This window comes from Dipteris shenzhenensis, chromosome 31 (assembly GCF_047967505.1).
Source record: "Dipteris shenzhenensis isolate YYH24624 ecotype China chromosome 31, Dip_SZ_1.0, whole genome shotgun sequence".
Taxonomy (NCBI): Eukaryota; Viridiplantae; Streptophyta; class Polypodiopsida; order Gleicheniales; family Dipteridaceae; genus Dipteris; species Dipteris shenzhenensis.
In genome coordinates this window covers 1,092,516-1,221,092 of record NC_141626.1, presented here as the reverse complement: position 1 = coordinate 1,221,092, position 128,577 = coordinate 1,092,516, and the positions used below count along the sequence as shown (strand labels likewise).

At 41.6% G+C, this 128,577-nt stretch overlaps 3 protein-coding genes across 7 annotated transcripts; all 3 read right to left on the bottom strand.

The window, feature by feature from the left end:
- Positions 1-17,396: 17,396 nt before the first annotated feature.
- LOC147880884 (cationic amino acid transporter 4, vacuolar-like) lies at positions 17,397-40,208 on the bottom strand. The gene is made up of 14 exons (XM_087369829.1): positions 40,005-40,208; positions 39,631-39,832; positions 39,449-39,533; positions 34,665-34,805; positions 34,345-34,463; positions 30,807-30,903; positions 30,490-30,662; positions 30,195-30,261; positions 29,924-30,082; positions 29,441-29,822; positions 29,246-29,351; positions 18,127-18,239; positions 17,964-18,039; positions 17,397-17,713 (listed from the first exon to the last, which is right to left on the bottom strand). Exons 1-14 carry the CDS (start codon positions 40,153-40,155, stop codon positions 17,560-17,562), a joined length of 2,025 nt encoding a protein of 674 aa, XP_087225955.1. The 5' UTR covers positions 40,156-40,208; the 3' UTR covers positions 17,397-17,559.
- A 22,658-nt stretch (positions 40,209-62,866) lies between these two features.
- On the bottom strand, positions 62,867-77,098 carry LOC147880883 (uncharacterized). 5 transcript variants are annotated; one of them, XM_087402423.1, is made up of 10 exons: positions 76,626-76,753; positions 76,059-76,158; positions 75,105-75,345; positions 74,933-75,010; positions 65,599-65,739; positions 65,440-65,508; positions 65,160-65,320; positions 63,812-64,489; positions 63,487-63,712; positions 62,867-63,404 (listed from the first exon to the last, which is right to left on the bottom strand). In XM_087402423.1, exons 2-8 carry the CDS (start codon positions 76,107-76,109, stop codon positions 64,469-64,471), a joined length of 762 nt encoding a protein of 253 aa, XP_087258549.1. In that variant the 5' UTR covers positions 76,110-76,158; positions 76,626-76,753; the 3' UTR covers positions 62,867-63,404; positions 63,487-63,712; positions 63,812-64,468. The 5 variants fall into 5 exon arrangements, with proteins under 5 accessions (XP_087258549.1, XP_087258547.1, XP_087258550.1 ...); XM_087402421.1 differs by lacking the exon at positions 76,059-76,158 and having other exon boundaries at positions 76,626-76,824; XM_087402422.1 differs by lacking the exon at positions 76,059-76,158 and having other exon boundaries at positions 62,868-63,404; positions 65,160-65,317; positions 76,626-76,824.
- A 22,478-nt stretch (positions 77,099-99,576) lies between these two features.
- Positions 99,577-100,503, bottom strand: LOC147880882 (thioredoxin H-type-like). Its single transcript, XM_087370266.1, has 3 exons — positions 100,337-100,503; positions 100,022-100,144; positions 99,577-99,902 (listed from the first exon to the last, which is right to left on the bottom strand). The coding sequence occupies exons 1-3, from the start codon at positions 100,421-100,423 to the stop codon at positions 99,765-99,767; spliced, it is 348 nt and encodes a 115-aa protein (XP_087226392.1). The 5' UTR covers positions 100,424-100,503; the 3' UTR covers positions 99,577-99,764.
- Between the last annotated feature and the right edge of the window lie 28,074 nt (positions 100,504-128,577).

Here is a 128,577-nt window from a genome sequence, read left to right as displayed (position 1 = left end):
GCAAAATGCTCCTTTGACTCGATCTCTCGGGACTCACACAAAGTGCAAACGCAGCCCTCTCTGGGTATGCCCTCTGCCAACCAATCTCAATACGGAGACGGTGGGACAAGACCAGGAACTGCCCTATTGATATCCTTAGGGAGTGGAGGAGGTGGATCTGTGTTACCCTGGTGGGTCAATGAAGCCCTCCACTCAAATCTGTAGGCAGTGGTCTCTGTAAAGCTGAGCTTCCAAGAAGCTCACGAGGTGCCAACCAAGTCTTGAATGCGTGTAACTATAGGAGATCCTCCGACATGACCTAGTTCACCTCGTGATTTGTGAGCGGGATAGAGGGGTCCTCAACAGTGTATTCGAAGGGAGGTAGCCTATCTACGTGGAGCCCCAGCTCTCAAACCATCTGCATGTATGTGCATACCAGCGCCTCTGGTCACCCTCTGCTATCAGTGCCATGGAGGAGGATAAGGCCAACCAAGGAAGCCTACATCGCCCTGTGATGCGTGTGAAGAACCAATCTTCTCGAGAATGTGTTGTTGAAGGCTCCCACTGTGTGAAGTGTCGAGCCTGTGTCCTTGCGTAAATATAAGTTCCTTCAAAGATCTCAAAACCTCTTGTAATCTTGGATATATATTACCTGGGACTTTTTTAAGGGCTGACCACCCCTCTAATATAGTCGGCTTTTCAATAGGACTTAAGTAGTAAATTGTCTTACCACTCCTTGGATTCGTTCCAGCCATTCTGGTCCCAGTGGAAAGAACTGTGTAACCTGCATCGCATGTTTGGAGTAGTTTTGAACATCCTCCGTATCAGTAATTCTCCTCTTCCTTAGTGTCTGGGTGGTGGGATGTTGGACAGACGGCTCAAGCTCATTAGTAGCCTACTGTGCTGAGGGATCTGGTTCCATTTGAGAGGGGAGAGGGATAGAGAGAGTTTGGGAAGATGAGGGAGTAGTAGAAGGCGAGAAGGCTGAAGAAGCTTTGTTGCTTGGATTGAGTTTGTCGGTGAAAAATAGATCGAGCACTAAGGGAACATGAAGAAGAAGTTAACATGTAGCAAGTATGGAAGCTAGTGTGATTTTGGGGCCGTTCAAATTCTTTGCAATTTTAGAGAAAATTTCGACAGAGTTTTAGTACACTACCAAGTGAGAAGGTATAGAATGAGGCTGCCTGCTTATATAGTGGACCTAGTAATGCAACGGGTCAGAATTAGTATTAACACAACAACAACAGGTCTTCTTAGCATATTGAATGGTGTTATCATGGTATTAATGCCACTACTCATCATTATTATAGCAACGACTCAGCACTAGCCTAAAAGTGTGTCGCCTCATTACACAATCATCACACACATTAGCACTAAAATAGCGACTGGTGATATATGGCAACGGTTCAGCATTAATAGCACACTGGGTTGAGAGTCATCGCATTAGGCCTATAGTAGCGATTGAGTCAATTACTATTGTGTTAGTAGTCGATCACTGCGTTAGCCTTAAAGCAATGACTTAACTTTGTTGGACCTGTTTTGAGATTTGACTGATTGGCTGACCTTCCTAGACTTGACCTATGTGAGTGTGAGTGCATGTGGGGTTTTGTGGATGTTGTGACTCGTTGCGCTGACTCAGACTATGTGCTTTTGAGTTAGGGACTCTATGAATGGAGTGCGTGCTAACTCATGCATGCTAATCACCTATTTGGACTGATGCTAAAAGGATATTCAGAGGAGAACCATAATTTAACAAAAGGGGTTGCTATTTTCACCTAAGGATGGATTGGACTTGATTGCTTCCTATTTTCACGTACAATGTTGACTGCCTATTGTCACCTAGATTCAATGCATACACATGAAATTCAAGAGTGCTATGATTTGGAGTACCTAGCTTCTTTCCAAGCTGTGTACTTGTTGAGAGTGCCTGTGAAGAGTGTGGAGAGCTACGCCTTCAGCTCATTAGTGTAGGTCAGCACCATCATCGATCAGTAGTAATACATCTTGAAGTTCTACATAGACTTGAGGAACTACTCGACTTTTTGTGGTACTTGTGAGAGGATTGTGCCCAAAAGTATTGCCTCTGGCATTGAAGTGATGGTAGGTTCTTGTGGGTCTACTCCACTTATAGGAGCAGGTTCATGTGTGACTACTGTGTTCATTGCTAATGTTTGAGATGGAGGCGGAGGGTATCTTTAGTGGGTGACACTTGGGAATCCATTGAGCCTCACATTTTCCTTTTATTACAGCAAGTTCTTGTGTTATTACCCCATTTTTAAGGGTAGGTTCTTGTGTCACTGCTGTGGCCACTTGTGAAGGTGTTCCTTGTAACATAATCACTAGGGGAGAGAAAGGAGTTCCCTGTGGTTTCATCTTAGCCATATTTTACCTTGAGGTCCGAATAGTAGGTTCTTGTGTGGTACCTCCTTTTTAGAGGCAGGTTCTTGTGGCACTACTACTATCATAGTTGTGAAGGATGTCGAAGGCTGCTTGGCCTCAGTATGAGGCTTACAAGGGAATAGGATTGTTGTAGATATTATTGCAGGCACCCATATGTAGTCGTTGCCATCGTAGAAGCCTTGAACCTATAGTAACCACTTAGATATTCACCTAGAATGGTACTCCCATTTTCCCTTTGTTGTCTTATATTTTCTTGATCAAGATTTCTTTGGTTGAGCAACTTGTACTCCCATTGATGTAGGAGGTGAGTGGGGAAGCGAAGCTGCGTGATGACTCTGACCTTCCATAGACTAAAAGGTTGATGTTGGAGGTGTATCTTTTGGAAGCCAGTGGGGCCCCTTCCCTTTTGGTGTAAGATCCATAGGAGGGGTCAGCAAAGCTATTGTCGATCCGTTGTTCTTTCCTTTACGAGGCTACAAGGGAATCATCCTACTATGAGGATATTGCTACCATTGGGATGTTTGCAGAGGTGGTGGGATGAGGAAGCTTCCACTGTGTATAAGGTACTCATGGCCATCTTGTTGGTCTTATGGATCACAAGAATCATTGGGCATGAGGTTCTAGTATCGATTGAAATGATTGAGGTGTGGCCATCATTTGTTAATGTCATCGTGCATTTCTGCTAATCGATTTGGTAGTTAATTGCCTAACACCAAGTTCTCTTGAGAATTACCTGCTCATCCATAGCACTTGTAGGCATAATGTAACATCTATTAGCCACACTATGGTTATTAACTAATATGGGCAATTCCACACAATCTATTGCGGGCAAGATTTTTTTGTTCACTACACATACCATGACAGGTGTAGGTTCCAGGGTTACCTTAAATGTCAGGAGCCAGGTGCACATCCCATATGATATGAGGTTATAGCTTGCACTAGGGTTGACAAAGGCTTCTACATAGAAAATAGTTTCCCTGCACCATTGGAAGTCTACTTGTACCCTATAGTGAGGTCATACATGGGGTTTAGCCCTTCCACAAATGCCTTGCAAATTGTTATTTAGCTTCCTCTATCGCTTTTCATCTCATACGAGCAACTTCCTTCTTAAGATCTTTTTCTCAATGGATGGCCTGGAATGTTTGGAGCGTTAAGGGGCCATAGTAGCATTTGATCTTGCTGTTGTTGATGTAACTATCGGCTCAGCAAATCGTTGGCTACATCCTCTATGTTTGTGCTCTTAGCCAGCGGATTGCCTCCTTGGCCTTACCTGTGGTAATTGTCTTGCTTGTATGAGACACCTTGGATGGAGCTATAGGCAACTTTCCCGATTGTGTTTCATCCCTCATATTATCATCCCAAGAATACAATCATCTTGCTGCACAACTCAAACAATGTGGGGTTCAGGTTGAGCAAATGATCATGCAACTTTGCATCCCTTAACCCAATGAGAAAGCAAGGCAATAGCCGCTCGTTGCTCATCCTCTCGTGAGGCTCATAGCAAAAATTCAAGTGTGTAATGTTTCATGTCCCTTCTGCTTGACCTCATATAATTGGTTAATTGGGCTCCATATGGGAGCAATGGGAGTGAACCCCACTATAATGGCTTTCCTTAGTGTCTTCTAGTTGATTTTCCCTTCCACTCCTAGGGCCCTCCACCATTGGCATGCCTTACCATCTGGGCTTAGCCCAAATGTGTTCACTTTGTTTAAGTCACCAATGTCCCCAAAGGTCTCACAAATCTGCTCAAACCTTTCAACATGGGATACTGGATCTCCATCTCCCTCCTAAGAACTTAGTTATTGTTGGAGTAGCATGGAGACCAGATGGAGAGAGCAAGATGATATTCATGAGAGGTATGCCCAATATATAGGCACAAGTAGGTTCCAGCAATGACATCATATGTGAGCTCAGTAGAGCATCTAGATCCACAAATCTCTCAATCAATTCCATGATTCTCTCAATCACACACCACACACCTAGATTCACTCAATCACACCTACTGACACCTAACTAGGCACACCATGTGTTCACACACTCACAACCATAGACCTTAGGTATGATCCCATTACATCAATTTGTCCTTCATTCCCCCCCACAAATTGATGACCTCATCCCTCAACAGTAGTACATGGGATGCTCCATGGCTTGCCCACCATCACGTGGCAACACACATGGCCCCAACCTGTGACTCACTCCTAGGATTCTTGGTTTACAACTAGGAGATAGACAATGACTATGTATGGAAATCCCCATGGGTCCTACAAGGTAAAACTCAAACAAATGACTAACAATCATTGAAGGGGGACATCCCACGGCAGAGAAGCCTTTTTTTTTTTTTTTGGTGCAAAAAAGAGACTTCTATTAAGTAAGAAAGAAACTCTCTAGAGCAAGCTCTGAGCGGAAATACAACATCATGAAATCATCAGGATAAATAAAACCCCTCAAAGTGAGGTGGAAAACAACCAAGGCTGAGGCTGAAAGTGCCACCTCAACCCTATAGGAGTCTCAGAGAAGAAAGGAGAATCCTTCCATTCCCTGAAGAAAGAAGCCCTCCTAGCTGAGGCTGCATGGCAATCTCCCTGTATACTCATCCATATGGCCATCAAAGTATGTACGGTGTCTGTCCAGATACTAGCCAAAGTGTGCGAGGGATGAACCTGAGTACCCTCCATAGCCTTTGAACATCTGGCTCTCCAAATATGCCAGGATGCTATGCTCGCTAAAATCTCCCAAGAAGTATCCACCGAGGCATGTACATCTGTAAAAGGAAGGTGTGGTACCACATCCAATGAACAAGACTCAATCTGATGACGTCGAACCAAAATGGACCGAGAGGAGTCAAGTCTCTCATAGAATACCTGAGGCCCTGTGAGAGAAAGCCAAGCCAATGAGCCCCATGTCATAAAGAATGGGGAGTGGGCAAAGTGACTGAAAATCCTAGCTATCCCCATCCAAATCATCCTCGCCTATCTGCAATCCCATAACAATGCTGAATAGTCTCCGAAGCAAAGAGGCAATGAGGGCAAGTAGGGTCAGCAGCTCCGAACCTGGATCTCCAAAGGTTCACTGCAATCCCACCATAGATAGAAAGCCAAAAGAAGAGAGTGATCTTTCTATTCCTGTGGGATTTCCAGAGTCTCCTCTAGAAGCACCTCTACAGATCTGTAGTGATATCAAATATCTCCCAATGAGGAACTTTGGAAGGTCTCCAACCTCTACTACTGAGCTAAAATCTCCTGGCATTACTGGCCATGTAACGAAAGAAGGGGATGCTCTTCTCTCGATGCCCTGCGTCAATCCACTCCCACTCTCCAGGGTCCCACTGCAAATACCTAATGGGAACTCCCCCATAGAGCCAAAGCCTCCAAGACCCGGTGGAGAGTAGCCGGGGTTCTGGGTCGAGGAACCACATTGAATCTGATCCCTGCACCAAAAGACCTACAACCCTGATAGGCTGAAAAGCAGACTCAAGCAAGATGTCCCAAGAGGATCTTAGCAATCTGCCACCATCCTGAACAGTAAAAACTAAAGCATCCTCTTGTGCATCTCGAAAGGCCAAAACCTGAAGCGGAACACTGCCTCTCGTAAAAGTACCTGCCCAAGTGGAGCAAGTGAGTGGCATATCATCTATGTCTACCCACTCCTCTAGAAGGGCTACCTCAATCTGCAAGATCCTCCCTATACTCCCTCTGAGATGTCCTATCAACTGAGACTTGGTCTCCTCTGGAGGCCTACGGAAAGCTTTCCAAGACCTCAAAGATGATGCAGGTCCCCTCTCCCACCTGGACCACTACATGTAGAGTGAGGCACCAAGTGGTCTGCCATGATCATCTAAAATACTATCATTCCACATGATGGGTTGCCTATCAATCTCTTCATGAGAGGAAGGAGGAATCCTCCGAAGAGTGCTCCTGAAACTGGCCCATGCTTTTGGAATGGCAACCATGAGAGGGGACGAAGGTGATCTGAGGTGTGTTGTGGTGAAGATCCACCTAATACTACTCATCCAGTCTCCTCCTAAAGAAGGTGTGCACCTCTGTATGTTGCTAATAAGAAAGGCCTTCCACGGCTCCTGCCCTGGCATAAGTCCCCACACCACCATCTTGCATAGTAAAGCTCTGCACTATAAATCTGGATCAATAATATTGAGACCCCCTTCCTGTGTAGGGAGGATGAGGGTCTCCCAAGCCACCTTGGCTAAGGTATCTGTTGTGCCATCAAGCCCACTCCAAAGAAAATGTTTGATCGGTCTCCTGAGCTGAGTGATGCAGTCCCTAAAATAGCACCAGCAAGAACAAACAAACCAGGCCGTGGCCAAGAGGACTTGGTTGACCACCACAACTCTAGAGGCAAGATCCAGCTTGGCTGAGCTCCAAAAAAGGAGCTTCCTCCTGATGCTCTCCAACACGGAAGCAAATTGCTACGTGGAAGAAATATCCAAGCTGACTTGGCAGCCCAAATACCTGATGGGCACACCTCTCTGAACCCAAGTAAATCCTATGTCAAGCCCCCAAACTAGAGTGTCCTCATCACTGATCCAAAAGCCATTGGATTTATGCCAATTTATCTCTGCCCCCACTGCCAAGCAAAATAAATCCAATGTTGTCTTGATATTAGTGAGCGTCTATGGAGTGGCATCCAGGTAAACTGTTGTGTCATCTGCCAACTCATTGTCAAGTAACTCCTCTTCCCTTCTAATGGGAAGTCTCAGCCCAAAGATGTTAGCTTGAGATCTAACATAGATACTCATAGCTTCGGCCATGAACAAAAAAAGGAAAGGAGCAAGGGGGCATCCCTGATGAACTGATCTAGAAATAAAAAATCTCTCACCTCTTACCCCACCAATAAGTACCTGGCTGTGGGTTGATCTGTACAAAGAGGAAACACCTCTGATCCAAGCATTAGTAAAGCCAAAACGTAGAAGGGTGCCCTCCAAAAAACCCCAATCTACTCTGTCATAAGCTTTCTCAAAGTCCAAAAGTAAAATGGCTAGATTTTGGCCGCGGCCCACTTTGACGCCTTCCAAAAAGAGAAAATGTTATCAAAAATGCTTTTGCCATGCACAAATCCCATCTGAGTGTCATGAATAAGATCTGGGAGAAGGGGCTGCAATCGGAGGCTAATTGCCTTGGCTAGAATCTTGTAACAAGTCCCCAAAAGTGTGATAGGCCTCCACTAGGACACTAGATTTTTGCAACCTCCTTTCGGGATAAGGTGGATGAGACCTTAGAGAAGCCTTATTGACCACACACACAAACAAAATCTACTTTGAAGATGTGGGGAAGTATCCCCCTTTGATGGCATATCTTGTCCTTTTCCTCCTCTTCCAAGCTACCATAGTGTGAGGTACATTGTCATTGGAGAGGTTCTTGGTGTAGCCCTTCTTGTAACTCCTTTGCCCTTTCATCTTTCTTGCATCCTTCTTCTTCATACTTTCTCTCTTAATGAGGTATGCTACCAAATGAGTAGCTTCAAGCAAGTTGACTTTTGAGTACATGCATCCCGTATAGATCAAATATGAAGAGGGTCTTACCACTTGTTAGTAAAACAAGGACAGTGTCTACTCTTGTACATAGAAGCTCATGAATGTATGGGAAAATATAGTCAACCAAATGCAAGTACATTTCATACATCATAAAAGATACTGAAACCATAACTAAGGCATCTTCAAAATAAGAATCATAATGGTTGTAGTTGAAACCTTTGTTCAAATCATATCCATTGGAAACCATCATGCAAGTCATGATATATTCTTCCCTCATGTAAGCTCTTGTCATAGTCAAACCACATTAGTCAACTAGTCAACAAGATAGTATGACTTGAAAACCACTTCAAAGTATAATAACTTCAATCCTCGATATAAAGGATGAAAAATGCATTCAACCTTCCAATGCTGACAGTCAAAGATCAATTTGACTGAGATTCAATCAACACATATAGTCAAACTTTGACTATCCCTTCCAAATGCAACCAAAACCAAAGAAGAGAGTATTTGGACTGGTTTTTCAATCATTACAGCTCAGGGTTAAGACCAATGCTCACCAAAATTTGTAGGGAGATTAGCAATAGGGTTGCCCAGCTCCTTGTGAAAGCATTTTGCAAATAGTTGAGGCAGAGAGTAGAACAGGTGCGAGTTCTCCTTCAGCTTGCAGGAGCAGCCATGGCGAAATGGTGGCCTCTCCTCTTGATCCCACTGGTCAGAGGAATTGCCCTAGACTAAAGATCATGGGGCTAAAGAGGCTTGTCAAAACATTGAGTGGATTGGGAGATCAAGCACTTGCAAAAATTTACTGAAGATGGAAGATGGTGACTTTTGCAAAGACATTGTTGGGCTGTAGAGCAGCGTGTTTTACAAATCCACCATTGAGAAGCAATGCCCTGGAGTAAGGAAGCTCTAGCTAAGAGGATAGCAGCAATGGTGAAGCAGATCTCATGGATGAAGCCCTCCAAGGTCAGCCAAGAAGAGGAGAAGAAGATGAAGGAGAAGATGAAGGAGGTGATGACACATGGCACACATGGGTAGAAGCTCAAGGAGGATCATACAAGCTCTAATACCACATGTTGGAGTAGCATGGAGACCAAATGGAGAGAGCAAGATGATGAAAAAGGGGAATTAATTCATGGGAGGTATGCCCAATATATAGGCACGAGTAGATTCTAGTAGTGACATCATATGTGAGCTCAACAAAGCATCTAGATCCACAAATCTCTCAATCAGTTCCATGATTCTCTCAATCACACACCACACACCTAGATTCACTCAATCACACCTACTAACACCTAACCAGGCAGACCATGTGTTCACACACTCACAACCATAGACCCTTGGGACCCTAGGTATGATTCCATTACATCAATTTGTCCTTCAGTTATGAGCTTAGATATGGTGAATGGACGGCTTCTTGAAGCATTAGTATCTCTCCCCATAACAACTTGTGGTGTGGCCTCGCTTCCTAGTTCTTGCACTAGGATCCTCATCGCCTTATCTGTCACTATTGTATGTGGTGTAGGTGGAGGTGCTCTAGGGGCTGGCACAATATCGTAATTCGGTGGCCCTTGGGGTGGATTATAGAAGGTTGAAGGTCGTGTAGGTATTGTGTTAGCCAATCCCGACCTAATAGGACTTGGAGTCGGCACATGTGATAGGCTTGGGTGAACTGGCCTCACTGGTATGGGCCTTGGCATGGGTATGCTCACAGTAGGCACCATCCTATAGGGTGCAACCATAGGGAAAGGAATGCCTTCTGGGGCTCCTACCCAAGTTGGGTACACATTGGGATGAGGGGCCATTGGGTGAGGAAGAGTATTTTCCCCAAAGTCTCTCTGATCATTTCCTTGCCCTTTAGGACTTGATGGTGGCCAAAGCTTGGGTACCCTGCTTCTAATAAAGGATGGTTCACCCTTATAGAATTGAACATGAGGCCTTGTATGTAGGTTCCACAGTTGACGCGGGCATGGGGTTACTATGAGCATTTTACGATACAGAAGTTGGTGGAGGATCTTGCTACTCTTTAGATACTCTGGTTTGTGTGGCAAAGGGGTTGCCTAAGTTAGGGTCAGACAAGCCGAGGCATCCCATAAAATAAAAAAATAACTCCTTTAGTCACAAGGTTACTGTTGAAGCTGTGGGGGATTGGGGCCTAATAGAGTTTGAATTAAGAGCCATGGTAGCCCCATGATTTGTGTTTTCCCCCATTTCGACATCAAAGTTCATTGCATCCTTCAAACTCTAGGACTTCGTGTGTGCGAGACCGTGTATTGAATAAGAACTTAGGGTCGAGATCTTGGATGAAACTGATAGTGTGGCATTTGATGGACTGGTAGGATGTTATTTGAAGCACTATCTTCCGGGACTAGGTCAATTATTATCACCCTACTAGACCTCAAATGCACATGTTGCTCACTCAGCATGAATGCCCCAGTCAGAGTCAGTCAATGTGTCTTTGTGGCCTTAAAGCAACAATTGCTATGTTGGCCAAGAAGCAGTGAATTCATGTGTTGCTATGTTGTTACATAGTTAGGTCGTTGGGTTAGCATTATAGCAACAACTTCTTAATGTGACCGGTCCTTAACGCAATGACTCTTAACGCAATGGGTGAGTTAAAGCGATGATTGGTAAAGCGTGAGACTGGTAACGCATCGGATGAAATATAGTAGTGACTCCTTAACGCAACAACCTCAGAGTTAGAGTCGCTATGTTAACCTTAAAGTAATAGGTTGACTTTTGATGTGATAGTTGTGAGTTCATTTCATATGACATGTAGTTAGATGAGGTGGGTGGGGGTGGTTGGCTAACTCATAGCCTATGTGCCAATCATTACGTCATCATGCCGTGACTTAGTTAGCGCTGCATTAACCATAAAGCAATGACTCACAGTCTAGCTATGTCACCGATTGGTTTTTGTCTTGTGAATTTCTAAGTTTTTATGTAGGGTTTGTGAGCATTAGGGGGTCCTATCAAATAAAAAAATCACAAAAAACAACTTCTTGAAAGTGATAAATGGGAGATTTTTGAAGGGGGTGGTTGGAAACTCACTCACACCTCAACCAAATCTGATTCAACTTCATTTTTTAATGTTTTCAGTGAGTTTTACACCACGTGCACCTTAGGAATCACCCAAGCTAGATATTCCTATGATTTGACAATAAAAAACACTTCAAAACAAGCTTAAATGCATCAAAATCACCATAGGGACAAAAATGATAGTTTTCACTTTTTTCATATCAGTCGCGCTACGTTAACCTTAAAGCAACGACTCACAATCTAGCTATCTCGCCAACTAGTTTTTGGTATTTAAGGTTTTTAGTGAGATTTGACACCAGTCAAAAATTAGCAATCACCCATTCTAGCTATTCCTATGATTTGACAACAAAAACAACTTCAAAACAAGCTCAAATGCATCAAAATCACCATAGGGACAGAAATGACAGTCTTCATTTTTTCCACTTCCAACACACTCTTTTTTTCTTTGTCCAATCCTATACTCCACTAACAACACTCCTAGTTACGCTAGAAAGCATTGGTGTGATGGGTGGTTAATGGTATAAAGCTTATGAATAACAAAAGCATACCTTGAACTTCTTGACAACGGCCCCAAAATGTGTAGTTCGATAGTGACTCACGCATCATGGGGATCTTGGAAGAATGCCCTTGGAGTCTCCACTCTTGAGCACTCCTTGTGGGAGCTTTGTATGCATGCATCTAGCACTTTTGTCACCCAAGTGTCTATCGGTTTGTGTTAGTGTGATTCCACAAGAGTGAAGGAAGAAGGGAAGGGGAAAGAGAGAAGGGAGTGAAGATGTGAAGGGGAAGTGTGAAGGGAGGGGACTGGCAATCAAAAGGGAAAACACAGTGGAAGCAAGAAGTCTCAATCACAAGAGAATGAAGAGAATGAGAGAGTTTGTATTTCAAAAGTTTCATGTACACAATGAAGACCAATCCACCTTTTGAAGGGAGGGTTAGCCCTTGTACTCTCTTTCACCTCTCTCACTCTCTTGTTACAAGCACTTGGTCCCATACGGCTCTAAGGCAGATAGCATATCACCTTCCTCACACTCTCCCCTACTTCTCCGCTTGTCATTAGAATCATATGGCACATACATGAACTATTAACCGTTGCAGTTAACAGATGGGAGGTAGGGCCCTAGATGCCTCAAAGTTCCACACTAGTAGGGTAGTTCACCAACACAAGAATTCCTCTCTAAGTCTTCTACCTACTGTAATAGCACCGTTACAAGACTTGCCCTATCTTCTTTAGCACCTACTTGAATTGGTCAATCCAGATGGAGTCAAAGAAAGGGGACAAAGACTCATGGACAATGGGGTCTTAGACGTGGATGTTGAACCCTAAAGCTAATGAATTAAGGGTTTGACAACAGATGAGGAAGAGATCACCAATTAGAGGACAAATGATGAAATCAAAACCTCCAATGGAAGGGTGAGTGGATCTCCTCAACCAAGAACACAAGGACCTCCTCAACAGTAAGGCAAAGAGAGAATGTGGCTATTTGTGACAATTCTATCCTTGGCTAATAGGAGGCATATTTGCCAAGCTAGAGGGCCCACCAAGAATGCTAGGTAGCAAAGGAGGCAGCAAGAGATAACTCTGACGAGTAGAGGCAACCATCTGGTGCTACCACCACAAGGCAAGTGCCATAATGTCGGCGGGCCAAACAACAATCACCAAAGCAAGTTTCATAACACCAATTGATCACTACCTCAGCAAATCAAATAAAATATAACCATCATAATAGATCTGTCCTAGCAAACTTTGTAATAAGTACTAGATCAATATAGACTTAACGTGACCTTACAAGAACGGACAAGTCTTATAACTATAATGGGTAGTACCCCCTGAGAAAGTGTGGTAGATAGCTTAGTATAAAAGGACACAGAGACAAAGGTGCTCTCCATAATGGGAGGAAACAATTGAGCAAGCATATCTCTCTCTCTCTCTCTCTCTCACTCATACTGTATCTCTTTCGCTCCTATATAAGTTCAAATTTCAACTCTTGAATCACACTTGAGATTACTAATGGATTTGCATTCGTTCACCCTCTCTGCTAGAAAAGGCAAGTGCCCCATCACCTAGACAAATGAATGGCTCATGGACAACTAGCTGAATAAAAAGTAAGTTGTCAATGTTAGGAGTTTGAGTTCGTGTTTCCACATTAACATTTGGCGACTATCCTAGGGAGTATAAGTACATTTGGCAACTATCCTAGCGAGTATAAGTACATGCGGTGGATAAGCCACTGGAGAGCAAACAGAGTGACTATAGAGCCCCTGAATGAAAGATTAAGAAGACAAGGGGGGCACATGTAACAGTGAGAGTGACCGTTCAAAGAGATTGACTCCCAACAAGAAGAAGACTGACAATAGTCCTAACATAGCAAAGTCCCAAAATAGATTTGCATAATTATATCAAAGAAGAGGCACCAAGGGCCGCATGAAGTGTGGGGACATCTAACAGACCTCAAGGGGAGCTCAGTCCATAGATAATCACCCCTTGGGGAAGCTCCCCCCTCCTCTCTTCCTCCATCACACATTCCTCAAAAGAGTCCTAGCCATGAGCCCTTTGATAATGCCCACCCCAAGGATCTATGGTAAACATCAAAATGCCAGGGAGGAAAATCAAGAAGACTAAGCTCTAGGGGCGGAGCGGACATGATGGCAAACCAAGAGATAGGATGCACGATTGCCTCAGGTGCACCATCCTGCAAAACTCAATTGGCCACCACAACTAATAGAGTGCAGGATGGGGTGCCGAGGTAAACAGGCAATCCCCTACAATGAACAATCCTGATAGAAGAAAGCCATGAGAATGCAGCTCAAAACAATAGTGGGGCGAATGTTGAACCTCAAAACAAATGAATCGAAGGTTCAATGAAGGACAAGGTCTTAAGAGATCACCGATCAAAGGACGAATGGTAAGATCAAAGCCTTGCACAAAAGGGAAAGCGAAGATGCGATGTACTTAAGATGACTTTATGGGATCTGGCACGTTGGTTGACAAAGGGGACGGCGTGATTCCCCAATTAAGAATCAAGACGGTCTCTTGAGCCTAAAAGATAGAAGGACTAAGTGTCACTTGCTTGGACAATTAGGACCTCTCGCGAAAGACCCGAGTACTCTCTAGAGGGTTCTCTCCAAAGTATAATATTTGCCGACATCACATCCTAAAATATCTAAAAGCATGTTGTAGGTAGTGATGGGAGGGAAGTATCAAACTTGGCTTGCAGCCACCCTCATCTACACCCTGCAAGCCATGTGGGAGGGCCTCAAAAGACCGCCAAAAGGCAAGAGCATTTGCGCAAGGCATGGCCTATACGCATCTTTTAAAACTCTCGTGGATCGAGCAATCCCCTAGTTGTATAGCCCTCCACCTTAATTTTTGGCACCTATTTTTGGGATACTCTAGGCAATGAGTTGGATTCTAAGGAGCATGCTGCATAGTAGCCAGTTGTCCATGAGCATCCCATGAACTGCTAATATGTATAAATTTCTCAAGTTTTTATCTTTTCTGTGGAGGGGAAAAACTCTAAAATATGCCATAATCAATGACCAATCAAATTAATCCAAAAGAAAAAAAAAGCTCCAAGTCAACTCTAATGCCTAAAATCCTAAACAACTCCTATGAAGAATCAACTACAAACTAGGTTTCAAGTTACCTATTCCAACAAGATGAATGCTCATAAAGCATTCAAAAGGCTTGCCTCAAATGCGTAGCTTGGAAAAGAGAGAGAGAGAGAGAGAGAGAGAGAGAAAGAGAGAGAGACGACTTCAATGTGCATGAAGGAGAACAGGGGGAGAGAGAGGGGAGGGGGGGGGGGAGGGGGGGGGCTTGCCTTGAAATAGAAAGAGAGAGAAAGAGGGAGGAATAAGTGGAGATAATCAATCATAAAAAACAAAAAACAGACAAGTGGACCAATCGACAATTCATACAAACTTTAAAAAATTAGGAATTTTGCCCATCTCCAAAGCTAAAGCCTTTACTAAGGCCTACCCACAACAGGGCAGGCCAAAAATAAATCCCCTTACTAGTCTAGTAGTTTCATACATTATTTATGAGTTGTGCAAGTGTCAAAATGTTGGTTTTATATCTTTTACATTTACTCCAAGTTTGAGTACATATATAATGCAATGAAGGAGCTTACGGGGGAAATCTTTTGGCGAGCTTTTTAATGTGAGTTTTTTTACCATTTCCTTTGTTTTTGCGAGCTTTTTTTAGAAATCCATACATGTTTTTGTTATAAGAAAGATGGGGAGGTTAGAAAGAGGGGGAGAGAATATAGGATATGTTCATTTTCAATTATGGAAGATATGTCCATATTCAAAGTAGAAGGGAGGAACTATGGGAGATATGTACGTTTTAAAAGTGTATAATTTGAAACTTTTGACCTCATATTTGGATTCCTCGTCGAATTCCGGTCATTTTGAGTACCAACATGACCATATTCTGATAAAAATTGGAAGAAATTGTGTTTTTGTCATTTTGGCCTGTTTGGGGCCTGTTTTGAGTCTGCTTCATTTTGGCCTGTTTGGGGCTATTTTGAGTTTGCGCTAGCGCAGACTCAAAACAGGCCCCAAACAGGCCAAAATGACAAAAACACAATTCTAGCGCAGACTCAAAACAGGCCCCAAATAGGCCAAAATGACAAAAACACAATTTTTCCAATTTTTATCAGAATATGGTCATGTTGATACTCAAAATGACCGGAATTCGATGAGGAATCCAAATATGAGGTCAAATCTGTCAAATTATACACTTTGAAAATAAACAAATTTCCCACATGCTCTCCCTTCCCCTTTACATTTAGTAGATGAACATAACTTTCACATTCCTCATCCTCTCTCTCCTCCTTGCACTCCTCTTTGCATACCTTATAAGTTCCCCCTCTACGTTCTCCACTATGATAATGAATATATGTTCCAACTCCCCTCCCCTCCCTTCTCCATGCCACCTTACCCATGCGCCCGTCCCTCCCCCTTTCCTTTATCTCCCCTCCCCCCCCTCTCTCCTCTTAACTGCAACCACAACCCAAACTTTCAACCCACCCCACTCCATGACCCCCCCCCCTCTCTCTCTCTCAAGTGAATGAAAAGCTCGCAATATTTATGAAAATTGAAAAAAAGCTCATGACAAAAAGCTCACCAAAAAATCACACCCGGAGCTTACCAAGTCACCAATTTCATGTTTTCAAGTTTGATCCTATGAAGTTGGTGTATTAATGATACTGTTGCGCGCAAGGGGATTCTCTAGGATTCTAGCATGCAAGATGATTGTGGAAGATTTCTTCAATCAAGTTGATTCCTCATGATGCCTTCAATCTTCTTCTTGTTTCTCAAAATGTAGTGGAATCTAGTAAGGGTAAATATCATGGTATCCAATCCAAAAGAAAAACGTCCTAAAATAGCCTCTATATATAGGAATCCTTCATTGTACTCCTTGCGTTTTGCTTGAGAGAGGTCTTGAATGGCTATCAAAGGGTAAAGAATGAAGATATAAACAACACATACTAGAAGAAACAAATAAGTGGACGTGTTGGATCTTCTTATTCAATGCCCAAAACCTTTGCTCATTCTATCTTTAACGATTTATTCTTCTATCTCTTTGCTCATTCTATCTTTAACCATTTATTCTTTTTTGTTGTAGCTTTTCAAATGTCTTCTCCTCTCAAATTACAATACTTCACTAAATTATGAGCACATATCAATCAATCTACCTTTACGTGTCCATGGACGTATTTGATTTACAATGATCATGTTCTTTAGTTGGTACTCAAATCTCAAATGTTGCTTTCTTAGGCTTGGTTGCTCCACCCACTAAGCATGAGACTTCTTGTTCTCAAAGGGATCTTAAATGCATGTGGATGGCAAACAAAAGGTGGTTGAACAAACAATCACCTCTACACACAATTTTCCTATCTAGTCTCAGAAAAAATGTTCAAGCAAAACATCAAACCCCATGTTGCCAATGCAATGGTAGAGCTAATTAAGTTTAAATGTGGCTTTAATGATATATCTTCTTCTAATACTTTAAATGTCTTCATGTAGTTGAGATAATAACACTAGGTTCATTTTGACCTCCACTTCGCTTTGCTTCTGAAAATTTATCCAACCTTGAAAAGATCAACGTCTAGAACAGGAAGCCTCTTCAAAAACTACTTGGGTGAATTACTTGGGTGAATCCTCTTCCTCATCTTCTTGTATACCACTCGTGAATCATTGGACAATGAGCGACAGAAACTATGGAAAATTGCTACGTCTCTTTTCAAATTTCTTTTCTTTTCCCTCCTAGCTTTCCTTTTATAGGTGCTTCACACAATCAGCAAGTGCCAAATATGAATTGTATATTGATAGTTAAGTGAGAATTTACTCAAGCCTATTACAAAACTCAACAAAATGCTTTGCATATGGACTCCACACTTGGCAGAACCATCTCTTTCATTATCTGTAACTGTTCATATGGAGTACATGAAAGAGAGCATAACTTTAATTGTATGCAACTGTAGACTTCATGACATGATGTTTCAAAATTATACATAATACAATTTGAAGTTGCCTAATTAGCAACTTTCTCCATAAATGATTTGCTGTGCATAGAGAATGGCAAGCAATAATCTGAAAACTAAGGAATAAACGCTCCTCTGTAAGACTTTATATGTGCTCTCATGTCAACCCACAGAGATGGAGGTTACAGTGTCTTGACCCATAGACGGGACAACCATGGTGACCTCCTCAGACAATAAACTGTGGTTCATGCCATACATGAAATACACTGCTGCACCAATGATTAACCAGATCCCTACTCGTAACCAGGTTGAAACTCTGTCCAAGAGAGTAACACGTCATTTGAAATCAGGCATTCAATACTGCATTCTGATTTTGTTGACTAAGGTTTGTCAAGGAAAGGTAGAAAACTTAGCAAAGAACATGTGTCCATCAATCAATGAACGGCAGATATTCCACCTCTATAAAAGGTGTAGCATGCAAAGGTTAAAGATACTTTCATGAATTTACTAGCTAACTACTTTCTACATCTTTTGCAATGAGTTAAGATCAAGGTGTAGAAGATTACCCAAGATCCGCAAGGAGGTATACATTGATCAAGATGCTTGCCAAGGGAAGCAATGGCACGAAAGGGCAAATAAAACCTGACAAAAGTGTTTAATCATAGAAAATGAACAAAGCTAGGAATTCGATCCAATTGGTAATTACCAAGACTGCAAACGGACAAGTACCTCCAGAATGCCCGAAGGAATGTCGCCCCTCATCCTGCTCCAAGAGGGCCAGCACAACTGCACTGATTGCATATACCGAACTCCCCACTGACCCTAATATCCATCGCGACCAGCTGTTTGCCACACACAAGTCAATAAGAGGACAATTGTATACTAGCAGGCTGCTACTCCAAACATCAGCACCACAATTGTGCAGCTTTCCCACAGACAAATACCTTGAAATTCTCCGGGTGTGATTTCCCTAAACACTCTTAGCAATTTATCAACATATTTTACACAAACGGTGCAGAAGCTGACTAGGAGCCACTTTTAAAGGGAGCCTTGCAAACTGACTTGCGGGCATATTAGCAGCTTGCTTTGATTTGGATTCCAATTGATGTTTAATTGTTAAACTGGAACTTTGACACCCACAATATGTACTCTCGAAGGGCTTCCACTTCCAACCTTACTGACAAAAAACCATCTGCCCAGTCTTTCCTCATTATTGCAGATATCGAGTTTTGCCAATCATGGATGTCTGGCATATTACCATCTCATAGTCTAATAGAGTGTGGGGTTCTTAATGACCCAAAAATTCATGGAATGACTACACAGACAAGATTCTCATGCAGGATAATGACATTTACAGCTGAAACAGATAGGAGAAATGTGGGCCCAAGTGGCTGGGGATATGAAGTTCCAATGAAATGAGTGTTGGATCCCACCAAATTGAAATAGAAGCTGGAAAAAGAAGAAGATATGCAGTTTAATGGCGTGGAGGATGAAGAAAATGTGCCTGAAATGCAAGGCCGTATGCAAGGAGTTTCCCTATTTGAGGGCTTTCCATTTGGCTGGCGTTTGCTTCGCTGTGTGTGTCAAAAAATAGACCGCAACCTAATGCCAGCCCCGCAGCAGACTGTATCATGGTAAAAGACCTCGACTCTCTCCATAACTCACACCACACTTGGTGTGCAAGTAGATAAACTAAGATCTCGACCATCCACACTGGTACCCACATTAAGGACACTCTAACCCCAGGAAGAAGCTCCCAGGAAATTTGGAGTCAGCTTAGTTGTTAGCTATCTGAAGTTATTGGTAGTCGGAACAATAGAGCATCTCCTGTCAGAAAAGACTTGAGCAAATATGCTACTTTCAAAAAACTACTGAAGTCTTGCTGTCCAAATACAGGCACCAAGGCTGAGAGCAAGAGGAGGCAGCAATCAGCGGCCATATAGCAGCGAGTGTAAGGCTCCATTGTGTGCTCCTGCATGAGCTTCAATGATGGAGAAAGTCGCCCACATATGCCTTATTTACAGGAACTGAAAGGCCAGGGTTGCACTGACCCTAGAGGGCGGACCCTGGGCCAACCAGCTAGCTGGCTGACCACCAACTAGCTTGCTGGCCAATGTTTGTTTGGCTGGTTTTGGCTCACCTATGTGTCTCAAAGAACGGACAGCCACCTAATGCCATCCCCGCAGTTGAATGTATGGTATGGTAAATGATCGACCTCACATTACACTTGGTGCACTAGTCACATCTGGACCAAGTACAGAAAAAAGGCTCCAATAATCGTAGACTGAAGGTACAATACCGTACACATCCAAGGGGTTGTACAAAAGCTTACGGTGCATGCCTCGAACTGGAGCTTCTCACCCTCTTCTACACACATTGTTGCTAAGGCCTGCGTGGATTTGAAAAGGGACTACAATGGCTCTATACAGGAAAGGGGGGCCTTGTACCCTCCTGTTGGACAACTTTAAGGGCCACAAAATCCACCCATTGGTCAGGTCAACTAACCGTCAAAAGTGACATGCTTAAAGCGGTCATAGCTTTTGAACCAGGTGTCGGTTTTCAGAGTCATTTGTATTTCTCAAATTGGAGCAACAGCACCCATTCGTTTGAGAAAATTTTTTGGAGACAATTATATTGCTCCAATATTGTCATTTTGGAGACAATATGATTGTCTAAAAAAAAATTCTAGTATGATATGCATGTGCCCTCTGTGGGGTGGGTTCAGAAGCATACATTGCCTCTACATATTCTTTTTTTTTTTTCCAGAGAAAAGAACTTCTATTAATGCTTGTAAAAAACGATCACACAAGTTGGCAAATACCATAAAGGTGCCAGTTGTGATAATCAACGAAAAAGAAATGCTGGCTGTCAGAAAGACCCTCCTGCTGCCAGAGATCCCAGCTCACTGCGTAGGGATTCTCTGTAACAGGGGCTAACAACCAAGGTGGCGGACTATACAACCATCTGATCCCTCTCGAGGTGATGTCGTAGAAAACACCTGCAGGCCAAGCCTTGCAGAAACGTTCCCGCCATGCGACGGTAGCTCGAGAACCTGGAGAGCCTCGCTCCCAAAAGGCGCGAAGCTTGAAGATGATGTCCTGCCAAATGGCTACCAAGGTGGCCGCAACGGTGGAACGTGGTGCTGGCCCACAACCCAGCTGCAGCAAGCAACCCAGATATTCCATGCCGTGATGCTGGCTACTGTCTCCCACACGCTGTCCTCCGTCGAAGGAAGGGGTCGATGACTAGTGGGAGGGGTCACCTCATGAAACTCAATGCTGTGAATGCACAGGCCCTGAATCCTGTATGCTGGAGAGACCACGTCAATGGGAAAGCCGTGGCCACCCTCTGACAACCAAGCAGCCATGCCCCACATGAAGTCCCTCTGCGTGCCCTGAAGCCTCGCCACGATCAGAAGCGCTCCTCGCCATATCCTATGTGCAGCTGGGCAGCTCCAAAGGCAGTGTGGGATCGTCTCCAAAGCCCCAATCGTGCATCTATGGCAGCTACCATCCACCCGCATCTGCTCCAAACAAGGGCCAATAGGAAGACCTACATGCGCTATCATCTAGAAAAAGTAGGAGATCTTCCGCGGTCGGAGACTACCAGAGGTCTGTCCAGAACCTGGATCTCATCTCTTGAGGTACCTGCTGCACTGCCCAATGCCTCTCTCTCAACAGAGTCCGGGCTACCGCCTCCATCTGCAAGCGGCATCCTATGCGAGTGGTATAAGAGAAGAAGGGCACATCCTCCTCTCTCTCTTAGTGGCCTACTCTGGACAACCAGGACACTCACCTGGGTCCCACTGTACCTCACTGAGGGGACGACCCTCCCATAACCATAAGCGCCAACGAGCTACATCCAATTCTGAGATGTGAGAGGGGTCGATCGACCACTCCTTTCCTAGACGGCCCACTACTCTGACCCTATGATCCAAGGCTCCATCCATCTCCGGAGCTCCATCTGTCAGAGACTGCAAGAGTCCACCTGGACCCACAATGTAGAACCGCGCTCGGCTGAGAATGGGAGGGAGGGGGCATAGCTGAATCCGAAGAGGTACCCCTGTCCCTGAGAACTGGCCCAACCACTATGCTGGTGTGCAACTTTAAAGGCCTGCCCACCAAGACTCTGGGATCGCTGCCTCAATCTCTGCCATTCTTAGACCTGCGGCCCAAAGATGTGAGAGGGTCTCTAATCGTATCTCTGCATCAGTCGGGAGTCTCGCCCATGTCCTGAAAGATTGAGCTGGGCCGCTGTCCCACTGTGCCCAACCAATGTGTAACCTCTGTCCCAGCATGCGACCGTCCTGATCTCGAACCCTCCAAGTGCCAAATCAGAGGTTGTCGTGCAAACTCCCAACTGAGGCCTAGCCCGGATAAGGATCGCTGCCAAACTCTGAAGAGACTCTGCATCAAGGGAGAGCCCTTCCCTATAAGGGGGGCCTCCGAGAAGAACCATCTGTGTGACTGCTGCCACTGACCACCCGTGCAAGGGGTGTTCCGAAGGAGACCGCATTGTAGAAGAAGCTTCCAAGGCTCTGTACCTGGAGTGAGGCCCCTCACTACCAACTTGCCCAACAGGGCTCTGCTTCGCATCTCCGGGTCAATGATGCCCAATCCTCCCTGGGCCTGGGGCAAGATCACTGTCTGCCAGGCTACCCTAGCTCGGGTGTTACGTGTGCCATCCGATCCTGCCCACAGGAAATTGTGCAACAAGTGCCTCAGCTGTCCCATGCATCCTCGGTCAAAACACCAGCACAAGGCTATGTACCAGGCGGTAGCAAGGAGGACCTAGTTAGCCAGCAAGGCCCTTATTGCAAGAGAGAGTTAGGCCGAGCTCCAATACAAAAGCTTGCACCGAACACACTCTAGGACCGGGGAGATTTGCTGCTCTGCTGAAATATCAATGCCAACATGGCAGCCAAGGTATCTCGTTGTCTACCCACTCGGAATCCACTAGAAACCTAGTGCTGAGCCCCAATCATGGATCTCTTGCACCTCCTCTGTCGTTGAGAGAAAGCCGACTGATTTGGTCCAGTTGATCCTGGAGTCTGAGGCTAGACAATACACGGCCAAGGCCTCCCTAACTGCATCCAAACTCCGAGCTGAGCCCTCTACAAAAAGAGCTGTCATCTGCAAACTTTGAGTCCAAAAGCTCCTGCTCTTGCCAAATTAGGAGCCTCACCCTCGTGAGTCCCGCCGACTGAGACCTTAGAAAATACCCTAGGGCCTTGGCCACAAAGAGGAATAAGAAAGGGGCAAGGAGGCATCCCTGCCGAACCGAGCAGGAAAGCGAAAAGGCCTCCCCGGTGTAACCACCAATAAGTATCTGGCTTGAACTACCTGCATAGAGGGCTGAGACACCCCTAATCCAACGATCCGAAAAGCCAAGCCTTTGCATGGTGCCCTCCAAGAAAGACCACTCCACTCTGTCATAGGCCTTCTCAAAATCCAAAAGCAAAATCGCAAGACGCTGAAACTCCTCTCTGGCCCAATACACAGAAAGTAAAGATGTTGTCCAGGATGCTACAATCCTGGACAAACCCTGTCTGCGTTTCATGGATGATGTCCACTAGGTGAGGGCGAAGACGCAAGCTCAAGACCTTGGCCAAGATCTTGTACAGAGTGTCAAGGAGAGTGATCGGTCTCCACTGTCTTAGGTCCGAGTGATCCCCCCCCTTCGAGATCAGACATATCCAGCCACGACTCAGGGTCAAAGGGAGAGAGCCCGAGTTGAAGATCTCCTGAAAAGCAAAGCGGTGGACGGTATGAATGCACTCCTAGAAGCACCTAAAGAAATCCGGGGATAGCCCGTACTTTTGGGATGGAAGAGCCCGAAGGGCCTCCTAAAGCTCCGCATCCGAAAAAGGTGCATCTAACTGACTGCTCACACTCCGAAAGACCACCTCTGGAACATGCGCACAAACTGAATGTCGGGTTGCCAAAACCTGCGGGGACTCCTCCTCGGCCTGGAACAAGCGCCGATAGAAATCCGAAGATCTCCTGCGGATCCAAGTGCATCTGCCCACTAGAGTCTCTCAATCTCTGCAACTGTGTGCCAATTGATCTAGGGCCAGTGGCCTGAAAGAACTGTGCCTGGTCATCTTGTCACCTGCTGTACCCACCGAGATCTAGAGGAGTGGTAGGAGTACTCAGCCCATCTCACCTCAATATCCTGAAGCTCCATGCGAGCGCACTCATACCGGTCTACTAACCACTGCGATTTTGAATCCTGCTCCCAAAGACGCCCAAAGGAGGCCAAGTCCCATCGCAAAGCCCTCTCTCTATCCAGAAGAGTATGACGGCGGTGCATAGTATGGGTGCGAAGCCCCGCCATAGCTGCCTCTACATATTCTAACACCAAATGCCAAAGTTGTGATAGGAAAGGGGCCTGGAAGAATCTCTCGCTAATAGACCCATCCTAACTACTAAGTGTGGTAGTGTGAAATGCTGCGAGAGGGGGGGGGGGGAAGAGAGAGAGAGTATTTATTAATGTTTATGAAAGGTCAAAGGATCTATGAGACTAAAATACAATAAAAGCTAAGGGGTCCACTAAATGAGCACCCATACCCCAAGGTTGATGTCTAGAGAAAATAAATACATCCCATTGCCGCTTCTGCTGCAAGAGAGAAAACCCAAATAAAGGACAATGAGGGGAAGTCTCTCACCATCAGCCAACCAGTCCTCTCTGCATTCGAGTCGAGTGACTAGACTTATGTATGATATCTATGAACCAATTCCACCAGGTGACTAAGAATAGACAAGAAGAGCTCATCTGACAGCGGCTTTGGATCTGGTGAGGCTTGACATCATCGAGGAAGAAAATAATTGATAGATTGTTGCTGATGCTCAGTCTGTCCAGCTCCCTCCCTCCTCTCTAGGCACGCCATCATCCAGCAAGTGGTACCGTCAGTCACTCCAGTGGTCGGAGATGCTTGCAGTCCTCATGTGAGTGGATGTCCAAGGTTGAGTAGACGAAGAACACTGCCCTTTAGTTTGTTGAAGGCCGATTACATCTTCTCATAGGCTATGGGTTGAGACAGGATGGGCAGAGGGCATTCCACATGAGAGACCTTGATGTGATATGTGGGAGAGAGACACAAAACGAGTATTCCACGTGAGATGGAAATGCTCTTTATGTGATATGCAGGAGATAGAGATAAATGAGCATTTTGCACGTAGATGCCCTGTGTACTATGAGATCCATGGATGGCATCACTATCTATTCAGTAGCGCTTTGGCCGACTTAGAGAGTTCTTGGCACATCTTGATCAAAGTGTAACCACTTTTCTTCTTGAGGCCCAGAGGCATAGAGATCAGCTCATGTGAACATAGAGGAGAGCACAGGAGGGACCGTCAGAGCTCAATTCAAGTATGACCGCGGCTGTTTTTTTGTGATCCAAGCCAGGGTTAGCAAGGGAAGAGATGTAGAAAAGACTGAAAGTGCACAGCTCGACAAACTCGACCACTTCAATCACTTAACAACACTTAGAAAAAAACTTCAACAACAACGACAATGAGGCTAGAATGCCCCTGCTCGATGAAAACATGACACAACACGCCCACTGGCCCCAAATGCCTTGGTGCTCCTTTAGGTATTTATTTAATCCTTCTGAATGGAAATGCTTTACACCAGGGGTTCACCCCCGCATTGTTCTTCTCTGCAAATCCTCTATTTGTCTTCTGGTCATCTAATCCAAGTGCACCACTAGAATCCAACTAGCAAGGCAATCTTAGGCATGCACTTCTGACCTCACCCAACTGAAACGCATTCACGCATCCAATCCACTGCTCAAAGCAGCCTCAAGGCTATCACATGCATCCACACTGCCCTTAAGCCTTTTCCCCAAGAACACCCTTGCCTCTGGGTGCTTGCTAGAACCTGAGAGAGACCAGAAAGGACTGCAAAACACAACATATGCACTGCAAGATACTTCAAAGCTGAAATGCAAACAAATAGACGTCGTCCAAATCCAAATACCCACTGTCCGTGGCAGAGGGGCGAGCTCAATCCTCATGCCTATCCATTGGCCAGGCTCCCAACAAGGTGCACGTGACTTCTAGCTTCAAGGAGATGATAGAAAATGAAGAAAGAGAGCGGAAGGGGACAAGAAATAGGCCTAAGAGGACACCGGCTTGCAGATTTGCCCCAAAGCTACCTCGGGATCTGTGCCTCGCAAAGTGCACCCTAGCAGCCCGTACAGCAGCCTCAAGGGCCGCGCCTCAGCTCCGTACAGTCCATACGGCTGTACGGACTGCAGTAAATGCTTCATACCTTGCCTCAGAATCCGCGTCAGCAACCATACACAGCCTCGAGATGTGTGCCTGCAGAAAGGCTGCCTCGAAAAATGTGCAAGAGATGGAAGAGCAGCCATAGCAGCAGCTAGAGCCAACAAATGCAACGAAAAACCAAAGGGGGAGCTTCTACTAGACCTACCAACCTCTATGAGGGTGAGGGGAGAGAGATGGTAGGTGGTCGAAGGGCATGCACCCACATGCATGACACTTGGCCCTTGATTAAAGTTCTTACCCACTTGACCAAGGACAACGTTGGGTAGTCCTTGGGCCCAACTTTTAGACCCCTCTCTAGAGCCTTTTCCTTGCCCCTAGGACCAGTGGTGCACCTAGACTTTGCCCCTAGGAACTTCTAGGAAGTGTGCACTTCCCTAGCCAGTCCCTCATGGCCAAACCACTACATCATCCACGTAGATGAGCATAAACAAAGCATACCTTGTGGTTTGAACCCCTTCCTTGATGTGTCTTCTCATCCCCTCTTCCAACTCATCGATCAAAAGATCAAAGGGTAGGCAGTTTTGTTTAACTCCTATGTCACTCGTTATTACGGCTTTCCCCTTGGAGCATGGCCCATCCACTAGCAGCTGTGTTAACTCAACTAGTACCTTTCCATAGAGTCAGTATGTGGCTTCTCTGAGTTCTTGAGGAAATTTGAGCTTTTCTAGTCTTTCCCATAGCCTCTTAAGCGGTCCTATGTCGAAGGCTTTCTAGAAATCTATGAAGCAGATGTAGACAGCCTCTTTCTTACCTTTGACTCCCTAGTTGCAGCCCTTATGGCAACCAGATGATCAACCATAGAGTGCTTCGGACAAAAGCCTGCTTGGGATGGTGCCCTCACTCCTTGTTCCTCTGCCCATTGATTTTCTGCTCAAGGATAGTGATTGTCCGATAATTCTTTGCCATCTTGCTATCTCCCCCCTTACGGATTGGTAGCATCCTGCTTATCTGCCAACTTAATGGAAACCCTTCCTCTAGATCCATATTCATAAGCCTTGCAAACATTTTCTTTGTTTTCTTTTTCTTACGTTCCGGCCTGGCAATCACCAGTAACATCCCTTTGTACATCTGTTGACTTCCTCATTGAAGACGGCATGTTTGAGTCCCCACTGGAGGGCCATACTAAAGATACGAGAGTGCCCATGGCTAAGGCCATAATGTTACAGAGGCTATGGGAGAAATGCCCCCATGAGAGGATGGGTGCTATGGGATCTGTTATTGAAGGGATTGCTGTTACGACTGTTGTTTCTGGAGTAGCATGGCCTCCTGGAACTGCTGCAAGGCTGCCTGTCACTCTGTTGCATCAATGGGGGCTGTTGGAGATGCTGTGCAGACAGCTGCTGGGCAATGCAGGTGCTTCTACTGATGCTACTGGGAATTCATCTGTTCTAAAGACTACTGGAATGAGGAAGGAACGCTCCTTTACATAATATAGGGCTGCTGGAGGGCTGACACAATCCGTGGCCTGCAGACTGACCCAACTGGTGTTGCAACTGCCAAGCAGTCCACGTGTCACTCGACTGCTGCTGCGGAGTTCTGACCAGTCTTGAGCTGCTACATGGCAGTCGGGTACCTGCTGAAGTTGCTCCACTTGCTGCATACCACTTTGCAGCCCTGCACAGGCTGCCATATTGTACTGTCTTGCTATCCTGTGCTGCTGATGTCAGCCGCCATACAAGCTGATGTCATCCTGGCCTTGCTTAACCTGCTGACTAGACTGCTGCTGTGGGCTGCAGAAATGCCATGTAAGCATCCATCCAAGGGGCTGCAAATGCTGATGACAAAAGCTCTTCCCCTCCATCGATGTCATAGCACAGCAGTCCTTCCCCTGCAGAAGGGTATCTACATCAAAATAGTTGGTATGATTTAGGCAATGTTGGTACTCGAGACCAAACAACAACTCCCTGACCAAGAATACACTAGAAAAGACTGGGGATGTTTCTTGTCTGCCATGAAGAGGAGCTCTTTGAGTACCCTGTATAGTAGTAACTCCAAAGAATTATGGATGAAGCTTCTGCCCAATGCTTGGCTCAACAAGGCATAAACCCTCTGAAAATCCCCTCTGTCCCGAACCAAACAGCTAATGGCACAGCCCAATTTCTTCTCAAGGAAATAAACGTGTGACGGGTGAAGACGGGAGCCGAGCCGATAAGCAATGAAGTAGGGTAAGAGTGGCTTTTGCTTGTATGGTTCACCCAATCGTCTGAGGTTCGGGGTTACAGTTATATGCTATCCCTTCACAAAACTGCTCAGTTCAAGTCCAAAGCAGCAAATAGACAGCTCCAAGATGATCCACGAGACCTAGCTTTCACAAAACAAAGCTGAACCAACTCCAAACTAAGGCAAAACAGAGTGAATCCTTCAAAAAACTCTGCAACCAGCTCCAAAATGAGGGGAGATTGACAAAAACAATTAAGCGTATCAAAACAAAGGTTGACCAAAAGCTGGTCACCTCTCAGAATCCATATAGCAGTGAGAAAACAGGTCGACTAGTCTGAGCACAGCCTACAGAAGAGCAAAAGCAAGTTCAACCTACTTCAGAAAACTGCCAGAAACAGGCGCCTAGGGCTGAAGTATAAATTTGAAGCTGTTAAAGGCTGAAAACAGCTCCAAACAAGAAAAAACCAGCCGACACAAGGAATCTGCTTTGAAAAAGTAGTACAGGCTTGTAGGAGCAGCCGCCTATGCAGGGAGAGGCTCCAGGAGCTCTCAGAAGTTGAAAAACTGGCTGCTGTCCACAGAAACGAGATTTGGCTCCACTTTCTTTTCACAACAAAAGTTGAGGTTTTTGCAACAAAATTGCTCCACGCGTGCAGGGAAGGTGCTTGGGGAGCAAGAGAAACTTGACCAAATGTTGGAAATAAAACGAGAGAACACAAGAGAATGGAGCTGAAGGAAGCTGAACTAACATTGCAGCATACAAGACTGAAGTACAAGAGTAGGGTAGTCATAGAGACAAACCCTAGGATGGACCCTAACTAGGGTCAAAATATGTGTAGTCACTAACTCACTCATGCCTTAAGGAGACCAGTTGCTCAACTGGCTGTTTGCAAAAAGGCCCTTTCAACCGTGTTAGGCAAAGCTCAAGCCAGCAGGGGTGTGTTTGTGTTTGGGGCGGGGGGGGTGTCACGGTAGGAAAGGAGCTGCCAACAGTGCGGCATCCTGACGGTGCACGAGGAGGAGGAGGATAATGGGGGGTGGAGCAGAAGACAGGAAGGGGTGTAAGGAAGGCGGCAGGGAGACAGCGATGGAGGTGGAAGGATAGGTATTTTGGACCGGGGGGGAGGGGGTTGTGTAAGGCTGGAGGAGATAAAGGGAAGCAGAAAAGGCCTCTGAGGGCATGGGCACGGCCGGGGAGGCCACCAGAGGCGGAGATAGGAGAAGGGGGAGGAGCTAGCTTCTCAAGCAGGCGAGGAGAGCTTTCTTCGCTCTAACCCATTACATACCCCAAACACATGATATTTCAACACTTTTGTTGAGGGGCCTCCTGAAGCTATCTTGCAGCGAAAGAAAAACATCATAAAACAAGCAAAAACAGTCTTCCTTCCTTGGCATACCTTGGAAGCAGCTCTCCACATGCACCTATGGCAATAAAAACAGCTCCTATACTTGAGGCCAAAATGCTCATTGCCGCAGCCCAACGCCGATTGCCATCAGAATTACCTGCAAGCTTATATGAACAGTCATTTTACTCCCATGATAGCAATAAAGGTCATTCCTATCTACTCACTCTGATTTTCAAACAAACTTACTTGGAATGCCCTGCCCCTTTCCAAGGAGGGTCGTATTCTCATAAGAACCAAGTTGCTGCACATGGTCTTCCTCAAAAACCTGGGAATCCTGCAGGTTTGCATTGCTATTGACCAATGTATTCCCACTTTGAATGGGTGGGGTGGCTTTAGCAGAGGCTTCAGATAATGCAGGTAAAACTGAAGACTTGGTTTTGGCAAGAGCTGATGCTCGATTATCCCCTAACTTCCCTTCAGGGTACGATTGCATGGAAGGTGAAAAGGTATGGCCAGCAGTTATCGCTGTATAGGCTGAAATACCAGTTGCATCAGGTGGAGGCACATATCTAAGAATGAGAATAGATATTCCCACCACTGCAAAAGCAAGCAATGTTCCAACACTAACCTGACAATAGGTATAAAGTTAGCACCCACTGAAAAAACAAGAACCTTGAGCAGACTTGAACTGCAAAGAACACTTGGGACCCACATCAAGGGTTATCTTACCATGCCAGACAGTGCATCTACATTCATAAAGAAAGCCATAAGCATAGCAACCAACCCAGTTGCAAAGGTGCCATATATAGGAACCACTGTGGCCTTGCTGATTTTCAAAAAGAAAGATGGTAGCAAGCCATCGCGGGCCATGGCCATCAAAATCCTTGGCTGCCAACAGAGGACAAATAGTACCACAATAAACAAACAATAATCATATTATTCACACAAAACTCCACTCAGCATATCTGACTTGAGAGGGTAACTCTCATTATCCCCCAACCTGGGGAAGAAGAGACCCCATGAGGGTGGACGACAATGCAGCCACTGCACCAACTGATACAACATACCTGCAAAGGCAAAATAATACATGTTAACTAAAGACAGCTGCCAAAGGTATGAAGAAATAAAGACTCTGTTTTAAGGAGGCCATTTATAGCCATTACATATCAGCCTGTAGCTCATACATAGTCCGATAAGTCTACATAAGTTTATGGACACTTTGGAGTTAAGAAAACAGAAATCCATTGAAGCTAAAAGAAATGAATGACTTGCTGTACAATGGAACAGATATGTACATTGCCCAATTCATTCCATATCTTGAAAAAGCAGCTGAAATAGGGGTGTCTACATCCATCTCATCATAAGGCACAATGCCCACAATGACAGCTGAAACCAGCATATAAAGGCTTCCACATATTGACAATGCAATGCCAATTCCAAGAGGCAAGTCCCGCTGGGGGTGCTTCACCTGCATATGAATTACACTTGACAAATTACTTTTGCAAAGTTAATCTTTGCTCAATGGGAGACACGTAAGCTGTGTTCTTCTATGACTCAAAGATGCAGACTTTTAAGAAGCCTCATTTTACTCAACACTTCAATACCATCATACCTCTTCAGCAGTGCTGGCTACAGTATCAAAACCAATGTAAGCAAAAAAAACAGTAGCTGCTCCTCCAAGCATGCCATTAATCCCAAAAGGAAGGTACCTGTATTGAGACACCAAGAAGTTCACATTTTTACTGATGTTCCCGAAGATTAACATGTGACTTTTACATTGGAGCAATTTGATTAAAAGGCCATAAATCCTAGATGATAAACCATTACAAAATCATAAGGCCTCTATTCTAAATGCCTAACCCAATTCTTATGCCATACGCCCTATCAGTATACCTTGAGGAGCCCCACCCAATAAACCCTAGACTCTGAAAATGAAGGAAGCTAATTGTGAACCTGAAGTCATTAAATTCTGATCCCTAAATTTTACTTTAGCAAGTCAACTTACTTTGATAGAAGACAAATTTGAGGTCTTATGTGCTTTTGTGCAAATACTAACTCCTCAAAAAACACCTTCCCTCCCAGTAAATCCCTTTTTGTGAAAGATCATTGCCATTAGGACCCTATCATGGATACGATGTGCACATTTCAAACACATCACTGTCGAGATCATGTTCAAAGTCGTAGAACTATGCTGCAAATTAAGCTAGAGGCCATCCCCCCCCTGGCCCCTCCTCCTCCTACTACTACTCTTATTCTTTTATTTTTCTCCTCCCCTTTCTACATGTCTTGCAGTGCACCACCCCTTCCCTTTCTCCTCTTCTCCTCCTCCTATGGACATTACCAATCCTTAACATTCCATACGTTCATAATTGGATAGCTCAAACGACTAAATCTTGTAAGCATTCATAGGGATCTATCAAGACCTAACTCTATCCGTAAGGGCCTACTTCGTACACCATCCATATCCTTACAAGCCTACAAGATGGAAGCTTCCTTAAAGTCGGTCCCATATTGGGTTTGGCTAATCTTAGGAAATGCATTAACCTTAGCCTTCCATATGCCCCATTGTTAGAATAGCACTTAGCCTTCCATATGTCCCATTATTGAATAGCGCACATGTATTAGGACTTGTAAGAACCAAATAGGGAACCAATAATAATCTATTAGGACCATGCCTATAAGGTCCTGTAATAACTATGGCTATATTGTATAGTCTATGCAAAACTCGGCACCCGAATGAAAACATGAATGTAAGAGCAAGTAGCAATTGGGCGCTTACTTTTCTTAGAGGGTAGATCATACCTTATTTTGTCCATATAAACATGTACGAGGAGTATATCTATGGAGGTAATTCCCTAGAAATTGGAACATATGCTCCCACATGTTTTTTAAGCAAGGACACTATGAAATACATTGTGAATCTTGGTAGAGGAAGGCAGGCCCCCAACTAATAAGCCAAATCACCCACCTTCTTAAGAATTTTGTAGGGACCACAGAATCTATTAGCAACTTTGGTGTTGATATTACCTTTCAATGAAGCATATCTATGCTTGTGCAACCTGAGATATGTCTTCTCTTCTGATGTGCATACTCTTTCATCCTAGACTATGCCTTGCGCAAATTGTCATTGGCCATCTATAAGACTGCATGCATCCTTTCTAACTCAACCTTTGCATGCTGATTGAGGAAAGTTTGATCTTTAACTATAGAGAGTAGCTTAACCTTACAAGCATATAAAGCTTCAAATGGAGAGAGGCAGTCGATCAAGTGAGCGATGTCAAACGAGCAGAACCAAATTAGAGCGAGAAAAAGAGAGCGAAGCAGAAATGGTTGGGCTACTAAACATAATCTCATTGTATGTATGTAATCATTAATAAAGATTTATAGCGCTTCCTCAACATTGAACATGATTATAACATAATATTGCAAGTGCACATTAGTAATAGTGTTCTATATTCTCATGACCTGAGCTTAAATAGAAATGGTTTGGCTATCAACAACAGGTACTATATAGATGAAGTGCATCACTTTAGAAAAACATAACCTCACTACATATATGTACTCATCGTTAATAAAGCTTGATAGTATCACCACAATTTTGAAGATGATTATAACATAAGCTTGCAAGTCTACATTATTGATAGTGTTCTTTATTCTCATGAAATTAACTTGCATAGAAATGCTTTGGCTACCAATAAGTAGTATATAGTTGAAGTGCATCATTCAATAAAAACTTCAACATTGAACATGATCATAACATGTTATTGAAAGTCTACCTTGGTAAAAGTGTTCTATATATTTTCATCAGAAGAACTTGCATAGATTTTATTTGATTGTTTTTGTCCCAATGTATAGATAGAGTTCTAACATGCTTCCTATTACGGGCAGCCTTGCTCTAAATCTGGTGCAAGAAGCTGGTTAAAATTCCATTAAATTCACACTTTGCTGCATGAAATTTTACTAAATGGTGCAAAAGGTCATGATAATCATCTAAATCGTGCCTTGCCATTTGTTTTCTAAATTCTCATGTTTTGGTCCAAAAGAGGAAGCGCGTTAACTCGCTTCTTATTTTGGCCCAAAACATGAGAATGTTTTGATTTACAAATCCAAATGGGGTCATGTTACATATAAAAACGAATGGCAAGGCATGATTGAGATGATTATCATGACCTTTTGCACCATTTAGTAAAATATCATGCATTAAAATGTGAATTTAATAAAAATTTAGCCGATTTGTTGCATCAAATCTACAGGAAAGTTTACCCAATCGGGACCATGTCAATATGTTGTCTATTTTGGCTTCTACTATTGATTTCTATAAGCAAAGATTGATTCATTTTTGAACTAATTCATTTTAAAGAAAGGGATATAATTACTCTTTAGATTTTGTTGGATTGGTGGGATGTAAGAGTGAGTCATTCAGGAGGGATGAAACATGGGTTTTGTTCCAAGAGTGAATAGAATTTCAAAAACCAAGCATTTGCATATGCATGTAATGTGGACTATTCCATTCAAGGAGTCTTTACTAATGATGCCTTGGCAATGACATACGTCCAACTCTCTCATGGACTTTTGAAGAGCTTATATATTTTTGCTACTAAAATAGGGGATTTGTCAATCTATTATTGTTTTGATTTGATTGTTTTTTTTGGCTCACTCACTTTTCCTTGCTCGCTTTTTTTGGTTCGCTCACTTTTCCTCGCTCGCTTTTTGGTAATCCTACCTGTGGCTGACCTGGCCTAAGTTGCACCAAGCAGATAATCACAGGGCAGCACTGTAACACTTGCTTCCATGAAAATCTACCTCATCCAAAACTCTTCTAAGCATCCAGACACCAGCTCTACCTCATCCAAAACTCTTCTGAGAATGCAGCAGCCCAATGAAACGGTTACCTCATGCCTGTCCGTGTTTTATAGATCTTTGAAAAGGCCCAGGCCTAGTGGTCATATTCGACTAGCACAGTTGGCATTTATATGTACGCTACTACCCATATAGCCACGTATTCCTAAGGGACTTCTCTTAGCCCCAATAAATAGCAATTAGTTGAACTAGAACTTATTACTTACCAACAAAACAACAGTTGCTATCATTTGCAGTAGACTCAAGTTACATCTGACATTGTCAAAATTTGTTATTGAAGAAATGCTCACCCGTCAGCTTGTCTATATCCAATCCAGTCTGTCTTAAAGCCAATAGCTGCTCCAACAGCAATCACAAATATAAGAACGCACACATTGGCAGAGGTCACAATTGCTTGCACCATGGCACTCTGTCAATCCAAAAGAAATTTGTATCAGAAAAACCACATGCATGTCATACAAGAAGCCACCTTATCCTTGTTACTGTCACTCAAGCAAGCAATTCACATAAAGACCCGAACCTCAAAACATTACAAACAGTAGATTTGAACCTTACGCAGTGAAAAGAAATTAAACATATTGGCACTTCACATGACGAGTGCAGAAGATACCTCTTTTACTCCAGCAGAAAGTAGCAGTGTAACCAGAATCACAAGAAAGGCAGCACAAGGGTCAATAGTAATATCAGTTCCAGAAATCTCTCTTTGAATTAGCCACACAGGCAGGTTGTCTCCTCCTCCAAATAGTAAGGCCTGATTACATCCATTGGCATGCAATCAGTTGAGTTTCTCACCAAGACATTATAGCTGGTCAAATTCAAGATTATTGAAAATCAACCCACATTCCATGTTCCTTTTGTATGCTCAATCACAGGCTAGCCACAGCCCACCATAGTGTCTCTTCCAGTTCAATAGTGCCAGATAAAGTGTTAAGTGTGAGTGAGTGTGTGAGTATGTGAGTGTGTGAGTGAGTGAGAGTGAGAATAAGGGTGTGTGTGTGTGTGCGCCCACGTGCGCTTTTTGTAATATAAGGACAAATGGATTTCACACATAAAAAAGTGTGCACGCGCTTCTTCAATGCCTCTTCATGTTTGACTCTGAATTGTGCAATCAATTTTGGTGGCCTGTATTCAGTTTTTCTTGCCTTTGATGATATTTGATAAGAAAGAAATTACTTCTTTCAGATAACTGGAAGAAAGGATTGGTTAAGCTGATCCGCAAAAAGCGTATTTGTCAGTCTTTTACTGATTGGAGGCCTATCACACTCATGCCAGTCATTTATAAGGTGGTTGCTAAAATGGTGGTTCCTTGTATGGCATAGCTGCTGGCTTGCACGTAAATGTTCAGAAGTCAAAGCTTCTACCTTTGCATTCTAAAGATTGGCATAGCCCTCTTTGGCCGGGGCAAATTGTTTTGCCCAATCAGCTTGTTCGTCGTCTTGGCTATCTCCTGGTTTGGATGATCACAGCTGTGAGTAAATAGATTCGGTACTTGCAAAGCTCAAGAAGAAACTGGAATATTGGAAGTTAGACACTTGCCTCTTCATGTTTGACTCCGAATTGTGCAATCGATTTTGGTGGCCTATATTCAGTTTTTATTGCCTTTGATGATGCTTGATAAGAAAGAAATTACTTCGTTCATGTCCACTCTTATGAAGACTTTTTGACGTTCAAAGCATGGCCGTTAAGAGTATCAGATTGCTCTCTATGGAGCACCTCTGTGGACACTTGCTTGGTAATTTTTCTTTTACCTTTCAATTTAAGCTTTCTTGCAGTTTTAGTTACTTTATGGAGGCTAGGTCTAGCATTTGAGCGTGCACCTGCTTGCCTGGGGTTATGGGCATTCGTGACCCACAAGCGTGATGACTTCTCTTTGAGAAAGGACATCAGGAAATCACACCCCACCTGAGTACCCATCTTTGGGACCAATCAAATGCACAGATTGTAGACCGACCTAGCAACCATCCAAGAAAATTTCTTAGGGCTTTGGGTGTGAGCCAGAAAGCATGCCAAGAGGCATGGAGATACAAGATAAGACGACAACCAAATAAACCTCTTAATTGAGGTCCATTAAGCTCAAACATGACTTTAAAATATGTCAATGTGTAGGACTACTTGCCAAGAACCCATTGGTGAAGTTAGAATTCAATTTTGACCACTTTGAAGTTTTAGGATTTTTTAGGTGACACGTGGCAGACTGACACGTGGCAGGCTGAGCTGGCAGCAAGGCTAGCGGGCCCAGCCACTTGGCCATACATGAGGGGATGGGTGGCATGCAAGAGGGACAAGTGTGGTGTCCAGGCAAATATGACTTGACTCCGGCCTTCTTCTGGAGCTTCTAAGAGATCATTATTCCTCCTCTTCGCTTAGCCTGTCAGGAGATTTTTGACAGGCTCTCTTCCTCAGTCCTTGAGTAGAGGTTGGATTTGTTTGATCCGAAGGGGGGAGACCGGTCAGACATTCGGCAATGGAGACCGATCACTCTGCTTGATACTGCTTACAAGGTCTTAGCCAAGGTCTTCAATTTGCAGTTGTGGCCCCACCTCATCGACATCATCATGACACGCAAACCGGCTTTGTTTAGGAGCGTAGCACCTTAGATAACATCTCGGAGGTAGTGGACTAGGCCACGGAGGAGTCACAACCTCTTGCCATCCATCTCTTGGACTTTGAGAAGGCTTACGACAAGGTGGATTGGTCGTTCCTGGAGGGCACTATGCAAAGGTTGGGCTTCTCAGACATATGGATCAAAGGGTCTCTGCGCTTTATGCGAGGAGCTCTAGCCACGTGCTCATCGGAGGTCATACGAGCGCGACTTTCTCTCTTTCCAACTCAACTCAGCAGGGCTGCCCCCTCGCACCCTTTATCTTCATGTTCATAGCAGAGGCGCTAGGATACCTCTTGAGGTCAAAAGCGGCGAGTCTCACAGGGATGAAGCCCGAAATCAGGCGAGACGAGGAGCTGCTTGATTCAGAGTTTGTAGATGATACGGCCCCATATGTGGAGGGAACCACAGCAAGCTTGGAGACAGTCAGGGGTGCCTTGGCTATTTACTGTGAGCCCTCTGGCCTCGAATCAACTGGACCAAGTCTATCACTAGAGATGCTTTTTCTGAGAACGTTCCTTTACCTTGGCTAGACTGCAAAAAATAGCCATCTATTGAAGCCTCTAATGTATTTGATGCCATCCATACTACCCTTCACCACTTCAGATTGGCTTCTTCACAGGGGCCGAGGAGACACAGGAGATAAGAGATTGGGAGAAGGCCTTTGGCTTTCACTAGATACTACAGGGGCAAACAACGAGGTACCTTGGATGCCAAGGGGTATTCATATTACAACAAAGGCAAATTGCCCTGGTTCTAGAGAGTGTTCGATGCAAGCTTCTCTACTAGAGCTCGGCCAAACTCTCCCTAGCAGACCGCGCAGCAAATCAGGTCCTTCTCGCCCCGGCCTGGTATATAGTCTCTTGTTGGTGTTTTCACAGAGGTTGCATAGGGCAGCTTAGGCACTTGGAACTTGGAACGCAACTTCTTATTGGCAAGGTCGAATGGCAAGAGGAACACCAAAGCCCGAGTCGCTTGGCAAACAGTGATCATGCCGTAGGCACTAGGAGGCTGAGATGCAAAGCAAGGCCCTTTTGGGCAAGCTAGTCATGCGTGGTCTCGCCCCAAAGCACAGAACCCTGGAAGCTTCTACTGCAGCTCAGGAATATCCCATGCACGGGGGGGTAGTGGCAGCCGTCGCATAGATAGATCTTCTCAAAGGCCACAGGGAAAGGATCCCCACTGATGCAAAGCCTTCACAGGGTCTGGCGAAGACTAGCAAGAGGACTCATCCGAGCTCGATCGCGCTGCAGGGAGGAGTTCGACGTTATATAGCACCCAAAGATCAGAGATCAAGATGGGCTCATGTTGGGTCCAGGACCGGGGTACCCCTGAGGATTATGATTCAGTAGCAGGGATCACTCTGGCTTCTTCCATGTAGGGTCGGGAGGGTTGCTCAAGGTGATTACTGAAGGGGACCCAGAGATGGACGGGATAAACTAGCAGATGATCAGGGTAGTGGTCCGATTGGGCAAGGAGTGGCACATTGACCCCCCTAACATTCCAGAGCAAGATGCCCCCAAACAGCCCCTATGGCTTTGCGAGGGCCAACCTTTGCAGGGAGGTCCACTGGGATCTGAGAGAGTGGTACTGGCCTTCCAGGGTATGCCACACAGAGCGAGTGGAGGAGGTATCCTTTTTCTCCTACACGACAAGGATGGGAGGGAGGCTGCAGATGAAGGCATCGGCTTAGACCCCATTAAGGGAAAGACACTGGGCAGTTCAATAGATTCCATAGGAGGTCAAATCCAGGTTTTGGATGCGCCTTTAATCCAGCATGTGATCGAAAAAGATATCCTATTTCTTCTGATTGGCCCATAGGATCTTGGTTGGAGCATATGCGGGTGGATGGGCGGTGTCAACGTTGCACTAACAGTGTCCTTGAGACGGTACCTCATTGCCTATGGAGCTGCCCCAGAGCACAGAGGATTTGGATAGGATCCCTTCATAATGTGGCCCGATTATAGTGCCTGCAGAGGGCTCTCACCTAGGGAATGGCGGCTTGCTTGATAGAGGAAGGCCATGCTTTCCACATAGATGAGGTTCCTTGTGCATATAGGATCCAGGGACAAAGCATACAGAGAATCGAACTTCACGAGGCAACCTCCCCTGCTAGTCCAGTTCCTCCTTCTCCGTCAAAGGATAATGTGTGGGAGGTGGTGGCTAGCATTACTACATGGAACATATGGGTGGCTTGCTGCAGCCTTGTGATGGGTGAGCAGCCGTGGCCACTCTGGTTGCCATTTGGCAGGACATCATCTACACCCTGTGCTCCACTTGTGAGCACGAGACCCAAGTTTCTAGGGCGACCACCACAAGGCGGGCATGTCTCTGCAAGGCTTGGCCTGCATGTGTTTTCTACGCATTCATCCTGCAAGGGATTTGCTGGTTGTGTAGGCCCCCTCCCTGGTTGTTAGCCCCTGTTCCACAGATTCCTAGGCAGTGAGGCAGTGAGCTGGGTTCTTTGGAACAGGCTGGTTTTCTCTTTCAGCCAGATTTTTTCTGTTTCGCCCATTCTCAGCACCTTTGGGGCTGTTGACTTGTATGTGCGGAGCTTTTTCCAAGCATTAATAGAAGGTTCCTTTCTTTGGGGGGGGGGAAAAATGAAACAAGACCATGATGAAGATGGTAAATAGATACTAAATAAGGCCATGGTGTAGATTGTAAAGTCATACTAAAGATGACACGCCATACTGGACATGACAGAGCTATACTTGACATAAGCAAAGCGAGCCATCCTAATTGAACGTTGCTATAGACACGGATTTCCTAAACCCTTAAATGGGACACACCAGATTTGGAGATATGCCTCGTGCGACGGCAGCTCCACCTACTGTGTACTCCAGTATTAAAGCCCAGCCGATCAACCACGCAACCCTGAACAAAAAACAAATATTGCCTCCATATCATACATTACATAAATTTCCATTATCGTGATGATAATAACCTCGCCAATCCAAAATGTGCACTTTACCCTTCTCCGACACAAATGTAGGAATAATGGTAGGCGCTGCCTGCAGATGGGCAACGACTCGCCAGTTCTGCGTAGCAGAAAGCAGAAAGCGCGGCGGCTATGCCAGCGATGAGAAACGATAGAGTTAATGCTGGACCAGACCGTTCCCTGGCAACAGTGCCCACAAGAACGTACACGCCCGCCCCTATAGTTGATCCCACTCCTGTGATATTCAGCACAGAAAGCGACGCTTTAATTCTTTGAGTAACAATCAGAGTATAACTGTAACTTTGATTCGTTGTGTAAGCGCATAACCCATAATCCAGAGAAGCGTATAGCAGTGACTCCAAGCTATGGATCGTGATCGACGTGAAAGTTGAGACGAGGGAACTCACCGATGGGAATGAGCTGCAGAACGGAAAGATTCTTCGCGAGCTGCTGGCTTTTGCGCCCAGTTGCGTCTACGTGCTTGCGTCTTTGCAATCTTCGAATCACAGATTCTGGGCTTCCGGAGTGATAGCCCTCCATCTCAGAATCGAAGCCCATAGTTAGTACCCACGATAAAAAGGGAGCCAACTAATGCTCTCATCGAGATTCGAGATCCGCTATAAGAGCGCTCCACATTATTATTCAATTGAATATGAATATGAATATGTATTCCGTGAAGTTAAGGAAATGCGTTGCCTGGTGGGGCCAATCTAGGAAACTTTATAATGTGGCCCCTAACTTGTTCTTGATGAGTGGGGAGTGGGACAAAAATTAACATAAAAGAAGTCGATTAACGTAAGGTGGGGCAGCACAATTAATGTCTCTAGAACCCAAGGAATCTGACAAGTCTCCAGAAGCCGATCAATGAAAGAGGCGCCTCCTCAATGATGAACAGATGGCGATGGTGCAAGCTTCTTCTAGAAGCCTTTGCATCCACCCTGGAGTATAAAAGGAGGAGGGGGGTGATAAATTGCAGGCAAAGAAGGGGGGCTGTGAAAGCCTCCCAAGGACAAGGAGGAAGATAAAGGGAGGAAGGGGTCTCGAGATGGACGGTAGGGGAACGGGAGAGGAGTGGGAGCAGTGAGAGAGGGGAGGGGAAGGAGGGCGGGGAGAGAGGGAGCGCTAAGAGAAGAAGAGAGGGAAAGAAGAGGGGCTTACAAAACTTATTCAACGTCTTGGTCCTCCAAATTTTCAAAAACATAAGGATGGCCCCCCCTCACTTTGAAAATTCAAATTTTCCCATTAATTAGTTCTCCGCTCTCCCATAATGAATCCCCTGTCGAAAATTAAGCTCGTTAACCTAAGTGAATTCACTCGTTCCCCTTTTCCTGAAAACTCCCTCTTTACTTCTTCTCGCTACTAGCAGTCCCTCTCTCTGCTTCTTTGATCTTGCAGGATTGAAGCTCCCTTTGCATTGTCCTTTACCGCTGCACACACCAAGCTTCCTTCACCCAGAGCAGAAGCTTTGCAAAGTATCTTCACCATTCTAGAAGTTTGGCAATTGCAATTAGCCCTGAAAATGTGAAGTGCATTGCCGTGCATAAGGATAGACATGAACTTCCAAACTCTCAAAGGGTGCATTTCTCTGGCCCTTGTTTGCTCAACGATCTATCACTAGCCACACAATCTGATAAAATCCATATGCAACTCCACTTAATTTAGTGTCAACATTGGAGTACAACTATGCTTTAAAGCACATCGGCTATGCATCAAATTTTTATGCCCAACAACATCTCACGGTCCCAGATAATTTCCAAAACCTACAAACCATAGTTGATTGGAATTTGGAATTAGGCAATGCGCTTTTGGATATGGTACGCCATACTACTGCGTCCTCTTCTCATAATGAAGAGACAGTTGCTCCTTGAAGATGGTGATGCGGTTTAGCCTTTTATCACACTAGCCCCTAGCCCCTTCCATGAATTTAGGGCTCTATCTTCTTCTCTACACGACCAGCCTCCACGTCCCCTCTTTCACAGATTGTAAGTTCTTGAGCATCAATCTTTCCTCATGAGAAACTAATGTTACGATCAAGGATTACGATCAAGGAGTTGATTTTCGATGTAGCCGTGATGTGTGTGTGCATCTGATTTGTATAAATTGGAGTATTTGGGAGAGAGAGAGAGGTGGCATTAGATTTTTATAGATTGGAGTATTTGGGAGAGAGAGGTGTTGTAGCAGAGCTACTAATTCATTTCAATAGAGCAGCACTCGGTTCTTTTTAATGGAGTAGTGCTTAGTCCTTTTCCTCTTGCCCGTGTATACAATCCTCCATGAGGAGTCTCCCCCTGAGAGATTCGTGTTCAATACTCTCCATACCATCCCCCTACAGAGTCTCCTTGTATGGGATTCGTGTGATATGTTTATTTATTTAAAAATTTATTATTTACACACACGCATATGCGCACACATGCACACACACGCATGGATTTGGATATGGATATGTTTGGCAGCCTCCCACCAAGTCCCCTCAAGCACCCTTGTAAATTTTGGGCATGCACACTCATCCTCTTGGGGTCCTTTGGAACCTTTGGGTGTGCCTTTAACTGGTGATGATAATGGATTCTTTCTTAATCATATTTGATGTCATGACCACTATACCTGTATGATGATAATGGATGATGATAATTCCTTTATGCCCACTGGTATTTTATTTTGCCCTCGAGTATTTCGAGGAGAGGCAAAGCTAATTACCCCCTTATTGATGGATATTGGGGGGAGTATGCTTAATGGATGTAATCGCACTTTTTTTTCATACAACATTGTAAATGGAAGGGGCACATCGCTTGGACCATTGTTGATCACTTGGTACTATAACAGAACATTAATGCTATGAACCTTGAAAGATTATACATGATTTGTATGGAGGATATTTATATGGATTTCTTGGCCAAAGGAGTGGGGATTTTAATCCTTGTTTTCAAGTCTCGAGGAGCGATTTTATGGACCACTATATGCTAACAAGGGTAGGCGTTAGAGCCCCAATTGCCTAGACTTTTTAGGGCATCTGATATTAAGAATGGGAAGTGGAAGGAGGGGACCATACCCACATACTTTAGGGAACCTTAGAACAACCAAAGTGAAGATGTGGGGAAGTACATCTTCTCCCTCCCTTCCAACTCTCGTGACTGCCCAAAATACACTTAGCTCGAGAAGAGCACACAACTATGGAGCTCGAGAAGCTGCCATTTCCCCAAAGGCCTTGACCTGTAGAAGCATTGAGTCTTGGCAAGTACTTCTAAGTGAAAGCTTGCAAAGATCAGTCCTCACTCAACTCAAGGAACTTTGGAAGGAGTGCGATTAGAGAGTACTTGGCTCAAGAGGGAGCACCCTGCTCATCACGTGGCTAAGACTCCAACCAAGTGAGTCCTATGTTAGAGGACTTTACATCTTGTATTTTGTTGGAGAAACATGCTTTTTTTATCACCGTAGTAACAATAGAAGAAGGAAGCAATATGGAGGATAGTTCCCTCTACGCCACTTAAAGAGGTTGAGTTGCCTGCAGGTGCTCCTATGTCACATGCAGTAGCTTCTTCTACTCAACTCCATGCTCCAACTCAGCTATTGTAGCTTGCATCTCAGAGCCCATGACTCCTTTTCTTCCTAGCACCCAAACTTTTGGCTTCTCCTTCCTTATATAGCATGCTGCTCCATCCTGTTGTGCAGCCTCGTTTCTTCATTTCCTGGCTACTTTCACTAATATTGTGGTCGAGCAAGCTTCGTAATAGATTGACCTCAACTTCGAGCTCAGGTAAGGCCCTTGACGAGCCATCATATGTTGGCATGCATTTTCCACTGCTGAGCACACTGGGATACCCTCATAAATCATTGCTCACGACTACGTGGAAATACTCAGCACAATAGGATAGCCTCATCAAAACTTTGCTACATGGATGCTTGAACATCCTTATACGTTATATTGCTGCTGGTGTGCTTTCACTTTTGTAGTCCCTTTTGTGAGAGATATACCTAAAACTCAGTGTGATTTATAAGCACATAGGAGCCACCACACCCGTCCATACTGTGGTGCAAAATGTCTCTCTTGGCTAACCATGTATGGGACAAATAAGGCTCTCTTTATTGTGAGAAGTTTTGAGTCATGCCATGCTACTAGCAATGCTATTTTCTTGGGAATTGTGGCTTTCTTAGCCTTTACTCTAGGACACATAGTGCTTTTCCTCATTTCTCATCTGATAGTTATTGGCTTTGATGGTGCTAAATTAGTAGCCCAACTGTTCTTAGTATGAATCGCATTATCCCCATTAGTAAGGTAGCAACAGGGCTCGTGAACGATCTTGCATTTTTACCATATGGTTCAACTAGTGGGAATAACAATTTTGTGGACATTGGCATTGAAGGTTTTACATATGTTTCGAGTATGAAGGCGGTTGAAAATTCCATGGATGCTTTAACAAAGGCTACGGCCTATTCATTGAAACTTTTTGATGCTGCAACTATCAGTGGTTGGCTACAGTGTTACTTTGATGGCTATCAGCTTTTACTTTGGGCTCGTAGCCCTAATCAAGTATTACAAGATAGAGTCACTCACTTTAGGGAAAATTTGTGGTGTAGCTTCTATGGTCCCCTGTTGCAAGACATGTCATTACAGGGTTAATGTATATGATGATGATGCTTAAAGTTGATTTCCTTTTGCTTATAAAACTTGGATTTTCCCCCTCCTTGTGTGGATGGTGGTGGTTAGATATATGCACCCTTGATATGCTTGGAGGCACCATTACAAACCGATTCAATTTCTTTCCGGCTTCACCTGTACAAGCACTCTTCTTCATTGGCTTGTTGGCATTGTGTATATGCTTTATATAAGCATTTTTGTAAGCTTGCTTTGCGAGGATTGAGTGAGTCCCCTTTTTGCAAATTATCCATCAATGGAGTCTCCTTTTGCTTCTATCGGAATGACCTTTCACTTGGAGATGTATATGCTATCCTCCCCGCTTTCCCAATATAGGTAGTTTCTATTGATAAATGATATAAAGGTCTTGGGAGTATAGTTGATGGAATGAAATAGGTGACCAAGTAAGTTTTTCTTTTGGATGTATATTGATGGGATTATTACGTTGGAGTACAAAATGGCTTGTAATAAACTTTGAGAGGTGCCTTGGGATATCTATAATAAATGTTTGCATTTTAATGACTTTGAAAACCCCTTATAACTTTTTACTATGTATTATTATTATGCAGATGTTACTGGGAAATGCATTATAGAAGTAACTATGTCAGGAAAGTATGCCAATTGGAAGTAAAGAGGTGATTGGATTAGAAAAGAGCTGATTTTCTACATGGAAACTCTCCTAAGTAGTTCCTCGTTAGACTTGGATAAGCACTTGATATTTGTGTATGTCAACTTATTCACTGACCTTAATGGTACTAAAGGATATTTTATCTAACTTGGAAGCTATCCATGAATACAAATGATGAATTTATATAGGAGGAAGTTCTTGGGGAAAGCCCTAGATTGTATTTTTATATGGCAACATTTTGAGCCTTTAAGGGAACATTTGTGAAGGTTAAAGTAAGAGGTTTTTTCCTTTGGAAACTTAATACAACCTTCCTGCTTACTACAATTTACTAGACCTTTTGATGTTTATATATTAAATGCCAACGTATGTTTTATATGAATGCCAAGATTTGACTAATGTAAATCTAGATAGAGTGACAAGGATAACAATTGCATGCCGGCATTGAAGCTTGGTTTCCACAACTGAAATGGATTGTTCTAACTTTCATTTGGTTGTGATGGTGCTAGGTGAGTCGGCATACCTCCCCATCAGATTTGCATTATAAAATCTATGGCATGATTTGATGGACTCGAGATATGATGTTGGCAACTTTGAGGAGTACTTTTTAGCATATTATCTCCAACTATTGTGAAATAGGAGTGAATTAATTGTTGGAGAATATCTTGACTCTTTTTGTATTTTGGACATTTTACTAATATGAATGTGAGTATGTATGACTCCCACTTTGATACTCTATCTGAAGGGATTGACTAATAATGGATTTCCCATACTTGCAATTTGGAAAGGGCAATGATATATGGTTTCCTTTGGTTTACTTAAACATTGGAAACTGTTCTAGTAGTGTAGTAGGCTAGATTGTTTGGTAGGGCGAACACACACTGGTATATCCATTGTAAGATAACAAAAATCTTGCAACTAATGGCTATACTTGATTTGTTTAAGTTTTAGGCTTGATTGTGGCATGGGGACTATGGGACCAACTCCTTCCCTTGGTTGGTAGGTCATGATGCTTGGACCAGCATCAAGTTATTGGACACATCCATTGCCCGTGAGATGAAAAGTCTACGAGAAGATTCATATCCCTTTTATATTCAAGGAAAGTCTCCAGTTATTAGGGATAATATGCCTATAAGCTCAAAGTGTTAATTCTAATATTAAGGATATTCTTTTGATACTTGGTACTGATAACCTCGATGAACTGGTCGAGCGGCTTTCACTTGATACATTCTATGGATGTCCCCGACCAACTAGTCTAAGGACTCTAAGGAGTTGATTTTTGATGTTGTGTGTGTGCATTTGATTTGTATAGATTGGAGTATTTGGGAGAGAGAGGCGCTACATTTGATTTTTATAGATTGGAGTATTTGGGAGAGAGAGGCATTCTAGTATAGCTACTGATGCATTTCAATGGAGCAATGCTTGGTTCTTTTTAATGAAGCAATGCTCAGTTCAATTTCTCTTGCCCATGTATACGATCCTCCATAAGGACTCTCCCCTTAGAGATTTGTGCTCAATACTCTCCCCCTAAGGAGTCTCCTTGTATGGGATTCGTGTGATATGTTAATTAATTAATTAATTTATTATTTATATATTTATGCATGCATGTGTGTGTGCATGCCCGCACACACACACACACACACTTTCTACCCCTTCCTCCTTTTCCCCTTTTTTTCCTTTTTATCTTCCCCCCCACAAACCCACCTCTTCCCCCTCTCATTTATTCACTTAGTTTTCCTATTTTACCCTTTTCCCAAGATCATATTTCTCCTATTCTTCCTAATCAGTTATAACCCATTATTTATTTTTCTTAATAATTTCATATTTCTTATTTTTTAAATATTCTTGATTTTCTCATTATTATTTTCTTCATATTTCTTATTTTTCCTTGACTTCCTTTTTACTCCTTAATTTCCTTATTTTCTGTATCACTTCCTTTTTAAATTTTCTTATTTCCTCAATGTCCTTATTACTCTTTATTTCCTAGGCTTTCTTTACTATTTTCTTAAATTTTTAAAATAAAACTTTCTTTAATTTTCCCTCTTTCCTTTTCCTTTTAGTCCAATTTTCCTACACATCCCCTTAAGCTATCCTATTTAACCCCCTATCCGACAACATTCCCCCCTCTTTTTTCCCCTTTTTCTCCTTTAAACTTTACATTTTATTATTTTTTATTATCTCTGTATCTTTTCTTTTTTTTTGTCTTTTTTCTTTTTATATTCTTTTTTACCATGACTTTCCCTCAATTTAATTCACTATCCTTATTTTTACTCTCCCTAACCAAACTCTACCAAACTAAACCCAACCCCCCTCCACCCCTGACCCCTTGGACTTCTAACTCTCTCCCACTCCCATGACCCTTGCAATGCTTGACCATTCTCCTTCTCCCTAACTATGCATCCTATATAAATACATCCTATTCATTCATTCAAGCTCCCCTATCCACCTCCTTGTATGCCTCTATTATTTATTGCTAATTCCACTGCCCCTTGTTGCAATCACTGTCTATCCCCCCACCCCCTTTTGTTGTACTATGTCTTCTCTACCTACACAGTCTCTGCAACGAGCTATTATTGCCCCTACACCCGTTCGTACCCTAAGGCAACCTGTAGTCTGCACACACTTGACCACCCGTCGTGCTGTCCTACTTGCCATCACCGTGCTCACTCAATCTCGATGCTGCGTACTTCCTTGCCTCCTCTCCGTGTGATCTGCCTCGCTTCAAGGATTGCTTATCGTGCTCCATGCCCATGCTCATTTCTTGCTCGCCACGCCTTTTCTCTCCCATCCGTGTGCAATGGATTCATAGGTCCCTTCCTCTTTTACTACTTTCTTGATTAAAAAAACCAACCGTCCCCCCCCCCCTCGTTTTTTTGGCTTGCCCCTAATGGGTAGGCCTTAGTAGATGTTTAAGCCTAAATGAGAAAAATGGGTCATTTTTTAAATTTCAACAATTTTGAATTTGTGATTGGTCGACTGGTTTTTGCAGCAACGAAATATATGCATGGGCTACTACGCGCATGGTTTTGCATTATGGCGTGCACCATCAATGTTTCTCCTATAGCGAAATGCATGGGATATTGATACTTAGTCTGTTATTGCATAGAGGATTTGAGCGCACCCTTAGCATCTTTTGTTGGAGCAAAATGCATGAGGGGCTAATTGTCTTTGTTTCTATTAAGGCCACATAGAGACCTGAAGGCCAAGCTCTCAACTTTTTGGTGTGGACACAAGTTGAGAGGAGGAGCAACTCATTGTTGCTGGAGAAGGTGAAAACGATTGTATGATCTCAATGTGATCGCTTGAAAGGATTCAAAGATGGCATACCCCTCCAAAATGAGACGAATCAGGGGACATTTGCATGTTTTGGAGAGGTTGAGAGAGGCATTGTGGAAGATGTAAAATTTTGCAAATTGTCAAAAAGCCCGTCTTCCATCAGTGAGTGTCGAAACAATCACCCTTTCTTGGGATACAATGATGATGTGGATAGCATTGTGGTGGCCTTCGAAGCCTTTGGCCAATTGAGCAAGGCGAGAGTGATGCCAATGACCTCTAGACTGCGATTGTTGTGATTCTTCTATTCCACAAGCATGCTCGCCTAGATGCGGTGTGGGAGGGGCACAATCTAGGATTCAAAAACGTGAATCAAAATGTGGTGTTGCATTTGGTGTGCTCTATGGGAATTTTGGTCGATTGGGGGAACTTTCTATATATGCGAGGTTGCGACATGATACACAAGTGAGTCCAGGTCCATGTCAAGAGCAGTGAAAAAGGGCAGTAGCTCATCAAGGATGTCTCAATCATCCAGAATTTTGCGAATGTCAAAGGGCAAGTCCTGCGACTGTGGAAGAGGGTCGACAGAACTTGAAATGGGGAAAGCACTCTCTTTGAGTTTGAAATGGGTAAAATCAAAGACAGAGGAATGGGAAGGGTGGCAAATGGCGGCAAACTACTGTGCATCAATGGTAAAGCAATGTATACGGGTCTCTCCCAAGCTAATCTCCAGTGGATTCTTCCCATATTAATCGGAAGGTAACCTCAACTCATCACACTCCCTTTTCCCTCTCCTCTTCTTCACAATAGTCATATAAACATCTTGAGAGATTTCAACCTTTGGGCAGGCCTCTTGAATGTATTAATCTTGTTTCTCTATACACACATTTGATTTCCCCTTCTCAATCTTCATGTCTAACTCCCCCCCTCCCCCCCTGCCCCCCTCTCTATTATATGTATTCTCCCTTCTCTATATATAACCCCTCCCCCCCCCCTTTTTTTAATTTCTCTTGTTCCTTTTTCTTTCTCTTCCAAGTCCTCCCCCATCTCTTCATTTTTCCTCCTTGCCCCTGCCTCCCCTTTTTTCTATATATGTTTTCTAAAAATCCCCCTCTCGTTCAATTTATTTCCCCCTTTGCCTTTCAATTTAATCTAAACTTGCATATAGGCTATCTTTTATCTTTCCTAGTGCTTTAAGTTAAAGCAATCATTCAAGTTATTTTCCATGTCCCCCCCCCCCCCTTTTTTCATTATTTTTTCTAAACATAATTGTCCATTCTTGCTCCTTTAAAAGCCCCTCTTCTACCCCTGAAGTTTCTCTATATATAATTATGTCACCCCCTCCTTTTTTTATATATATTGTCACCCCCTCCTCTAAACCAAAACCTTCCCTCCTCTATATATAGCTCTCTCTCCCCCTTCTCCTTTTCCATCACTCCCCTCTCTTTTTTCGTTATTTCCCCTTTTTTATGGTACATACCCCCCTTGATTTATTTCATTTTTTCCTTTTAAAATACACTCACTAATTTTCTTTACTTTATTATTGTTCTAATTATTTAAAAAACTCTTTATTATTTATAAATTATTTTCCCCTTTATTTCCTTCACTTTACCCCTCAAAATCATTGTGTTCCTAACCTATCTATTCCCCTTAATTTGTATACTTTCCTCCCCTCTAATTCTAAAAAACATTGTTAAGTTGCTTATATATATATATATATATATATATATATATATAAACACTTAAGTCTCTAACTTTATCTTCTACCTTCTCATCCTTCTATCTGCCCCTCTTATTCCTTTTCACACTCTTAAAAATACATCTGTTTACATTTAGTATCTTACATCCAGCTCTTGAAATGTTTGGTTAAGGTTCTTATTTATTGTTACCCCGATAACAAGGGAGGAGTGTTTATGATACCTGTCTTCCCAACTTAAGTTAAGCTGGTTCTTGTCATGTTTCTAGTTGGATAGTGGTAGGTATGTAGACTCTCCTCTTCAATAAAAGTGACGCTTGCTAGGACTTCTACAAGCTCAAAAATTTTTGCAAAAACATTTTGTCCTTTCTTACCAAAAATTTTATTTACTTTCTCTAAAATTTAGTGAGTGTTTTTCCTACTTACTTGAACTCTTCCTTAACTCTGTAAAATTCTCTCAATTGGAGCCTTAAATTTGCTTTAACATTACAAAGTACATGCATATAAACCCTATGACTTCCACTAATTTGTAGATATACTTATTTTTTCCAAGTTGGGAGACCCATTCTTGTGTTCATTAAGTAGTTATTAAGTGCAAACATCTTTGGGGATTGGGTTTTATCTTTTAAAAATTACACATGTTTTATTTAATTAGGATAAACAAGGAGGCATAGTGCAATTCTCATTCTATCTTGCTTTTTGTACATTCATGTGTTCACTTGGTAGTCACTCTCAATAAGTGTTACATCTTTTGATAATTGAAGTTGATTAGGTATTAGTTTGCACATGTTTACATAATAAGATAGACAAGGGGTCAAGTTGACATGTTTACAGTCTTTGTTGTGATGAGTGGTCCTATACAAAAAGGAAATAGTACTAGACAACAAAGAGATTTTACGGTGTAGTATCATGGAAGATAAATTTCATAGGCTCCATGCACCCTTCACAATGGGATGTAATTATGACCATCTTTTTTATGATATAATTGTTTTCGGAACACCTTCTTGACAGCTTGTTTATAATGTTATTGACTATACTAGGATAGCATGAAGCAAGTGGAAGAAAAAATATTGTATTGCTGGAACTCTTAAAATTGGAGAGGGATAGCATACAAAACGTGGAACTACACAAATGAAAACACTACATTTGTACTATTTTTCACATTTTCTAGACCCTCTAGTGATGTGGCAATATTACATGGTAAGTCTTAAAACTTATTAGCTTGTTGTGTTAATGTAGAGGGCTCGCATGTTGTAAAGGGTATCTTCTATGGCCATCAAGGTGGCCATTTCTTTAAGCTTCTTAATGATCAACCTCAGGTTTTATTACATTCTCATCTTGTAAGCTCAAAAAGGTTTTAAATGGAGTTCTCATTAAGGGAGATAACTAGTAGTATTTCCTTTCACTTGAATCATACAAGCTAGTTTATACAATAGTGTGCTTTATGACCTTTAAATTGGGTGGGCATTTACTTCCCGACATTGCTTTCATTTTTCAACAATGCTTGTTGCTGCCATATAATGCACAAGGGTCTACGTTAGTCTATGCACTTGCATGTATAATGTTTGTGGATTGCCTAGGTGGGTTTGGCTCATTAAAATACAACATTACTATTTACTACATCATCCACTTATTGTCAGATCACAAAGCAATTTGAGTGCATTCACAAAGCAATTCCAAATAACAAGTGCAAATGACTATCTTGTAGTCACAAAGCAAACTAGAGCACAAAGCTTTCCTTAATCTTTTGAATCCAAATGTTCTCCTCAGTTCATCCTCCATATGGAATTGCCACGTGGTAAGCCAAAAATATTAATTGTCCCATTATGCTCATAAGTTCCCTTAGCTATGTCATATCTTAAAACAACCACTAGTTGATCCAAAAACAACATGATCGAGTGTGCTAAATTGAGCATTAACTTCTAACATCGACTTTGTTAGGATATTTTCTCCTTGTTTTGCCATGGTTCATACTTGAAAACGATGGAAAAAAGCAAAGAAGGAATCATAACATATAAAATGGGGTATTGTCAAGTTCTAAAAAATAAAGGAATATAAAAGATTATGTCATTTTGTACTATCAAACGTTTTGCAATTTCAGGATTGTTTGTAAAATGTGCTAAGTGCTAACAAATTGAGGTGACAAAACTTGGACAAAGTTGTCTGTATTCAATGGTTGAGGACAAGTTGAACTTTGTCATAAGTAAAAATTAGGATCAAGTTTTAGTGCATATATCAAAATGAATTGAGGAGTTGTACCAACTCTAGAGTGTACAATGGAGGCACAACGAGCAGCTCAGATGGTAGGGCACTTGCCTACCGGAGCGGCTACCCTCATTTGAGTCCTGCCATAATAATGTAGGTTTTGGGCAGTGTGCCCCTCAATGGGACCATGGATGGGTGAGTTTTTAAAAAAAACCTTTAGAGCATACAACCAAGGGGAGCTAGGTTAGAGTGAAAAAATAATGTTTTAAAATTTTGACATTTGCAATGTCGTAAGTGTTAAACTAATTTGAGGTAAGCTTTAAAAATTGCATTGGATCTAGGAAATACTCTCAGAATTCAGAATTCTAAGTGGATTAAAGGCTGGGGTGGAGGTTGTGCTGACTTAGGTTGAAGGGGTGTGTGGCCAGGAGGGCCATATTTTCAAATATGGAAGGTCTTGCATCCTATGGCTGCTAATTAGGGGCCGGTTGGGTATATGGGTTGCTATGAATCCAAATTGTCATATGTGTGGATGTGGCATAAAGAGGTTCAACATTTGGTGTGGGCATCTCATATGTCCCACAATCTTTGGTGGTGATTGGAGGGGGCCATTCGTAAATATGCCTTAATGACATGTTTCTCTCTTGGTTTGAATTGGAGGATGTCTTTGACAAGGGATACAAATCGAATCCATTCCACGTTAGTTGCTTTCTCGCCCTACCTAGGTGATTCCTTTGGTAGTATGGATGGTTAGGAATCAAATGGCATTTTTTATGACTTTAACTATAAAAAAATATCCTCTAATTAGCTAAAGTTTTAGAGAGCTCCATAGTCATCTTAATGGATAAAAATCTCACTACAAAGGCAGTGTAGGCTCTGGGTAGAGTGCCTTATTTTTTAAGCTATCCATGTATATGAAGGGGGTTCTTGTTGGGGTTCCTCCCCAATTAATAAAAGAATTACATGAAATCCTCAAAGGGTGGAGTTGGGTAATTACACCTAATGGTAAAACGTTGGCTTGGATTGACTTTACAACGTGTAGAAACAATTATACATATTGCTTGCATCTTTGGGATTGCTAGAGGTTTTGAACAATGTACCTAAAGTGTACCTAAAGTTTGGCCTACAAACTGCATTCTGTTAGGAAGTTGGTCGGGTAAATCTGATATCATAGGGTCACCACAAATCTGATGTGGATAATTATTTGTCGGGGAAACTGAATGATAAATGGAAGCTTAGGAGATCTCTGAAATGGTGGAAGGAGAGGATAAGTAACACTTGGAAGGGGTGTCAAGTAAGTAAATCATGTTTCTTCTTATGGAAAGTCATTCATATGTGTCTACTCATATGAGACAGGTTGGCAAGGTGCTCTAAAATCAGCCAATGTTGTCCTATATGTGGCAAGTTTAAAGAAATACTATACATTTGCTTTGGTTGTGTGTAGGTACTAGAAGGGTGTGGTGTGAAATGGCTGGTGCTTGGCTTGACTTTTATTGAGATCTGTGTGGAAAGAGGTGATTTTGGGTGATACTTTAGGGCTTCCTTCAACTGCTGTTGCATGTTGGTTGTGAGTAGTAGTGTTTTTGGAAGTATGAAGTGTCATAGTAATAGAAGTTTTAATCAAGAGTTTGGGGATCCTGCTATCATGAGACTGGACTCTACTCTTAGAATTGGGTGTGATCATAGGTAGGAAAGATACCTTGGCAGGTTCTTGGTTGTAGGAATTATGTTAGGGTTATAAGTTGCTATAGTAGCAGTGTAGGTCACGAACAATATGCCCTATATAGTTGACCCATTTTTGTACTTTGTCTTTTTTTGGGGTGACCTTCCAATAATAATACTTGGCAATTTAAAAAAAAAAATTTCTGCATACTTGTTATTGAAATTTTGAAAAAAGACTCAAAGGAGAGTGCATGAGGCTTCAAGGGAATTTTGCAAAGACTTGTAAATCGGGGGATGGGTGGGTGACGAGGAAGATTCTGTAAAGGTATGAGCTCGACGAATATTAAATCTTTGCCATTCGTTAAACCGAATTATGAACGAGGAAATAGCCTCTTCCACCCCTTGTTTAACCCAACCTAAGCACAGCTATGCTCACACAACTTTTCATGTCCGCCACGTGGATTTGCCTCGTATGTCATCATCCTATTCGTTAATGTTCCACCCATGCTTTAAACATCCACTACCCTCCTCATGCACTCACCTCCATCTTCACACTCTTTTCCATGCACACACTTTGCTCCTCTGTCCTCACACCATCTTGCATGCACACACTTTGCTCCTCGCCATGGCTAATATGCCATCCTTTGACATTTTCTCCCCAGATGAAAACCCTCCTATACTCAATCTCCCCCTTGTGCGTCCACCCGTTTTAGCTTCTGCACTAGCTCTAGACATTGTTCCCATGGCCCTTGAACCTTGTGATCCCAGTCAGAAACCTCCAACTACATTGTTCTTGTAGTTGGAAGCACACATAATAGGAGAAATAGAAGCTTAGTGAAGGATGAATGGGCTAGAAGAAGATTCAATGAATGGAGGAAACTCACACACTGATTGAGGAACTGTCCCGCAGGGAATTCAACGACCTCGTGCAAATCTTTTTCCTTCAAGTTATAAAACTTAAATGGAAAAATATACTCCACTGAGAATCTCATGAATATGTGTAGGTGCTTTGAGAATTATAAGAAGGGAGCAAGAAGTTTGGGTCGTTAATACTGGCATCCTAGGGGTCCCATTCAACATATGGGAGAATCATATTTTCAAAGACAACAAGGTCTTGCAAAACTTTGGTAGATATTTGATCAATCACACAATTCTGATACAAAATTCATACAAGAATCATGGTCAAAGGCGAAGGTGCTCTTAATGGAAAAATGGATAGTATTTATAGGATCGTCTCAATCTCAGCAACCTAGCTTCAATAACCACATAATCAACTTTATTACTAGAGCTTTTACTTTGGAGAAACACAGCAAATAGTTTTCAATACAAGAAATGTAATTTGAATATACTCCTCTATCTTTAACCTATTAACCACAGACACCCAAAAAAAAAAGAGAGGACACGTGGAAGCTTAGAGGAGAAGAGCCTGCCACGTGTCACATAGAAGGAGCTTGAAACCAGAAGGTAATTCTTTTCACACAAATTCACCACTTAATCAATGGGAGAAGAAGAACACAATCACACTATGAGAGCAACAGCAGGCTGGGTACAATCTCCCCCCCCTAGATGAGTGGCTCACGCTTCCTCATCTAGAGTATTTATGATATTCCATAAAAGCAACAAGGAGCCAAAATTATCCCTCTCATCCAAAAATGAGGGATTTGCTTTACATAGCCATCTTAGGGCCCAAAATGAATTATGTCCACAACAAAATATATTGCTCAAACTTGCAATAATAAAACAAATACAAAATTGGCCCATGGCCATATATAATGCGCTGTGTGACACCTCGATCAATACCCTCGCACTAACTCCAATTCTCGCTATGAGTTCCATCACTTGTACTCAAGCCGCCAATTACATTAGTTATTAACAATCGATTGAATGAATCATCGAATCAACCGATCCCAACATAACTGCGCTCAAAGCACAATAATCAAGCACAACACCAATAACACTAGCGACATCAGTATTAACATGGAATCACCCACAATACCGACCATCTAGCATGGCGAAACACAAGCTAATCAGGCATCCCCAACTAACCACACAAAGTATCCACTAGGACCCCCACCGCGTCCGGTGTGCTCCTATGGAGTACTTTGTCATAGTCTCGCTCGACTAAAAATAATAATGTCCAAAGCAAGATATATCAGAAATATAATTTCCGTAACAGAGCTCTTGGATGGAGGTGGAAAGATAAGAGGCATGCTTTGGGGAGGAGGTGGAAAGACAAGAGGCAGCTTTAGGGGCAAGGAGGAGATAGAAGGCCAATGGAATGGAGGAGATGGAAGGTCACCTTCGGGAGGAAGGAGGAGATGGAAGGTCTCAGAGCCATGGGTTAAGACTTAGCCAAAATTTCAAAATCCAATCCAAGTATGCCAAGGTGAATTGATTAGCAATTTAAGAATCAAAGATCCACCTTTAGATGGGGAGTTGTTGAGGATGGTCATGCATCTTTGCCTGTGCAAAGCACGGGTTCAGTACTCGTTAGTTTCATCATGATAAGAATGACTTTTATAAGGTTTTTTTGTACAGTGCCAATCCGATGCACTGTGCACTCACAAAAAGATAGTTCAAGTGATTCCAATCGATTTGTGACAGTTCTTGCGAGCTTTTTCAACCAGACAAAGTGAGGCTTTTGAGAGAGGTGAGAAAGTGACTTGGACATTTGGGCAAGGCCATCAAGGAGGAGCACTTTGCCAAGGCAACTAGGTGTAGTACAAAGTGCAATTGGGAGGTGGAGAGGGATGAATGGTCTAGTTGATCGAAGAGGACTGTAGTGAGTTCATCTCGCAGCAGATCAAATACAAGGTCTTCAGTGAAGTAAGATTAATGAATTGAGCATTGCTACGCCAAGGGAGCGAGAAGCGCAGGGTAGTATAGGAGGCAAGCAATGGGCTTGGCAGACAAGCACAACGCAACAGAGCAACGGAATCTAGAGAAGTTCAATGGAAAGGGCTTCCATACATGGCAGATGAAGGTGAAATTTGCATTGATGAGGGAGAACCTATGGGGACTTGTCAAACCTACTCCTACCGCTTCTTCTACGACCTCCAATGCTGGAGAATCCTCAACTCTAACACGACCGGCGAGGGATCCAGCTAGAGAAGAAAAAGCATATGGTATCATTGCTCTTGCTTTAGGAGATGATTATATTCACCATATCTCTGACTTGGAGTCTCCTTCAGAAGCTTGGCAGAAGCTTGACATGATTTTTAGAGCACTAACCACAGTAAGTCCCCTAAACCCTCCCTCAAACCTCCATGTGGGGGAAGGGGTCAGGGGAGCAGTGTTGTGCTCCCTTTCATTGGGTTTAATTGTCATTGTATGCACAATTTTTGCTCATATTGAGTAAATATTTGTAGATAGTTTACCATTTCATGTTTGTGTCTATACAACTCTTTTAAGAACCATTGAAGGCAACACATTTGAAGCATTTGTTCTCTATAGGGTCATAAATTATGTTGTGCTTCATGAGTTATATAACTTTGAGTATTCAAGATCTTTTATAATTTTGTAGTGATTTATTCCATTACAAGTTTAAAGTTTAAAGTCAAACTTCCCATTACAAGTTTATTCAAGATCTTTTATAATTTTGTTGTGATTTATTCCATTACAAGTTTAAAGTTAAACTTTCAAGTGAGATGGTTCAAGATATGTAAAATTAGTTAATGTGGTGCATTGATGTGCTATTTGTTGCATGCTTCAGACACTCTTTCCTAGTTTAAGGTAGTATTTATTTGTTCTTCATCTTGATTCTTTGGGGTAACGTTGGGGTAGTTGTGTTGTTAATTTTAGTGAGGTATGATGTGCATACTTTTGTCATAGTGATGCAAATTTTTTGTCGAATGGATTGGTCTAGATTCTATGCATGTTTTTCAAACTCATATCTTGGGCATTTTATGTACAAATCTTTATAAATTTATAAGACGTACCCTTGTTCATGAGAGTGCTTCATTGTGATACAATTGTATAAGGGTGTTGCCCAACTTGGACAAGTATTTATATAAAGTCTAGTCTATAACAATTTTTGAGCATGAGGGCTGTGCTCAAAGTTGTACCAGTGCAACTCTACAGTCTATAAGTGCTCGAGGGGAACACGTGGAGTGGTTTGGTGTAGAAAATAATGTTTTGAAATGTTGGGACCTTTTGCAAAATGTGCTAATTGGTATTCAAGGGTTTAAGAGAAGGTCCCCATGCACATGCAAGATTAGCTCGTTCTGCCAGCTCCACCGAAAAGGACGGTCCCCATGCAACCTGCTGCAACTGACTCCGCCATCCCCGGGGCAGGAAGAACCGGATGAAACACCTACATGGAGCATTTCTGGGGGGTGGCCTGGGGCACCCTCTGGAGGCCTGATATCTCCACCAACAGCTGGACTCACCATTTTTGGTGAGTCCCTTCAATTCTCTCTCAGTCACCTCTACCGATGAATCTCCATGTCTTCTCCCCTACCTTTCGGCTCGACGTCGCCTATCGCATGCAGCCATGGCCAGACACACCTTCTTCCATCCTCTTGACCTGAATGCAATCCCCTCCATGTCGCCATCCCCTCAAGCTCAGCAAGGCATATCTCCCCTGCAAGCCATGGCAACACAGTCCCCATAGTCTCAGCTGGTAGAGTTCGTGCCTTGCACGTAGATGCCACCCCAAGAAACAGTTCTTCCAGCCCTAGCCACAGCCCCAGTCCCAACCCCAACACCAGCGCCAGTGCCAACGAAGGCCAATGGGAGGAAGAAGAAACAGGCTGGGAGCCCTGCAAAGAAGAAGAAGAAGACCACGGAAGACGGCTGCCTCGACAAAACAAAGTGGAAAGAATGGGAAGTACTCGTCCTAGTGGAGAGCAAAAAGAAATTCGATATGCTCTTGCAGGGGAAGGAAATTCACCAGAGAGTGCAGGACCGGTGGAAAAAAACTTCAGAGTTTTGCAAGGCAAGGAATGTACTGCGCATTGAAAAATAATGCAAGGACAAGTGGGAGAAGTTGTCCAGCGTTTGGAACAAGATCTACGACTTTGAGCAGAAGAACAAATCTGGAATGTCCTCATACTTCAACATGGACGAGGAGGAGAAAACTCAGCACCGATTGCCAATTGAGAATTTCTCATATGAGATCTACAGGAAAATGTTGGATCTTTTCGGCATGGATCGTTAGATAAATCCAGGGAACATTGTCGTGGACTCTTTGAATGGTTTTCTCAAACACTTCACCTTTGTTTTCATTACCTTCCCATTTGCATTCCGTGTGGACTCTGAATATGTGGCTGTTTTTGGAGTTGCAGATGACATTGTTCCTGAAGGTGAGAGTTCTCTAAAGTCTGTGACCAAACCCATCGATGTTGAAGAGTCCACTATTGCGGATGGTTCTAGAACTAGTTGCTCTGCTTGTGTACGCTAATTGCTCTGTTACTTGTGGGGTGATGAGTTCAGCATAGGCGGATGTGTTGTACAAGTTTTGTAGACATGTCATTAGTGGTTCCCAAAGTCTTTTTACAGAAGAGAACGTGATGAAGAATGTTGAACGTCCTAATTGTCGAATCATTGCAAACAAGTTCTTCTTTAGCTTGTACTTGTAATCCAAAGACGTACGCAGGCATGTAAAGTCTCGGTATCCTATGTTTGATTGTAAAAGCCTCTCAATGTTTGTGTCTTCCAATGTGTCTCTTGCTTTTAATGTTCTTCCACGTAGCTGTCCTTTTCTCATGCGAACCCATGTTGCTGAGAGAGCCTGTCGCAATAGAATTTTGATTGTTTTAAAGAACAGGTTTTCTATACTATACACGAATCGACGATCTTTGTTCATAAGCTCCCATCGAGCTATTTCTTGGAACCGTGTTCTTGTTGGGATGTTGTAGTTTCTTGGGTGCCCATAGAACAATGTTGGAAAAGCTAGCTCCTCTGAGAACTTGTCTTTGAAAATGCTGAGTGGGGAGAAGCCTTCTGAGGGAGCGACTACAATTGTCTTGTCCTCGAAGTCAATAACTTGTTGTGCGGTATATATACCGTGTACTAAAGTATCTGTGTGAACATCATCTTCAGGATCAATGCAATCGTTGTTGGTTGTTGCTTCTTCGTGGTTGTTCATGTAGTCTTGCAAGTTAAGTATGTGGTCAAACCACAAAGGATTTAATTTTACATTGTTTTCCTTGTCCAGAGGTTGTTCTAGTAGTTCTTTCAATGCACGTATAGTTAATGTTGGACGTACATTGTCACTCGTGTAATTGTATTCTCCGTATTGCAACTCACTGTGGAGTCGTCCGTGAGAAACCTTGGAAGGATTGTTTGAGCCCTGTCGATATCTGCTAGAACGTTTATGATGCTACCACGCAATCCGTATTGTCCATCATATGATAACTCTCTTATTTAAGCGAATGGGATTCGTATCGCTACTAGCCTAGCTTCAATTTCGTGTATGTTGTTTTGTTAGGAAGGAGCATGTTTTCTTTTGAAAGTATGGGTGCCTTGTGTTGCTGCAATTGCTTTGCACGGAGGGAACAAACTTCCCTTTCTATTAGGATTCTATACTGGCCATTCTCCATTTGTTCATGTTCACTCATTGGTAAATTTGGCTTTATTCTTAACAACTGTCTCTTGAACATTAGCGATCCGCAACAATCACAAAGATGCTGAGTGTCTCGTATCGCTTTGTCGTACTCACTTTGAAAGCGAGAACTTCGTCTTGGTCGTTTGATTTTTCTTGCTTGCCTTTCACAATGTTGAGGGTCTTCTGCCATTGTGTCACGGAGTGGGCTTCCAACAGTGTCGTTCAAAAGGGTTCTCGTAACCCTGTAAATTTTCCTCTCTATAGCCTTGATTGTGTATCGATTGCCATGAGGACTGTTGTGAAACAGTATAGCAATTTATGATGCAGGCAAAGAGTTGTGCTTACTAACAACAGAACAAAGGTGTTCTTCGTCGTTCTGTCCATGTGATATACACTCATGCTTCTTGATTTCTTGTCAAAGGCAGCATTATGTGATTTGTCAATGTTTGGTCAACTAGAATGTGGTAGCATTTTGCACGTTTGGATCTATTTAAATTAAACATTGTTGATAACCCTTTGCCATCATACTTTAATAACTTGAACGAGACATTTAATATTGCTGAGAAAAATTTAAAGATGTGGAACAATAGCAACTTAGAATTCAGAACACTTTCTATTAAGTGAAGGACATTTTTCTTCGGTAATGGATGGTGACTCTGATACTCTACTGACAACATATACCATACGGATGTTCTATCTTCTTCGTTGTACATGCTAGCGTAAATCATATTGAAAAGCTCTTCGAATGAATAATCTTGAAAGAAGTAGCTAATGCAGTGAAGAACATTTAAATTTGAAGGATGTTTGATCTTTAACTGAGCAAGCTTGAGAATGTCATACTCATGTAAGTGTGTGTTTTGTTGATCCATTATGTAAGTCGAGTAAAATCAAAAAAAGTAGACCGGTCACAGATTTGTTAATTGATGAAGCTGTGTCCATATAAGCTTATCGTAGCATGGGATGGCAACACCAATCTTAATTGTGAATCATTTTGCTATGAGAACTCAGCCTGGTCATGGCCATACCAATGTTAAGGGGGATGCTACTGCTGAACAGTAATTGCTGTTAGTGTCTCCAGGAAGTCAAGGTCAGAACGTTGCTGCTAGGTTGATTACTGTAGGTGTGATTGGTTGGTGAGATGTTGGACTCTGATCATGACCAGAACAATGTTGAGGGGGATGCTGCTACTGTGCAGTATTTGTTCTGACTGTCTCCAGGAAGTCAAGGTCAGAATGTTGCTGCTAGGTTGTTTGTTGTATGTGTGATTGGTTGCTAAGAGCCTAGACAGGCTGTACAATCTGCAAAAGGACAATCTTAGTTGCTGTGAATGGATGGGTATTGGTGTCACAGAATAGACTCAAACCTCACTTGGAACTTACTGAATTAATGAACTATTTCCAAGCATTGTAGATGCACTCACTAAAGACATTTAGAAGAACAAGAGCCTTCTTCAGCACGTACAGTTATATAGATGCATGGCAACTGGTCAAACCACATATTGTTATATTACTTTTCAATGGAAGGGCTGCTTTATTAGCACCTCCATATACTTACGAAGACCTCAGGAACTTTGGAGACTATTCAATGCGCATTTGAAGTGTGTAAGGTGCAAATATTAAAATGAAATCTGACTTGCTGCTGTCATTATGGTTTACTGCTTCAACCGAAAGTTCAACAATGTCCAACACCAGTTATCCACATGCTAAAAGCCCAAAGCAGGTTAAAAACCCTCCGTTAATTTGAAGGCAATCTCTAGCAGATTCATTGTCTCCTTTGGCTATTGGCTGGTTCGCAATTAGTTGTAGCTATACCATGCAACTGAAAAAAAATTGGAAAGAAAGTATGAAAGCAACTGAATAGCAAAGGAAAATGGGCATTCCCCTTCATCGTTCTGGACCTGTATTCATCTTTCTATATGCAGAACATAACAGCAACCGTACCATTACAATAACACCTGCAGTTAACCTTACATTCACTTGGAAATGTGATGCGACTCTTTCACCTATCGGATTAAACTGGGAACAATAAACAACAGTGAGCTAGAACCTTCTCAGCAGAGGTTTGGAAATGAATGAAAAAATGTAGAAGTGTAGTGTGTGCTCCTGATTAATTTGAATGACATGGCATAAACAGCGTGTTCACTGAGCTGTTACATTGACATCACATAAATAAAGTCTAGTCCAATTGATTTCAAATGAAAGTTGAAGGTACAAAGCACGACGCAATGGAACAGCAAAGGAACATCGGCATTCCCCTTCATCATTCGGAACGAGTATTGATATTTGTATACGCAGAACACAACAGCAACAGTACCATTACAATTGGACCTTCAATTAACCTTACATTCCTTTGTAAATGCAATCAAGCTCTTTCACGTATCGGATTAAATTGGGAACAATATACAATAGTGAGCCAGAAACTTCTCAACAGAAGTATGGAAATGAATTAAAAATTTAAAAGTGCACTGTGTGCTCCTCATTAATTTCAATGACATGGCATCAACAGCGTGTTCACTGAGCTGTTACATTGACATCAGATAAATAAATGCTGCTCCAATTGATTTGAAATGAAAATTGAAGGTAGAAACCACAACAGCAGAAAATATGTTGGGACAACTCAATGTTTCAAGGCAATCTGAATTTATTTCTCATGAACATAAAAGCTCAAACAAACAACTGTGGATACAGGTGATGTATATACTTTGAGACAAAGAACATTGGATTTCCATGTCATTGGGAAACCACTTATTACATCAGAAATTGGAAGGAGCTCAAGCAACTCGCTCCTTGTACTATGCAACATCATCATGCATTGGGCTCAAAGGCTATGATGGAACCAGCACTGTTTATTGTGAAGCTGCCACTAGGCTTGATGTCAAGCAACAGCGAACGAGTTTGAACAACACTAGCAACGTGGAGTTCCAGGAATGGAGCGTCTATCCGGAGAAGAGCGTCCACATGGTTCCCACGACTCTGCACAGAAACATCTGAAGCATCTGGCAAAAGGATCCATCCAGTCAAGCAAGGAGTTTTGACTATACGTTGCACGGAGTCACATGTAAAACAAAAAGGACGACCCGCCTCACGGCTAACTTGTACGCCCCCACAAGAAGCACACTGGTAGTCAATAACTGAGCGTTTAGATGAGTGAAATGAAGCACCCCCGTCACCTGCAAAATAAATTAAATGAATCATTCACACAAAGAGCATTATGTATGTACTACAGAGCCTTTAATTGTCATGAAATCATACCATCCGCCCGTACCCCAAGTCCGAAACTTGGCTCGTGAATGCTTGTTGTAATTCCTCTCTTTTGGCCATCCGGAATGTCAGCTAGAGTAGTAAAATCAAAAAAACCCAATCCATTTTTGCCACGCATGTAGGAGACATTTCTCAAGGTGTACATGACAATGCCCTCTTCATGGTACTCCTGGATTAAGCGTGACAACACATTCTTGCGCTCACCAACAAAGTGAAGCTAGTGAAGCTGAAAGAATGATGTTCGAAAGTCAGATTAACGACTAAGACGAGTGCCATCTTCTCGCAAAATAATATATGACAACATAATGATACTCACAATAGCTCGGTCTTCATGCAACAGCCCATCCGCTATTGTCAAAGATGTGTCTGCCTTTATTATCACAAGAGCAATTGTGCCAACAACTGTAGAGATGGTCCCCCTGGCTGTACAAATGATAGAAGATGCCCAAGGCACGTAGCAAGAAATTGTCGTCTCAGGAAGCATTCTAAGGACACTGTCAAAAGGTTCTCCTCTAATAACATTCGTAGTTGCATCTACGTGAAGAGAGAAGTTGCATGTTCCACCTTCACCAACAGTTTTCTTAACAATGGTGGGACCCTCAATCCAATAGAAGGAGTCAATGACTAGGTTATCTCTATATTGGGGCACATACACATGTGGCACAACCAAAGTGACTGTCACAATTGTCGTCGTCAGTGAAATCAGCCCTCAAACAAGTGGGATATGATGCCTCCCTAGCCTTATAAGTCCCATATTTTACTAAAAGCCTCCCCTCAAATGCAAAGCGGAATCGTATGAACTCAGACAACTCCGCAATTCGTAGTACCGGAAGTGAATTTCCGCCTTGCACAAAGTTGGGTGGAGCAGCAACTAGTGCAGCTGTTGGACGCTCTGGTGCACACAAAGGAGGCTGAGAAATGGACCTAGCTACAGGATCACTCAATTAATTCACATCCTCAGATAATTCCTGTTTCACTGATGAGCTTTTACTTGCTGCAAGCCAGCGTACAACTGTGTTAGATGAACTTCAACACAATTAAAAAATGCTGTGCAAAGAATATTGTGCCCCACTCATATCACCACTTACGCTGCAATCAAAGAGACTAGTGTGAGCAAGAGAATGGTATCCACACAAAGAAATTTTAGAGATCCAAGAATTCTGACATGAAAGGTCTGTACTACAATGTATGCCCAAACTGTTGAAACAATCCCATACAGAAAATTCTGCTTGGATTATCAATTAAGCCACATACATCACTAATTCAATGTCGAAAGTGAACAAGTAACCATGTATTAAATGAACGTTGTTTCAGACAACATACGGGACCTCATAACAGTCCACTATCTGAAAACAGCCAGTTCACTACATAGGACAGCATGTGTTCACGATGATGTTCGCTGCAATTCCTAGGCTCAAAAGCGCATTACAAACATAAAATTCTAAGGTCACTATGACCTATGGCGAAGTTCGCCTTCTCACAGAAACTACCACTGATTTGTCAATGCACGAACTATACTTGCAACAGTAACCACATAGCCTACGGTTTCTGTAAAAAATACCTGCAGCAAAAAGAACAATCGTGGACAAGTGTCACTACTATTTTTTTAAAACATCTATCGCTGCCATACAATAGCAGATTTCCCCAAATTTCTATATGATTACCTTCAGCATAAGCTTGCCTGGCCGCAGCAAGAAAAGCTTTCCTTTAAGTTTCGCAGAGCTAGATTTCTTAATCGCACCAACATTTGAAATGCCACCGGGCTTCAAAGCCTTACAGTACAGAGTCATAGCCAAAGGTGCATTGGAGGAAGCTGTATCCTCTACTGAACGGAAAAAATAACCAATACGTGGGTAAACAGATGATTAACACAGCCTGGAACTTACTTTGAGACATTAAGGTTAATATAAAAACAAGTCCACCACAAATGATCCATTGACATACCTTCAATATTGGTCATTGGAAACTTGGATGATTGACCAACTTCTCGTGTGGTGGTTAGTGGTGATAAGCCTACAGAATGGCAGGCAATGACCATTGCAATAAAACAAAACTAAAGAGAAAAACAAGCACACATAACTAATGCAGATGCTTTGCGCTTACCCTTGAAAACGCTGCTACCCTCATCGCAATAAATGTCAACATCCTGCAAAGGCTCTTTACCCTTCCAAGTGTGCTTCTCCCTAGATTTCTCGTAAAACAATGGAACCCCTTCCACAAAAGAGCGTGACAACGGGCTGTAGCCTGCAGATTCTTCAGTAAGAAATGGGCAGAAAATTATATACATGTCCTCATTCCATCTTAACTTTTGCCCCAGTCAGTCAACAAGCAATACATTCCTTTAAACCATGAGCAATAACAATTGTGAATGACCATTCGAGATTCCCATTGCTCTTTTCAAAGCATCTCACCATTGCATATGATTACCAGGTCCCTTGAAACAGATACAATCTTAATCAAATCAAATATAAATTCTATGTGGTATGTCAAAATCAGAGGGAATAAACCACACAATACCCATGGTTCGCACATAAATATGTATCCTCCTCTGCAAGCAGTTCATAATCCACATGTAAAAAATAATATATGAAAAGACAAAGGACACTAACCCTCTTGAAGCATAGAGAAAAGTCTACAAAACTTGGAAAGGACTCAAACTACTAAGTCACCCAACAGAGTGAAACAAAACAGTCACACGGCAGTGTTCAGTGAAGGACGCAGAAAATAGGATAGCCCTTCGTCAGAATTCCAGAGTTGACAGCTGCACCCAAGGAGTTCAATACACTATCACTAATTTATACAACGATCACTAATGACTATCTTTGTGAATCTAAACTCTGTAAATCTACCAATATGCAATCGTCATACTGAACGAACAGTTTTCATCGTTAAACAGGAACGAGACATTCAACGACCTGGAGGACCAATCCATCCAAGCATGTCAAAGTCGCCAAACATTGAGGACGTTGCCGTAGGATTTTGTAAATTTGCAGGTGGTTCAAAGGCTCTGCTTGTTCAAAGGCTCTACTAGTTCTGCGTTAGACGAATGACAAAACAAACGACAACATTCAATGATTCAGATGCAAACGACCAACATTGTAAGAAATCCTAGATTTACTATATTTAGAAATGTGCTAAGGAACAGAAAGGAGACTGAAATAGCAGAGAACAAGGAATAATTGTATTGCTTGAATGTCTGTAGGGTATCTGTTGTGTGTCATCCATACAATTGGGCCTCTCTTATATAGAGAGTGAAGAGTCACACATGAAAAGGTGTGTACTCCAAAGGGTATGTGCATGAAGAGGTGTGTACCCCTTGTGAAGGGTGTGACCCTTGATGAGAGGGTACATTACAATAGGAATGTCTCTTCAATAGGATGTCTCCTGTGAAGGGTTGTGCCTCATTAGGAAGTGTCCCGTCAAAAGGGCAAGTGTCTCGTCGAAAGGGCATACCCTTCCACAAGTGTCCATTCATCAAACCATCCATAAGTCTAGAAATAGAGAAAGGAATACGTCACAGATCGTGACATCCCCTCCCACTCAAAAGAAGACCCTGGTGGAGATAATGAACTGATGTAGAAAATATCACGGTATATTCTGAAAATACTGCTGTAAAATGTCAGGGTACTGCTGTAAGTCTTCATCAGACTGCCAAGTAGCGTCGGAGTCATCCAGATCTCACCAAAGAACAAGGAATTCCGTGATAAGTCGATGTCGAGTCTCTTGCTGTCGATGGTCCAGAATACGCTCAGGAATAAGAAGAACATAATCGTCTTCCATTTCTGAAACATAATCACTTGCAGGAGGAACTGCTTCATCGCCTGGAATGTATGTCTTTAGCCAAGAAATATGAAACGTTGGATGGATTTTACCCCATGATGGTGGTAATTCCAATTTGTAACATAAAGGTGAATTTTTCTTGACGATCCGGAAAGGTCCATAGTATCTTGGTCACAACTAAGGAAACACAGACTTAACCGTCTTATAGCGATGTGGGGCTACAAATAATAGCACCATGTCACCAGTGTCAAATTCCAGGTGACGTCTATGTTTGTTGGCAGACCGTTGATACCGCTCTTGCGCTTTTCGCATATGATCCCTAACTTGCAGGAAAATGTCTTGCATTTCTTGAACCAGTTGATCAGCTAGGGCCACCTAATGTTGAAGTACAAAATTCGTTGGTACAATCAGAGTGTGTCCATAAGCTGCTTGGAATGGAGTCATGCTGATGGCACTATGGAAAGAGTTATTATAAGCAAACTCAAGGAGTGGTAGATACTCTTTCCAAGCTACTAGGCGTGACTGAACATAATGTCGAAGCATTTCTTCCAGAACTTGGTTGACTCTTTCAGTCTGGCCATCTGATTCTGGGTGGTAGGCTAAACTGAACAGTAGAGTTGTACCCAAAGATTCGAACAGTGAAATCCAAAAGTGACTGGTAAACTTAGGATCTCTGTCGAATATGATCTTCTTCGGCAATCCATGGTGTTGGAAGATGTGTTGTATGAAAAGTTTGGCTATGTCCGGAGCCTGTGCACTGCTTTTGCAAGCAACAAAGTATGCCATTTTGGACAATCGATCAACAATTACCATAATCTGAGTGTTACCTCTGGAGGATCATGGTAGTGTTGTAATGAAATCCATGGAAATACTTTCCCACCTTTCAATTGGAACTGGAAGAGGCTGAAGAAGTCCGGTTGAAAGTCGTCGGCTTGCTTTCATTTGTTGACAAGATAAGCAAGATGTAACCATTTTGATGACGTCGCTTTTCATCTGAGGCCAGTAGTACGTTGCACTGAGTAACCGATAAGTCTTGTTGATGCCTGGATGGGCAGCATAAGGAACTACATGATGCTCTTTTAACAAAAGACGTCGAACATCCTTGTCATGTGGTACACAGACGCGATCTTGATAATACAAAAGGTCGTCCGTATAAGAATAGGAAGAGAAAATCTTTTGTTCGGAAGTCGAAGGTTGATCTTTTGAAAGAACCTGTACTGCTGTGCCGAAGTCTTTATCATTGAAATACTTTCCTTTAAATGAATTCGGAACATCCACAGATAATGTAGAGATTACCATAGCTGATGCTAGAGGTAACCTGCTGAGAGCATCTGCAACTACATTGCATAGTCCTGGTATGTACTCAATGGTCATGTGAAAGTTGGCCAGAAACTCAACCCAGCGTGCTTGTCGAGCGTTCATGACTGGCTGAGTAAAGATATACTTTAAAGAGTGATGGTCTGTCTTGACCACAGAGACGGCTCCCATGAGATAATGTTTCCAAGAGCGATAAGCATGTACAACAGCAAGAAACTCCTTATCATAAACCGGGTATCGGGTTTGGATATCAGAATGTTTATGGCTGTCAAAAGCAATAACTCTGCCTTCTTGCATCAAGACTGCTCCTGTAGCGATGTCGGAAGCGTCGGCCATGACCTCAAATGGAAGATTTGGGTCAGCAATAGGCATAACTAGTGTGGTAGTGAGTGCTTGCTTGAGTTGTTGGAAACTATACTCTGTTTCGGGAAGCCACTGAAAAACTGCTGTGCTTTTCAATAATTCGGACATAGGAGCTGCGATTTCGGAAAACTGATAGACCTTTGTATGGTAGAAGTTTGCCAATCCGAGAAAGAGCGGACATCATGAACATTCTTAGGAGTAGGCCAGTTTTGGATTACCTCGACCTTCTTGGGATCCACAGAGATGCCTTGAGCTGAAATAACATGTCCCAAATATTCGAGTTGGGTCTTGAAGAACTCACTCTTCTCAATGTTGATATATAGAGAATTTGCGCGGAGAACTTCAAAAACTTGATGAAGATGTTGTTTGTGCTCAAGTAGGGATCTGCTGAAAACGAGGATGTCATCGAGGTAAACGATGACGAACTTATCGAGGAAAGGCCTGAAGATATCGTTCATTAATGTCATGAATGTGGCCGGGGCATTGTTTAACCCAAAAGGCATGACCAAACATTCATAGTGTCCATACTTCATTCGAAAAGCTGTCTTGTACTCATCGCCTTCTCGTATGCGAATTTGATGATAACTTGAACGAAGATCAATCTTTGAGAATTGTGTTGCGTGTAGAAGTTGATCAAAGAGGTCATCGATGCGAGGCAATGGATACTTGTTTTTTATAGTGAGCTTGTTGAGGGCTCGGTAGTCGATGCAGAGGCGCATGGACTTATTCTTTTTTTCCACAAGTAGTACAGGAGATCCGAAAGGGCTGCGACTGGGCCGAATGTGACCTTTGTCGAGTAGTTCGGTGACCTGTCTTTGGATTTCTTCATTTTGAGTGTAAGAAACCCGATAAGGAGGTTTCGACGATGGATTACTACCGGGAATAAGTTCGATTGAGTGATCCACTGGTTGTCGAGGTGGTAACTGCTTTGGCAATTCCTGTGGACAAAGATCCAGATAGGGCTAGAAAAAAGGTTGGTTGAGGTATTCAGGAGGATCCTTTGTTGGTGGCTCCTCTACTGCCGTAACCAACAGAAGTGAAGTCTTTACTTGACGTTTACGAACCCACTTCTTTACTTGTAGGGCAGAGGCAACTGGGTTGAAGGAAAGTCCCTAGAACCAGTTAGCTCAATAAGTTTTCCCTGGTGGACAAACTGGATAGTATGGCTATGAAAACTGATTGATGGATCATAGTCGTAGAGCCATTGTTGTCCCAGTATGACATCGTACCAAGAAAGAGGCATGATGTCGAAGTTCAACTTGTCCGTATAATGTTGGATGCGAAAAGACAAGTTTTTGATCCTGATGTTGCACAAGAAAGTAGTTCCATTTGCGAGTTCAATCTCATAGTCCATGAGACTAGGACTGGTGGTCAACCGAAGTTTGTCGACCATAGAACTAGCTAGGAAGTTATGAGAGCAGCCACTGTCGATGAGGATAGTGACCGTTGTTCCACGAATCGATCCTTGAACACAAAGTACTTGAGTGGCCAGGGAAGGTTCGGGGTTGCTGGCAGGGCTCAGGTGGATGGTATTCGCCATTCGAACAGCTTTGCCTTTCTTGTCTTGTGCTGGGGTAGCGTCTTCTCTTTGGTAAGTGCTAGGTTCCATATTGGAATTTTGCTTTGGTCGCTTGGGACAATCGAACCATCTATGGTCGCCTGTACAGATGGTACAAAGTCCTTTTGTGCTGGAGCTGTTCTTCTTGTCAATGGCCGCACCTTTATGTTGGGGATGTCGGTAATGACTTTGTGAAAAAGAAGAAGCGCGATCCTTGGAGGAGTGCTTCTGTTGAAATCCAACAAATGATTTCTGAGTCTTCTGGGGATCTTGAGACTGTCGCTGACCTTGATTACCGGAGTTTTTTCGAAACCTGGCGAGCACCTTTGGCCATAGGAGAGTTTTGTGTGCGATTAGCACTCTGCTTCCCTGTGTTTAGGAAATCTGTAATGCGCTCTGCGTAAGCAATAGCGCCATCTGTGGTGGTGATATTGGCTTCAAGAACATCAATGCGTAACGAGGGTTGTAGGCCTGAGATGAAAGCATGAAGGCGATCATCCTCAGTTAAACCATCAATCTCTAGCACCAATGTGGTGAACTGAGAGATATAAGAAGACAGGGAACCCGTTTGCTCCAACTGTCGAAGTTTTGATCGTGCTTGGAAGTCCGCATTAGCAGGTACAAACTGCTTACGGAGCACGTGTTCAAAACGTTCCCAAGTTAACACACTTTTTCCGTCCTTTAAGCGTCTTTGCCACCATAGAAATGCTGTATCCTTCAGGAGGGAGGCTGCCAAGGCGATCTTTTTGCCTTCCGTGAGGTCAACAGTGTCAAAATACATGCGCATTTTAGCGAGCCATTGGTCAACAGTTCGGCGATTACGTTGACCAGTGTAGGCTTCCGGAAGTTTGACGTCAAGTCGTTTTGTTTTGGAAGCTTGAAGTAATCGGTAGAGAGTACTGTGTGCGATTAGCACTCTGCTTCCCTGTGTTTAGGAAATCTGTAATGCGCTCTGCGTAAGCAATAGCGCCATCTGTGGTGGTGATATTGGCTTTAAGAACATCAATGCGTAACGAGGGTTGTAGGCCTGAGATGAAAGCATGAAGGCGATCATCCTCAGTTAAACCATCAATCTCTAGCACCAATGTGGTGAACTGAGAGATATAAGAAGACAGGGAACCCTTCAGTGAGGTCAACAGTATCAAAATACATGTGCATTTTTGCGAGCCATTGGTCAACTATTCGGCGATTGCGTTGACCAGTGTAGGCTTCCGGAAGTTTGATGTCAAGTCTTTTAGTTTTGGAAGCTTGAAGTAAACGGTAGAGGGCACGTAGTTCAGTGTTTTCTACCTCTGGTAGGAATGAATCCGCATAGTCGTCTGGTTGCGTCACGTCATCCTCTGTATGTGTGGTACTGCGAGAATCTTGAAGTTGTTGAACTTTCTGGACCAAGTCGGAGATGCTGTCCTGAAGCTGGGAAATTTGAAGTCGCAGTAGTGATTCGCCTTGTACGTTGACTTCAGGGGTCTTTTTTGGACTTGATTCTTTGATCTCTGGAGAGGCTTCACGCAAGCGTTGCGACATATCGAAGATCGCTGTGAGAAACGCGCGAACTTGCGCTCTAGTTTGTACCATTCCTAAAGAGGATTCAGGCTGCTCCCTGAGGTTGCTCATGTTGGAGGGGGCAGACGAGGCAGGATGGAACCACCCGTGGAAATCTGGTAAAGGAGGTCCTATCTGAGGTAACACTGGTGATGCCGAAAGTGGTGTTACTGCTCGTGAGAGGACAGGAGTAGGTAGCAGAGTCCACGGATCTGAGAAGGGATAAGGAGCTGCTGTCGGAAGTGGAGGATATCCAAGAGAAAGAGTGCCTTCGGAGTGTAAATACTGTCTTGGAGAAGGTACAACCTGTAGAGAAGGATATCTGGGAGCTGAAGGAGGTGGAGAATACCCTGGAGATGCCGAAGGTGAGGGGTAAAATTCTCTCCAAAGATGGACAGCAAACTCTTGAGGAATATCGGGTTCAGGATATCTTCGTGTCTCATGGAACACAACCTGTACTGTGCTGAGGAAGTAATGTAACTGAGGTGCCTCACGCAGAAGGTAGAGGATGTGGTCCAAATCACTAGGAGGGCACATGACACATGCAAAAGCTCCGAAATGGGCTGGCTATGCAATTTGAACACGATATTGTGTTGTAGCTGATGCCTGAGGTATCCTTGAAATGCCGGGTGAATTACCAGGGATTTCCGTGCTTTAAGGTAGATTCCTTCATTTGCTGTAATTTGTTAATGGGAAGAGAATCCTTAAAAGCAGATTGGAAAGACTCCACCTGGCAATAATTTAATCTGCCAAATTGTTGCGTAGAAGAAGGCTGCAAATCGCTGTCCGGAGATCCATGTTGCAGTGGTTTGCGAGGAGCGAATCGAGGCTGGTCTGGTCCGGGCTATTAACAGGATGTCTTCATTGCGCGAGGAACTGCAACTGGTGCTGATTTGGCAGGACAAAAATGGCGAAACAAGGGGGGGGGCTGCAGGCTGTCAATGGCGAAGCACATGGCAGTTCCCAAGGCTGGACTGCGCAGGAAAAGGCAGGAGCGAAGGCTTGGCTGGCAAGGACTGCGCAGGAGGGGGGGGCTGTGTGCTAGAGAGGCCAATGATTTCGCAGGGGGGGGCACGTGCTGGCGAGGCCAATGAATGCGCAGGGGCTGGCATGCTGGAGAGGCGAGGCTGCGCAAGGGGCTGGCGTGTAGTACGGCGCAGGGCTGCAGGCAGTACGGCGCAGGGCTGGCGGACAATACGGCACAGGGTTGTGCAGGGCTGTACGGCGCAGGGCTGCGCAGGCAATACGGCGAGGGCTGCGCAGGGCTGTACGGCGCAGGGCTGCGCAGGCTGTACGGCGAGGGCGAGGGATGCGCAGGGCTGCCATGCAGTTCCGTACGGTGCAGGCCGTACGGAATATCCAGGAGAGGCTGCGACTTTTCATGGGGGCTGCCTAAGGTGGTTAGTTGCCCCAAAAATTAAGTTGGGGGTTTAGTTAACCCTAGGTAGCTAGGGTAAACCTAAGGGTAGGGGATGGGTTTATTTGTTTCCCTCTTTACCCCTCTAGGTACCCTTTTGTAGGTACTTGGGGCCTAAAAGGTGTGCCTATTCGAAGGGGTGTGACCCTTGGAATAGGTGCACCTTTTCATGAAGGGGTGTGTCCCTGTTTTGAAAAGGGGTGTCCCTACATGAATAGGTATGTCCTTTTGTCCACGATGGGGTGTGTCCCTTGAGTGAGGAGTCGAGACTCTTCATCAAAAGGTGTGTCCCATGGTGGAAAAGATGTGTCCCTTGGTTTTGGGACAGCCCAAGCACCTGAAAAGACACGATTTTTGTCGTGTCCATTCACATCAACTTGTGATGTGTGGGAGATGGAGAGGCCATTGATGACTTTAGGCAGGGTTGGCGCTTAAAATTTTTACGCTCATCCTCTCCCACTCTTCCATGCACAACGTGCACGGATGCCCTTCTAGCAGATAAGACGTATCAGATCGGCGCTAGAAGGTGGGGGACATTTCCTACAGGCAGGAGCGAATTTTGCTCTGATACCACTGTAAGAAATTCTAGATTTACTATATTTAGAAATGTGCTAAGGAACAGAAAGGAGACTGAAATAGCAGAGAACAAGGAATAATTGTATTGCTTGAATGTCTGTAGGGTATCTGTTGTGTGTCATCCATACAATTGGGCCTCTCTTATATAGAGAGTGAAGAGTCACACATGAAAAGGTGTGTACTCCAAAGGGTATGTGCATGAAGAGGTGTGTACCCCTTGTGAAGGGTGTGACCCTTGATGAGAGGGTACATTACAATAGGAATGTCTCTTCAATAGGATGTCTCTTGTGAAGGGTTGTGCCTCATTAGGAAGTGTCCCGTCGAAAGGGCATACCCTTCCACAAGTGTCCATTCATCAAACCATCCATAAGTCTAGAAATAGAGAAAGGAATACGTCACAGATCGTGACAAACATTCAACGATTCAGATGCCCACCGTGCGTATGCTCTCTACTACACCAGTGTTGTTCGTCCTCATCGATTGGACCTTGGATCATTTGCACTGGCGTATGGGCCCATTATTTATGACACACCAACAGCAAAAGAAGCAATGGTATGTTTCGATGGACGGTCGTGGGCACTTACTAGTAATCGAATAAAGGACTAAATCGTACCAAAGTTTCAGTAGACAGACCTTCATTTTGAAAGCCCTTATGATGACCTGCGTGTTTAACCTACTCCCATGATCACTTCACTCAATAGACTGCAGAATGAAATCAGGATTTTTGTGGAATGTGTGGACATTACAAGAGGGAAGAATGAACAGAACTATCTAGAAAGAATGAACAGAACTATCTAGATAGGCCGCTCACAATACACAGCACCCAAGACTCTGAAATTCTTCGACGATCCAACTCGCACACAACGGAGAAACATATCACAAACCGCTGGACTCCGAACTGGCATCGTATAGTTTGTCGTCCGACTTCTCTTGTTGATAATTACCAAAGTTCTTCTCCAAATCTGCGGGAAATCAAGGAAAAAGAAGGGAAGTAACAAAAGGAAGATCAATTTGAAGTGAAGGAAGATGAACAAAAACGAACGAAAAGTGTGAAACCTCTCCCAAAAGCAGTGCTTTCAGTATCCATGGCCTCTACAATGCTCTCGGTTGTCTTGCTGGCTTCCATAGCTCGTACAGAAGATAAACGATAGGATAGAAGTCGTCCGATGAAGCAGATTTTTGGAAAACAGAAGACAACAGTGAGTGGAGGTAACGAAAAGATGAAAATGAAAAGAGGCCGCCGAACAGACACAGCCAGCCAAACACCTCCGAAGAGCCACAGCCAGCCAAACACCACCTGCAGAGAAAAACTCCATGATGAAGCTTACCAGAGAAACACAAACCGCCATGCATCTGATACTGTGCCACCATCATGCATGTGACACTGCCAGGGTAAAGAAAGAAGATGCGCTTTGAAGACAATGTATACGAACAGACCGCCATGCATAGTTGTAGCACATTAGCGAATCATAAAATTGTGATTAAACAAAACAAATTAAATTGAGCATTTTTCTCATTCCCAACCAAACGTATACTAAGGCCTACCCATTCCGGGGCAGGCCAAAAAGAGCACTTGGATTTTTAGAGCGACTAGCAGTCGACATGATACATGCAAGACATGATATTACTGAGCATAGAGGAGTCTCTCACACACTCAAAATTTTCCAAGGCAAAACCCGTTTACAGGAGGAATCCAGATAAAAATTGCTACTTTATTGAGCCGGTTGTAGTCTTACGAGTGTCCATGATAAACCTTGGTCTGAATCACATAGGTGGATGTTTTTCCTTTTTCTATTTTGCGCGAGCGGGGTGGGGGGGGTTGGGGTTTGGGGGGGGAGGGCAAGAAAGTATCAATGGATGTCCTGTCTTGGCTAAAACACAGCTAAGATTCCCGTTCTACCATCACAAACATCATGGGCACGTTTGCATGGACTCATATGAGTTCTAACCCCAAGGCGGGGAGAGAGGCTTCAATGAACAGCAGAACCTTCACACATGAAGTAGCCTTACCATTAGGACAGTGACGAGACGATCAATCAATAAACCACAGAGCCTCCACATAGGATCAGGGCTTAGGTTGCCCGACAGACATCAAACTGGTTCGTGCTTTCTGACAACATGGGAATTTAAAGTGAGACTGCAGCACGAAAAGGATCTGGCAAGAATTGTTCGCAGACTAAAGAATCCCATACACGCTTTGTTGGGGGCGATAATTGGATTCAAATTTATACACAGTTCAATCCCTTTTCATAGATAAGCCCCCAAAACCCAAATGCCCCGCTTCAAAGTGTTTCCATAGCTTTTGACTGTCGAAACGAACGACATGTGCTAAAGGGTCTGATCCCTCGGGAGAGTCGTTGTAACACCAGGGGGGCGTGGAGTTGGCCCGGGGGCTGTCCTGTTCGTCGAGATCCGTAGGCGATCCGTTGCCGCATAGGCGTTTTTTGATATTTACCAACACTCTCCAGGCCACGGTGGAGGGAAGCTTGATGAAGGTAAGCGCCAACAAATGAAGTAAAGCCAAGGGGCAACAACAGACAGCAGCACAATCGGCCGTGAATCCCGCCGCACACTTACAGCACACATTCCCTTGGCAACCTCTTCGGTTGTCTCGCAACGAAGGGGATTTACTAGCATGCCGCGGCTGCTTCAATTTCTCCCCATGATGGAGTTTGCTGTCTCTATGTCCCCGTTTGATCCCCCGGTTCCTCCGTCTGTGAGGGGCATAGTCGAGGATTTCCGGTACTAAGTTATTGGAGGAAGAAAAGGAAACGTCGAATCCGTGGAGCTGAGAGGGAAAGATGGGGCCGACAGGATGCGAGGAGGAGGGATGGTGAGAGAGGGAGGAAGCGGAGAAGGGTGTGAGGTCGGTGGGAGAATCGAGGGAGGATGATTGGTGCGGATAGATGATGAGGGCGTTGACAGAGGAGTCGGCAGCGGCAGTGGTGGTGTCGTTGGGGGAGGCGGAGGCAGCCATGCCTGCCTCGCGAACCTCGCTCACAGCAGCAGCAGTTTGGATGGACAATTGGTGCATCTCATCTCATCTCATCTCATCTCATCTATCTTCTATCTAATCTTCAGCCTGTGCATAATTCCCCCACACGCACTCTAACTACTACATTTTGATACACGCTACTTTCTACTTACGACAAAGTTCTACTTGCCCTTACAGGCTGGCCCCATGGCACCGCTGGTTCGACTGGCAACTTGGAGAATCTCCGACTAAGCTCCGAGGGCACTTCCGGCTCACCAAACGTCTATGGCGTCCCCATGAAGATCGGCGTTGATCAAGGCATGTGTAGCTGGCAACCGCCTCCAACCTGCTACAGACTGGCTATTGCCAATATCGCCTTCCTCCCCTCTCCCGTGTACATATTCCTCCTCTTCCTGCGTTCTGAGCTCCATGGACACAGAAGAGGTTGTTGTCCTCACAGCTGCGTGCATGGCCATCGGAATGTGCATCCAGCAATGGCAATTGATGATGGACACCTTGTTCCAGCACAGGCCTTCAGTGTAGCCCAATGATGATGCAGAAAGCTCTGATAGTAGCACAAACAACAACCAAAACGACTTTACAAACAGAATGCTTCAAGCAACGCTCGTCCATACTGCTGGTCACCTGGTTAACAAGCAGCTACGTCAAGAGAGCCTGAGGAAGCTTCAGCGTTTGGCCTATGGTACGTGAAGCCAATGTCTCTCCACCGTTGGAGAAATTATTTCGAATACGTTGTTGGAGACAATGTTAGATTCGAGTCCACAATCAAACTACCGAGGGAGTTGTACCACTTCGTATGCAACCTGCTTCGAGAAGACCTCTCCCAAAAAGATATCCCACTGTCCCTGCAAGGTATTCCTACCAGAGTATTCCCTGTTGACAAGAAGGTTGCGATTGCAGTGCACAGGCTAGGCTCTAGCATGAAGCTCAGCAACATTTCAGAGATGTATGGAGTGAATCTACTGTTGGCCGAGTGGTGAGGTAATTTGTTAAAGCGTTGCTGAGGCACATGAACCGATTCATATGCTGGCCTGCAAATGAAGCTGCATCCGAGCAGGTCAAGTGAGGCTTCAAGACACTCAGAGGGTTCCCAAATTGCATGGGGGCTATTGACAATACCCACATTGAGATTGAGCTACCTAGGGGCGAATGACATTCAGCCTGGAGAGACCGCAATGCAAGATACTCCATGTCTTTGCAGGGAGTGGTGGACTCCAACATGCGTTTCCTGGACATAGTCATCGGATGGCCTGGTTCAGTGAATGACCTACGACTCTTGAGAAACTCTACCCTGTATCGGAAAGCAGAAAGAGGAGAGATTCTAAATGGGCCGACATTTGTTGATGGAGACATAGAGATTCGAGCGTACATCTTGGGGGATGGGGGCTATATTCCCCTTCCTTGGTTAGTCACTCCCTTCCCTGCTCCGGAGACCCAAAGATTCAAGGACTTCAATTTCATCCACTCCTCCACTAGGATTGTAGTGGAAAGGGCGTTTGGTAGGTTGAAGACCACATGGCCATTCCTGCAACAACTATCAACTTTATATAAAAATGTAGAGCTCATCGTGTTTGATGAAGTATCATTAATTGGCCAAAACACTTTTCTAGCAGCAGACATGCGCATGTGAGAAATCAAACACAACCACTTAGAGCCATTCAGAGGAGTGGATTTCTCTTATGTGGAGACCTTTGCCAAGCAAGCCCAACAAAGGATGCATGGATTTTCTCCGATAAGCCAACTAACACAATAATTTGCCATGCATTTGGAAAAACAACTTCAAGTACTACGAACTCACAGAACTGATGCATCAAAAAAACACCCTCTACCTACAAATATTAAGTAGAATCAGAATTGGCAAACAAATAAACAAAGACATTGAACACCAAAACAAAAATTACAGGAGAGACCCACAACAAAAACAAATGATACCTCACCTTTACTACACACACGTAGCAAAGGATAAGCAAATAATGACATGTTCCATCTTTTGGATTCAAAAGCACATACAATAACAGCAAAGGACACAAAACACAAAACTTGCACAAAAGGACTAAAGATTCCAACCGACCCAAAAGCAACTACAGGCTTACACACACAACTAAATTTGAAAGAGGGAATGCTGGTAGAAATTTGCTTTGGAAATCTAGATACTGAGGACGGCCTCGTCAATGGAGCAGATGGAACATTTAAAACATCAAATGTGAGCACAGGAAAATACCTAGTTTAGATTGAATTCATTGACATGAAAATAGGAACAAGCACACGAGTAAAACACAACTACATGTATGATGAAACAAAACCAAAGAACTGGACTCCAATTTTCCCAGTGACTAGAGAATTTCAAATTGGGAAAAACTGCATGAACACTATAACTTGAACACAAATCCCTATACAACTAGCTATGGCAAGGACAATACATTGAGCGCAAGGACTCTCCATGGACAAGTTAGCATTCGACCCTTCCAATATCAAGTCACCCGGACTCATATACACATCACTATCCAGAATAAGAGACCCCAATAATTTATATTTACTCAATAATATAGAATCAAAATAAATGAAGGTGGACAATAATGCTCTAGAGGAAATCAAGCCACATGGAAGACAAAACAAAATGACCTATCAATGGAATGCAACAAATGTGATAACATTCAATCTCTAAACACAAGATCCTTCAGGATGCATAGGAATGACATCATACAATGCGAAAGCATCCTAAGCGCATCGTTTCTATGCCTACAAGAAACACACGAAAATAAGCCAAAAAATTTATATATACCAGGTTTCAATGTCCTGTGTGGTAAAGGCAAAAATGGAATTACAACATTCTACAAATCAAAAAACAAACTTCTAGACACAAAAGAACATAATGACAAGGGCATCGAGACTTTGCTAACAATACATGAGCAAACAAAAAATCAAAAAATTGCTCTACTTAACATTTACAAGTCTCCTAAAACAAAGGCACCACTATTTCAATCAACAATTGAAAATATAATTTCAGCACTACCAGAACATATGAATACATACATCCTAGGAGACTTCAACATAGACTTAAAACTTCAAACCACAACTACATTAAAACTAAAAAAATTCATGACAACAAAAAATTACACTCAACTTATTCAAACACCAACAACAATGTACGGATCATCAATAGACCAACTTTGGACAAACACAAAAAATTTCAGAAACAAATTACATTTACTGGAGTGACCACTCCATCCTATACACTTCTATTCCTGACCATTAAATACATTGAGGGCAGGCTACTTGAATGAAATTCAACTTGTTAAGTTTGCAAATATAAATTAAGTATTTCTACATCTATTGGGGGGATGCCATCAAGTTCGAGATAGCACGTAGTTGGTTTTGAAGTCCTTAGTGAATTGCCTGTGGGAGGCAATTCCAGGAAAAACTAAGGCTCGCCTTAGTCTTTCCTTGAATTGTCAACTGCAGGTCAATTCACAGACATCAAGGGCCCGCATGAGGCCCTCTTTCAACTTGTGGAATGAACATTCCCTGTTTTTCTCGACAGCGACTGGCAGGGTGACAACGACAAGTAAGTTCAGAGAGTTCATATTCTGAAAAAGAAGATGCAGTTATTGGATGGCCAACCGCAAGCCTTGATGAGATACTGACGAGTGGGACATGCCGAGTCTTCTGTTCGTGCGTGAACCCATGTTGGAAACTTCTCACCTCAATATGTACACATAGTAATGTGGATTGGTATCATACTTGATGCTATATCTGGCTAAGCTCATTGTTCAAAGCTTTGCAAGGGGTTTTTTGTGAAGTGAAGATCTTTACTTATGAGGGTTTCCTTCATGTTTGATAGGCTCTGTGGTCTCTTTTTATTTGCATGACTTCAAGGGTAAACATTTAGTGAGGTTAATGTGATGACCCAAGAGATTTCGAAACCTAGATGGAAGCTTATGCTTGTGTACTTATGAGAAATAACCATAGCGGTGCTTACTATTGTTTTTCACAATTTTGTTTAAAGTCTCTTTGCACACTCCCTTCTTTTCCAGAAACTATCTTGTACCTCTGATATACATTAAGACTCTTTTGGTTCTTGCGATATGCCATATGAAACTTCTTCAGGAGACTATCGACATACTATCCACATTTTTGCTGACTCATGAAGGTGCTGTCCGAGTCTCTCCAGAACTCAATTCCAAGACAATAGTGCATAAGTCCAAGATTTTTTATGTTGAACTCTGCAGATAAGTCTTGTTTCAGATTGCTGTGATAATATAAAAGTGCAATAGTGATGTCTTCCCCTTGAATTTTGTAGTAGAGAGTATGCTCTACATTGGACTTCATGTATTCCAAATTAGCAAAATACTTGTTGATTCTGTCTATACCAACTTTTAGGTGCTTGCTTTTCTTGATGGCAAACTTGATGCTCTTTCCTTGGTTCAACATACGTTGTTGGTTGCTCCATGTATCTTCCTCATCTAAGTAACCATGAGAAAAGCATTCTTGACACCTAGCTAGTACACATTCCATCTACCGAGTGTGGCTAGTGATATCAAGAACCATATGGAATCCATGTTTGCAATTGAAGCATAAGCCTCATCATAATCCTGACCATATTGCTGTGCAAATCCTTTTACAACTAGTTTGGCTTTGTATCTTTCAATGCTTCCATTTGGATTGCACTTTACTTTGTAAATCCATTTATTTGTAATGGCCTTCTTTCTTGGAGGAAGGTTGCATTTGTTTTGTACAAGCATTCCATTTCTTCATTCATAGCAATTGGTACGAAGCATTGTGTACATGCGAACGTGTCATTCCCATGCAGCCAATAAGCCTAACTCATTTCATGGGTCTAAACATGTTACTGAAGTCAATTAGGTTCCAAGATAGATTAGCTTGGACTCATAAATAGAATCTTGAATGAATGTGTATTTTTCTTCTTCTCAACAACACATGATAGGCTTCTTATATAGAGAGTGCCTTTAGAATAGTCAACACTTGTGGGATCCTCTGATCCACATCTCTCCTTGTGGATATCCTTGATCCACATCTCCACATCATGTAGTCCACATCCTAGGGTGGCTACTTTAATTCTTTCCGATACCATACCTTAGCCTTTAATCTATGTGCTCATGGCACCATATCTCAACACCTCCCCTTGGTGCCATGATCCATTGGCTACTACAAGGTGGTCAGATGTGAGTTACAAATCCATCACCTCCCCTTAGTGCATACATTGCTACTTAAGGTGGTCAAGTGTGGTTTGTACATGTCAATACCTCCCTTGGGTGCTTTCATAGCTACTCTCAGGGGGTCAGGTTTGATTTACAAACATGTGGGATGAAAGTGGCAAGGTTGTTGCTTCTCAATGCTTGATGTCGATGGCGTTCTCTTCTTTGCTTGATGTAGCGTGATGCATGATGCATGATGCTTTGTTCTTCCATGTGCCTTAATGTTTTATGTGTAGATGCCATGTTCTAGGCTATGGTCATCTCATGCACGTGTTGCTTTTTGCATTCATGCATCGCTTTTTCATTTATTGCAAAGGTCTTACCATGAGCTTCATTTTGCTTCAATGGCAGTATCTAATTGCTAACAATGATTTTGACTTGACAAGCGCGTAGAGCTCGAAAAGACGATCACTTTTCATTTTTGGAGCATGTGAAATTTCTTCTTGGATTGGAAGTTATGGCTTGTCAAAGTTTTTGATCAAGAAGAGGGGCAATTGAGAGTTACTTGACCATTGACCAAGGTAAGGTTAAACTAACCTTAGTAAGACCAGAGACTAAACCAGGGGTACTTCCAACTAACCATGGCTATGTCTGCCACATGTCAAATTGTGGGGAACCTTAGGAGAGAGTGAAGGATAAGGTCGGTGATGGAGTTTTGTTTGCGATGGGCAGTGGCACGTTGTGGATAAACGAAGCTAAGAAGGCTCCTATGACTTTTCACTCTGCCTGATCCTCCAATGTGAGAATTGCACCTTTCTTTTGCTTCACTACATCATCGCACTGTCTGTGGAGCTGCTGAGGCACTGGACTATGAGATAGCTCGTATGCACTAGTCGTTGAGGCAGTTTTGCTGGTGGAGGCTTGTTGTTGATGGAGACGGTGGAGTGTAGAAGGATTCACTTGCTGGCCTTTGGAGGTTGGAGTCATCCTTTTGTAAGTCTGGGAGGCACTATTTGCTGAGTGAGCTACTCGTGTTGTTTGCACGTAACTCCTTCCTCCTTGCGAGTACTCGACCGCTTGTGTGCTGTGGGGCAATTTTTATTCTGAAGTGTAGGTTCCTTGTTTTTGCTACCCGTCTTGAGAACACCTAAGAAAACACCCTGTGCCTAAAGGAACCCTTAAGAGTCTGCTTGACTCTGTTGAAGTTGATGTAGCATAGAAAATGGTCCGACGGGTTATGCCTTGGGAGCTAAGGAAAACCCGCTTGAGCAAAGAACTCGTGAGCGCGTAGCGCCTCTCCAAAGTAGATGGTTTTGCCTCCCAAAAGCAGGAAGAGGTTGTCAAAGAGAGGAAAAACCTTACTGCTAGGTTGATGGATAGAGAAGACGTGCCAAGATCTTCAATGTTTGTATCACAAAGAAAGCTGCAATGCTGTCCAAATTGCTCTGGGCTCGTCGAGAAACAACAGATGTGGCCTCATCAAGTGCTCGTGTCACCTTTTGTGGTTGCTTTGTGTGCTACTGCCTGAGTGTCGTCAAAGCTTCAGTGTTTGCAGTCCCTTCTTGCTCTCAAAATGCTTAAAAATCTTCAAGAAGAATAGGAAGAATGCACTCTTAGAACCTGTCTCGTAGTTTTCTCATAGGAAGAATGGAATTCAGAGAAGACCTACTGATTGAAACCTCTTCAATGGAAATGAACATAAGTTTATGAAAATTACTAGAATCAATCTCACTCTAAAACCATTCTAGGACAACTAGACCTAAGCTCTGGTACCATGTTAAAATCAAGGGATCGAGTTCTCCTAGTGATGCGAGGACATCCTAATGTAACACAAATTTATGGTGGATGCAACCTCAGTGCAAACATGATGAAGAGAGACATGTTACTTAAGTCAATTAGGTTCCAAGATAGATTAGCTTGGACTCATAAATAGAATCTTGAGTGAATGTGTATTTTTCTTCTACTCAACAATACATGATAGGCCTCTTATATAGAGAGTGCCTTTAGAATAGTCAACACTTGTGGGATCCTCTGATCCACATCTCTCCTTGTGGATATCCTTGATCCACATCTCCAGATCATGCTGTCCACATCCTAGTGTGGCTACTTTAATTCTTTCCTATACCATACCTTAGCCTTTAATCTATGTGCTCATGACACCATATCTCAACATTACACTACTCTAATGACCTCTTTATATTTACTTTTGGTAACAGTAGTTTTCAAATCACTACAATTACAAGACTAATATAACCACTAGATCCCTAGTAGGGATTAGTATCATATCCTAGTGCCAACCAGGCACTAACAATTCTCGATAGTTTATCCTTCGTATGGACCAAACCTCCAAACATACCAAAGCACAGGCCATTTTTTCAAATATCTTCAAAGGACAAATGAAGCTTGAAATAATAAAAATGTTGGATAATCTTTAGTTGATTATTGCCATGGTGCAAAGCATCGAAAGGAAATCATGGATGAATCCCTTCTTCTATACTTTGATCCCTCTCTATAGCAACTTCATAAAGAACCTTTATCATGACAAGATCTTCACCAAACTATTTACTCAAACAAGATCCCAGGGTGTTGACACAATGTGCCTCTATAGTGTTAAGGGCTCAAGACCTTGCTCATGTGTTGTGGCTTCATCCATGGCAGCTCAGGAAGCCATAAAAAAACAACCCGTACAATGTTGTCAAGGCCATGAGAGGTGTAAAAGCATATAGCCAAAGCACTGGGTCGGATAAAAGTGAAAGTCAATAATAATCATCCCAAGGCGTTCCATCCCAGTGTTCAGCTCCCAACAACCATACCACGATGGGACATCTTGAATCAAAGCATGTAGACACATTAAAAACAAAGGTTCAGTATTGTGGAGAATGTCTCGAATATACACAAGCATAGCACGTAGAGTCTTAAGCTCATGAAAGTTAGCCATGCATCCCAGACAGGGGTCTTGATTCCCATCTAATACTACTTGTAATGGGCACAACCCAAGACACAACTGCAATAGAGTCCAACTACTAACGTGTCTGGAGAGCACAATCGTTATGAATGGGTGACCATACCTGAGCAAAAAGGCGGTCCTCAGGTCACCAAAGGCAACATGTAACAAAAAAGTTTAAGATACCATAGTAGGCGAGTGGAAGATGAGAGTAGCCAGGTCTCATTGCCTTTCAATAAGAGCTTGAGGCCTTTACAATTCCAAGGCCATTAACAATCACCTGGTCCATGTACATAGCTCACAAATTCGGTAGGTAGGTAGGGCTCTTCCTATTGGGACATAAGTAAAACATGCATTGCTTTTCCCAATAATACTTGTTCTTGCACAGAGTGCCAGCAATCCCATGGTGAACTCCTTCTAGAGATTTCCCCCAAAAAACACCATGCCTTTACTTGGGTAGTAGCCCAAAATGAATGCCCCACAAGTCCTCCCTAACGTGCCCACTTGTCTCCATTTGCAGAGGGTGCCAGTCCTTCCTTCTATGGTAAATATGTGTTTCCATATGGCTATTAGTCTTTATTGCTAACCAAATAGCCAAACAGATCAGATGGTTGGTACCATTCTTGAACCAGTGTGGGCTAGTCAAATTTTTAGATTGATCATTTGTATGGGTGCTTTTCCCATATCATAATAATAGCCTGTAAATGGGGATAAATCCTAATTACCCACTTACAAAACCCCATGATCCATGTCATGGTAGAGGGATATAACAAAGATAATGACGTTCCCTATTTATCACTGTATAAATATGTCATAGCCATAGTCAAGATTCTTGCCAAAAAAAAAATATTCATAAGGGCTCCCACCTCCAATTAACTTTGGACCCACTTTTCATAACCTTTTAGGAGATCTATGAGGGGTAGCCCTCTTACACAGCCTGCTTTTCCATATTTTCTGATTATGTACCAATTTTTTTTTCTATTGACTATGCCCCAAGTTCCAAATCCACTCCTTATCGAAAGGCATCGATTCTATTAGTATTTGAACGTCTACATAACTCCTAGGTCTAGTCACCTAGTACCTCTCACTCCTTCCCCTTCCTTTTTTAAGCAGAGTGCAAGGGGATAGGAAGTGTGTGTGTGTGTGTGTGTGTGCGCGCATGCATGCACACATGTGCATGTCTTTGTATGTGCACGTGCGTGTGTGGGGGTGTGTGTGTGTGTGTGCATGCACGCTCGTGCAAACATGCACCTGTGTGTGTGTACATGTGTGCATGCGTGCATGCATGTGAGTGCGTGCATGTGTTGTATTTCCTGTAAGAAAACAATACAACATCTGTGCTCAACAGATAATAGGATCTCGTATGCAAGAGAGAAAAGCAGATAGTATGGAGAATCAAAAATTTGATTACTATAAAATTGATACAATAGATGGCGCTGCCTCGCAGCCGTGCGCTTCTGTGTGAGAAGCTTCGATGGTGTGCTGGAAACAGTAGAGGACGGAGGTTGGATGCTAAGGAATCAGGGTTGCTGTAACTAGTGATGATGGTGGGCTTCACGGGCTTGCTCTTATATAGCCACCAGTCGTAGTCGGTTAGACCCAATTGGGTGACCGAACCAGTCTGCCTAAAACGGCCACAACTCGAGGTCGTCCCGAAATAGGCCACCGACCACATGATAGAACCGTGGTACAAAATAGAGTGGGCTACCCTGGGAATTGCTCCGTCTACCCTCAGTGCGGTCAATCATGGGATGCCTTCCTGCACTTGCATGTAGACTAGTTGGCAGTGTGCCAACTCTATCTGAAGCCATCCAGCCATCAGGCCACACATGGCCCCCATCTGGTGTCCAAACAAGGACCTACTAGATAACCGAGCTACTCAAATGCCTTCTCCTCATATGGGGGGCTTACAAGTAGAGTTAGCTGGTTCCCTCATAGTTACACGAGAGTGGAGCATTGATATCTAACACCTCCCCTCAATGTCCACCCATAAGTGAACTTACTTTTTCGGCCCAATGCCAAGTCGATGAAGATGCCTCTCTAGCAAGTCTCTTCCAAGAGCCTTCGTGAAGATGTCCGCAGCATTCTCTGTAGTCGGATAGTACACCAAGTCGACCTCTCCATCCATGATGAGCTCGCATACAAAGTGATATTGAATCTCAATGTGTTTTGTGCGAGCGTGGAACATAGGGTTCTTTGCAATTGCCATGCAACTGTGATTGTCACATGGTAACTGCATAGGCTTGTTTTGCACTGCACCCATGTCCCCTAAAATCCTCCTCAGCCACACTGCCTCACAAGAAGCAAAACATGCTGATTTGTACTTAGCCTCGGTAGAAGAAAGAGCAACTATCGGTTGCTTCTTGCTGACCCATGACACAGCTCCAGATCCAAGTGAGAAACAGTAACTTGTCACTGATCTCCTGGTGTCCACGTCTCCTGCCTAATCCGAGTCACAAAATTCGGTCAAGGTGTTACCCTTGGTATAGATGATGCCATAATCAAGTGTGCCTTTGATGTATTTTAGCACCCGCATCCCTGCCCTCCAATGGTTCTCCCGGGGCTTATTGGAAAACCTGCTTAGTACACCAATCACAAAGTTGATGTCTGGCCGCGTGTTGCATAAGTAAATCAAACTGCCCACAACCCTTTTGTACTTCGCTTCGTCCACCAGTGGTGATGAATCCTCATTTGAGAGCTTCACGTCAACCTCCATAGGGGTGCCAACTGTCTTGCACTCAGCCATGCCAAATGCCTTTAGTATCTCTCCAGCATACTTCAACTGTGAGATGAATATCTATTTTGGCTCTTGCCAAACTTCAATCCCCAAACAGAAATGCATCAGTCCAAGGTCTGTCATTTCAAACTCTCTTCCTAGCAACTGCTTTGTCTGCGAGATCTTTTCTTCATGGTTCCCTGTTATGACAAGGTCGTCCACATAAAGGACCACGATCATACACCTGCCTTCTTCTCTGTAGATATACAAATTTGCATTAGATGGGCTTCTCCTAAACCCGTTTTGCAGAAAGTAGGCATCAATCCTCTGGTACCATGCTCGTGGGGCCTGTTTCAGCTCATAAAGTGCCTTCTTCAGTTTATAGACTTTACCTTCTGAACTGGGGATCACAAAACCTGGTGGTTGTTCCACGTATACCTCCTCCTTGAGATCTCCATTCAGAAAGGTGGATTTTACAACCATCTGAAACACGGGCCAACTTTCCTGTGTTGTTAAAGCCAAAACACTGCGAATTGTGGTTAGTCGAGCTGTGGGAGCAAAAGTATCCTGATAATCAAAACCATGTACCTGTGCGAATCCTTTTGCCATGAGTCGAGCCTTGTACTTATCCAACATGCTGTCGGACTTGTACTTGGTCTTGTACACCCACTTGGTGCCGATTACCTTGCATTTTGGTGGTCGATCCACAAGGTCCCAAGTGTTGTTCTTCATTATGGAGCCATACTCCGACTGCATAGGCTCCATCCACCTATCATCACCCTTTGCTTCTTTAAGACACTTGGGTTCTTCAGCATGGATCACCTCTGTCATCAAAGCGTAGTTGACCAAGTGTTCCTGCACCCTTCTTTGCTCCTCTAATCTCTTGGACCGGCGGTGTTCGGATGGTTTCTCCTCAATGGCTGGAGGTTCTCTGCCACCCAAAAGCTGCTTTACCCACTTCGGGAATGGCCGTTGCCGTTATGGTTCTACAGGCTCTTCTTCCTCTTCTTTATCTTGAATCCTCCCAAGCACCATTGGGGGAGTTCGGTCTGCTGTTGGTGGTTGTACAGGATGGATATCCTGGTCCTAGTTGTCTGGGAAGAAAACAAGTGAAATCAGCATTGTGATAATTTGATCTCAAATTTAACCTCTTGGAAAAAAAATTGAAACAAAAAGAGTATCCATTTGTCTCTTTCTCTTGATTAGTTTGAAAGTTTCCTTTATGGGTCTGTCTATCTTTCCTATTCACCATTCTCTAAAGTAGATTTTGGAATCATTAACTTTGATTTGCTCCTATCTTCTAAGTTCTCTCCTAGCCATAATGAGATCTTCTTGAGCTCTAGTGTCTCCTTCTCTTGCACACTTCTCCAATACTTTAATAGCACTTGAAATTCTATCCATTCTTTTGGATTTGATTTTGGCTCTATCTCTCCTAGCACATTTTAAAGGAGTTGAGTAGAATCAACTGATTTTTCTAATAGTAAGAGGAGATTCAATGGCTACAAAATCAGCCTTACAAACCTCATGACAAATATGAACAATCTGAAGCTTGAAAAGCCCTGAATTAGCTATAGAACACGAGGGTTATCTATTGCCCCTTCCAAATTCACAACTAGAAGAGAGGCTTGTGGTCAAAGAGAGAGAGAGAGAGAGATGGAGAGAGAGAGAGAGAGAGAGAGAGAGAGAGAGAGAGAGAGAGAGAGAGAGGAGAGGGAGAGGGAGAGGGAACATGATAACCAATATCTTACATAAACCATGCCATGCTTTATACAATTCTTCAATGGTAACAAATGGGCTAGGAGGAAGTGGGGGAATGTGATAAAGACCTTTAGAAATAAACTTATTAACTTGGGGTGATGACATATAGATATATCCATGGTAAGGATATGTGACTCATTTAAGAATCCATCATTGAGAAAGGCGACAAAGCATTTGCTTTGTATACATATGCAAGAAGTGTTTTGGGAAGTGTAAAAGTGTCCAAAGGATGATAAAACAATTTGGAAATACTTGAAGTGTAAGACCATGCAAAGCCTCCATCGAAATCCACCTTGGCTTTATTAACTCAAAAGCTTTGGAGGACAAACATACAAGAATGAAATTTTGGAAATTTTTCTTTCCACAAAAAGAGACTTCATACCATTAAGTTGAGTACTCAAAGTACATTAGGGGTGCGTGTGCATACGTGCATGTGCACATGCATGTGTGTGCATACATGCACATGAAAAATGACATGTATGACACATGCTATTCATCTATACTATGGATCATTTCCATGGCTAAGTAGATGTACCACTCCATCCAAAAGGGGAAAAAATATAAGCCAAGTGAATGGAAATAGCGATATGATACATAGAGCATAGTAATGGAGGCAACCCTTACAATCATGTCATCCAATCACTTGTAGGATATTTCTTAGAATGTTGCCATGTCATCCAATCACTTAATGAATGTTGCCATGTCATCCAATCACTTGTAGGATATTTCTAGGGATAAGCATTGGAAAAAGTCAAAAAAATACTTTATGAGAAAAGTAATGGATCGATTCAAGGCACAAGGAGGCATACATTGAGAAATATTGCATGTGCTTACTACGGTGATACACTCAAAGAGGATATTCTTTACTTAAGGTAGGTTGAGACAAACATGAGACCCAAAAAGAGACCAAAATTGTGATTGAGAGTTGTAAAGGGTAGTGATGTATGCTGGGATTTAAGGTAGAACTAATTATTTTATGTACAATAACATCCCATTTTGGCATTAAAGCTCGGGCAATTGAGAAAACATGACCATACATTGAAAAACACCATGTACAAGGGATATTTATAGAATACCAGATCCTTTGAGTACTATAATGTAGAAAATAGAAGGAAAAGGATTGAGGGATGTCACGCATACCTGAAGTAGCATGGCTAAATATGGAACAAAAGATAGACCAACACGAGCTTGAGAAATAGGAGGTATATATGCATATTATTCGTGATCACTACCTTTGAGAATCCATGTATGCAAGGGTACTATGACCCAATGGAATAAAGTCATAAAAGAAGTTATCTCTTAGTGTCACATGGTCACTTGGTGCATTGATGCTTGGGGAAGGACGTGTCAAATTCAAGTGCAACAATACTAAAGTCCATTGTAAAAGTCAGGGGCACCTCTCAATAATGGATGAGAAGGAAGGATAGGCGATGGACCCTCTCTACAAGAAGGTAGATAGGTAAGGGCTACGGAAGTGACAAGGGGGAAAGGCAAGAAGTTTTTAAGAGGGAGGGGAGACAAGAGTAGCATCATGCAGTGAAAGATGGGAGAAGTAGCAAGTAACAAGAGGCAAGGGAGAGGCTAAGCTCAACGGATCAAAAGGAGAGGTAGTAGAAAGCTTCATCAATATATAGGAGAGAAAGGGGGTTGTGAGCTAATATAAGAGGAGTCCACAATAGGACAATTTGAGGCATGTTTGATCAAGAAATATTAGCCTTTGTAGGGCCTCTGATCCCATGTTATAAATAGCCTAGGATTTATTTGAGAGTGCTCTCAACGGAAGCAAGAACGGAAGAAGGAGAGAGAGAGAGAGAGACAGAGAGCCACACAAGTTTTGGTGGGTGCAGAACCACCCTAATCTTCTTTTTCATTCATTTATATATGTGTTTGAGTATTGTACATAACCAAGGTAAAGGCACAGTGACCTTTAACCCCCACAACCTCCCACTTAAAGGACAATGTGCCTTTAAGGGAGAACAACCAGTGGGCATACTATCCAATGCTTATCAATACACGACAATACTCAAACCGCTGACTAGGTAGACTCTTTGTCAGCATATTTGCAGGGTTATCATCTGTATGAACCTTGACAAGCTCTATGCGCTTGTCCTCAAGTGCCTCCCTGATGAAATGGTACCTGACCTCAATGTGTTTGGTCTTTGCATGAAAGACATGATTCCGTGCTAGCTGAATAGCACTCATGGAATCACTATGCAATGTCGGTACACTTGTATAAATCCCCAAATCTCCCACTAGACGATCAAGCCATATAGCCTCCTTGCAATCCTCTATGGCTGCAACATACTTAGCCTCTGTGGTAGACAAAGCAATGCACTTTTGTGCGCGAGACATCCATGACACTGCACCACCTGCAAAGGTGAACACATAACCAGAAGTGGATCTCCTACTATCCACATGCCCTGCATAGTCTGAATCTCTGTACCCAAGTACACGCATGTCTCCTCTACCAAAGCAGATGCACATCTCCTTGGTACCTTTCATGTACCTCATGATGCACTTAACTGCCTCCCAATGCCTCTTTCCTGGATTAGCCATATACCAGCTAACAACTCCCACCGCAAATGCAATGTCTAGTCTAGTAGCTATCAAAGCATACATAAGACTCCCAACTGCTGATGCATAAGGAACCTTGGCCATCATGGCCCTTTCCTCATCTGATTTGGGACTATCTGTATGACTCAGTCTCACATATGGAGGCAATGGAGTACTCACTGCCTTCCCCCCCTCCATATTGAAACGCTGCAATACTTTTGTAACATACTCTTTTTGTGAAAGCCAAAGGAGTTTCCTACTCCGATCATGCGTGATGTGCATACCAAGAATATGACCTGCAAGTCCCAAATCCTTCATATCAAAGGCCTCATGCAATTTGGCCTTTAATGCATCTAGCTCATAAGTATTCTTGCTAGCCAATAGCATGTCATCCACATATAGTGCCAAGATTATCAGGCTATTATCCTTAGCCCTTTTAGTGTAGAGGCAGTGATCAATTTCACTCCTTCTAAAACCCTAGGATTGAATAAAAGCATTAAACTTCTGATACCATTCTCTAGGTGCTTGCTTAAGACCATAGAGACTCTTCTTTAGCTTGCAACTTTGCGCATTTCTTCAAAGCCTTCCGGCTGCACCATGTAAATTTCCTCATGCAAATCCCCATGCAAGAAAGCTGTCTTGACATCCATCTACATAAGCTCCATATCCTCTACTGCCACTAGTCCAAGCATGCATCTAAGTATGGTCATCTTCACAACTGGAGAGAATATCTCATCAAAGTCCACACCTTTCTCTTGCTTGAATCCTTTAGCAACCAAACGGGCCTTGTACCTAGTCACATCATCACCTGTGACCTTCATTTTGTAGACCCATTTACATGGCAGTGCTTTCTTTCCATGTGGCAAAGAAACCAAGTCCCAAGTCTAATTCTTCATAAGTGAACTCATCTCTGATTGCATAGCATACTCCCACTTGCGTTGATCCTCACGCATCATAGCCTCTTTATAGCAAGAAGGCTCCCCGCAATCAGTAAGCATCACATAGTCTACCCCTGGAACAAACCTATCAGGTGGTCTAGACACTCTAGATGATCTTCTCAAGGGCATTTCAGCTTGCTATCCCACTTGCATATCAACCACATTTGGCTCATCATTTCCACCAATAGATGATCCATCATCTACCCTTGATTGTATACCTGTGGGAGTACTTGGTGGTACCATTTCTTGCACATTTGGTGCATGGACAGCTTGCTGTCTATCAACATATGCAGGTGGATTCACATCCTGGAAAGCGATTCTCCTCATTTCCACATTCCTCATGGGTGTCTTATGCATCTTCTTCTCATTGAAGAGTACATCATGGCTACGTATGATCTTCTTTGCTTTCGGATCCCATAGACGATAGCCCATCTCTCCACTTTCACCATAACCCAAAAAGATGCATTTCCTAGACTTAGGATCTAGCTTCTTTCGAAGCTCTTTCGACACATGTGCATATGCCTCACACCCAAATATACGCAAATGAGAGTAAGAGGGCTTCTTGCCACTCCATGCCTCTTTAGGAATACCACCATCCAAACTCTTACTAGGTGATCTATTGATCACATGTACTGCAGTCTTCATTGCCTCAGTCCAAAAACCACCAGAAAAACTTGCATTGGAAAGCATGCATTGCAACCTTTCTTGAATGGTATGATTCATCTTTTCTGCAACTGGATTTTGCTCTAGAGTACGAGGGGATGTGAGCTCCCTCTTAATCCCACATGTATCACAGAAATGCTGAAAGACATGAGAGAGATACTCTCTACCATTTTCAATCCGTAGGCATTTAAGCATTCTACCAGACTGATTCTCAACCAAGGCCAGCCATTTTTGAAATACCTGGAACACAACACTCTTCCGAGCTATAGCATAAGCCCACATTTCCCTAGTTGCATCATCAATGAATGTCACATAGTATTCAGCCCCGCCTAGTGACCGTGTAGACATGGGACCACATACGTCTGAATGCACCAAATCAAGCATTTTAAACTCTTTCTTTCCCCTTCTTTTATGGGCTGATTTAGTTTGCTTCCCATAGAGACAATGCTCACAAAATTCAAAATCAGAGAAACTCAAATGCGGTACATAACCCAAACGGCATAAGAGTTTCATTCCATTCTGGCTCATGTGCCCCAAGCTGCAATGCCACAAAGAAGTGATTGGCTGCTCAATTATTGCAACAACATGATCAAATACCCTTGATACATGTAAGGGATACAAAGTACCACACTTGGCACCCCTGGCCAAAAGCATAGAGCCCTTCTAAATTTTCCAACTCTGAAAGCCAAAAGTGGTGTGAAAACTAGCATCATCTAGCTGACCCACTGAAATAAGACTCTTGGTCAGCTTAGGCACATGTCTCACATGTTTCAAAACAAATGCAGACCCATTTGCAAAAGAAAACTTTATGTCACCTGCTCTCACTATGTCACATGCATAGTCATTTCCAAGATGCACACAACCTGTCTTTCCACTGTCATAAGTGGAGAACCATTCCCTATAGGAAGTAACATGGAATGAAGCACCAGAATCCAAAATCCAATCCTGGGAATATGCATCATCTGAAGTGGTAAGCAACTCTGCAGATAAACTAGACATGAAGAGAACATCATTGTCACTATAATGTGTGACTGTATTGATCTCCTCGATCTTCACTTTTCCTTTGTCCTCCCTTGGACTCTCTTCCTTTTGATTTGCACCCCAATTTGCATTCTTTTTCTTATCCTTTTGCTCTCTTTTTAGCTTGTAGCAATCCTTTTTCATATGGCCCTTCTTGCCACAGTGGTAACACTCAATGTTCCATGCCTTGGATTTGCTACGAGACTTCCCTCTTTCTTGGGACTTCCCCCTGAACTGTGATCTGCCCCTTTGCACATTTAAGGCTGCATCCTGCTTGTTGCCATCCATAGACTTCCGTCTAATCTCCTCGGCCAATAAGCTACCCACAACATCATCAAATTTCAGTACTCCACTAGGTGCAGAGTTACTGACAGCTGTACGGAAGGTCTCCCATAAGGATGGCAATGAACATAAGAGAAATATTGCCTTAGTCTCCACATCAAAATTCATCTTCTAAGCCTGAAGCTGGCTGAAAATAATATTGAATTCATTCAAGTGAGAAGCAATGGAGACCCCTTCCTTCATTTGCAGCTCAAACAACCTCTTCATGAGGTAAACTTTATTAGAGGCAGTTTCCTTCTCATAAGTGGCACACAGTTTCTTCCACAAATCTTCCGTGGTCTACTCATTTACTACTGTGAAATAAACTGACTCTGCAAGATGAAGTCTAATAGTAGACTTTGCTAATGCATCCAACTCATTCCAATCATCCTTAGAAATATTTGCAGGCTTAGCTTCAATCCCTGCCAAGGGTTTAATCTGCCTTTTTTGAATAAGCACATCCCTTATTTGTTCTTTCCACAAAGAAAAGTTTGTCCCATCAAACTTTTTAATGCTGAAAAACTCCTTTTCAGACATGGAAGAGGATGCCATGATGCAAATGAAACAAAATCCCAAATGCTAGTGCCTGCAAGAGAGAATCACACCAAATACCAGGTGCACCCAAATGTGTATGCCACAATAGAGTGAAATATTACCAAAACTCAAAGCTCAAAGCATCGAAAGATGCATCTGACGCATGTGCACATACTATGCATCCATATGAGCAAATCTGCTGGCCCAAAAGAAAATGCCAACTGCAATGGCAATCCAAAATGCCAATAAGTGCCAAATGACTCAAGCATAAACACCGTCCACTGGTATATGCATTAATAATATCTCATCCAAGAGAGCATAGCACTATTAGTGCATCACCTGCAATGTGTCAAAGCTGTCCCTCAGCATAAAATAGCATCCATGTGCAAAGCGTCCATAAAAATAGCATCCCATAAGGTAATTTGGGCCTATCAGTGCATCCAATAAGGACCGCAATGCATCTAAATGGCCTATAAGTCATCCACTACAACCCAATGCATACCACGAATGAGCACACACTACTCAAACTGCAACCAGAGTGATTTGCATAAGGTATGCTCAAGAAATCATAGTCCTATGGTAATGAACGCTACTGAAAATAGAACCTGAGATGCCTCAAAACATGGGCGCCATTGCATAATCAAAATCAGGAAGAAAATCTGCAAATATCTCTCTTCTGCCAGAACTCCAAAATCCCAACTGATGAGTGAGAAATGGGAGTCAACACTTATCCACTGCCATGTGGCATAAATCTAAGGTTTCAAAACCTTAGAATGAAAAATGCATAACAGAGAGACGAAATCGAATACACAGAGATCTATAACTCTGAAAATCCTCCACCAAATTTCACAAGAACTGACAAGTAGGGGTTTTTGGGCATCTGGAACGCAATGGGATAGACGGTTTTGGAAACCGTGGTCTCAATCACTGGGTCCAACACACGGACTGAAAAACGTTTTTGGAAACAGAGCTATTTGTAAACTCCACTGGAGTGTAAATGATGAGCAACATAGAAGTTTTAGAACCTCCTAAGTCCACCGGAACTAACAGATCTGCTTCAAACTTGAGTTCCAACACCCGGGCAAAAAACGTAAAAATTGACACAGTGAGTCAGAAATCCAATGAAATGATCCCAGATTCAAGAATGAAGGTGTTTCCAAACTCCTGAAGTAAAGTGGATACCAAAAGCAAGCAATAGTTGCCTCTACAAGTCAATATGGAGTCTCTGTCATCGAACAGAACAGGGAAAAGCTCAAAAAACGACTTTTTCTTTGAAAACACTTAACAGGCTCTCAAAACCACTTCGTAAAACCAAAGTGACTTTTCCAAAGGTTCCTCCAAGGTCTCTACACACTCGGATGCAAGTAAAGTCACCCACAAAGCTTCCCACAGAGCTTCTCCTTCCTCCCACAGAGCTGTTGAGCTTCAAGCATTCACGCACGCTCAGCTGGATCACCCGGGCTCTGATACCAGTTGAGAGTGCTCTCAACGGAAGCAAGAACGGAAGAAGGAGAGAGAGAGAGAGAGAGAGAGACAGAGAGACAGAGAACAACACAAGTTTTGGTGGGTGCAGAACCACCCTAATCTTCTTTTTCATTCATTTATATATGTGTTTGAGTATTGTACATAACCGGTGTAAAGGCACAGTGACCTTTAACCCCCACATAATTTCTCATGGTGGACAAAGAAACTTGTCTAAAAACCCTAGGATATAAATTACTTTAGCTGCATGTCACAACTATCAAGTACCCATTTATCTCATATCTTGGGTTAGATGAGGGAGCTTTGGATTTAGGAGGTATGATTCATGATCACTACCCCTAAGAATCCATGTATGCAAGGGTACAAGACCCAATGGAACAAAGGTAAAAAGATGTGTCCTCTTAGTGTTACTTGGTCATCTGGTGCAACAATGGTTAGGGAAGGTGGTGTCAAATCCAAGTGCAGCAATACTAAACTCCATCGTAGACGTCAGGGTCTCCTCTTTATAATGGATGAGAAGGAAGGATAGGCGATGGACCTTATTTGTAGGAAGGCAGACAGGTGAGGGATGGGGAAGTGAGAAGGGGAAAGGGAGAAACCCAAAGGCAAGGGGGTTTCTAAGAGGGAGGGGAGACAAGAGGAGTAGCATGTAGTGGGAGATGTGAGAAGTTGTTGGGCTTGGGGAAGCAAAAATAGAGAAGGTAGCAAATTAGTTGGATACTTTCTTGAAAAGCAAGATTCTCTAAAGGGGCATTTTAACAAATGGATTATAACAAATAAAATGGGGTGTGATAAGTTTAAGTGTAAGAGAAAGATTATTTTAGTAGAACTCTAGAGGCATACTCCAATGTCATAATCTATTACATTCATCCATCCACATGCAAGGTTATGTTTAAATATTTAAACCTCAAAATGTGGGGTTATAGTTGTCAAAAACCCTAACGACTTGTTATCATCACATACAAGATCTATTGGGTCTAAAAACTCATGTGAACTATTGATGCCTAAGGGCTTTACTTCTACACAAAATGTGCATTCAAGGAGTTATAGGAAACCCTGTCATTATATGCAGTCCCAGATTCATTTCCCCTTATAAAGTTTTACTTTTTGGTAATTTGAGAATCCTCAAAATTTTCAACTTTCCAAATTAGAAAACCCCTTCTTTTGTGAACTTTCTAGATTAGAAAACCCCTTCTTTTAAACCCATGTCCTAGGGTCATATATTTTGAGGTATGAATGCGACAAAAGTATTTTACAAAAACATTTATTGGTTAATCTTTTGAAAAGATACGGAAGAAGCAAATAAAACTTGCTCTTCAAGTAAAAGATTGGGGGTTATAAGAGGGCATTCATGATTTCTAAACCCTCACCCATTTTGTATGTTTGCTATTCACAAAAGTGGGTCGTTTACTATAGAACAACCCTTGAATAATATAAGAAGCCAGTTATGATTTGTAGTAATATCTTAGAAGCCATTAATCATTTGTGGTGATTTTTAACTATCCTTCCATCAATAAATAAACCTTTTACCTTTTGTATTTATCCACACACTCTCTCCGCTCTCGCCTTTCTAGTTAGAAGCCAAAGATCATTTCATGCTGTGATATTGGGAATAAAAGTTGCAAGCACTAGCTAGGCATTGAGAATTGAAAATGAAGCAAATCTCTCAACGTTGACATTTACATGGTAGGTGCACCCAAACAAATGCAACATAAAATTGTACATACAAATGAGGAAGTTTCATTCATACAAGAATAGAAAGATCATAGCTAGAAACTGTTTGTATGTAAGAGTATTTATCAAGTTGAATGCACACGATAGTAGGGGTCTTTAGTTGTGACACAATCTAGGAATCATCATACAAGTTCAACTTTTGAGTTCACCTTAACACTTATTAATGCAAAACTTCTTACTTGAAAGCCCATAGGGTATATGATTCTAGGAGTTGGTTTTGTAGATCCAAACTAATTATGTGGATAGCTTTATAAGCCAACGAAACAGGCTGCATTTAGGAACGTGAAGATGCAACAATAGGCATGTCAAAGGTGAGATTTTGGAATAAACGTGACCTGATTTGATTGGGCGTGAAATATCTTGGTTGCTGAGAGAGGGAAGTGGGATGCGATTCTTGCACCCGATAAAGTTCCAAGGAACACGAAGTGACGTAGAATCCAGGGCGGGTCCGTTGTTCCTTTACTAGTTGGTCCACGACTAGGCGAATAACTATGACTATTAACGAACACCAAACAAGGCGCGCAGTTTCCCAAAGGTGCGCTTTCAAACGAGAACAAAGGCGTCTCCAACAACGAGGCGTCAAAATGATTCAATTAACGACTCATTTCTCGCAGTCTCTCCTCTGCTGAAGCTCATGTGAATCTGGTAGCGTTACTTGAAAAGCTTACAGCGTATCATTGCAAGCTAGCAAAATGGCCTTAATACAACTCTACATTCGCTCTCTTAAAATGGAGTAAAGGTCCATGGCGGCGTTTAAATATGTATGCAAGTCTCCCTTTTTTTCAACAGAAAGGGTGTCCAGCTTTTGTCCTCACGACACGAAGCCATGCGCGAAATACGCGTATAACACTCTGGTAGGAGCAGCTTGCCTCGGAGCACTTTTCCACCGTGCAAACTCTATATCATTTATTTTGTGCACGAGAAGCAACTCTCTTTTCAAGCTCCTCCTTATTACACCCAAGAATTCTTTCCACCTCTTTTCCATTCCGAATGATGAGAAAAGTTGGGAAGCCCTGAATATCCAATTCAGCCGTAATCTCCTGCACAGAGCCATCGATTAATCCAATGAATACCTTGGGCAACCGAGTCTGTATTTATAACTAAAAGATGAAACTTAGGTCCTTTTATCTGAGAGAGGATATAAAGATAAGTCCACTACCTTCAACTGGTCGACATCGATCCTTAAGAAGATAACATGCCGAAATTTCCTGGAAAGCTCGACGAAGAAAGGCCCCATGAATCTGCACGGTCCGCACCACTTTGCTGTGCAATCTACCACGACCTGTCTCGCGAGATACAACAGAAATCAGAAGGTTCCAGCGGGGTACAAGCGACGGTCGGTAACTTCATCTAGAATGAACCAAGAAATGCCGAACGAAAGAAAAACCACAGAAATGCGAACAGCAGCCTCTTGAGTTTGTGCTTGTTGAAATTAAGCACTATGATAAGCACTAGCAGGCGCATAGGTGCATACGAGCTTGGCCTGAGAAGTGGCCTCTTGCAACGATTCGTGCCACAGCGCAGATGTGTCACAAGTGCGGACGAAGCCAGAGTCGGCCATGTAAGAAGCTGAAGAAAGTAGAGTGAGAACTTAGAAGATGGAGAGACAGCGCAGAGCTCGAGAGCTTCTCCACCAAACACTTTGAGTCGACGTATACTGAACTGAGAATTCATGCACCCCTCAATTTATAAAGAAGGTCTGCGCCGCCCCCCCATCGCTAATGGTGTGTGGGGAACCCCAAATCAAGTCAATGCATGATTAGATAGCCGCGCGTCCTTTCAATCTCCTTCTAAGAGTCTCTAGAGAACATGAAGCAATATACTAGTTTGTCTCAATAATCTCCTTTTTCTTATTGAGAGTAGCCACAAATCCAACCTTATCAAAGATATACATTTGAAACATCATTGAGGATATGGCATATTTTGTCATGTTTTGTCCTCACCACCTCACATTCAATAGGGACCTATTCCTCATCTTTTTTTTTACCATACCCTCTAAGTCCAATGAGATCATATGTTTTGAAAAGGAAGGACCATGCTACTAAATGTAAGATGAAATTAACTATGTGTTCAAAATCATCTTTGGATATGATGTCTCTTTACATAACCATACCCCTTTACACCATGCATGCATCTCTAGAGACACTTATTAAAAAATATTACAAATTTTCTATAATAATTTTAGAAAACAAGCTCAACTAACTCAATGAATTAAATTAAAACATGTATTGAATGAAAACACACACACACACACCCCCCAAAACATGAATACATGCCTCAACCACCAAGACCCATGGGGGTTTTACAAAACTTGGTGGGGAAGAGAGAGAGAGAGAGAGAGAGAGCCTTGGCTCAATATATTATTTGAAGTTATGTTCTTATGGACAAGAAACATTCTCAAAGCACATGAGTATGAGTTATATATTGAGATTTCAAAACTTGCGGTGCTAAAATGTGCAATTAAGCTTTTTGCAAAAAAAAAAGGTGCAATTAAAAAAATGTAGTTGTATTAGCATGGTTGTGCTCTACACTAAAACTTCTAATGAAAATGCATTTGTAGCTTGAAATTGGGATAATCCAACATGATTTTGAGAGAAGATGTGTTTTCATATTTTTGTGTATTTTTTGTTTTAGTGCCCCCCTAGCCCAATTCTTCATGATGGCAGCCAAGGTGGTCCGCCTACAAACAACACTCAAAGTGGTAGAAAAGGCTTGAGCTGGCTAACAATTCGAAAAAATATACAAAAATCTTTAAGATCTTTCACATTTCTTAAAGGACATGGCTTATGCCTTAAGGAATGGAGGCCGAAGATTTTCATATTTTTTGCTTGCATATTTAAGATAAGCTCCATGCATATTCTATATAGACCTTGAACAGGGTAGTAACATAGTACATACGCAAATGGCACACCAATATGAATCAGCACCCAAAAGAAGGTGGAAAGATAAGATATTTTCCTTATGTTTGAATAGTCTTAAAAGTAAAAATATCATGAAGTGTTGTTAGATATAAGAGATCTAACCAAATACAATTTACAAAAGCTTTGGAGCATACCATCATTTCAAATAAATTGCAATGATCTAATATTCTCATGGTTCAATAGATATCAAATTAACAAACAGTGTCTAGGAAATGGTTGATTAGGAGATTATCATAAACAAAATTATAAGTTTAAATGGAAATTTATAAAAACATGGTAACATTCTACTACCAATTTAAAAAGTTGTCATTTTCTATGTTTGTTAGTTCCTCCTTACTTTTATGGAATTTTTTTCGAGTGTATCATGGCATTAAGACCTATGGAATCACCATTATTAAGCTTGAACAAAAATGGTTTTCTTCTTCAAGGTATAGTTAATAATACTATCAAACTTTAGACTTCCCTAATATTGGATCCACAAAACAAAGGTCAAGGTGCCAAAAATGGATAAACTATGGTTGCATATAATGCATTAGAATTTTGAATCATATTGGATATTTCACAAGTCTCTTAAAGTAAAATGCTTCTACTTCCTTTTCTATACTAGTAAATGCATTGATGAGGTGTCCATTGCATTATACAAAATTAAGGGCTAATCATGTCGTAATCACATTTTAAAGTTCATATAAATAGTCTTATTCCATTATTCTATTAGAAGGAAAGATTTCAAGTTTTGAAAGAATGTAATTGCATAAGGGCCCATGAATATTTTAGCCTTGTTACGACCAAATAAATCTTCTTTAGAATTGAAAATAAGGGCCATACTTTAGGTTGATTAGACACTTGAATAAAACAAAGTCTTCCACAAATGCAATACTGAGATAATATTTAAAGATTTTTTAAAATGCAATTTACATTAGAAGAACCATTAAAATTTATACTTCTTCACCTCATGTCTAGTTTTACAATTGCTTAAATTTTATGCTTGCAATATACCCAACACCTTATGTCAATAACACATGCCTTCAAAGACACCGATTCATTGTCACTTAATGTCAATGAAATAATTCAAAGGCCAATGCATTAGCCATACCTAATGGTTTTTCCATGTTTGAGAAAAAAGGAACTTATTGTTATTAAGGAGATCGATCCATGCACATTTTGACAATGAACCCTTTGGGGAAATCTAAACGAGAATTGACTTGAAGGGAACAATGGTTTGCAATATAAAATGATGGAAGCAAAATGAGGACCTAAACATGAATGTGTTGGGATTCCATCCAACAATGTAGCTAATAAGAAGGGCCACACACTAACCATACTTGCTTCAAAAAATGTATGAATTGCATTTTGAGTGCCTAACTTAGCCAAAAAGATATTATAAACTCGTTTTTCAATTATTGATTTAAAACAAAGGAAATATGTTCACATTAACAAGTTCTTTTAAGATTTTAACTTGATCAGGTCAGATATCACAATGGAAAGAATATTTGGCTAGTGATATTAAACTCTAGAAGCAACAACATTGCAACATTGCAAACCTTTTGAAGATAAGAGAGAATTCACAATTAAAAGTCCATCCCTTTTTTTCTGGGAGGATTTGACATTAATGTAATGTCTGTTTCTTTGAAAAAGTGCCATTTGAATTGTATGACATGATAAACTAATTTGAACTATTAAAGTGTGCAATAATATTAAAAACTAAATGCAAAATTTTACAAAATGTGAGCAAAAAGCCTCTTAAACTTGACTCAACTATCTAGCAAATACATTAATACGTAATTATATTGTCATGCTAAACGATAAGTAATAATTCTTATGGCCTCTACCATTGTATAGACTTGCTTGTGTTATTTTGTCATGCTTATCCTCCAAATGGAATAAGTAGATGTAGAGCGTCATATTCTAGGTATTTGGATATTTTCTCTTTAAAGGATTTTAGTAACTCAAGTATTGTATGTGGGAACCTAAGTGTTAACCACCACCAATTGCTTGTAGTAACTACTTGAACGAATAATTCCTATTTAAGTGCTTGTTTGATCAAGTTTGCATCATTTTATGGATTCATTAAATCCTGCATTCATATTTCAATGATGATGTATTTCACATTAATTAATAGTAGCAATATTCTTGGTTTCCTCTTTCATCATTTCCTTGTAGTTCCCATGACCCCCTTTCTATGAGCATTAAAGCTATTAGTGTTAAGAATATGACTAAGATGGATGTGGTAGATGTCACGCATGCTGATCTTTATCTTCTCACCATGTGTGTATATATATATATATATATGAATTGTCCTTACTTGCACAAATTCTACACCCAGTCCATTTAAATATTGTTCCATGTGCTATAAAGGAATTTGTCCATTTTTTGTAATGACACTTTATAATCCCATTCTTTAATTTTTCATTGAAACACCTTGAAGAAGTATTTCAAAAAGTAGGTGCTAGGTCCCAAGTATGAAATGCACTAACAAATGTCTCATAAAAATTTGCAAACCCATTGAGTGGTTTGAACCAATCAAAAATCTTTAATCTCTCTTTAATATAATTCCCCCAATACAAGCTATAAGGTCTCTCATGCTTTTAAAAAATATTCATGTGTGACTTTTGATTCACTTTACATATAGTGTGCATTTGTATCATTTGTCCACTCTATAGTTTTTATTCATGAATGCCCTTAAGAAACCCCTTGCCTTACAGATAGTTTGATTTTTTGTCATCTATCCACTCATGTAGTTTGGTCTTTGAAAATCAATGTCGACTGATGTTTAAAGCAAAACTTAACTATACTAATTGTCAAAGTGTTTTCCCAACCCATTCTATTTGGGTGTATGGTTTTGTTATAGACATTTGGAGAATATCCTAAACAAGATTTCCTAAGATATTTTCATTTTTCAATTTAACCTATTAGTTAACCAAATTTCTTTCAGGATCGCAATAAATATCTCTTTTGCTATGTGACATTTGGAATTAGTTGTTGAAACAATAAGTTAATGTCTTGAAAAATGCCCTCATTTTTTTTAAAGGTAGATGTATAGTATGTAATGAAATATTTAGCAAGATGTCTTAATTTTTCAAATAACATATTTAATAGAGTTTTTAAAATTTTATGTAGGTCCTTCTATAGTACTTGGTGCAATACCTCACGATGACATGGAAAACCACTCTAAAACTCAATAGTTATGGTTATTTAAAATTTGATGAGAGAAAATCTATCATGCCTCAATGTGAAAGATTTGAAACTACATGATAATGATTAAACAAGGTCCAAAATAGTAATTCTATGTGAAATTATCTAATCCACCCATACTAATAGATTTGATATTGAAAAGTGCATGTATAAAAGAGGTTTTTTTCTTGTAGTTTTTAATGGCATTTATAAAATCAATGTTACCAAAATTGATGTGAAAAGATAAGTAAAAAAGAGTAGAAGCTTCTTGGTGCATTGCATTCCATGGGAGAGGGATTTGACTATGAGAGAAGACTTTTCCATCGGTAATAAAGATGAAGGAAATCGACCTTATTCTCTTTGTTGCATGTAATATGGGGTTACACTTGCCCCAGATGGTTATCAAGTTTGCATTCCGAAGTGGAAGAGGAGGTATGTATGCAAGAGGAGGTATATCTGCACAAAAATATCAACAAGGATTTGTGGAGAAAGGATCTAATTGCATTCCTTAATAGGGAAGTGGAAATCAAGTTTTCATTCCTTCATAGGGAAGCAAAAGAGGAGGTGTATATTCAAGAGGAGGTATATATGCACAATTATATCAATAAGAATTTGTGGAGAAAGGAATTGATTACTTAGTGTGTAGATTGAAGAAAGAATTCATACTCTCAAGCAGGCAATATGGGCTTAGTATAGCAAGAGTGTCACAAATTTCAAGCATCAAAGATTTACAAGAATTGATCGAGAGCATGACAAGAATGAAGGTGCAGTTGGGAGTGTACAAGAATCAACTCATACACACTAACATGAAATGAGGAGGAGAGAGAGAGAGAGAGAGAGAGAGAGAGAGAGAGAGAGAGAGAGAGAGAGAGAGAACCACTTGACTAACTATACACTAAATTGTATTTTGAGTAAAAACAAGTACATATACAAAGCCTCTTGCCTCTACTGCCTATTCCCACCTATAGTCCATAAGGACTTGTTTTCCATTATGCATATACATATGTATAAGTGGACTTTGAGATTTCTCTTAACACCTTCAACATCATGATGTGGGCCTTTCCTCAAGATAATGAACCCTGCTTGGAAGAAAGATTGATCATTACTGCTCTTTCATGTCCCCTTAATGGGAATGTCCTTCCTTTGAGTCAAACCAAGAGCTTGTTGGTATTTCTCAAAAAGCTCGTTTCCAAGTTGTTTAGTAAAAATATATGCAACATTGTCTTTGAACTTGCATTGTGTTGTAGTGTGATTGTTAAGGGGTAAACTAATCAACTCGAAGTTAGTATCAGAATAGTTAAGTGTCTTGACAGTTAGAAGTTATAACCACATATACAACTACCAAGTCGAATATAGAGAGCCCCTGTGAGAGATGAAGAGAAGATAATACACGATACTCGTTCTTGTAATGCTCTATTTTGATGAGTAATGAAGACTTAGTTTTTGACTGTCATATATTCTATATACCATTCATCTATTTCTGTTTCTAATGTAATGTCTTGTGCGTTTCCTTTTAAATCTGAAGTGAGGGACCGTAAGATGTTTTTACTTTGTAGTGGAGAACTTTTAGACATTTTGCATATATCAACATTCTATCTTGACAATGCATTAGCATTTTTAGCAATTCATTCACGCAAAAACATTAGACTTTTGTATTCGCTACCACTAACAATCCTGGTGGCTCAAAAGCCCAATAAGTTATTCGGTAATTAAAGACCAAGATCGGATGGTTGTGCACCATGGAGCATTGTGCACTAATGGGATGACAGTGTCATCTGTACACCACATTCGGAAGGGTGGAGTGGAATGCTCCATCTGGAGGACGAGATCATCTCAATTTGATGTTTTTGGAAGACGGCAGTCTTCAATAGTCCCAAACAAGTTTGGAATAAGATATAATGCATATTTATTTGAATTGAGTATGCTTAACATTCTTGGCATGGCAATACACATACAAGAGAATGAATGTCTACAAATCACCAATATGACAACCCCATATCTCAATGAACGTGCTTGCAACTTCAACTTTGTGAGTAGGAAGAGTAGTAAAAAGATGATGAAGAAGTGAAGGTAAGTGCTGCAATGGCACCAACACCTTTATCAAGCAAGGAAGGTGTAATCCAAATGGCAACATGGGGAGAAACCGATGTCAAAAGCCCAAAGGATGAATCAAGGGGGAATCCCAAATTTTCAAGTATTCCTCGAGTGAGGCAATTGCAATTCAACAAGAATTAATTGCTGAGACTGCCATTTGACCTCCTCTAAACAAATGAGGAGGATGTAGATGAACTACCACCAGATCTCATGGAACTCAAAGAGCTTAGGGGCGAGGTAGCAGAATGGATTTCAAACAAGTAGTAGAAGATATAGTTGCAAACAATAACGATAGAGAAGAAGATCCAGACAAAGATTTTGAAGAAAAAGTGGAAGATTCAGATGAAACATTTGAAGTTGGACACAAAGACTTGGACAATAGATCCGAAGAAAAAGAAAAAGAATCAAACAAAATATCTAAAGAAAAAGGAACAAATTTGAATGAAAGATCCGAGGAAGAGAACAAAGAAAATTTGGACGTAGAATCTGATCAAGACAAAGAGGATCAAGCTTTTTACACTCTACCAAATAGTCCAAGGAGTGAGACTACAAAGTCACCACCACCATCACCTATAAGTGCACAAGTGAACATGCCAATACGTGTAATTCCACCACTTTTCCCAATGGCACATCTATAGGTTGCGAGTACGAAATGCAAAAATTTTGACACCATGGTAAGGAAAAAGAAGATTCGGATAACCATATTGCTCAATTTGAAACCCGATGGCAAGCCAATAGTTTTGACACCTTCTTTAGAGATCGAGAAAAGTTACAACAGTTTGCTAGCACGCTTGCTGGAAAAGCAATGTGGTCGTTTAGCCTATGTAGAGTGGGAAATTTTCACCATCAATAATGACCTCAAGACATTATTTTTGGAGAGGTTTTAGAAGGAGAAACCCCCAATGATGTCAGGAGAAGGCTAAGGTGATTGAAATAAAAGAAGCTATCCATACAAGACTACACCTAGAAATTCTTAAATCTGAACGCACGCCTGGATGTAGCAAAAAGACTAACCACTACAACAATGGAAAAATACTTCTTCAAGGGACTAAAACAAAAAATTTTAACTTTAGTTGGTAGCCTAGTACTGCCAGCAGGTGCAAATGGGCAATCATCCTATGTGGCTTAGCACCACCTAATTGTGCTTATGGGCACCTAACTGTGCCTCTAGCACTCACACATAGAAACCAAGGTGTGCCTGAGGCATACACCTTGAGATATCCCAACAAACCCCCCCCTCAAGGGAATGCCTTAGGCTATGTCAAGGATACAGTGCACAAGGTGTCTCATGCCATCTCATGGTGGTCATGGATCTATCAATGGCTAGGATCTCAAGCTAGCAAGGGTTCCCATGGGTGTAAGGTAAACAAAAAGGGATACAAAAAGACCTTCCAATGGTTATCTCCCCTGCATGTACATGCACACAATGTCTGCAGGAGGTACCATGGAGCAAAACACATACACATGGCCTACATCATAAGGTGACCAGAGGTGTTTACAAAACACACAAAACACAATAGTTTATTTCATTCATTTTGGAGGACTATCCAGGCTGAGTACCTTAACATAAAAAGAGAGATCTAGAGCGTACATAGAGATGATTTAAAAAGCGTAATCTTCAAAGGATTCCTCATCTTGTGGAGGCACATCAACTGAAAGTAGATTGGCATTTTCTATCTTTGAAGTTGCTTCCTTTTTGGAAACCATTATCTTGGCAATCTTTAACAAGGAAGCCATGTTGGCATTTTCTTCCTTTGTAGCATAACAAGACATTGCTTTATGTTTTGGCTTTTCACATATTTTACATAAGCAAGCATGAGAGGGTCTAACCCAGCAGTGTCTTCTCTCTTACAAGGCTAGAATAACAACTGAAAAGCTTCAGAATATATGCATTTAATGTAGCAAAGTCTTGTGACCAAATTTTAATCAATGATGCTTTCACTTATATGCTTCACAGAGGTGGCTAAATGAAAGCTGTCCAATCAAAACCAGGTATAGCAACTCAAAGCAAAGCTGAAGCCATAGTTGTACTTTAGCAACTCATCCTATGTGGCTTACCACCACCTAATTGTGCTTATGGGCACCTAACTGTGCCTCTAGCACTCACACATAGAAACCAAGGTGCACCTGAGGCATACACCTTGAGATATCCCAACATCTAGTGTGTTTGGAAAAAGAGATTATGCGGCTCATTGGGCAAGTGAAATGGCAAAAAGGATCAAAGGCATAGACTAGCTTTCAAAACTAGACCATTTATGATCATTGTATAAATGGAATAGATCAAATACTCCAATGTTGTGTTCCAAAACATTGTATAAATGGGGAATACATCAAATACTTCAATGCTGTGTTCCAAAACATGAGTAGTATTCCATTTTGCAAGAAACCTATCAAGAGACCTTGGGTGGCCACTTTGTGGGTGATGTGACTAGCTAAAAAGATCTTTCAAACCGGATTATGGTGGCCAACAGTAATCAAAGACTCACATGAATTTGCAAAGAAATGTTGGTATTGCTAAAGAAATGGATAGCCACCATTAGATGCCAATATATTGCCACTAAACCCAATCTTGCCACTAGAGCCATTTCAAAAATGGGTTCTAGATTTTGTGGGGCTATTCATGCCAACTGCAAAATACACTGGGAACAAATACATTTTGGTAGCCACAGATTATGGCACTAAGTGGGTAGAGGCACAAGCTATGTGGGATAATTCATCTAATAGCACAACAAAGTTCTTGTACCATAACATTATAATGCCATTTGGATGTCCAATAGAGCTAGTGTTAGATCAAGGAGGACACTTTCTAAACAAAACCATCAAAAACTGACAAAAGTACTTATGATTATTCACAAGATAGCATCAACTTACCACCCCCACAAGTAGCCGGACAGACAAACAGTTCCAATACAATCATGAAGCAAATTTTGATATTAACAGTTTTGGAAAATAGAGTGGATTAGGATCCAAATCTAGATTGGGATTCTAAACTGCATTCAAGGTAAGAATGGGAATGACACCCTTCAAGTTAATTTATGGAGTTGAGGTGGTAGTGCCCATGGAATTCATGATCACCAGTCTATGGGTTTCAGTAGAAAAACTGAATTTGAATGAATCGGTGGAGTTCCAATGACAATAGTTGAATCAATTGGAAGAAGACCAACTAGAAAGTTCAGATACAACACAAATCATCCAAGAGCACAGAAAATCTTGAGTGGAGAGAAACATCAAATTCAAATTGTTTAAGGAAGGAGATTGGGTACTCATGTTTAACACAAAATTGGGAATATTTCTAGGAAAATTGAAATTGAGATATGATGGACCATTCAAAATTGTGAATGACTTAGGCCAAAGCACATTCCAACTAGTTAATATGCATGGTGATATATCATTGAAAGCAGTCAATGTGTTTTGGTGCGACTACAATCATTTGCCGAACTTAGGAAAAAGTACAATCTGACTTGAGACCATTTGGTTGACTTAGAACTTTTGGTGATCTAACGGTTGGGTACATTGGGCTTTTAAAAGGAGGAATCATGCAAGGGAGCAATGACTATGACACTTCATGCATGTGTGTGTTGCAGCACATGCAAAAGTTGGCACTTCAGTTCCTTCACAAGTCATTCTACCTTTCCAATCGTCCTTCATTTTCTTCAACCTGCAAAAAATCATCCATGTTATTTCCATTGATTTGTTAGCATGCGTACCATGGCGTCTTCTTACAATCCTTCAAGTTGGAGGCAGAAAGTTCGGTTTGCATCACACTAGTCACTTTAGAGTCAAGTAAGTGACAACCTCAAAGAGAAGGCAATAGAATCCCCTCATTCGGCAAATAAAAGGTCAGTCAAGAATTACACTTGTGATTTTCAAGATTTTAAGCATGATTTGGATAACCTACCAGTTCATGCAACATTGCATGGCTACACAAGATGGGGCTACACAAATATTATCACCTACCACGATGGCAATGGGCCATGAACATGGAAGCACAGAGGCAATTCAACCACCTCCAAGATATGAAATGTAGGCTTACACTGGAGATGCTAGTCATGGTTGAGCTAGTTGCACAGGTGTTTAAGCTACCATTAATTCCAAATGCATGCACAAAAGCTCCCAGCAAATACCCCAATGAAGTAATGGTGTAGGAATTTGGTGAACAGGTGCACTCAAAAGGTATTTTTATGCAAAGAATGCTAGAAAAGAGATCAATGTAAGTGGATCCTAGAGAGAGTCTTGCTCCTCACTAAATATGATTATATTTCAAAGGATAATTATTCTTTGATGCATTTTTCCAAATTGGCCAATCAAGTTAACTAGGTAGCTGTCATGCATGAGAGAATTATGGGGGAGATAAGCAAAAAGGATAAGCTGAGGAGAACGATGCACATCAAACTCTGGTCTATTCTCTATGCTCTTTTTATTCAAAGTCTAGATGCACCACGTCCCTGCCAATGTTAACCGTTCTCTAATGAAGAAAACGAGGGAGAAGACAAACGCATCATGGAGGAGTACCCCCAACAAGAAACAATAAAACTGCTAAAGCAAGCTGGGTATGCTCTAGCAGACTTTGAAGCAGTAGTGGAGACAAGGAAAGAGACTTACAAGCACTTAGAGGTTGCACACCAACAGAGTAAAGCAGATTCTATCAAGAAGCCCAATGTGAAAATCAGATGTAAAACCACAAACCATAGAACCTGTAACTAAGATGAATAAGCAACCAAGAAGGTAGCATAATAGGAAGTAGAAGAGAGAATTCCAAAATAATCAATGCAAGACAATCAAGAGGACATGGTACCCAGAACACAAGAGGGAGTACCACCAATGGGGGACATGAGTGGGAGTACCACTAGTGGGGGACATGCCCATAGACCCACTGAAACCAAAGAGCCCTACATAGCAGTCTCACTACTAGTATAAGAGAAGGTAGATAACTGAGAGTAGAGCCTAGAAGACGCAGAAGAAGATCAAATTACATTTGTGGATGCTGATGAGGTGATTGCCCTGTTAACAAAGATTCCAAATGCAGCAAAGAGAACAATATTGGGGAATGGAAAATTGAAGGAAGAAAATGATATTTTAATTGAGCAAAACCAATGTTTAAAATAGGATATGCAATATAAAGTGGAGGAGCAAAAGTTGCTAGTACAGCAAATGACAAAGAGAAATTTGAGCTACAACAGGATGCAAAACAACGAAACCAACAGACTACAGAATCACTCAGAAAATGGTCTGTCCAAATTCAGCAGGGATTATTAATGGAGATGGGTAATCTAACCAAAGAACATAGTAAACTACTCTCCAAAAATATGTTGTTAAAAGACAAGGTAGTAGCCATTGCCCCACTTGAGGAGAAATTGAAGGCAATGCAGGATGAAGAGGAGTTAGAAATCCCTAGAACTTTCATGCCTTTAGTATCATTATCTAAAATGCAAGACAAGTTGACAACATACATGGTCAAACTGGGGTCTCAGGTAGGTAACAAACTTTTACATTTGCAAACACATCCAGTACAATACTAGGATCATCATATACAGAATCTATATAAATTTTTATTGAATCCAGAAGTTCAAGAGCTGAAGAAAGATATTTATACACTAAAGGTCTGGATGACTAAAATAAAAGAATCAGAACAGACAGGCTCTTTAATCCAAGAAGGGTCCGAGCAGGCAATAAGGGAGGAACCTAAAGCCTCCTTAGACTAATTTTTGTCACCAGTCAAATCCTTTCCTGTATTTTCATCAATTGACCTAGCAGATCCAATAACCCCAATAAAACCAATTCAAGGAGCAAAGTGCCTCATAGCTAAATTAAAGTAGCCCATACTTTAGATATGGCAAAAGTAGAGAAAAAGACAGACATTGTTATAGAGATATAGGATGTTGAAGATGATTAAACAGATTTCACATTGACAAAAATGGAAAAATTCTTAGATCTTTTGGTTAAGAAAATTACAACTATTACCATTGATGATGGGGTTGCAGATGATCAACACCCCACTAACACAACCTCGGTACCAGCCCTTAAATTGGTTGACTATGTAGATTTTGATTTAAAAGGGGATGATGCAGATCTAGTTAATGAGCTCTCACAACAACAAGACAATATGAATGCATTCCTCCAAAGAAACCACTAGCCTCTGGATAATTTCTCAGTTTAATTTCCTGCAAGTAATTTAGTTTTGCAATATAATTTTTCAGTTTGTACATAGGTTACAATAAATGGTAGGATAGACATGGATGTTTAGACTTTTGGAACACACTGGCACCATTTTGATCTTGTAAATTTTGGTTTCTACTTAGGAAATGGATGAACAACTATGTATAGGATCTACTAGTACCTTGGTACTACACCAAGCTATGCTAGCAAGAGAGCTGCATAGCCTCCATCTGATGGGATGCTACATCAGAAACGAGAGTTCATCACTTTCCAAAGGTTAGAAATCCAAAGTTTTGAGGTGGGATCAAGTGTAGGAATTTAGTCCAAATTCACATCCACATGGTGTGCCAGGTGTTAAGGGGTCAACTAATCAACCCGACATTAGTATCAAAATAGTTTAGTGTCTTGACAATTAGAAGTTATAACCGCATATACAACTACCAAGTCGGATATAGAGAGAGCGTGTGAGAGTTGAAGAGAAGATAATATGTGATATGTGCTCCTTTGTGGTCTCAAGCCGTTTGTAATGAGTCTTGCTTTGTGTCTTTTAATCCTACCATTGGATTGTACTTAACCAAGTATACACCCATGTATTTGCAATTTCCTTTTTTCCTACCAGCAAATCACACAATTCCCAAGTGTCATTTTTGTAGTGAAGTGCATAGATACCACTTCCAATATTGGAAATTTTATTATTAGAAACCCAAAAAATATTAAGTTGTCACTCAAAAAACAAATGTTTTTGAAAATTTCTAACTTTTACTCCAAGTCAAAAGAAATTCATGTGGTATAGTATTATTTCAATGCATATAAGCTTATGTGCCTAAAAGAGGCATTGGTTATGTGTTAGTATATTTCACCTTTGCTATAACCAAACATGCTAAAAGGAAAAATGGTTATGTTTTAAAACATTTCATTATTCCTATTTTTTTAAACCAGTGATCTTTTATGAGGCTAGGGAAAGTTATTTTTGGACCAAAAAGAATAAGTTTCTTATTTTACAAGGATTAAAAAAATAAATTATTATAGTTGCTCCACTACATCTTTAAAAGACATTGGCTCTGAGTTAGGCCTTCTATTTTCATAATACTTGTCATAAGTTCATAACTTATGCCTGTGATTTGTATAGCTCTTCCTTTTTGAACATGGGTCAATCTTATTGGTTGTTTCCTTTCTTGGATAGATCTTTTAAGTTCTTATTGTTCTACCACATTCTATTGCTATTTAGTACCCTCTTTTGTTGTTATTATAATTTCTTATGATGTAGATGTTTTCCCTTATAAATCCTAATCAAACACGATGTCCCTAGAGATAATGGTTTTCCTATTGATTGGATCATATAGTTTATAAACTTTTATTTCTTCACCATAACCAACCATCTTATATTTTGCTGATTTTGGATCTAGTTTCCTTCTATGATCATCATGTATGTCAACATGTGCAATGCATCCAAATTTCTAGGATGCCCAATTTTTTGTTATAAGTGATTTCCTTGTACATGCTCTCAATAGATAACCTTTTCAATAAAAAAATTAGCTATGTTGATGAGTACTATCCAATGTTGACTTTGCAAATGTTTTTCATTAAGCATAATTCTAGCACTATTTGCTAGTAATTTGTCATTTCTCTCTGGGACTACATTTTTTAAGGACAAGTAAGCTATCTTATGATTTCATGATCTTTGAAAATTTTCATCAATGCTATGGACATATATTCATCATCTTTGTCTAATCTAAGTACCCTGATTTTTTTTCTTGTCTAGTTTTCACCATGACTTGGAGTTCTGTTTTATCAAAGACTTTAAACTCAGTTTTAGCAAAGTAGACTCAATAGTATCTACCATGGTCATCAATGAATACTACATAATAAAGTGGACCATTTTGTGCATAAACCCAAATATTATTGTGTGTCAATTCAAAGGTACCTTTTTCTTTAGTTGTGTTTTTACCAAATGTGGCTCTAGCTTGCTTTCGAAAGCAACATGCTTCACAAGATTTTCTAAGAAATTTGAGCCTCAAAATACCAATTGCTATATTTTAATGCTTAAGTTGTGTTAAACTTCTAAAATTGACATGTCTGTAATGAAAGTTGCATTGGTTGATATGCTCTCAAGATATAATATTGAATAATTTTCTTCTTTTAATTCATATCCTTTTACATTTCTTCTTTCAAACTAACTTGTAAAGAATGAATTGAAGTTCTTAGTGTGGAAATTAAAGAAAGGATGAAATTCTTGGATTCATCAAAAGGTTTTATTCCTTCTTTTGCATTCACATTTTGATTCTATAATAACTTGCATTTATTTTTTCAAACTTTCAATGACAATATGCATGTTTTATCTACCATAAGTTTCACTTTACTTATTTGGATGATTACTATCACTTTGTCCTTCAAATTTTTCTCTATCTTAGAAATTTCCTCTATTGGTGTTATGTTAACCACTTTGATGAAACCATTTATGTTTGTAATATCTTTCAGAATGCCCAAATTTATGATGATAGTCGCACTAGTACTTAACACATTTTTTGAGGAACTTCCTCTACCTTCAAAATTTTCTTTGCTAGAACTAGATCCTCTATTTTGATAATTTCCTCTTGAAAGTGAATGTTGATAATTGCCTTAGTTTCTATATTGTTATTGAAGTTGTTGATTATGATGTTGGTGTTGATGTTCATGTTAAGATCTACCAACTCTATTTTGCAATTCTCTCTTTCTTCTACCTCTATAATAGGTTGTAAAAATCTTGTTCACTTGCTAATTCTTTCTTGGTTTGAATTGCCTATGTTCAAAGACTAATTGTAGTTATTTTGGCATTGATGCTTACTTTTGAATTGCTATGTAGGTTTCCTCAAGTCTATTGAGGATGAATTTCACAATTTCTATAGAATTTGTAGTCTCTCTTACTACTGCAAGTCATGTATTTGTCTTTGATCCTTTGAACTTAGGCATGGGGAGCTTCATAACTATGTTGAAAGCTTTGATTAATTTGATTTTTTAATGTCAAAATTCTAGACTTATTCTTGATTCATACAAATTTGCAAACATTTCCCATGTTCCTTTGTTGTCTTCATTGAATTTGTTTGTCCAAGAATAACATCTTGTACATTTTTCTTTATCAAATGATACGCATGCATGTCCTTTTTATCCCATTCTAACTACCCTTTCGCAATAGCTTAAATGAATGGATTACCAAGTGTACCAATCTATCTCATAAGATAAGAATTGATTCCACATTTTCAATTTCCATTATTTTGTTTATTTTTGAAAGCTTTGAAATTGAACTATTATCATAGGCACAATTCTCTATGGAACTCTTTTAAAATGTCTTGGTATTCCTTCAATGAAGACTAGCTCAATAGACTAATGAGCAAAGAATAATGTTGAAATACGTTGAAATTATTATTAGAAACTAAAATCAACCATGCCTCTAATTTTCGTTCACTTGACTTGAATTCACTTAAAGCTTAGCAATTATATAGAGATTCAAACCGACAATGCATTTGATTTGCTTGATGACATGGTAGAGGTGATATCATTAGAGCTACTGATTACATACTCGAAGAAATTTACTTTGATCAATAAAATTTCCTTTTAGTTATATTTTTACAAAATGGGTATAACTTGCCAAAATTTTAACTTTCCAAAAACTTGATAGAAATGTTGCCTTTTGTAAGTACACTGATTGTCAAAAATTGCTCTAAAAATGTCCTTCTATAACATAGAAAAAACCAAAATGCCTACTATAAGTGAGGATTTAAAATTGCAATGATAGTTAAGGTTAAAGTGGTTCTAAAAGCTATAGATGACAAAGAGCACATCACAAACCTACCCATGATCTATCATGCAATCAAGACATGCCATATTATGGAGGAAATCACAATCTCAAACTTCCCCCTCACGACCAACAAATTCTTTCCACAAGAAAGATGGGGGGTGAAGATGCTTGTATTGTTGGTTTTTCATTCCTCTACAATGATACCTCCATTGAGTAGCCTGTCCACTTTGTACATATAGATATTCACCCCACAACCTTGGTGGTGGATGCTTGGGCTCTCATAGTCATTTTGACACACTAGGACGGCAGGGCCAAGACTATTGGGAAGAAGATGTTATTTTTCGATCTAGAATTATATACATGAAGGAGATCATGAAAAATATGGTCCAATACCCAACCATCTCAATGAGATTAGCTAGCTAAAGGTCTCACTATGTTTGGCTACAATAAAGAAGGAGAGCAAGAAGAAGATGACTAAGAAGATGCACCTACACCTCCATTTATAGATGACCAAGAAGTGGATCACCAACCACCACCTTCAAAAGTGGGAATCCACCACCTAGTGATGCTGATAGATCAAAAAATCAATACCATCCTCATCTCCACTGCCAAGGAGTGACCCAACTCCACCTCCTCTAAATGAAGACCAATGTCCAAAGAACCCTCCATAAATAGCTCCAAGTAGAGCCTACCCCATTGGACTCTAAATTAAAAGACTTGACATCCTAGTATTCTCAAGTCTTAAAGATTTTTCCTTCCCATGACCTTTGTATTTTTATCAAAAAATAACTTTTATTATCTTAACTTGTTGACCTAATAGCATGTTCTACTCATTATTGTCCAAAAGAGACTTTTCACCCACTTTTTAGAAAACTTTCATTCGAGTGAGCCAAAACCTTTAAATTATTTGAGAAAAAAAGTAAACTTTTTTGTGGATTCATAGTTTTGTACTTTTGACATTATAAATGATCTCAAAAGGCCCTAAAACCTTGAAAACAACTGCAAACATGGATAGCTTCTAATGAATTTTTGAAAATCTCATATGGGAAAGCATGCACTTGGCTATAGGTCGATGATACCATCAACCTGGCATGCATTTGGTCGATGATATCATCGACCAAGAATGTTCTTGGTCAATGATATCATTGACCAAATGCGCATCGACCAAATGCACGCCAGGTTGATGATATCATGACCTAGCACGTGGGCACATGCTTTTCCCTTTGGGCTTTTTCAAAAAATCATCAGAAGGTACCCATGTTTGCAGCCATTTTTAGGGTTTTGAGGCCTTCCAAGCTCATTTTTTATATCAAAAGTACCAAAATATGTATCTACAAAAAGTTTAAAATTTTCCCCAAATAATTTAGAGCTTTCAAAGGTTTTGGCTCACTCGATCAATGATATCATTAACCAAGCATATAGCTTGGTTGCATAAAGCAAGAAAGGTAGAGCTTGGTAGATGATATCATTGATTGAGCAATTGGGTTAAATATTTTGGTATATGCATTTCAATTAAGACAAGCAAGGCAATTGCCAAAAGCGACCCAATACATAACATTATCTTGAAAGATTCCCAAGACATTGATTGGATGCAGTGCACAAGTTAAAGCCAAGACATGCCATGTAGGAAAGACGGTGACATCTCAACTTGGCTAGGTTGACTCAGAGAATGTTCTAGTGGATAGTTTGGAGGAGGAAGGCTCTTACAACTTTTACCCCACAAAGCTTTAGCTCTAGTGCATTTGAAGATATAGGATCCGAGGATGAGTACTATTCTTTGTAGAATCAATGGCATGTATATTTGTGAAGCAATGTAATTTCTACCATGTTAGACTTTTGGAATGTGTCATGCCATGGCCCTTTTATTTGCATTGGATGAATAGGTCCATATTGTAATGGTTTTGAGACATTATTGTATTTTGTGTGGATTTTGTATTCTAAGTAAAGGTTTTCATGCCTGTTTTTAGAAATACCGTTGTCGAATTTTTTCCCAAAAAAGATGGTTTTTATGTCTTTTGTCAAAAGACATTGTGCAAAATGGCCATCTTTTTAAAAAATATGTAAAATTCACATGAAAAGAAGGGAATCCCCTAGAGTTCTCATTTTGAGGTTACAGTTCTCGAATTAGATGTTACAATGTTTTAGTTCTTACACAATAAAAAGCAAGAAAAAGTTGGACATTGAAGCTAACCACTTATGATAGGAACTAATTTATACATAATGTAATCCTTTCAAAGTGACAATATATGCCCACCAGCCTAAAAGTTATGTAACCTCCTCAAATCCAAGGTTTGGCATATGTGTGCTAATGCTTTTTGAGATCACCTCTAATAAGAGTTGCATTGCATTTGAGTGCCAAAGCACAATACTATCAAGAGCCTCTTTAACATAGATTTCACTAATAGATTTTATGTAAAATAATTAAATGGCATGGTTCTTACTTTTTAAAAGTCTTGACTTCCCTAGCATCTTCTACTACTAGTGTCATCTTGTCCTAATATCCCTATATTAGACTTGTCGGCTTTTTTTTGCAAAGTGGGGAGTAAGCCACCAGGTGTCCTTCAAAGGAAAAATTCAAAGTAGGGAGTTGCCACCAAGTGCCCTTCAAAGGAAAAAATCAAAATGGGGAGTAGCTACCAAGTCTCATAATTGATTCCACATTTTCAATTTCCATTATTTTGTTTATTTTTGAAAGCTTTGAAATTGAACTATTATCATAGGCACAATTCTCTATGGAACTCTTTCAAAATGTCTTGGTATTCCTTCAATGAAGACTAGCTCAATAGACTAATGAGCAAAGAATAATGTTGAAATACGTTCAAATTATTATTAGAAACTAAAATCAACCATGCCTCTAATTTTCGTTCACTTGACTTGAATTCACTTAAAGCTTAGCAAATATATAGAGATTCAAACCGACAATGCATTTGATTTGCTTGATGACATGCTAGAGGTGATATCGTTAGAGCTACTGATTACATACTCAAAGAAATTTACTTTGATCAATAAAATTTCCTTTTAGTTATATTTTTGCAAAATGGGTATAACTTGCCAAAATTTTAACTTTCCAAAAACTTGATAGAAATGTTGCCTTTTGTAAGTACATGATTGTCAAAAATTGCTCTAAAAATGTCCTTCTATAACATAGAAAAAACCAAAATGCCTACTATAAGTGAGGATGAACTATGATGAGCTTTAAAATTGCAATGATAGTTAAGGTCAAAGTGGTTCTAAAAGCTATAGATGACGGAGAGCACATCACAAACCTACCCATGATCTATCATGCAATCAAGACATGCCATATTATGGAGGAAATCACAATCTCAAACTTCCCCCTCATGACCAACAATTCTTTCCACAAGAAAGATGGGGGGTGAGGATGCTTGTATTGTTTGTTTTTCATTCCTCTACAATGATACCTCCATTGAGTAGCCTGTCCACTTTGTACATATAGATATTCACCCCACAACCTTGGTGGTGGATGCTTGGGCTCTCATAGTCATTTTGACACACTAGGACGGGCTATTGGGAAGAAGATGTTATTTTTCCATCTAGAATTATATACATGAAGGAGATCATGAAAAATATGGTCCAATACCCAACCATTTCAATGAGATTAGCTAGCTGAAGGTCTCACTATGTTTGGCTACAATAAAGAAGGAGAGCAAGAAGAAGATGACCATGAAGATGCATCTGCACCTCCATTTGTAGATGACCAAGAAGTGGATCACCAACCACCACCTTCAAAAGTGGGAATCCACCACCTAGTGGTGCTGATAGATCAAAAAATCAATACCATCCCCATCTCCACTGCCAAGTAGTAACCCAACTCCACCTCCTCTAAATGAAGACCAATGTCCAAAGAACCCTCCATAAATGGCTCCAAGTAGAGCCTACCCCATTGGACTCTAAATCAGAAGACTTGACATCCTAGTATCCTCAAGCTCTCCAATGAAAGCAAAGTGGGGGGCAGCCACCAAGTGTCCTTCAAAGGAAAATTTCAAAGTAGGGAGTAGCCATCAAGTGTTCTTCAAAGGAAAAACTCACAATTGAACTAGAACAATTAAAAAGTCCATGCACCACACATAGTAGCAACAAATTGACAGTTCGATAGTTGGATAAGGTACAAGACATTGAGAGGAGAGAGTGAGAGGAGTGCACAAACATGCTAAATGTGCATAACATTATACCAAATAAGGAGATGAATATAAATAACTTCACCTAGTAGAATTAGTATTTGTTGCTATGCAGTTTGTATTCGTCTCTAAGATAGTTCAATTTACACTATTTTTGCCCACTCCCCCCTCAAATTCGCAATAGATAAGTAGAAAGTTCATGTACAAGATAAACTTGTGGAATTTTGGGTACATATGGTTGCTAATAGGGTTGCTAATATGTGGATATGATAGCTATTAGCATTCAGTATTCAATATGTAGTATAGGGTCCATGTATAAGATATATTTTTGGATTTTTGGGCACATATGATAACAACCAAGACTTAACAAGAAGTAGCTAAAAATGAAATTTCATACTTTGAGTACATATTGTACAACTTAACCTTCACTTCTCCCTCTTAAGTTTTAGTTGGCAACGCCAAATTGTTGTTGAAATTATGTGAACTTATTGAGGGAAATTGGCTTTGTGAATATATCTATGTCTTGTTCTTGAGTTAGACAATCAACAAGGTTTCTTGCTTCATTTAGGACTTTTTATTGAATGAAGTGGCAACTCACTTCAATGTGCTTTGTTTTGGCACAAAAATTTGTGTTCTTTGCCAATTGGATTTTGCTCATATTGTTGAAATAGAGCATCACAGATTCTTGAAATAATTCCATCTTTGATAGAAATATTTTAAACCAAATTGATTTACATGCAACATTAGTTGATCTTCTATATTCTACTTTTGTTAAGAATAAGGCCATTGTTGGTTGTTTTGTGCCCATGACAAAGCTACGAATCTATAATTGAAGCTATATACACTAGCTTATCTTCTATCATTTACATATTTTGCCTAATTTGCATCAATGTAGTAATGGCAATGTAGTAATGGAAAGTCAAAAGTTATATACTTGGCATAAGGCAATGTTGAGAAACCAGTCTCAACATCATGTGATCATATGTGCATAGCACTAACACATATAGAGCACTATAAAGGAAAGGGTTAGATGCCCTAATCCTAACCCTAATTGGGTTTGTATATATTCAACATTTTCAACTAAATCTAATGTGCAGTTAGTCATTTGTGGTTTGCTCTCTAGCTGTGCCCTCTCTCCTCATCTCCACTCTTCTCCTCTCCTCATATTTTAACATGGTATCAGAGCATGGTTGTACCTTTTGCTGAGGTGTCATCCTTCTTGTGAGAGAGATTGAGTGTTTCCATTTTTTCATTCCATTGATGAAAGATATCCGTTCATTCGGCTTTGAGAAAATTTTCGTTCAATTTTTTGTCCATGTGAGATTGAGAGATTTCCATTAATCTCCTTCCATTCGAATGTGTGAGTGTTCTTAATCCGAGAGAGAGAGAGAGAGAGAGAGAGAGAGAGAGAGAGAGAGAGAGAGAGAGAGAGAGAGAGAGAGAGAGAGAGAGAGAGAGAGAGAGAGAGAGAGATTTCTGCCATAGATGTGAAAGAAGGCCAAGAGATTCAAGGTTCCACCTCCAAAGGATAACTGAACATACCATAGCATAAGTTTTGTAGATGAAGCTATTGCATGGTTCACTTAGTATCCAAACCATCATTTTAGCACGTGGAATGAGTTGAGGGAAGGGTTTTTGAAGATATTTTAGCACAAGTTCAACAAAGAAGATGTGAAAATGAGATCTTTGAAGGGATTCATTTAGAAGGAAGGATTGATGAAAATTTAAAAGGAGGTCGCTCATTGAATCAGTAGAATCAATAGCAATGGTCAAATCATCAAAGGGAAAGCAACCACAGTACTTAATGCAGGTTTTAAAAGGGATTTGGAGCTAATATATGTTATTGGAGAACCACACAAAGAGTTCATTGAGGAGCCCTTTAGACTCTTCTCACAATATAAGGATGTTTCATGTGGAAGGATATAAACCTAAAGGGCATACCACCCACTTTAAGCTAGCATCTAATCACTCTGATCCTAGATGCAAAGCCTAATAGATTGCTAATAGATTTAGCATGTAATCCCTCTAATCCTAGATGGGGAGCATACTTGAGTAAATTGGTTCCATTCTGGTCACAAAGTGAAGCCAACATCATGAAGTTGAAGCACTTGGAATGTTTGAAAAAGGGATTCCAAAATTGCCCGGAGCCTCAAATCTGGCTTGATCCATACAAATGTGTGTTTTATGTCTTTTCAAGAGATTGTTGTGAAATGTTCTCAATGGAATGGATCATGACTAAGAAAATGAAGATTGATGTCATTTTGAAGATGAAGGATCCATCCAATGTTAAGCAAGTTTGACCTTCTACTACATTGAAGGAACACCTAGCAAATTTTGTGCATCTTAGTCAAAGGAAGAAACATAGGATGGAAGATGCCTAGTGGATTCTTAATGAAAAATTGAAGGGGAACATGGAGATCGAGGCCAACACAAAGTACAAGCAAACAAAGTAGTTGACAAGATGTCAATTTCAAAGGGATGCATGCATAAGATAGAAAACAAGTTCATCTCAAAAGGCACATTCATTAGTAGAGAGATGTACTATAGACTAGGGCGAAAGATTCATTACAACAAATGGCAAAGCCACCTGAGCCTATGAAACTCAAAGCAACAAAGCGGGATGATTAGAACTTGAATTTGGCACCTACACAGAGGGTCAACCAATAAATGATTGAGGGGCTCATTGATGGGAACACCAAGATCATGTCTTGACTTGCATTTAAAACCCCTAGTTAAGCTTTGAAGGCCCAAGGAGAAGGGGCTCGAGTTCTTTCTTCATATCTTGCACTCTAGACCCCTAGTATGCCTCGAAGATCTATTGAGAAGCGACCCAGTGTATTTCCCTCTAGCAAAGTAAGATATTGAAAAGGACTTATTGACACCTTTGAAGGGGATTGGCATTCACCTTGACAAAGTTTGACCCCTTCCTCTATCTCATCCTTTGTGCAGAAAAGAAAGTGACCCAAGCAAACAAAGGATGAGCTAGAGGAAGAGGCCAAGTTGCTACTCTAGGACACTATATCTCACTTGAGGAAACAACCCCTTTTGGCTACCCATCAATCATGGTAGGTAGAAATACAACGAAGAAACTTAGTGTCCCCCATAGCATTGAAGGTGCCCATATCATCAAGGTAGTGGTAGGGTAGAGCAATAAAGCTATGAAACTAGAAAGCAAAGTGAATTAGAGTTATGGAAATGGAGCACCGAAGGATGCCCGTAGATACAATCACAAGCTATGGATTGACTATAAAGGGAATAGAGTAAAGCTATAGGACATCGAAAGGGAATGGAGCACATATTATAAAGTGGCTCCAAGTGAGCTAGATTCCACATAATGAAGTGTAAAGTGAAGGAAAAAGCAAAGGAAACGGTGAAGGATGAACTAAATTTTGACAAAGTGAGTCGTGAAATGGATATTTAGAGAGGTGGGTGGACAATCATGCTCAATAGTTTCAAAAAAATATTATTGTAGGAGATCTAGTGGCATCTCTAAGGAGTGGTTTCAGCATCATCTATAGAGCTCATTAGGAAGATATTCTCAATAGGGGAAAACAACAAACTTGATGGACAAAGAATATTTAGGCTAGGAAGTATTTGTGTAGTGGGGTTGGTAAGTGTGGTGATATGATGTAGGAAGGTGTTGTAGTGTGTGTCATTGTGAGAGTGACTAGTCGTGGCAATGTTTTTGATGGAAAAGTGTGTATACATGTAGTTTGTGAAGTTAGTATAGGTTTGCATTGGAGTAAGACACAGTGAAGGGTGTTGAATAAATGCAAAAATCAAGATGGGTGTGTAGTGTGGGGTGATCAATTGTACTCTCTCCTATATTGCATTACACTATGGATAAAGCAATGAATAAAGTCCTCTTCCTTTTGAATTTTGATATAGGTCGAATCGATAGTCTATGCAATGTATTCCCACAAGTGAATTCAAATTTGTCTTCATTCTACCCTCTATGAGCGGTTCCATCTTTACAAGGACTATGGGCACTAAGAGTGCATCCTTCATTTAGAAACCACTTTAGTTAGGCAAGGGTCTATGGGCACTGCAAACCCATGCTTCACTGGGAAACCACTTTGGTTAAGCAATCCTATAATAAGTGTATTTCCTTCACAAGGCCCTGGAGTGAGAGTAGTTTCAATGCATGTTGAGTGACAAAGTGGCGCTATGAATTGTCTGAGCAAAGCAAACCTATGGCTATTTAGCCACAATGGTGCTGGATTTTTTGGTAGCTACTACATATTTTTTAAATATGTGGTCTTTGAAATAAAAAATTAAAAGAAAATTTTTATCAAGGATTCCAATGTATCCTACACTTTAGTCTTTTTGGACATATGGTTATTGGGATAATATTAAAAGAAGAATCTTACAAAGAATTTGCCATATTAGCTATTCTTTGTTTTCTTTTAGGAGATAAATTTCCTAATTTATGATGGGAATATAATTTATTAAGGCGTTAAGCACAATTGTTTAACACTTTCTCAAGGAATAGTCTCTTTCTATCATCATATGTTTTTAGAATGTTGTGAGTTATAGACTAGCCTTGAAGAATGTCTTTGCCATGTTAGGATCATAAGCACTAAATTTTTACTTTATGGGATGGTGGCATGTAAGTTGGTATACTTATAACATGTTCATGATATGTGACAACAAGTTTTTGGTGATGAGGAGCTACTGGCATAGTGGATAACCCTTTGTTATCTTATTATATTATTCTTTATGGGATGGTGGCATGTGATTTAGTTTAAAATTATAGACTGGCCTTGAAGCCTATTATAAGTAATAACTTTATTCTTTGTGGGAAGATGGCACGTGAGTCGGTTTACCTATGACATCTTGATGATAGGTGTGAAAGTTTCTTGATGATGAAAAGCTACTAGCACTAGTGGATAACCCTCTTGCATGTTACGTTTTGCTTGGTCCATCCAAAAATGCAAGGCATTATAATTTGGAGCACTTAATAGTCTTACTTGGATACTATTTTGTACAAGCACACAAGTATTTTCTTATACCCAAGCTGTATGCACGGAAAGAACATCAAGGATTTAAATGATTTCATTGTGAGACAAAGAATCAAGAGAGAGTTTCTTACAATCCATTCTTTCTGTTCATGTGAGAGAAAGAGAGAGCGAGAGTTGGTTAATTCTATTCTTTAGTGGTTGAAAAGCTATGGCCATCCGAAGCTGTAACGACCCTCTCTAGCATATGTTCACTGTAAGAGCTCAAGCTCTCTTTGTAAGAGCACGCGGGTGACTCCAACACAAAAGGCCTCCACCAAGCCTCGCCAACAACTATCCACAAGCGCCAATCGACCTCCCACGGGCTCGCCATCTAACTCCAAATAACCCCGGTTGCAATGAGACCACGAGCTCATGACCAAAAGCCATGCACTATATGACTCCAACATGCCCAGCCGGGTTCTACCTTCACGGCCAGCTGCTACGACGACACCTCCAAATGCCATCGACTAACCATCCACTTCTCCATCAAGCTGTAACACGAGCCAACACCAGAAGGCAGCTTCAACAATCATGCTCCCAGCTCGTAGACAAGCCCTCCAAACTACTAGCTTAGAGGTGCAATCAACGAACTCCATACTCCACCCATCAACCATCGCTCCTACTTAACGGCCCTCCATGGCTCACAGGCTCCAAAGCTTTCGCCACGACTCGCCTCCAATCACGATGCTAGCAATGACTCTGCGCCTCTACAAATGAGCATCCACAAGGAATCCCCAGTGCCATCGGGCTTCTCCACGTCAACACAACGAAGTAGCATCTCCATGATGGACGGGCAACTCCACCATCACAGGTCAACTCCTCCAATAAAGCAACACAAATAGCCCAATGGCTCTTGAATTGCAAGTGCATTCTAAGTACTATTCACACAAAACTCTCAACTCTTGCAAAATCATAGTGCAAATAGGAACTGTGCTACCATGATTCAAAGTCTACATTCTACCCACAACTATGATTAGATCTAGTAACACTCAAGCTATACAATCAACAATGTATTATATTCACTATGGGTACTACAAAGTAGAGGCTATGCATCATGACATGGAAGTTTGTAGAAGTTGCAACATTTCATTAATGTAGTGTTTCACTACCCAAATCTCCTTCCCTTTTGAAAACCTTCATGACTCTTTCTCTTCTCAAAAAGCCTTCCATAATTCTAAAAGACTTCTATTCTTTAAAAGCTACACAACCTTTATCCCTTGAGCTTTCTCTAAGTTACTATATTTTCCCCATCCTTCTAGTATGAGATCGGAAGAATCTCATACTACCCCACTATCAAGATGGAAACCACATGTTGATGCTTTGGTTCACTCACCTGTGGCTATCTTAAAGGGACTGCTCTGACCCTGTGCAGTGCATGTCTTGTAGTCCTAAGTATAGCATGCTCAAGTGATAGAACAGATGGCAACATTAACACTTAGAGTTCAAGTTTAGCTGCTCATAGGAGAACCATATGGTGATGGGAGAATAACGAGTTGCACACACTTAAATAAAAATTACTGAGTGTTGTTCATCATAAGAGACAAGAATATAAACAAAGGAATCAACTTGTATTGATCTTTCTTCTTACAACAAGCAGGTGGCTTGCAATGAACACTCAATATCTTCCTAACCCAGCAAGATCAGGTGAGAGGAAGAGAACTCGGCACATTGCTCTCTTATTCTCTTCTCTGCTCCCTATTATAGCCGCATCTCCTCTATCTTAGTAAAACCACCTTCTAAGAGCAGTAGCACTTGTGCGTCATTCCGTAGCCTCCAGGTTAAGAGGTACGATATACAACATGTTTGGATAGTTGGGCCATATGGATTTAGCAGACACGGAGAACCCCTTTACCAGTATGTTCGTGGAAAGGAGAGGCTAGCAACAACCAGCTCTTGAGCCGCAGATAGGGATTGAAACCGCCTTTGTGGACTCAGGACCCACAGCTTTTGCCAGGCATCCTTAGAAGACCCATGGATGTGGGACTTCATAGGGCAAAACCCTAGTCGAGGAAATGCACAAGACTCTCAAGGGGGGAACTCTTATGAACTTCCAACCTCCCAGGTGCTCCCGACATTCACCAAATACGTAGCTCCACAAGTTCCACCTTATCGTCCAATTCAAGGAATCTCCATGCAGATGCTCAGTGACCCGCTCCTTCCTGGAGTCTAATAGTTCACTCCTGTGGCTGCTACTCCAATGTATGGGGGAGCAAGCTTTTCAGCCCCAATGCCAACACCAGCAGCTCAATGGATCCCGCTACCAGGGCTAGGCTTGACACCTCTATAACCTGTTAGGCCAATAGTGACACCTCCTCCACCAGCTTCCCAAATGGTGCTATCTGATGAGGCAACATGCATCTTGGTGAACACACTAGGAAGGGGGGATGCACCACCCTTGACTACACCCATATTTCTAGTAGGGATCACTAATCCCTTGAAGAGTCAACCCATAGCCATCTCCA

What these genes read in the sequence shown, in the direction of transcription:
- LOC147880884 (XM_087369829.1), bottom strand. Translation starts at nt 40,155, where the DNA reads ATGGGCTTCGATTCTGAGATGGAGGGCTATCACTCCGGAAGCCCAGAA. An exon ending in AAAGGGGCAGGGCATTCCAA is followed by an intron (nt 29,352 to 29,440) that starts GTAAGTTTGTTT and finishes ATAAGCTTGCAG; the next exon opens with GTAATTCTGATGGCAATCGG. An exon ending in TACCTCCTTGCGGATCTTGG is followed by an intron (nt 17,714 to 17,963) that starts GTAATCTTCTAC and finishes TCTCTTGGACAG; the next exon opens with AGTTTCAACCTGGTTACGAG.
- LOC147880882 (XM_087370266.1), bottom strand. Translation starts at nt 100,423, where the DNA reads ATGGCCGACTCTGGCTTCGTCCGCACTTGTGACACATCTGCGCTGTGG. An exon ending in CCACTTCTCAGGCCAAGCTC is followed by an intron (nt 100,145 to 100,336) that starts GTATGCACCTAT and finishes CTCGCGAGACAG; the next exon opens with GTCGTGGTAGATTGCACAGC. An exon ending in TCGATGTCGACCAGTTGAAG is followed by an intron (nt 99,903 to 100,021) that starts GTAGTGGACTTA and finishes GGCTCTGTGCAG; the next exon opens with GAGATTACGGCTGAATTGGA.
- LOC147880883 (XM_087402420.1), bottom strand. Translation starts at nt 77,082, where the DNA reads ATGCACCAATTGTCCATCCAAACTGCTGCTGCTGTGAGCGAGGTTCGC.